Source organism: Lithobates pipiens, unplaced genomic scaffold (assembly GCF_037356315.1).
Source record: "Lithobates pipiens isolate NorthernLeopardFrog02 unplaced genomic scaffold, aLitPip1_a1.2 Scaffold_3, whole genome shotgun sequence".
NCBI lineage: Eukaryota > Metazoa > Chordata > Amphibia > Anura > Ranidae > Lithobates > Lithobates pipiens.
Window position 1 is genome coordinate 81,827,742 of NW_027507790.1, and position 144,179 is coordinate 81,971,920.

The 144,179-nt window shown below is 41.8% G+C and overlaps 5 protein-coding genes across 6 annotated transcripts; 2 read left to right on the top strand and 3 right to left on the bottom strand.

The window, feature by feature from the left end:
- Nucleotides 1–4,569: 4,569 nt before the first annotated feature.
- On the bottom strand, nt 4,570–8,815 carry MOCS3 (molybdenum cofactor synthesis 3). Its single transcript, XM_077461930.1, has one exon. The coding sequence runs from the start codon at nt 8,813–8,815 to the stop codon at nt 7,388–7,390; it is 1,428 nt and encodes a 475-aa protein (XP_077318056.1). The 3' UTR covers nt 4,570–7,387.
- A 98-nt stretch (nt 8,816–8,913) lies between these two features.
- DDX55 (DEAD-box helicase 55) lies at nt 8,914–28,451 on the top strand. Of its 2 annotated transcripts, none has more exons than XM_077461928.1 (14): nt 8,914–9,152; nt 14,980–15,030; nt 15,207–15,293; nt 15,856–15,947; nt 16,158–16,220; nt 16,589–16,738; nt 16,845–17,034; nt 17,273–17,355; nt 17,444–17,575; nt 17,670–17,762; nt 20,581–20,695; nt 22,289–22,457; nt 23,629–23,921; nt 27,643–28,451. In XM_077461928.1, the coding sequence occupies exons 1-14, from the start codon at nt 9,045–9,047 to the stop codon at nt 27,793–27,795; spliced, it is 1,779 nt and encodes a 592-aa protein (XP_077318054.1). In that variant the 5' UTR covers nt 8,914–9,044; the 3' UTR covers nt 27,796–28,451. The 2 variants fall into 2 exon arrangements, with proteins under 2 accessions (XP_077318054.1, XP_077318055.1); XM_077461929.1 differs by lacking the exon at nt 8,914–9,152 and adding an exon at nt 9,635–9,766.
- A 5,018-nt stretch (nt 28,452–33,469) lies between these two features.
- EIF2B1 (eukaryotic translation initiation factor 2B subunit alpha) lies at nt 33,470–51,924 on the bottom strand. The gene is made up of 9 exons (XM_077461932.1): nt 51,786–51,924; nt 46,688–46,789; nt 45,155–45,294; nt 44,206–44,322; nt 42,021–42,133; nt 41,167–41,235; nt 41,008–41,083; nt 38,385–38,510; nt 33,470–35,996 (listed from the first exon to the last, which is right to left on the bottom strand). Exons 1-9 carry the CDS (start codon nt 51,796–51,798, stop codon nt 35,841–35,843), a joined length of 912 nt encoding a protein of 303 aa, XP_077318058.1. The 5' UTR covers nt 51,799–51,924; the 3' UTR covers nt 33,470–35,840.
- Nucleotides 51,847–109,991, top strand: GTF2H3 (general transcription factor IIH subunit 3). Its single transcript, XM_077461931.1, has 13 exons — nt 51,847–51,961; nt 58,391–58,470; nt 58,606–58,712; nt 60,442–60,602; nt 85,051–85,116; nt 87,558–87,587; nt 87,683–87,711; nt 88,024–88,098; nt 88,179–88,232; nt 105,448–105,516; nt 105,646–105,781; nt 109,225–109,261; nt 109,367–109,991. Exons 1-13 carry the CDS (start codon nt 51,952–51,954, stop codon nt 109,434–109,436), a joined length of 924 nt encoding a protein of 307 aa, XP_077318057.1. The 5' UTR covers nt 51,847–51,951; the 3' UTR covers nt 109,437–109,991.
- Nucleotides 109,992–120,077: 10,086 nt separating this feature from the next.
- Nucleotides 120,078–134,804, bottom strand: LOC143939984 (uncharacterized). The gene is made up of 3 exons (XM_077461068.1): nt 134,429–134,804; nt 124,266–124,568; nt 120,078–120,554 (listed from the first exon to the last, which is right to left on the bottom strand). Exons 1-3 carry the CDS (start codon nt 134,564–134,566, stop codon nt 120,405–120,407), a joined length of 591 nt encoding a protein of 196 aa, XP_077317194.1. The 5' UTR covers nt 134,567–134,804; the 3' UTR covers nt 120,078–120,404.
- Nucleotides 134,805–144,179: the final 9,375 nt, after the last annotated feature.

The following is a 144,179-nucleotide window of genomic DNA, read 5'->3' on the forward strand; positions in this document are numbered from 1 at the left end:
GTGTCAGTCTGACACCCGGCAACTACGATCTCGGTAAAGAGTCTCCGACGGAGACTCTTTACCATGTGATCAGCCGTGTCCAATCACGGCTGATCACAGTGTAAATGGGAAGAGCCGGTGATCGGCTTTCCCTCACTCGCGTCTGTCAGACGCGAGTAGAGGAGAGCCGATCGGCTGCTCCTCTGACAGGGGGGGTCTGTGCTGATCGATTATCAGCACAGCCCCCCCGAGGATGCCCACACTGGACCACCAGGGACACCACTAGACCACCAGGGAAAAGGTAATAAAAATCCATAATCCTCCCTAGACCACCAGGGTGCCAGTCAGCACAATGGGTGCCAATCAGTGCCCATAATGGATGCCAATCAGTGGCCACAATGGGCATCACTGATTGGCATGCATTATTGTTTGGCACTGATTGGCATCCATTACTATAACACCGATGCCGCCTATGAGTGCCCACCTGTGCCGCCTATGAGTGCCCACCTGTGCCGCCTGAGTGCCCACCTGTGCCGCCTATGAGTGCCCACCTGTGCCGCCTATCCGTGCCCACCTGTGCCGCCTATCTATGCCCACCTATGCCACCTATCCATGCCCACCTGTGCCGCCTATCCATGCCCACCTGTGCCGCCTATCCATGCCCACCTGTGCTGCCTATCCATGCCCATCCGTGCCGCCCATCTGTGCCAGCTATCAGTGCCAATTTGTGCCACCTATCAGTGTCCGTCCGTGTCGCCCATCAGTGCCGCCTATCAGTGCCACTTCATTGGTGCCCATCAGTGCCACCTTATCAGTGCCCATCAGTGTAGCCCCATCAGTGCCCATCAGTGAAGGAGAAAACTTACTTATTTACAAAGTTTTGAAACTGAAACAAAAAAAAACATTTTTTTTTTCCAAATTTTCGGTATTTTTTTATTTGTAGCGCAAAAAATAAAAACCGTAGGAGGTGATCAAATACCACCAAAAGAAAGCTCTATTTGTGGGAAAAAAATGATAAAAATTTCATTTGGGTACAGTGTAGCATGACCGCGCAATTGTCATTCAAAGTGCGACAGCGCTGAAAGCTAAAAATTGGTCTGGGCAGGAAGGTGTTTAAGTGCCCTGTATTGAAGTGGTTAAACACTTGCCACCCGCCCTATAGGCAAATGACAGCTGGAAAGTGGTTTAAAAATCCTGACTGGGCGTCATATGATGTCCTCAGGATTTTGAGCCGCTGCACGCCCCCGGGGGCGCGCATCGCGACGATCGTTGTTGCGGTGCGTCAGTCTGACACCCCGCAACTACAATATCGGTAAAGAGTGTCCGACGGAGACTCTGCCACGTGATCAGCTGTGTCCAATCAGTGCCCGTCTGTGCCACCTATCAGTGCCCATCCATGCCACCTATCCATGCCAATCCGTGCCAGCTATCAGTGCCAATTTGTGCCACCTATCAGCGTCCATCCGTGTCACCCATCAGTGCCGCCTCATCAGTGCCCATCAGTGAAGGAGAAAACGTACTTATTTACAAAGTTTTGAAACTGAAACAAAAAAAAAAAACATTTATTTTAAAAAATTTCGGTCTTTTTTTTATTTGTTTAGTAAAAAATAAAAACAGTAGAGGTGATCAAAAACCACCAAAAGAAAGCTCTATTTGTGGGGAAAAAAATGATAAAAATTTCATTTGAATACAGTGTAGCATGACCGCGCAATTGTCATTCAAAGTGCAACAGCGCTGAAAGCTCAAAATTGGCCTGGGCAGGAAGGTTTTTAAGTGCCTGGTATTAAGGTGTTTAATGTTCTGTACTGTATACCCATGTTTACATAATCTCTGGTACAATTTATGCTGAAGTTTATTGTTAAGTAAAGTAGAAATTGCACATCACCGCTGGTCTGATCATTTGGCTGAAACCGTTACACTACACACTATGAGTTTCCTCCTTCTCGGTCAAAAGGTAATGGTGGTAGCTTAACCGCTTCCCGACCAACCGCCGCAGTTATACTGCAGCAGGTTGGCTCCCCTGCACGAGCCATCGTCACTATACTTCGGCTTGTGGGGTCGGGATAGCAGGCACGCGCTGCACAGTGAGGGTGCCACTGCTCGTGGCCAATGGTCGCGATGATCACCGGCCAGGAGCGATCGTGGAGACACAGAACAGGGACAAGTGTGTGTAAACACACACTTCCCTGTTCTGACAGGAGTGACAGATTGTGTGTTCCTATTAGCTAGGAACCACAATCCGTCACTTCCTCTAGTCTGTCCCCTCCCCCTTCAGTTAGAATCACCTCCCAGAAAACACAGTTAACCCCTAGACCGTCCCCTAGTGTGTTAACCCCTTCACTGCCAGTGAATTTCTTACAGTAATCAGTGCATCTTCATTGCATTGATCTCTGTATTAATGCCAATGGTCCCACAAATGTGTCAAAATTGTCCGATGTGTCCGCCGTAATGTCTCAGTCATGATAAAAAAAAAAATAAAAAATAAAAATAAAAATAAAATCGCAGATCGCCGGCATTACTAGAAAAAAAATAATTATATATATAAATCTATCCCCCATTTTGTAGACGCTATAACTTTTGCGCATACCAATGTACGCATTTTGCAATTTTTTTTACCAAAAATCTGTAGAAGAATACATATCAGCCTAAACAAAAATTGTCACTCTTTTTTGTTTATAGCACAAAAAATAAAAACCACAGAGGCGATCAAATACCACCGAAAAAAAGCTCTATTTGTGGGAAAAAAGGACATCAGTTTTGTTTGGGTACAACATCGCAAGACCACGCAATTGTCAAATAAACCGATGTAGTGCCAAATCGCAAAAAGTGCACGTCGGGAAGGGGGTAAATCCTTCTGGGGCTGAAGTGGTTAAAGGGTTAATTGCTTAATTAATTTAACCCAGTGACAATCACACTCAGGCTGCTGGCCTCTAGATAGGGTCCTGCAAACTGGAAAACCTTAGAGCTGGGTGCAGCCGATAGTGGCAATGTTAGGTAAGTGACAGCATAGACACAGAGGCTTGGGAACTAGCCTGCATGATTGCTCCCATACTTACCGGAGGGGAGGAGCCAGAGCAGGCGGGGGATCCAAGAAGAGGAGAATGGGGCAGGTAAGTATAAACATGTTTGCCATTTTAAAAAAAATAATTAAATTGCAGCCCTATTAATCTCTAAAGGGACGCAGTGGCAGGCTGTATTGCCTGCCAAACACCACATGCCTCAGTTTAAGCGTAGCACAGTTCTGTAGCCTGACAATGTTTATGGTGCTGTCCAGCATCAGTTAAAAAGGAGTTACAAATGCGACTCAACTACCTGGTTTTGACACCTCAAAGTGCCCATCTGGAAGGTGCCCAACTGCTTAAAAAGTGGTAGCAGGATTTCTGTTTTAATTAATTTGTGAAATGCATCTAAAGCTGGCCATACACCTATAGATTATCTGCAGATTTTCTATGATTAGATGGAAAAAGTGCAACAGATTTATCCATGTATGCTAAACTGTGTGGATAGAGGTATCTCCCACTGGGCCAAGCTTCAGTATCTTGCTAGTCGTCAAATGAGTTTGAGTTGCTCCTTCATCCAGCGTGAAGACGCCTTAAGACAGAACCTGCAAGATCAACAGGTGAAACTAAAAGGACACAACAAAAAAAAAAAATGCAGCCACTACATCTAAGCATTCATGAGCTGAAATTTAATACATTCTTGATTTAGGATTTAATACCACTTTAAAAGTCAAATAAAAAAAATAAAAGAAGTGAAAAAAGTTTCACCTCCTTACCAAGTTAGCAGAAATTGCCAGCTGCATGCTGAATGGCACACCCTCCACCATATGACAGCATGGAAGCCTGAAGCTGCTGTTCATAACCTGAGAGCTGCATTGTGGGGAGTCAAGGGCATGTCACAATTTCTAAGGCCCCTTTCACACTGGCAGAGTCCCTTAGCAGATCCGCCTGCTCAGCGGGAGATCTCTCCGCCAATCCCCCTTGTAGCAGGTGGATGACAGGCTCGTGTCCGCTCTGCTGATGCAGAGTGGACACGGCCTGCTGTTCTACGGGGCAGTTAGATGGAAATTAACTGCCTGTCCCTTGCCACCCGACTGTTATCCGATCCACCAGACGGATGGAGAACAGATCCCCATCATGCGCAGCCGCATAGATGTGAACCCAGACTTAGTAAAAAAATAAATAGATTTTAAAAAACGCCGGACAGCAGGGGTATGCAATTAGTGGACCTCCAGCTAAACTACAACCCCCTTCATGCCCCTGACTCTGGGTGTCATGCTTGCGCCTGTCAGAGTCTTGCTATGCCCCATGCGACTTTTAGTTCTGCAACAGCTGGAGGTCTGCCAATTGCATAAACCTGCTCTACATGGGAGCTCAACCTGTGGCACTCCAGCTGTTGAGGAACTACAAGTCTCATGAGGCATTACAAGGTTGACCGCTATAAGCATGACTCCTAAAGGCTGAGGCATGATGGGACTTGTAGTAAAGCAACACCTGGAGGGCCACAGGTTGAGCACCCATGCTCTACAGATTAGCAATGAAAAACTCAGCTATCCATTTAGAAAGAAACAAACATTAAACAGAGGAGAAAAAAAAAAAATCATAAATCTTAATTTATTCTTTTTTACTGTCAATCATATTTTAATTATTACAAATTATTAAAAAGGTATTCATACAGAACCAATTTTTTACAGTGCTTTTGATATTGTACATTCACATCAGTCCATGCCCTCCAGGAGCTTACAACCTAAAAGGTCCCCAATTCACATTTATGCATACACATAGGGCCAATTTAGACAGGAGCCAATTCACCTATCAGTGTGTCTTTGGAGTGTGGGAGGAAACTGGAGTACTCGGAGGAAACCCACGCAGGCACAGGGAGAACAAACTGAATACAAACTCCAGGCACATAGTGCTATGCTTGGGATTTGAACTGCCAACCCTAGTGCTGCCAGGTGGAAGTGCGAACCACTTAGCCACTGCAGTGCCCAACAGCTCAAACAATTCAAACTTTATACAGTGATGATATACAATAACCTGCCTGCCCAAACATAGGTTAAAAAAAAAAAAACCCTGTAGTGAAGCCCCAGGTACAATGCATAAATTTCTTAAGTTCTTTCATGTGCCAAGCAACCTGTACCTTCTCCCTCCCACCATGACAGCCTGACCCATAATAGAGCCACCGCTTACAATTTACAAATGTCACCATAAATCTACAAGGGAACACTCGTGCCCACAGCAGCCTTCATGCGCAGCCCAAGGCGGTGTACTGAGCCACATGATAGTCAGCACTGTGACATGTGATACATCCTGATAACATTGCCCACTGGGGCTGAATCCCAATGGGAGGCTGGCATGAACACCAGGCAGCAGCCACACAGGGGGTTTCATTTACTAAAACTGGAGAGTGCAATATCTGGTGCAGCTCTGCATAGAAACCAGTTTCCAGATTTTTTTGCTTTTTTTTTTTTTTTTTCAATCAAGGCTTAATTAAATAAGTTGAAGTTAGAAGCAGATTGTCTACCATTCACAGCTGCACAAAATTTTGCACTCTCCAGTTTTAGTAAATCAACCTCAGGGTATTCCATCACACTCAAGCTGGTTTAATTCACCTAAACCAGCCAACAATATGCCTCAATGAGTGATAAGAAACATGTAGTAAAACCTACCATTTAAGGGGGTCCCTAAATAGGGGCAGCACAGTGGCTACCACTTTCTGCCTAGAATAATTCTCCCTGTTTCCTCCCACAATCCAAAGACATGCTGTTAGGTGAATTGGCTTGTCTGTAAATTGGCCTTAGTATGTGGATGTATGAATATGAGCTAGGGACAAGGTGGATATAAAAAAATAAAAAATCAGATTTTTTTATTTTATCAAAATTTATTTTAATAAAATGCATTAATAATTGAGTTTATTCAGCATGAAATGGAGCTTCGTTATGGAGGCTGTATATTCTGCAATATTTACTTTTTTGGTAAACTCATTCAATGAATCCGAGCTCTACAAGATTAGACAACATGCCTGCATTGATACAATCACACAATTTTATGGTAACCACGAGATAAAACAAACAAAGTTTAGGAATATTCCTTTATCCCATTGTTTTGCAAATCTATATACACTGCAAACTGTATGATTGACGAGAAATGCATCTGTACCAGGCTCTAAGCGTGGAGGAGGAAGGGCAAGCAGTAAAACTGAATGTGAAACCTTCTAAGCAGCTTCTAAATCTTGTGATCTTTCTGCTTTAAAAAAAATACTTTATGGCTCCTGTGAGGAACAAAATGGCAGCAGGCCAAAAAAAAAAAATAGAGACCCAGTTTGAGAATATTTACTAACCCGACAGCTTATTATTATAAATAGGAAACCTTTATTTTGTTTGCAAATATTAAATGTTCTAACTACCAGCAAGAATGAGTCCTTACATTTAAAGAGCACCTGTAGTTTCATATCCATCATGGCAGTGCCTGTTAGCGGGCATCCACTTCACCTGCTGCCGCCATGTCCCTCACCTTATTGTGTCACTGCCGCATCACCAGCCGTCCCATTGCAGTGAATGGGACTGTCAGTGAGTCAACAGCTGGTCAGAGGAGGGGCCGCTACGGGGGAGAGAGGACAGTTGCTCTTTAAAAATTATGATTTAATTCGAGTTGATTTAAATCAAGCCTTTTTACTACTGATTTAATTCAAATCCACCCTGGCTAGGGACCTTAGGATTGTAGACCTTTGAGGGCAGGATTGATATGAATGTACAACATATATGTAAAGCACTGCATAAATTGACAGCAGGGATGAGCTCAGGCGTGTTCGCATACAACACGTGCAAAGCCCACCAGGAAGTCGGCTCAGTGCTGCGCTAATCACAGGCAGTGAGACATTGCCCGATGCGTGGCTGCAGAGATCGGGAAATGTCTCACTGCCTGCAATTAGCGCAGCGCTGCACCGACTTCCTGGCGGGCTCTGCATGTGGCGTACGCGAACCAGAAATAACATACCCCTACACCAAAAGAAAAGCTAATGCCCACCCTTCCCAATCACAACCCAAAGCATATTACCTTCCAGAACACTACAGATGCTCTTAAGGAAACATTTATTAATCACAAAGCATAAATTGCTGTAGGTGGGTGATATGAGATACCAAAAGGTGGCGGGAAACAGCAGCTGTTTTGTCAAAGAGGATAAGAGCAGTGTGCCAATTTCAATAAGGCCCCAAGTCATAGGTATTTCCTGCCCCACATTCTACACAGCTCCCCACACTAAGCTGATCTGGTTGGCTGGGCCTGAGCTATAACTTGGAAGACATTTGTGCCATCGGCTTGGGTGTGAATGTGGCATTATATCCAGCTAGTTTGCAGTGCCATCCTATCCTCTGATACTCTAGCTTATGACAGCCTTCATCCAACGCACTCTAATATTTAGGAAAGGCAGGATCGATCTTCTCAGCCCATGCCATCAGGCCCCCTGCAATATCCTTTATTGTAAGCTCGTTTACACCTTTTTCAGAAAGTCCCTGTAGAATTTTCACGGCTCTCTGCGAGTCATTCCCAAGTTTGCAGATAACAATCAGTTTCTTCCAGTGATTGCCGCACTCGCCTGTCCTCTCCCCCAGGAGATCTGCTGTATTTCCAGATTCAAGTTGACTCAATGGGATGTGGACAGAGTGTGGTAGGTGGCAGATGTCCACCTCAGCTTGTGGCCGGACATCAATGAGCAGGTGAGGCACACCATCATCCAGGAGCTGTTTGTACTCCTGAACAGTCATCCTGTCGGCGGCACTCAGCATGTATAAGGTTCGGCACTTATCAGAGGCAGAGGAGCCACAGAAGGCCTCATAGTCTGTAAGGACACGAGACTCTGACTCACTGCTACAGGTGACACAGTCTTTCCGTTTACCTCGAAGCCTAATGTTGCGGAAACGCCCGTCCAGTGCATCATATATTAGCATGGTGCTGCTGTAGCTAGGATCAAGTCCAGAGGCCAATTTTATCACTTCTAGGGCCTGTAGACACCCCATGATCCCAGGGACAACACCCAGGACACCACCGTCGGCACAATTGGTGACCGTTTCTGGAGGTGGAGGGATGGGGAACAGGCATCGGTAACATGGCCCTCCCTGGTGGTTGTATATGGTTAACTGTCCCTCCCAGCGGAGTGCACTGGCTGATACAAGCGGCTTCCCCGTGACCACACAGGCGTCACTGATCAGATATCTGGTGGGCACATTGTCCGAGCAGTCAGCTACAATGTCATACTGGCGGATAAGTGGCACAGCATTGGCAGGACTCAGCGTCATCTGGTATGGGATGTACTCAACGTTTGAATTTAGTTGCTGCAGTGCTGTCATCATGGAAATGGCTTTTGACATTCCAATCCTCTTTTCACTATGGAGGACCTGTCTATGGAGGTTGTTCATCTCCACCTCATCATAGTCCACAAACCCCAAACGACCGACTCCGGCTGCAGCCAGATACTGCGCCAGAGGGCATCCGAGACCACCACACCCCACCACCAGCACTGAACACTGGGAGAGGCGGAGATGACCCCTGACCCCGAACTCTGGGAGCACCAACTGGCGGCTGTAGCGCAAGATTTCTGGGTTGGACAGGGAGAGTCGGGACAGTGCAGGCAGCACTTCATTGGTGCTGGGCAGCCTGGGTGGAGAGGAAGACCCATCAGGGGGCTGGCATGACGATGACCCCTCAGGGTGTTGACATGACCTGTCTCTGAGTTGCTCCTTCAGGCTGTGAATCTCCTGGTCTCTCTTCTTGATCTCTTCCCTCAGACTCTCCAGCTCAGCACTCTCCATGTGTGAGGAGGAAGCCGGAAGTCTACTCATTGCAGCCTCTTTCGCTGTCCTGTTTCTGTGAGGTCGGTGAGAACGTGCCCAAAAAGCCCAGCCTGAGTATCAGCTCTGTATACTATGCACGAAACCAACGTAGCACAGACATGTGACATTTGCATGCAGTCTTTCACGCTGCGCCGGAACCCGGAAGTAACTGTTCGTGTTGCTGCGGACGCAATTGAGGAGCGCACTGGACGCACGTGTGATTCTTACTTACAGGAAGATGGAGAATGTAACGGAGGGTACATGGGATACTTTACCGGAGAGATTAAATGAAAAAATACGGCAAACTCTCCGAGAACTGAACTTCAGTCACATGACCCCGGTACAGGTATGAGCCAATACACTTCCCTGTCTCCAATGAGAAGACTCTCCTAATGTATTCAGATACCTGGACTTGTTATTATGTACAGAAGGGAGGCAGAGAAAGTCACAGCTGACTGTGCTGTCCCCAGAAGACTCTTCTCAATGGTGCACATCACACAGAGGCAGCTTAGCCCGTTATATATACGCCGATCAGCCATAACATGACCACTTACAAATAAAGTGTATAACATGGATTATCTCCTTACCGTGGCATCTGAAAGTGGTCAGGATATATTAGGCAGGAAGTTTACATGTTGTCCCTGAAAAAAATATATAAAAGGTGGCGCTAAGCACATACAAGTGAATAAACAGTATCTATCATGTACGTATATCACTGCAAGAAATATATAAATCGTTGAACATATAGCAAGCTAAAAGTCCATTAGTGATAGTGTTCCCAACACCAAAATGCTTTTAAATTAAGCTTCTAGTTCTTCCATCACAGGTGCACAATGGAAAGGTGGCAACTCACCACATGTGTTTGACCGCTTTTTAGGGTAGGTCAAAATGCGCATTTGGAATACCAAATGGATTCCCACTGCCAACACCACTCCGCTCCAATGGACCCTCCAGATGAAGGTAGGACATAAAAATTGACTCCACAGGAGACAAGAGAGAAAGTCTCATAGTGTAGTATATTTAATCAAATTTAAAAGCAATGACAAAGGTCGTAGATTGCACTCATGTAAAAGTGCCGAACATGGCACTTGGTAAAACAGCGTGTGCGGATCTGGCTGGTTCCAATTGCAATAGCGTGCATTCCACGTCCCGCTCAAAGCGGTAAAGCCTGGTGTGGGGTGACGAATCCTCCGCTCCAACGTACGTTTCGCCCTGAATGGTGTATTCAGGAAGTCCATTCACGGCGAAACGTACGTTGGAGCGGAGGATTCGTCACTTTCGGCTTCCGGTGTGAATTGCACAGGAGTCCTGTGTGTCTTCAGGTCCAAATTCAGCCAAAAATTCGGGCTGAAATGGTGAATGGGGATGCATCGGACTCCTGCTGTGAACCACTGCTTTTTGTAGTGTGAATCCAGCCTTACACCAAAATGAGGTGAGGTGTCTGGATGCTGCGCCTAAAAATTCCTGCCTGCAGCTCCTCAGGACCAGCGCGGTGCCAGCGTCGGTCCTGAGGAGCTGCAGGCTGGAATTTTTAGGTGAGGTCGCGGCTTCGGCCTAGTCCGCAGCGTCCGGCCTCACAGACTAGGCCGAAGCCGCACCCTCGCCTAAAAATTCCTGCCCGCAGCTCCTCAGGACCGGCACGGTGCCAGTGTCGGTCCTGGGGAGCTGCAGGCAGGAGCCTTTAGGTGAAGCTTCGGCCTAGTCCAGTGTCCGGCCTCGCGGACTAAGCCTCGTCTAAAAACTCCTGCCCGCAGCACCTCAGGACCGGCGCGGTGGTGAAAAAAAAAATTGATTTGCTTAAATTTTGACTCGATTTGACCTCTAAACTCGATTCAAGATTTAAATCGATTTTTTTTTTTTTTTTTCCCCAGCCCTAATATCTATATATCTATATCTACATACACACTTTACCTTTTGCAAACTGACCTGATCACTGCCTCCTCATCAAAAGTTTAAGTGTGATATTCCAATTGCAAGTTTGATTTATTTAAAGTAGTTGTAAATGTAAAACGTTTTTACCTTAATGCATTCACTGCATTAAAGCAGTACACTGAATCTAAGCACCACAAACCAAAAATGCTATTTAATTAATTTTTAGGCTGCTTTCACACTGAAAGCGTCAGCCATTAGTGGTAAAGCGCTGCTCATTTTGGCAGTGCTTTTGCACCTCTTTTCGGCCACTAGCGGGGCACCCCAAGGAAGAGGTAAAAAAACTCCCGTTTTGAGGTGCTTCCGAAGCGCTACCCGTTAATTGCAATGGGTAGCTCTTTATACAGCGTTCCCAAACCACCCAAAAAATGCTGCTTGCAGGACTTTTCCGAATGTTCCGCAAGCGCACCACTTGGGTGTGAAAGCACCCATGTCTACATGCTTCATTTTAGTGCAAAATCACTTTGAAAAACATCCCCAACCATTTCTGGCTGTGGCCATCTTGAGTAAGGGCAGATAATTCATGTAGCATTTACTTCCTGGAATGCGTCTGCCCTTAGTGCAGGCATGCATACAGGAGGGTGTGTTTAGCTGAGAAGAACCCAGAAGATGAGGAGTGGGACTGCTTTGTGCAAAACCATTGCACAGAGCAAGTGATTACGACATGTTTATTTTTAAAAAATGTACAATTGCTTTAAAGTGGTTGTAAACTCTCCCCCACAACTTTGTCCCATGTAAATCAGCATAAAAAACCCTAATGAACACTGCTTGTAGATATCTCCTTACTTGCTTAGTATTGTTGTAATCGTTTTTGTTCTTTAGAATGACGTCACTTAGCATGCCCAGATCTCCCCTGTTTTACGGCACACTACTATGTGCTTATCTATCTGTTATCAGGACTTCCTATGGCACACTACTGATATCCTAGGAGACTGCAGAATCATTCAGAGCGTCCTGCTACACACCATGTGACATCACATGCAGTGTAAACCTGGCCATTACTGCAGTCTTATCAGTTGAAGCTGATAAGACTGACAAAGGCAAACATTAGACAATCAGCACAAGTAACTACTATGAAATAAACAAGTCGGCTATGAACAGGGAAGCAGGGTTGCCATAGAAACGTTTAATTGAGAAGGAGGCTTGGTTAACAGTACAAGTAGTGCTCAATGTAAGGGTGGAAATACACTCTACTGTAGACTCAGAAAACAATACTTAAGATGGCACTGCTTTACCCCTGGAAACAAGTTTTTTAATGTTTCTTTAAACAGTAAGTAATATGCGATTTGGGCTGGATTACAGTGGCTATAGTCTGATTATTATAATGGACTAAGTGAAAAGAAGCATCAGAGTGGGAGAGTTTACTTCCTCTTTAAAGCAGTAAAGAACGTGTGCAAGAGTAGTAAGTAAAACCAGTCATTTAATTGTTTGGACTGCTACAGTGCCTTGAAAACTTATTCGTACCCCATTTAAATTTTCTACATTTTGTCATGTTACAACCAAAAATGTGATGGATGGTGGGTTTGCGCTATGGATGGGTTACCACAAAAAAGAAACGAAAAGAAAATAAGAGGGCTGCCACTACCCAAGATTCGCAACCTGAGTTTGGAACAATACCAATAAAATACAAGTGTTGGTAGTAAGGGCGCTCTGCTCTATTAATGTATGTCTATTGCTCAAAAATAATTAAATAATAATAAATGGGTGGGTACATAAAATTCGAATTAGATAAAAAAAAAAAAAAGTATATGTAAATACTTTGCAATATATAGTAAACCAAATCCTCATCAATGGCGCTTTTCATTAACTCATGTGCTAAAATATACCTCGTGGTGTGCTATCAAAAGTGAATAATAAACACTGAACTCATAAAACTAAAACATAAACATATTAAAACAAATATGAAAAATTGAGTTTCAAATATAGTGCTACAAAAGCTGGTCTCCTAATCTGTGTCCATAATTGGCAGTGCTATGACATAAAAACAGTCCAAAGGTGCAAAGTGCTTAGTGCAAAATGGTCCTGGGGGGTAAAAAATCCGGTGCGATTTTTTTTTTTGTGCAATAGACAGAATTCGCACTCACCGACTTCCCTGCCCCTGCAGGGGTAGAAGCGCCTTCACAGTATTAGCCACTGTGTAGCTGTTTGATGATCCTGGTATCTTGCTTTCAGCCAGTCTCAAATGGTCTGCTTATCACCTCAGGGATGTGATGTTCTCATTAGATATGGAAAGAAAAGCCACCCATAGCGTGATAATGTAACAAACAACCGAATTTTATTTGTAAAAAGTGTAGAAACTACTCACAAAGATACAATTTAAAACCGCAATTAATACAGGTACTGTCGCTTGAAGGAAGAGTCTATGTACGTCCTAGGCCATGCCCTACGCGTTTCGTCATACAACGTCCTCTGGAGACAACCAAAAATGTAAATGTATTTTATGTGATAGACCAACACAAAGTTGTACATAATTGTGAAGTGGAAGGAAAAATTGTTTTTTTTTTTTTTTTTATAAATATGTGAAAAGTGTTGTGCATTTGTATTCAACCCTCCCGAGTCAACACTTTGTAGAACCACCTTTCGCTGCAATTACAGCTGCAAGTCTTTTTGGTTATGTCCCTACCAGCTTTGCATATCTAGAGAGTGAAATTTTTACAAAATAGCTCAAGCTCTGTCGGATTGGATGGAGAGCGCCTGTGAACAGCAATTTTCAAGTCTTGCCACAGATACTCAATTGGATTTAGGTCTGGAATTTGACTGGGCCATTCTTTCTAACGCATGAACATGCTTTGATCTAAACAGTTCAGTTAGGTTCGTTGTCCTGCTGGAAGATGAACCTCCACCCCAGTCTCAAGTCTTTTGCAGATTCTTAACAGGTTTTCATCTATAACTTCCCTGTATTTGGCTCCATCATCTTCTCATCAACTCTGACCAGCATCCCTGTCCCAGCTAAAGAAAAGCATCCCCACAACATGATGCTGCCACCACCATGTTTCACAGTGGGTTTGTTATGTTCAAGGTGATGTGCAATGTTAGTTTTCTGACACACATAGCGTTTTGCTTTTAGGTCAGAAAGTTTAATTTTGGTCTCATCTGACCAGAGCACCTTCTTCCACGTTTGCCATGTTCTGCACATGGCTTCCCGCAAACTGCAAATGAGACTTCTTAAGGCTTTTTTTTTTCCAACAATGGCTTTCTTCTCGCCACTCTTCCATAAAGGCCAGATTTGTGGAGTGCATGACTAAAGCCCCATACACACAATGTAGTGCAAGGGCCTGCCTGATTGCATTTAAATTGAAACAAGGTTTGACCTTGTATTATATGGTTTTGGTAAATCTGATGGAAAAAAAAATCAGCAGAAAATCTGATAGTGTGTATGGGGCTTGATAGTTGTCCTGTGGATCTCTGCAGCTCCTCCAGAGTTACCATGGGCCTCTTGGGTGCTTCTCTGATTAATGCTCTTCTTACCCGGCCTGTCAGTTTAGGTTGACGACCATGTCTTATACGTTTGCAGTCAGGCCATACTCTTTCCATTTTCGGCCGATGAATTGAACAGTGCTCCTTGAGATTTTTCAATGCTTGGGATATTTTTTTATAACCTATCCCTGCTTTAAACGTCGTGTTCCTTGGTGTGTTCCTTCACTAAGGTTCTCTAACAAACCTCGGAGGGCTTCACAGAACAGCTGTATTTATAATGACATTAAATTAAACACAGGTGGTCTCTATTTACTAATTGGGTGACTTCCGAAGGCAATTGGTTCCACTAGATTTTAGTTAGGGGTATCAGAGTAAAGGGGGCTGAATACAAATGTACACCACACTTTTCAGATATTTATTTGTAAAAAAATATTGAAAACCATTTACCATTTTCCTTCCACTTCACAATTATGTGCCACTTTGTGTTGGTCTATCCCATAAAATCCTAATGAACTACATTTACGTTTTTGGTTGTAATATGACATGTGGAACATTTCAAGGGGTATGAATACTTTTTCAAGGCACTGTATAAGCAAGTGAATAAGTGACATCTAATTGCTGTTAGTAACAATACTGTGTGTCCCGTTTCCATTTGAATTGCTGTGAACTCCTCTAATGCTTTTTATGGTCAATACAAGCTTGATATATCTTATTTTTTTTCATTTACTAAAACACTGTTTTCAGTAGAATCAAACTCACTTTTGCTTACAGCCTAGAAATAGAAATGACCGTAAATTCTTGTTTATATGTATTTTTGTTTTCTCTAGTCTGCAACTATTCCTCTTTTTATGGGCAACAAAGACATTGCTGCAGAAGCGGTAAGCTTATTGTCACATTTATGTTCTTATAGTACAGCTAGATTCTGCTTTTGATTTTTACTACGCATAGTAAAATAGTCTTGTTAAAGTATACTATGAAAATAAATTACAATTAATATTCCAGTGTTCTTTTTTTGACCCAGTAGTATATTGTGAATAATTGTATCTCTTACTAGATAACCGGAAGTGGCAAGACTCTGGCCTTTGTAATCCCACTTTTGGAAATACTGCTGAAGAGAGAAGTGAAGCTAAAGAAAAATCAGGTATGTGCTAGGAAGATGTTGGGTTTTTAATATTTGAAGCTTAATTATTTTGGATGACATTGGAATGATTAGAACCCGTCTGATTTTTACAGCTCTCTAGGGCTTTTTGTGGCCTCATCAACATGACCACAGCAGGTTGCGCACAATACTAGTATATTTAGAAGGGGATGTCAGCAGAGGTAGTCTCCATACTTAGTACATGCTTGCTTTAATTGTAATTGCATCCACTTTTTTTTTTTTTTTAGATTTTTTTGAGATTTCCCCTACCTGTCCTGCTGATACCCAAAGCTTTGCAGTGAGATTAATACCTTTTTTTTTTTTTTTTTTTTTCTTCACACAAAAAATAAAAAAAAATGGTGCTGCTATTAGTTCCTAAGTGATTTCTACAAAGTCACTTATGAAAAACTTGTTGCCGAGAGGAAAAACAGGAAGTCAAGGAAAATCTCCAGATTGGTGTCACAGTAGAAAAAAAAAAGACTCTTCCCTCTATCCATTGTCCATCTATTTTGGCTGTATTGAAGAGGTACAAGAAATATTTTTTTTTCCTACCACTTATGTGCAGGTTGGTGCCATAATCATTACCCCAACTCGTGAGCTTGCTGTACAAATTGATGAGGTGCTGTCACATTTCACAAAACATTTTCCTCAATTCAGGTAAGATTTTCTTTTCTTCCTTTATTACTTTTATTTTTCTGTTCTTTATAATTGCTCTGGAATAAAAGTTGTGTCACCACAGCCTTTTCTTTCTTTCTTCTTCCTTCCTTTTACTTATGCATAAAAAAAAAAAAAAAAAAAAAAAAACTCTGAAAACATAATAATAATAATAAGCATTTTTCAGAGAAAATTTTATTCACTGTTTTTCAGCCAGCTCCTCCTTATCGGGGGTAGTAATCCAGTTGAAGACATAAAGAAATGTAAAGATCATGGGTATGTGATTTGTAGTATGTATTAAATATAAAATACATTTTTTAAATTGTAATGCCAAAAGTGTTGTGTAAACCTAAACAATTTTGTCAGAAATGTCCCAGCCACTGTTTACAGTCAAAGGTAATGTGAACAAATCTAATAAGTGGCTGGGATGAGCACAAAAATGTATTTTGCATAGGTTGAAGACATTAATTAATGGCCTAAAAGTTCTTGTTTTTAGCGCTATTTAATTTATTATTACATTAGTGTTGATGTTTTGTGTAATCCGTTTGGTGAATAAAACTTGTCTGCTGTATCAAGCTCATTCATCTGTCAGTTCTTAATTTTCCTGAATGTTTACCTATTGATATAATTTTTACTTTGACCAGTGGAAACATCATTATAGCTACACCTGGTAGGTTAGAAGACATGTTCCGTCGACAGGCAGATGGGCTGGATTTGGTCAGCAGTGTCAAGACCCTGGATGTTCTTATTCTGGATGAGGCTGACAGACTTCTGGATATGGGGTTTGAAGCCAGGTGATTCATTATATGGTCTATGTCTATTTTATTAGTAGAATCACTTCAAATGTCTATTGTGCTTTTTCTCCACATATCCCCACGTTGACTTTCCATTTCATTTTAGCCTAAACACTATCTTGGGCCACTTACCCAAGCAAAGGAGAACAGGACTTTTCTCAGCTACACAAACCCAGGAAGTTGAGAATCTTGTACGAGCTGGATTGCGCAATCCTGTTCGAATCACTGTAAAGGAGAAAGGGGTGGCAGCCACTAGCACCCAGAAAACACCAACCAGGCTACACAATTACTACATGGTAAGCTGTAAAATCTAAAATATGGATTTTTCCCAAAAGTCTTAATTTTATAGTCTTTGATGTTTGGGCAAGAGCTATAGGTGAAGTGGTCATAAAATTACTGACCAGGGCTGCAGTCGTGTGACCATACCTCTAAGACTAATTAGGTTTCTGTTTAAAAATAAATGATGTCATCATAAACGATGTAATTCTTGATTTAAGCTTGATTTTTATTCTGAATAACTTTTGTGTTAAACAGATTTGCAAAGCAAATGAGAAGTTCAATTATCTTGTGAGTTTTCTACGTCAGAGGAAACAAGAGAAGCATTTAGTGTTTTTCAGGTAACCACTCACACAGCGTAATGCTTTAGAAAACATAGCCTGTAAGTCCTCTGCTTATCAGTCTTTTTTGTTTTTCGTTGTTCTTTAGTACCTGTGCTTGTGTGGAGTATTATGGGAAAGCCCTGGAAACATTTATAAAGAATGTGAAAGTCATGAGCATTCACGGCAAGATGAAACATAAACGTAATAGGATTTTCACAGAGTTCCGAAAGTTAGACAGGTAAGGATTTATTATATAAACGACAGATTTCTATGACTAAGATTTTATATATGTCTGAGAAGTATGACTAGTGACCGGTTATGTCTTGTTTCAGTGGCATATTGGTGTGTACAGATGTGATGGCCAGAGGTATTGACATTCCAGAAGTAAACTGGGTTATACAGTATGATCCTCCTAGCAGTGCCAGGTATGTTGTCATACTTAGTGAAGCAGTATTCACACGTATTTGTTGTGATAATCTTGGAAGTCCTTTTTTACCTTCTGTATGCTGATGCTAGTCTTTGAATCCCATTATGCATTTTGTTTATCACATATAGCCGCATAGGAAACCTTTAAGAGAACATAACATTGTACATTTTACCTTAGTAAATTAAGCTACATTCATCTCAGTAATGCTTGGATAAATTGTGCCCTACCATGTATTAAAGGATTAAAAGTCATACAATACCCTTTGCGATGTCTAGCAGGGAACAATGCTAACTTTAGTTATTATACACTTTGGCTGTATTTAGTCACAGTAATCATTTATGGGACTATGAGCATTCTAAGACCCCTTTCACACGAAGTCGCTTTTCAGGCCTTTTAGCGCTAAAAAATAGTGTCTGTAAAGTTTTTGAAAAGCAGCTGTCATGCCTCCCCAGTGTGAGCCTGAGTGCACTTGCATGACGGGAATAAATCCTGCAAGCAGCATCTTTGAAATAAATGGGCACTGCTCCCGAAGCACCTGAAAAGCGCTTCGGAGGCGCCGCATCACAGGCTATTTTAACACCTTCTCGGGGGTTAAAAGCACCCCGCTACCGCTTCAATAAACACAACATTTCCACCTGGACGCCACGCTGCGGAGCAGCGACTAGGATCTCCCATGAGGCTACAAGCCTACTGGTAAATGCAGAGGAGCATACAGGAGGATACAGGAAACAGCTTGGGATGATATTCACGGTCGATACTGAAACCAGTTTGTGCTGAGTGACAACAAGCAGAGGTACCCTTGCATTGCTGTATACATTACGGATGATTCGACTAGGCAAAGCGTAGCAATATAAACTAAACAATAGCCCTGCAAGTACTTATATCCCGATGCAGCCAAACTACCAATAGCACTGCTAAGTTATCTTCCAATGTAGAAGATTGACTGTCAATGGTGCCCTTTTTGTATAAAGGAAAAAGGAAGAATGAATTAAATTATATATGAAACTTTGGTACAGACGTTTAGCACTATTTACAGTCCATATGTTATCAGTGCACCCATCTGGATCATCTTACTACTAACATTTGCGCGGTGGCAACAATCCAATGATAGTGAACTACTCCTTTATTGGAGAAAAGATCAAAGTATGAATAGAGACTAAGTCCCAGCGTGTTTTGATTCAGTGGGTGGGATTATCATTATTATTGATCACATGACCTTAGCCTTTCTATTTTGGTGATGGTTTTCCTGGCTATCCTCTAATTAATTACTTTTTTATTTTGGCTCGAGCAACCGGGGGGGACCCGACTCTGACCCCATATTGCCAATCAGTCACTGGTGTTACCACTGCTTGGTATTTATTTGGGACCAGTCCCGGATCCCACTGGCGTCCGGACGTGGGTGTTTTATGTTTGTGGTATGCACTGTCTTATGTGTGTTTTTTGTTCCTCCCATGTCAGTGTCTGTTGGGATCAAACATTGATTTTCGATTAAACAACAGTGAATTTAATAGGTTATTTAAAGGTGGCCCTTCCATATAGACTTTTAAGTGTGTTTTAGTGAAACTATAAGTATATTGTATGTGATTAAGTAAAAACTTATTTTTCATAATTGTCAAAATTACATTTTCATACTTTTTGTATTTCTGGTGCTTTTGTTCCTCAATGTGCCTCACTTTTCTCCGGGCCACCTGTCTTTGGGGACCCATGTCTTTGGTTCATGTACTGTGATACAGGTTAGAGGACAATCCCAGATAATATTCACAACACGCTATATCGGCAGACCTATTTTTTCTATTTTTATTTGCGCTTCAATAAAAAAAAAACACTTGGATACAACATCGCTGTTTTCTCCACCTCTTGCGTCATTTCCGGTCCCCTGGGGATGTCACGTGACGTAATGCTTAGGGCATAGCCGGAGAACATCACAGACTGGAAGTGACATGAGAGGCGATGAGATGCCGATGTTGTATCTTCCTGAGTGTTTTTTTATTTATGTAAGCGGACACTTTTTTTTATAAATGGTTTTCTATGGTAATGCACTATTGGAAGCTTGTCTACTTTACATGTGGGATGGGATTCTTTATTGAAGAGCAGCAGTGCTGACCCCGGGAGGATAGTTCACTGATTCCTATTGGATTTGGATACAGGGCTTATGCTGTATACCTATGAGGTGAGAGTTCTATGAGCACTGAGGTGTTGGTGGCAGCTTTTAGACTCTCTGGGAATCACTAATAGACAACTTCACACTATTTGCATTGCATTGGAACACTGGATTTGCTACGTTTATTGGACTTTATTCTCTATTTATTCACCCCTTATTGTTTATTTCATGTATTGATTATGTTGCTTTGTTGAAGGATTTGCGCAAGATCACTGTACATTATATTTATGCGTGTGTAGTTGTGAACACTTTTCAGGTTTTGCAGCATTTCCACACATTTTTATCATTTACATTATTATTATTAATTATTCACAGTATTTAGTAGCGCAGAGGATTTTCATTTTTATAACCGCGGTATTAAAATTTTTATAATCGCGGTAAAGCGCCGCTAAAATGAGCATCGCTTTACAGTTGACGCCACCACCGCCCCGGTGTGAAAGTACCCTTATTGCCAAAAAAACAACTGTACTGTTTGTAAGATGTTAAACCAAAGTAGATGCATACTCCACTTTTTCACTGAAATAAAAATTGCCCTTCCAGACAGGCTCTTTTAAGGAAGGAAGGAAATGTATTCCATAATATTTATCTGAGGGTCAAGTTTGTAATTGTGGATCTTTTATTTTTCCTGCTCGCCAATGTCAGTCTTTTCTTCCAGTGCCTTTGTACATCGTTGTGGACGCACAGCACGAATTGGTCATTATGGCAGTGCACTTGTGTTTTTGCTTCCTATGGAAGAATCCTATGTCAGTTTTCTGTCTATTAATCAAAAGGTGAGCTTTTCCTACAAAACCATTTTATGTTTGATGTATTGCACACAATGTTGTGTCACTAGCTCTGCATAAGGGTTTTAGTCCTCATTTTATTATAGTGGGTGTTGCTAGGCGTGTTTTTTTTTCTCTGTCTCTGGTAAACTGGGAATCAAGAAAAGCTGGTTTAAATCGCATATGAATAAGAAGACAGTATAACCTGAAAGGACCCAAAAACCCTCTACTGTACCAGTGTAGAGCACATCAGGTCCCTCTTTTATAACTGAAAGCTGTATTAAATCCCAAACTTAAAAGATCCTTTAGATGTAGTGGTTGCAATAGTTTTCTGGCCAGTAATACACCTCTTGCAGTAACATTCTCCCACTCTGGATGAAAGAGCACAGGGGGCACCTTTGGACAGCAGCATTGTCAGTCTGGGGGAGGGGAATGTTATATGGACCAGTAGATTTAAATACACTAACAAATTGAAGCCAATGCCAGATAATGTTATAAACCGCTACAGCAAACATTTTTTTTTATTTTTGGGATAAAGGGCTTGCATAATAAAATATGATCATTTTAAGCACCCCTGTCAGTGGTAAATGGTTTGTCTCCTCCTTCTAACAGCTACATCTGCAGGAGAGCTTGTGCTTTTGAAAATAAGCAGCCTTACTGGCCAGATTATCAGTTAAAATAAAGGAAAGCACCTAAAAAATATAAAACGAATGCAGTCACCACATCTAAAAATTTGTATTTTTTTAATTAATTTTTTGTGTTATGTTTTCTTTTGGGCTTAATACCGCTTAAAGCTATCTACATGTCTCAGTTCATCACAAATCCAAAAAATAAGGGTTCTTTCCCCATTAAAGGGTAGTTGGTAAAGCCAAGTAAATGAGTCATCTGTCTGGTTATACGTTTTGTACTTACTGTAGCTGTTTGCCTGAACTTGGTTCTAAAGTAAAACTGTTGGGAACATAAAACTACTAAACTGTAGTAGAGAGCAGCCGACAGCATAATGTGTCAGTGCACATCATCTTTCTCCAAAGCAGCCTATTACCAGGCAAAGGTATTGTCACATGAGCATGGGGGGGGGGGTGCTCTTCTATTGGTTTGGGAAGCCTCGAGGTGGTTCTGGAGTATAACATTCAAAAGCAAGATGCATATGTTGACAAGAGATGCAATGAGCTCCCTGCTCATGCTTTTAAACCAAGTTTTTTGTGGTTTTGTCAAGTGTGCAAGGCCTCTTCCTTTTTTTATTTTTTTCCAGCCAGAAAATGCCCCTGCCAATAACTTCTGATAAAAGCCTATGTGTGCATGGACACATAGGATAACAAGCTGGGGAGTTTAGTGGCTGCAAAAAAAAAAGACTGGAGTCACAAACAGCAACTGTGAAAACGTCCAGTGTGTATGAGGCCTTAGTCTTGCTTGAGAATAGCAATATTTCATTTGAATGATTTTAGATTCTTGTGTAATCTTCTGTATCTGTTTTCCCTTTGCCCCTTATCACCTCCAAACTACTTCTTGTGACTCGATCTTTGTTAGAAAATTCTGTTTATCAGTTTCTGCCATTATTGCAGCTAACAACTTATCTTATCTCTGTTATCTTGTAATCAACAGTGCCCGCTGCAAGAAATGGCTGACTTTAAATGCACAGTTGACCATCTGCCAAAGCTTAAGTCCATGGCACTGTGTGACCGGGCAATGTTTGAGAAAGGCATGAAAGCTTTTGTGTCGTATGTGCAAGCCTATGCTAAACATGAATGCAACTTGATATTCAGAGTAAAAGGTACTTTATTCTTTCCCTTTAAGCAAGGTCAGCATTTAATGTAGATATGGATGTCGCAGTACAATTCAGACTACAACAACAATGACCGAACTAATATCTTTCCACCTAATTACTGTTAACTCATTTAATCATTTCTTATGCTTTCAGACTGGTTGAATGCCACCCAGTTTTTTTACTGTAACGCAATCAGTTGATTAATACTCCCCGCCTCAAAATTAGTAATTGCATCCATTCTAAAACTATGGTGGCAGACAGAGCTTGGTTTTTGGCATGCTAGTTGTCGCTCGCTTTAGTTTGTCCTTAATGCATTCCTAAGGAATATTTCCCCAAGGACTCATGCACCAATGGATACTATTTGGACAATTCGCATTGGCCCTTGATAAGTGTTAAAAGCCATATAGAATATGAAGAGATATCTTCTATTCCGTTTTGGTTTTCTGCTTCTTTGAGAGCTGTCGTTAAGGTTCCTGGTACTATGAATTTTTGGTTTACTTCTCAGCTTGAAGTCAACATGAGTATAGCAGACATGACATATCAGAATCCTTTTAAATGGCTCTAATAGTTTGCCCACCAAGGTTTTAGAATATATTGACAACTGTCACATATGTGGGGATGCTTGCTTTCAATGGGTTATTTTATATCTGTCTGTACCGTATTTTCCGGCGTATAAGACAACCTTTTACAGTAAAAAAAAAGGGGGGCAAAAAGCGGGGGGTCGTCATATGCCAGCCGCCCGCTGGATGTTAAGCCCTCCGGATGCTCGCTGAGTGTGCCCTAATACTGTATACATACAGTATACACAGTTGAGCCAATCCCTGCAAGTGATGTATTCTATTAATGAATATAGTAGCCTGCTCGGATTAGCTGTGAGAGTCAGAGGTTACAGCCTCTGCCAATCCGAGAAGGCATTGTATTCAATAATAGAACACATAGCTCACCATGATTGGCTCAGGGTGGTATACTGTATGTATGCTGTGAGACAGCATGTTACCCAGTACCAACCTAGTTTCTGAACATACGGTATTACCGCACAAGGGGGTCGTCTTATACAGTAAGTATAGCACAAAACCAATGTTTTAAAGCGAAAATTAGGGGGTCGTCTTATATGCCCAGCTGCCTTATACGCTAGCAAATATGGTATTTATGAATTTTGAAAATTTTGTTTTTGTAGATTTGGACTTTACATCTCTTGCTCATGGCTTTGCTCTGCTGAAAATGCCTCGCATGCCAGAACTGAGAGGAAAGGACTTCTCAGACTTTGTTCCCAGTTCTATCAATACAGACTCTATCCCTTACAGAGATAAAAACCGGGAAAAACAGAGACAAAAGATGTTACAAGAGAGGAAGGAGAAGCAGGAAGTAGATGGTGGAAGGAAACATTTTGCCAAGAACAAGGCCTGGTCAAAACAAAAGCTACGTAAAGAAAAAAAGAAGAAAGTTGCTCTTAAAAGAAAACATGAAGAGGTAAATTTGATCAGTTTTTGTGTAATTTTGCAGGCAATAACTATTCTCTTTGTTGCAAGATTTGTGAAAAACTAAAACCTTTGGAGAAAGTGATCCCCAGATTTCTACACTAGAAGCAACCTCTTGTGGAGGTAAACAGTACTCCAGTCACGGCTTGCCATCAGCAGGGGAAGCATTATAAATTAGAACTGTCCGCTTCTGTAGCCTCCAGTAAGTTAGTGACTGGATATTGGGATTTTTTGGGCCGGCATTGAAACTTCTTTCAAGGATAGAAGAAAATTTGTAGTGTGGCTGACGACAGTCAAAAGAGCCAGTAACTCAAAAGGTTAAAATCCAATCTTCTTTATTGAAAACTATGTTGGGGCAACAATCCAGTAACAAGACAGTTGACGCTTTTCAGGCTATGCAGACCTTAAGGTCTGATTTTTGGACGACCGAGCGTCTAATTTTTGTCAAAAGGGCGTGTGCAGGATCTTGTCTGGCATGCTAACTATCCGCAAATTGTGTGACAAATGCAAACGTAGTGACGTACGAGTATAAAGAGGAAGTTAATTTCTTAAGCGCCACCCTTTGGGCACCTTCTGCTAATTTCATGTTAGTAGATATTTGAGCATTGATTTGCAATTTTCAGATCGTACAAAACAAATGCCTTTTAAAATACGTTTGGTATAACTACATGCAAAGCAGCTGCATTATTATCCCATTAAAGAAGATGAGAGTTTTGACATTTCATCAATTGCCACAACACGAATGTTAATTATAGATTACGACCAGTAGTTTACAAGACCGAACTCTTCCCAGTCGTTCCTTGATTCCGAGCATGCCTTTTTGTACTTTCAACTTTTGTGTGACGGATTTCTGTACTGACCATTCGAAAATCAGATGTTGAGTTCACATCAGACAAACGTTTTATAGCCTGCACATCCAGCTTTTGTCTGATGTAAAAGTCAAATTGTCTGTTGAAAGCACCGTACTAACGATCCGAAAATCCAGACAGCTTGTCTTCAGACTTTTCCCTCCTTATTTTCGTATCGTGTGCCTTTAGTCTTAACCATATGACTAAGGCCTGCTTAAACACAAATGGTTCCTGCCGTATTACCCCCAACATCGTTTTCAATAAAGAAGATTGGATTTTAACCTTTTGAGTTGGCAGGTCTTTTGACTTTCATACCAGAGGCTTTTTTTAATTTTTTTTTTAGTTCTAATTTTTCAAGGAGATTACAGAAAACAACATGCTCCAAGAGAACGAAAACAGTGGAAAAACAGACCACCATCCAAGGTCAGAAATGCAAAATGCACAAGACTAAACATTCAGTGTATCGCATGTAAACGAGAATTCTTCCTTTGGGAGGACACTTCTTGCAGAGGCTTTAAGCAGGGCACTGATAAGGTATCTAACCTTATTTGAAACAGGATTACAAGGTGGTAGCGCTGTCAGTTTTTGTTACTGTTATGCAGTGTGGAGTGCCTGTATGACTTTGTGTATTTATGTATAGGACACATTAAAACCATGTACACATTTCATTTATTTAAAGCTTCATTGTTGCTGCAAGAACAACAAAAGTCAAGCTTCCTGCAAATAAGGGGTATAATGCCTCCCCTGTGCGTGGCCAGTCCTAAGTTTACTCTCCGGGGGCTGTTTTCTCCAAAGGACCTTCAACGTCTAAAACTCTTTTGGGTTTGTCAGATGCCTGGTTCCATTCAGGCATGTGCAATTGTTTTTCCTTGCTGGCCTCTGTGTAAATACTGGTCACAGCAGTGATTTATAGGGGGCAGTGGTTGGAACAGGTTGCAGCTGTGGACCAGAAACCAACACAGTTCAGGAGAGAGGACTTTTAGCTGCCGTAGCTCTTTAGGTTGGCGATAAAACTCACCCCAGGCTATGGATGATTATACCTCTTCGTTTTCAGGGTGCTTTATTTGGCTTTTTTTGATGTCCAATGGTAGTGTTGCATTTAAATACTTACATTTGATTCATAGTTATGTTTTTTCATAGCATACAATTTTGAATGTAAGGGGAAACGGGGAAACTTTAAAGTGCTTGTAAAGGCGCAAGTTTTTTTTTTTTTTTTTTTACCTTCGTGCATTCTATGCATAAAGGTAAAAACCTTCTGCATGCAGCAGCCCCCCTACTATCCCAGATATCAAGGATAACCTGCCACAAATTTGTGGCAGTGTTGAATTGTAAGCCTGTTAACTTTTCATTAGAAAGTTGTGCACTTGCAGAACACTTGAAGTACAAGTTCTAGTTGACACTTTTTCAATTTGTGGCAAGTCTCTAGCAAGACTTTTTAGCAATCTAGCAATTTTTAAAGAGCAACCGTCATCTCTGTCCCACAGCAGCTCCTCCTTTGACCCACTGTTGACTCACCGATTAGTCTCATTCACGTTAATGGGACAGCTAGTGATGCAACAAGATGAGGGACGTGGAGGCAGCAGGTGAGTGGTTAATTGCCCGCTAAAAGGTGCTGCCATGATGGATCTGAAATTACAGGTGCTCTTTAAATGTAAGGACTTATTCTTGCTGGTAGTTAGAATCTTTAATATTTGCAAACAAAATGAAGGTTTCCTATTTAGAATAATAAGCTATCAGGTTGGTAAAACAGCGATATCAGAACTGATTTAATCATACGGTTTGCCACGTACATAGTTTTGCAAAACAATGGGATAAAGGAATATTCCTGAACTTTGTTTTAGCTCATGGTTACTGTAAAATTGTGTGAATGCATCAATGTAGTGCATGTTATCTCAGCTTGCAGAGCTTGGATTCATTGAATGAGTTTACTAAAAATGTAAATATTGCAGAATATAAAGCCTCATGCTCCATTTCATGCTGAATAAACTAAAATATTAATGTATCTTAAATGGAAAACTATTTTAGATATACTTTTCCTTCAAAAGCATTTTATGAAAAAAATGTGATAAAAAAAATAGAATCAAAAGAATCTTTTTTTTTTTTTTTTTTTTTTTTTTATCCATTGACTTATTTTCACCCTGGTGGTGAGTCTACAGCATGAAAAATCGGCCACAGTGACCCCTGTGGTGAGATGACTATTGCACAACGTAACAGAACCAGAACTTGCAGCAGACTTGCAGAATGTTTTCATAGAAAGTTGATCTGCAGTCATGCAATGTGGACTTGCTGCAATTTGCAACAAACTTGTAAAGCCTGGCAAGTCTAGCAATAGCTTGGCAAGACCTTTTCAAACTTGTAGCACAATTGCTGGCAATCTGGGACTTGCCCGAGCCACTGCTCGATCCATTGATGTGCACAAGAGCAGCGGCTCTCCGGGGTCTCTGTCACCTCATTGGCCAAAACAGTAGCGGGAGCTACTGGCTCCCGCTACTGTCAACCACAGCTGGTAAGGAGAGGTCAGGGCCAAGCTGCACGCTGTGCCTGAATGGACAGACAGAGCAGCGGCTTGGAAGCAAGCTTTCTTGGGTGCCCCCATAGCAAGCTGCCTGCAATGGGGGCACTCAGCAGCAGGGAGGGACCAGGAGTGCTGGCAGTAGACCCAAGAAGAGGAGGATTAGGGCTGCTTTGTGCAAATCTACTGCTCAGAGGAGGTAAGTATGACCTGTTATGATATTTATTCTTTTATTTTCTTAAATCCGCCTTTTAATATAATTTTAACATTCATTCTTTGTAAGCTACTTTAGTGCTGCAAGGGTTGTGGGATTGTCCAAAGTATGTGAGCACTGCTTTTGTTTTGTATTGCAGGGTTCTGATATAGATGATGGGGATGTGGATGAACTGCTTCGTGATACCAGGTTGTTGAAAAAGCTGAAGAAGGGTAAAATCACAGAGGAAGAATTTGAGAAGCAGCTGACATCAACTGGTGGTGCTGAGGATGAACCTGACAAGTCAGACTGAACATAATCTTTTAAACTTGCAAAACTTTGTACAGATCTTTTTTGTAGTAAATTTTCCTCCTGCCATTGCTGACAGACATATTTGTACAGCATTTTAAAACTGTAAATTGTTAATTTATTGTAAAAAAAAAAGTTCTTTCTATTTGTGACTTAAAGCTTTCTGTTTTTTTAATCATGCATAAAATGTGTTTTAAGGGCCGGTTCACACTGAGAACGTTCCTGTGCGATTCCCGCGCAATCGGTCTTAACATCCCATTTATTTTTTTAGGCTGCAAAATGCTCTGGACTATGGAAAAAGTAGTGCTTGCACTACTTTTGAAAACTCGCTGCGCAGTACTGTGGTGATATGCAATTTGGTGCCCGGAAATGCATTGCATTCACGATCTGTGCTTGCGGCTGCCATTAACAATACGTTGGCCTCTGCATACAGGTGACAAGGGCAGTGCATTAACCTACGGTGTAGGAAATGTGCACAGAGCGCGCCTTTTTCTGCACCATATAATGATATGAAGTAGCCCTAATGGAAACGTGCTCAGGGAAGTATGTGGGCTAAAATTCATGACTGTATTGTGGTAGATGCCCGCTTGGCTTTGGGTTTTTTGCTATATGAGCCACTTAGAACAATCAGACAAATTAAATCAGCTCTGAATCTGCAAACTTGTTCTGGTTTTCTGACCCAAATATTATTGAAGCTTCTGGATCAGCATGACTTCTAAGCAGCAATCGCAAGTTTCCTTTAATACTTTTTCTGCCACTAATGTATGCTTATGAACTATTTTGGGTACTAAAGCCAATTTACAGTTATGAACAATTTTAAAGAGGAAGTAAACCCTGATGGGTTTACTTCCTCTTTTTTTCCCTGCAAAGGTAAAGCATAATGGACTACTATGCATCGCATAGTAGCTCATTATGTGTCACTTACCTGACACAGGAGCCAGCGAAGTCGCCGCTGATCCCTGTAGTCCGCCGCATCCATCTTGCTGGTGGCGTCTTGCAGCTCCGACCAATGACAGCGGCGAAGCCGCGATGACGTCACTCCCGCGCATGCGCACGGGAGTCGCGTCTCGCAGCTCCGCCGCTGCCATTCGGCGAAGCCGCGATGACGTCACTCCCGCGCATGCGCACGGGAGTCGACAAATTAGGCAAATCCATTCTTGGACTTGCCGAATTTAGTGCGCCTGCGCGCCGCTGTCTACGGCGCATGCGCCGTAGACAGCGGTGCCCATTTTCGGGCAAATATCTCCTAAACCATATAGGTTTAGGAGATATTGCTTGGACCTACAGGTAAGCCTTAATCTAGGCTTACCTGTAGGTCAAAGTGGTTTGAAGGGGTTTACTTCCTCTTTAAGACTCTTTTTACTTGATACTACCTTGTCTTTGATCAAAAAAATAAGTAGCATTGTTTTTCTTAACCCTAACATTAACTGAAAATATGCTATTGCTAAACAGTTGCGCTAATATCTTGTGGCTAAAAAACAAACAAAACAATTGCAGGGATTTAAAGTGGTTGTAAAGTCAGAAGGTTTTTTATCTTAATGCATTCTATGCAATAAGATAAAAAGCCTTCTTGGTGCAATAGCCTCCCTAATAGCTGAGGTCCATCTAGATCCAGGGATGTTGCGGCTGTCCGGGACGCCTCTCGTTGGCTGAGGGGAGCAAGGGGTGGTGGGGCCGGGCTGCGGCTCCGTGTCTGAATGGACATGGGGGGGGGGGGGGGGGGGGGGGGGGAGCTGTGGCTCGGGTGCCCCCATAGCAAGCTGCTTGCTGTGGTGGGCACTCAACAGGAGGGAGGGGGCAGGCGCACCGAAGAGGGACCAGAGAAGAAGAGGATTTGGGCTGCTCTGTGCAAAACCACTACACAGAGCAGGTAAGTATAAACATGTTTTGTTTTTGTTATTTTTTTTAACAAAAAAAAAAAACCTTTATTTATACACATGTGCAAAAAACATTAAAAAAATTGCAGTAACACTTCTGGCACCAAAAGGGCTAAAGCCAAGGGAAAAAAAATCTCAAGAAAATATAACAAATCTAACTTCTGGCCCTGCTGTTTATGGTTTCCACAGATTTTTATTTTCACTCCATAACGTATAGGACCTCGTGTATGAAAGTGTCATTATATGAACTGGCTAGCAACACCAATATGATTTAGACTTTTATTCCAGCTGCAATTTTCTACAGCAGGTTTTAGTCTAATTGGTGGCTGTGTACAATTAGATGCTACCACAAAACTGCTACACTGACTTGACTAAAAGTGATTTTTTTTAAATTTTTTTTATTTTTTTTAAATCCACCATAAAGTTTTTTTTTTTTCCATTGAGGTACACAGGAAGTCATATACTCTTGGGTTATATTGCTATCATAGGAGGATTGGATGCTGACAAATGAAGAAGAAAAAAAAATAAAAAATCTGTAGACCAGCCAAGGATTACCCCTCTACCTAGTTTGCCTCAGTTTTCTAGCAAAGCAGTACTAAGAGCATGATCACATAAATAACAGGAGTGAGGCTATGGCCCTTAATAGACTTCAGGAAGGGATTTTAATGATGAATATTAAAATAAATTAAAAAAATATATATTTTTCTTCATCCGTTGATAGAGGAAGACATATGATGGATATGTCCAAAAACAGTCCAATTAAGAGCTGAACAAACAACAAAAAAAACACGACTGCCTGGAGCTCAAGAGTTATCTGAAGGACCAATGCCCAAACCTGACATCAGATGAGTTTGACCCCCACACCTGATGAGCCAACCTCCCATCACAACTTTAACAGGGGGCATGGAAACTTAACCTGATGCCCCAAACCAAAGAACCAGGGAGGTGCTGGTCAACTTGAACCCACCAAAAAGCAATGAAACAAATGAGACCCTTTTTGGGGAGAGAAAAAATATAACCTGATGTGGCCAACAAGGAAAGCAATTAAACCCCTAGTAGGAACAGGTCTTAAATAAGGAGCCTAAGAAAATGTACTTGTAAAGACCATTCTGTCTAAATAGGTAAGCCTTTACACCCCTGACCCCATAAGGATCAAAAAAGGAGAAACGTTGTGCCTAGAGAGATTGTCAGAACAGACAACTACCATGACAAAGCAAGACTTACCAGGAAGTAACTAACCCTCAATTTGACTAGAAATCACAACCTGCAAAGGAAGTGAAAGTGACTAGCAAGGCCACCAGAGAACCCAGGCTTTGATTCCATGACTGAGGGCAAGGCAACCCCGATGGCATTGAGGATAATGTTAGACACACTCACACAAGTATGCAATAGGTTCCTCTGGTGCAAGCCCTAAGAGAGCTCCTTCAGGAAAAAAAAAATCTTGCCGATCCTATTAGGCAGCAACATCAGTGGAACAAAGGACTGAAGTTTTATCATGAAGGCAAAGAATAGTCACTTGTGTGATTCCAAAACAGGTAGAAGCGCCAGATAGGCCATCTCCATAAGGCTGTGAATCAGCTAAAGAAGAGGGGCTTTACCTTGGATGGAATGCTCCTACGAAGCCTGATTACCAAATCCTGCTTACTTTGTTAGGTGTGGTTTGACATTGTATGCTATACCTAAGTCTATAGTCTACAAGGATCTCAAAATCTTTCCATTACAGATTCCCCAAAGTAAAAAAAAAAAGGTCTTTGCAGCTGTAGGATCTCTGAAAAACCAAAGGCCAGAGACAGCAGGCGATAAGGGCCCAAAATATCTCTTGAACATCTGAGGTAATGGCAGGACACTGATTGCTTAAAAACAATCTAATCAGTAAGAGACTGTGGGGCCCCTGGAGTCTGGGTATGAGATAGGCACTACCAACAGTGGCCGAGTCCCTTCTGAGCAGTGTTCATTTTGGCAGCAAATTTCGATTTAGTTTTAGTCTTAGGACTAAAATGGCATTTTAGTTTCAGTCCCATTTTAGTCTTCTGCAATTGTTTTAGTTGTATTTAGTTGACTATATCTCCAGTTCATTTTAGTTGTCAAAAATCTAATAGGTGTAATTAAATTGTAATGCATTAGTTAACATTTCTCTTAAATTTCCAAACTCATTATATACTGCTGGAGTAAAAAATCTAATATGTTATTTATTATGGAATTGAGGTATGAATATGCACTACAGACCAATGTTAATTTTGAAGTCAAATTTCAATTTAGTTTTAGTCTTTTGACTAAAATGACATTTTAGTCCCATTTTAGTTTTAGTCAGCTCAGTTGTTTTAGTTTTTCCTATTTTAGTCTACTAAAATAATATTCATTTTATCAACTAAAATGTTTTAGTCAACGAAATTAACACTGCTTCTGAGGCCATGGGGAGATCTGACATTAACTCAGGGTAAGGTACGGGACCGTGGGGAATTTGGTGAATTCTTATGTGACTGCAGTAGAGGCTCCTGATGACAAGGCAGGGGACATGGCCTCACCTGACATAAGTAAGGGGGAGTTCCATGAGGTAGACCCTATAACCATAGGGTAGCACGATTTCAGATGTCAGTATCCTCAGAAGCCACAGACAAAATGTAGGAGAGCATGAGCTAGGGCCATCCATTGCACTTGAGATGTTCTCTTTCCAAACAAGATTTGTTTTTCACAAATCTGTCATCTTTTACACTGAATAGAGAATACATGCCCACTTCTCTGAATTTGCATTCATGTGACCCAGGCAGATGAATTTTGCAGCAACTAGAGTTGAAAACAATGTTGAACGTCTTTAATTACATGCTTCTCTTTCTTTGGATTATCACACCTGGAGTATGCTGTCCAGTTCTGGGCACCAGTCCTCAAGAAGGATGTACTGGAAATGGAGCAAATACAAAAGAGAAACTAACCTAATAAATGGTCTAGAGCAGTGGTGGCAAGAGCACTGTGGGCGCACAGGTGCCATCCCCCCGCCATCCATGCACCTGGCCCCTTTCACAACGCCAGACACATGGATTCCTATGGCGGGAGTAATATTTTTTTGAAGCACCTGATTAGAGCCAGGGCAGAGGCTCTAATAGGCTTCAAAATAGGGTGGGCTAGGGGGGAAAGAGAGTGTGCCCTGATGCCACCCAATTGTGTGACAATAGTAAATTAATTTTCGCTGTTTTCACACTAACCTTCCTCCTCGCCAATCAGGAGACCAGATAAAACATTTTTGCGGGAGGGAGTTTAACAAGACACGAGGCCACTCATTAAAATAAAAAGAAAAGAGGTTTAACCTTAAACTATGTAGAGGGTTCTTTCTTGTTTTTTTTTTTTTTTTTAAGGTCACGTTATCAATAAGCGACCCGCCATCACCCAAAAAGCACCACTAAAACGCCAATAAACCACAGCCAACTCTTCAGTGTGAAAGGGGTAGTAGGAAAACACACTAGAGCAGTAGTTCTCAACCTCAGTCTTCAAGTACCCCCAGCTTGCCATGTTTTGGGAATTTCTCTTAGATAAAATAGCTGTCCAAAATACCAAGCCATCGATTCTGATTTAAAGCACCTGTGCAAGATAAGGGAAAACCTGAAAACATGGCCTGTTGGGGGTACTTGAGGACTGAGGTTGAGAACCACTGCACTAGACCACTTGCTTCTCAGCGCTCAAACTTTGCAAGTCCTCCTCCAGCTCTTTACATCTACATCGCACTTCAGGTCCATTTAAGACACCACTCTCCAGTGGATTAAAAATATAATTCCTCAAAAGGTGAAAGAATTCATAGCGCACCCCGTGTAAAATAAAAAAAACTTTTATTAAAGTCCACTTATGCACTCATAAAATTAAAACAACATTGAGCATTCATCAAACCAAGGAAATGGCCCCTTGTACACTATCATCATCTCATAACATATCAAGCATGGTGGGATGAACTACAATATGGATGAAGCAAACATTTTAATGCATGCAGCTGTGCATCAAAAATAGACCATGCTACTTTGGGAGCCATGTTGTGAGGACAGAGGAATTCAAGGTATTTTCCAGTTTGTGGACTTTTTAACTGGGCAGTAAATGTGATTTGGAGGATGGGAGCCCTACGAGCCTTGTATACAGGGTATTTTTTGACCCCTTTATTTCTGTTTAGGGGATAGAAGCAGATCCTGACATTTTTAGCCTTGGGCATGCACAATACAGCTGATACACTGGAGCAAATTGGACCATGCTTTATAGTTGTATTTTTGGCCATCCTCTGGGTCAACTGTAGGTATATGGTTTTGTATAAGGAGGTTTTCTATTTATATTTATTTATAATTTTTTTTTCTATTGGTTGAACTATATGGACTTGTGTCTTTCTTCAACCTGACTAACTACGTAACTATGGGGGAGAGGAGAATGAGGAAATGTTTTCCCCCAGCAGACTGTGGACATTATCTCAGCCTGGAAAAAAAACACTAGAGAAAACCTAAAGAACTGTTTTTGAAACCCAATCAGGCAATAATAAAAAAAAAAATAATCCCTTGAAGTGGGGCTGTGCCCACACTGCAAGGGCTAATAGCTCCTTTTGCCTAGGAGAGGAGAAACATGGGTACTTACCTGACCCACTGCCTCCCCCAGCAGGAGGTGCTCCCCAGGACTGGCCCTTGCTGTCCTCATGTTTAGAGCAGGGCTTAAGGACCCTGCTGTGATCTTGATGATGCCAGGACACTAGACTGCTGGAGTTTGGGGAAGCGGAACCTGCAGAAACCAGTCTATCTGGAGTAGGATCAGGTGAGTATATCCTTTTTTGTTCCCTAGACATAAATGAACAATTAAAGGATAAGGTCACCTTTTGTAACATGTTACATCCACAATTCAGGCTGTAACATGTTGAAAACTTATTGAACCATGCACCCCCATTTTGGCAGCGAGCGGGGCATCCCCTCCCCCCACTCACTGCCACAATCGTGAAGGGCTCCGTCCACATCATTCAATGTTCTGTGAGTGAATGGACTACACCTATTGACAGCCTTTGTGGTTGTCAGCTTGATGTTCTCAATGAACTACCACATCGCTGTTCAGCACTGTGGTAGTTCATTGATTCTTCCTGTCAATGTAAAACTGCCTACCCGATGTACAGGCAAACAGCTTACACTGACAGTATGCAGGAGACCCGCATGGCAACAGCGATCTGCTAATCGCTGGTGCAATGCTTTCCAGGATCCTAAAATAAATAAATGTAAAAAAAAAAGTACAAACATTTTTTTTTACCTGCACAAAATTGTGCATTTATAATTTTTTTTAAGTAAACTTATCCTTTAACCCTTGCAGTGTGGGCATTATTTGACCTGAGTTTGGCTTTAAATGATAAAAGGTACATCTTTTATTCAAAAAGTTATATTGTTGTCTTTTTATTGTGATGCGTCATATATGTATTTACTGAAATGTCCACTTTAAGGAAAGGTCATATGAGACAGACACAGCTGGTATTTTGGGATGAGAAAGGGTACAACAAAAAGAAAAATTAAGACAAAGCTGAAAGACAGAAGGACCCAGCGATACTTGACATATTTCTTCTCAGCACTAAATTCCCTTACGTTTTCTCTCTTGAGATTGTTCTTAAGCTGCGCATAGATGCATAAAATTTTGAATGAACATTCTTAGGAAAGTTTGTTTTCTTCTAACGATTGCTTTAGGAATGAATAGAGTTTACTGAACGAAAACCACATACAATGTTATAAATTTGTTTGAGAAAAATGTTCCAACTTGTTCCGTCAAATTTTCTTATCGTTGTGGTCGAAAGCAAACGTCAATTTGATGGACTAATGATTAACATTGTGCACAAACTTTCTTAGAACATTCATTCTAAATTTAACCCATCTATGGGCAGCATACCTCACAACCTACGACAGGCTCTAGACTTGGCGGAATTGTACGTTGTTGAGAATTCCAAGCCCAAGCTTCTACTGCCTGACATGGATGCCTGGATTAAAAAAAAAAAAAACTAGGTAAACAGGATAACAAAACCTTCAGCAGGTAAAACCATTCACACTCTGCATATTTCAATTGTACTTGGCTAATTGCTTGGAGGTCAACTTTATTTCTTGACAATCTACACAGATACCCATAATATATATATATCTTTTAAAACACAAACTTCTGTTCATTATTATAAATGTTTATTAAAATATTATAAGTATAGTTTAATGAGTTCATCGCTGATTGCAGATGGAGTCAGGACTCCAAGGTCTGTGAAGAGCAGTGTAATTAGGGAAGGGGAGGTATAGTCTATCCAGGGGTGTTCTTTCATGAGGTCCTTTTTCTGCTGCTGCGTATCTGCTTTGTACTACAAAAAAATAAATAAAAATAACATAGTAGATTTTTATATATTGTCATCCTAAAATGCCAGTTTCTTTTCAGATTTTAAGGCATATACCAAGAAATAAGCAAAAATGTTCTATATTAAAACACAGAGGACATGTCAGGTCATATCACAAGCATGATCACCCCAGCTACCAGAGAACTCATGCATTTAACATGTGTTTGGAAGAGGATCAGGCTGCTCTGTGTAAAATCTTAAAACTTACTGCACAGAGCAAGTAAGTAAGACATGTTATTAACAAAAAAAAAAAAAAAAAAAAAAAGTGCAATTTAAATTTCCCTCCTAGTTAGAATACCCATGGAAATGTATATATTCTATGCTTATTTTATCCCTTGTGCTCAGCATGTCCATGGCAGAGAATCCCACATAGAACATCTAATTTTGTCCCTGGTAAGGTGCCCCACTACACAACCATGTCTCTCATGCTCCTTAGGACCATGACAATGTGCTCAGCTGGTTTCCGGAAGACTTTTCCTAGTCCTTACAAAAATGCTCAATATGCCCAGCATGTTTCTGGAAAATAATTTCACATGGCATCTCCCTGGCAGTATTGATATAATCTGCATTACCAAACAAAGCGTTTCATATGCATATCATAGCAAAATGTCTTAAGCAGTTAAGTTTCTGAAAGGGCCCTAAAGTCACATTCCAAATTTGAAGGGTGTCCCTTGTGCTCACATGAAGCTGAATGTGTCCCTTGGAGCCAAACACTAGCTTAGGAGTTGCCGTTTGCTTCACTGAGCATTTTCATTCCTTCTTCAGTACTGCAAAACCTCGTATTCCTTAAAAATTCAGTGAAGGAAACTGAAGCATGCATATTTGTACACATATCCTCCACACTCCTTGTAGTCTAATGCCACGTACACACGAGCGGAATGTCCGACAGAAAAAGTCAGAAAGGAGCTTTTCATCATATATTACGATCGTGTGTATGCCCCGTCGGACTTTTTACGTCAAAAATTCTGATGGACCTAGAAATAGAAAATGTTCTAAATATTTCCAAAGGAACCAATTAGTATCACGAAAACCGCTCGTCTGTATGCTGTTCTGACGGACCAAAAAAGACACATGCTCTGAAGCAAGTACGAGACGGAAGCTATTGGCTATTGAACTTCCTTTTTCTAGTCCCGACGTACGTGTTGTACGTCACCGCGTTCTTGACGGCCGGACTTTAGTATGATCGTGTGTACGCAAGACAGTTTCAGCGGAATTCCTTCAGTTTATTCCAACGGGAAAACTGGTCGCGTGTACAGGGCAAAAGAGTTAACTTATGGAATACTGAATTTGTGCCATTACTGTGTTTGTTCACCTGCATTTTTATTCTGCAATACCATGGAGTGTTTTGTGCAATGAATTAACCAAAACCAACTAAGATGAGGATCCGACTTGGAGGCGACTTCCATTAACGTCTATGGGCACAAGTTGTATAGAAGTCGCCTTGAAGTAATAGGAACCTTTTCTAAAGTCGGAGTGACATCAGTAGTGCTAATTAGACCAGCTCCCATTGACTAAAATGGGATTTCACATGTCACGTGACTCAGGGTCTCAAAAGTCGGATCCCAGTGTAAACACAGCCATATAATAGATACTGGAAGGGCGTAAAAGTCGGACGTTCTGCTGTTAAATCTTTTATACATCTGGCAGACTGCTTCCCTGCAGGTTGTGATGCCCCATTTATCAGAGGCGAGCGATTGCTGTGTAGAGTTTCAGTTGCAAATGTTCAACCTTATAGTATGGCCGGATGCTTTATCTATGGGTAGACTTTCAGTTACATAAGAGCAGTGAATTTTCAACTCTTCACATATGTGACTTCTAGATGCCTTCTGTCTGAAAATGATTTCAAGTGATTACTTTATTTTTCAGAATGCACACTACACAGAACTCCCCCCCGCCTCTTCCAGTGTTTGTGGGTTATTGTAACACCTTTGTTTATACATGGGAATGCCAACTAGCATTTATAGATGGTTTGAGCATGCATCGAAAGACAGGGGTTGGTATAATTATTCACATTATATCGAGTGTGGGCACATGTTTTAGGAGTTTTATAAATTCGTATTTTTTTTGTAAAATCTTTGCATAATTTACAGCAATTTCTAAGTTTTATTATCATCATAAGTCTATAGCAGTCTAATCCATAACAGAATACATATACACACATATACAGTATATCTATCTTTGTTTGGTTATTTTTAGGTGCTCTATTTTTTTATTTATTTTTTGCCAAGAAATGTTTAAGATTTGTAATTTATTTATTGTTTTAAAGTCAACAAAAGGGTGACAGAGTTCGCTAAACTTTACGTAGAAGTGTAATTTTTGGGGGGGGGGGGACTGACTGAAAAAAATTCCTCTTACCTTAAATTTGTCTGGGACATCTCTCTGATTTAGTGGAAACAGACGTACAAACTTGAAGCTTTCGGCTACCACATAGAATGGTTTATTCTGAGCTTTTGCACACACTGCCAGCTGATTTGTACCAATCTGTATTATAAATATATTAATAACAGAACATATTTTGTCAGATACAAAATAATGCAGATGACAGCAAAACATAAAATATAGCATTCTGTAAGTTTAAAGCCAGAGTGAAGTTTCATCAATTATTGCAGAGCAGTCAGGCTGCATAAAGGGTAATAGAGAGCTTCTTTTTGATTTTTAGCAGTCATATTTGATGCAGAAAAGGGTTGAAATACCCTGGTGCTGGCAGCATTATAGAGTCTGAGCACTGCTTAACACAAAGCACTGTGGTCTGGGTCTCAACACACCCACTGCCCAGTGTTCCAATAAAAAGTGCTGGCTGCTCAAGGAGTGTGTCCGACTCTATTTTCATCCTTGCTGCAAAAAAAATGGGAAGGTTAAAAGTAAAATCAAGCCCTTAAGTAATACTGTTTATGCAGTAATTATAGTAATATTTGATAAAGCCTCAATTGGGCTTTAAAGTTACAATGAGGGAAGAAGGTGTACTTCCCATCAAAAACTTTACACAAACAGATACAAGACAGTCCAGGTTTATTAAAGAACCCCCGCCCCCCCCCCAAAAAAAATAAAACACATACTGCCTCCATGTCATACATTATAATAATTTTCAAACATTACCACACCTCCTCACACACTTCTTTTCTGTAGATACAGAGATACAGTTTGTCAGCACACTTTCGGAATGATGGCTAAGTGAGTGGGTCTGCTTATTACACTATGGGGGAGATTTACTAAAACTGGACCGTTGAAAATGTGATGCATCTCTACATAGAAACCAGTCAGCTTCCAGGTTTTATTGTCAAACCTTAATTGAAGAAGCTGAAGTTAACAGCTGATGGGCCACCATGCAAAGCTGCACCAGATTCTGAGCGCTCCTTTTTTAAGTAAATCCCCCCCTAGAAGTCCCATTGTTGCAATATGAAAAAAAAAAAAAAAAAAAAAAGGGAAGACAAAAATAATCTGAGGAAAACACACAAACAGTGTGAAAAGCCAACAAAAGGAGCACAAAAACACGATAACAGTACCCAAGCATGGTTACTGAGGTAACCAGGGGCTACAGCAATATGAAGACAGAGACATTGGGGTTGATTTACTAAAGCAGTGCGCTGTCCGTAGAGGCGCAACCCACATTTCCATATTTACGACATGGTGCACCGGTAACAGAGCTCGAATCCACTATTTACTATTGTGATCTCGGCGCACGGGAGAATGCAATCTGTGCGCCTCTATGGACATGGTGCACGGCATCTGCAATTCAATATGAACATAAGATGGAGGTGCCAATATTATTATGGGGTGATATGAGAAAGTTTAGCAACATAGGTACATTGTAGGTGAGGTTGAAAAAAAAAAAAAAAAAAGACACAAGTCCAACCTATGTGTGTGATTATGTCAGTATTACATTGTATATCCCTGTATATTGTGGTCATTCAGGTGCTTATCTAATAGTTTCTTAAAACCACCGATGCTCCTTGCTGAAACCACCACCTGTGGAAGGGAATTCTGCATCCTTGCCGCTCTTATGCTGCATACACACGTAACAGACTATCTGGCAGACTTAGTCTGGCGGACTTTCCACCGGACTTTCCGAATGAGCTACTTACCCACACACGACACTTTTTCAGCGGACTAATACGGCGTACTAAGTCCGCCGGACTATCCGCCGTACTTTTGAAATCAACGGACTCGCCCACACACGTGGAGGAAAGTCCCCTCATTTTGAGCACGTCTCAAGGTAGCCGGGGCCAGCGAAGGAGGCGTCACTGGCCCCGTCACCTGGTATGGACTTAAAGGGGAACCTCTGCACCGAAAAAAATCGGCGTGGGGGTCCCCCCCCCCCAGGTCCATATCAGACCCTTATCCGAGCACGCTACCCGGCCAGCCAGGAAAGGGGGGGTGGGGACAAGCAAGCGCCCCCCCCCCCTCCTGAGCTATACCAGGCCGTGTGCCCTCAACATGGGAGAGTGCCTTGGGGGAAGGGGGGGGGGCGTGTGCCCCCCCCCCACAGCACCTTGTCCCCATGTTGGTTGTCGGGGTATGCGGGCTTATCGGAATCCGGGAGCCTCCCGGGCGGGAAAAGTCTGTTCATTTCAAAAGTGCGGCAGACTGGCACACACACGGCTGTACTGTCCGCCGAAATGCGAGTCCGGCGGACAGATTGGAGTGCAAAAATACTTTTAGTCCGCTGGACTTTTCCACCAGTAACGAACCTTCTACGCAGTTTAAGGTTAAACCTCTTTTCTTCTAATTTTAATGAGTGACCACGTGTCTTAGTAAGCTCCCTTCCACAGAAAAGTTTTATGCCTATTTTGGGGTCACCGGTTGTAAACTGAAATCATATCCCCTCTCAAGCGTCTCTTCTCCAGAGAGAATAAGTTCAGTGCTTACAACCTTTCTTCATATCCTCCAGTACCTTTATTTGCTTTGTTGGCCTTCTTTGTACTTGCTCCATTTCCAGTACATGCGAAATGTGTGACAAAGTTCAATAAATTATTTTTACCTTATTAATAATTCCTCCACTCTCCACGACTCCTTCAGCTCCTACAATCACCAGGTCTACCTTTTCCATGATGTAACTGGCAAAAACATAGTATGTAAGTGATCAATTCAGGAGTGTCAATTTATAAAGATTTGTATCTATGATCTGTCCCACACTCACCCAACTGCAGAATCCAGAATCACTGTAACTGGGACATTAATATTATGAAGAGCATCTGCCATCAGTCTCCTGTAAGAGGAAAACTTTGATTACAAAAAATGATATTAAACGTATGTAGGATTCCAGGGGTAGATGGATAAATGTAGAAAGTTGAGGCTTTTTACAGAGATAAAAAAATATATGCTTCTTCTTGCAATAGATAAGTACCAAACATGTTAGGTTTCGGGTTTATTGCCCCTGAGATTGCGCCCCCCCCCCCCCCCCCAGCCCTAGAAGGGGTTCTGTGCTTTTCTGTAGCAAAATAATAAAAGAGAATATGCAGACTAGTGCTTACTATGTATTCATCAATACATAAGAAAAGAGCTGCTATTGACATGGGGGGGGGGGGTTTATTTACTAAAGGCAAATCTACTGTGCACTACAAGGAAGTGCAGTTACTGTAGATCTGAAGGGGAACATGCAAGGAAAAAAAATAAAATAAACTGAATTTTTGCTTGCACATGACTGGGTGATAGAAATCAGCAGAGCTTCCCCTCATTTCAGATCTTCCCATCAGATCTACAGCAAGTGCACAGTAGATTTAAACTTAGTAAATGAACCGCATGGTCTTTTTTGGAGAAAAGAAGTTAGTATAGTGCCAACAGATATGTGCATTGGTGTACCATTTAAAATCAAAGGCAGTGCAATGCTCATAGATCTATGTGTCAACCTGCATTTTGGAAATGCGCCATTTACATCAAGTTATCTCAATGCATAGATGTAAATCCGGCCAAAATGTTTTCTCATCTGTCATAAAAGTTTGTTGTAGAAGTTGTTCTTAAGAACACGATCATTAGAAATAAAACATAAATTACCCCGAGAGGTCTGGCTGCGATTCTGTGACATAAACACTGAAGCGTTTGTTGGCAGCAGCAGCTTCTTCCAAAACCTTAAGGACCACCCTGGAGTATGCATGGGTCAGAATTTTCTAGAAAATGAACAGCATTAAAATTATATATATTCTGTAAATTCTATAAGTGTCACCTATCAACAGTAAGCAATTTTAAAATGTGCATTTTTTTGTAGTGGCAGAGTACCAAAACAACCTGCTATAACTAATCATAGTGCAAGCATGTTGCTGACCAATTGGTCAACTGCCTTTAACACAAACAAAACAATCATAAGGCTCCATTCACATTTGTGCATCTCAAAAGCAACACGATTTCCAATGCAACTTTGATGAGACTTTTGGTGCCACTTTGTTCCGATTTTACATTCTCTGAACCAAAGTTGTAAGGCAATACAATCTGAACAGGTGCCATTGCAAACAATAGGCTACAAATTGTCATGTCAAAGTCACATGACAAATCGCACAAGTGCGAATAGGCCCTAATGCCTACTAGACACTACAATTTTTTATCGATCAACCCAGTGGGTTGAAATAAAAAAAATAAAAAAAACTGACAGCTCTGTTCAGAGCAGATGTACTAACCATCCGAAGTTAGAACAAGATCTCCCCTGCTGAGCTGTTGTGTTCTGAAAGGGGGACGGCCTTCCCGCAAGAACACTCCTATCAGCGTTCTCTGACATTGGCTGAGAGTGCTATTCGGGAAACGGTCGGCTGCTTGTTTTCCAGCATGTTTGTCCGACAGAGTCTGACCTACTGTATGTCCAGCCGAAGATGACCATCAACTGGCGGGGTCTCTGATGGGTATAAATGTAATTATTTCCATCCATCATCAGATTTGTTTACCTATCTTACCCATTCCATCTATTTAATACCCTGGACTATAACTGCAAACCAGCTCACTTGTCATAATCTATCCATCTATGATAAGGCTTGAACTTTTGGACTATTGTTTGGTTTATACACTATATAAACGAGGGATAGCTTCCGATGGGCCGCCAGGCATGAAACGCTATTGACTCTTCCCCATATACCTCTGCATCTTGCCCTTATTCTTTTTAGGATTTGTTTTTATGATTGTGGACAAGCTCTCTGAACATACAAATACCCTTGCAAGTCCTGAAGAAGAGCTATATCTGAGAAACGCATAGACCTGACTTCAAGGACACAGATTGCTTGCCTTTGTGATGCATCTAATGTCTATATGGTTTTAAACTGTATTTAATAAAATTGTGTTTTTATTAATTTATATGTTCTGTTGAATCATACATAAGTGAAATTAAGGGTATATTTAAAGCCCCAAAGGCTTCCATACCTTCGTTTTATTATACATATTGGGATATGTAAAATTTATACATTCCACACTTACTTTTCTGCTTTTTATCTTGCACATATAATTACTTTGTCGCCTCTGCACTTGAAAATATTAATACTTTTTATACTAAATTTCCTGTGACATAACTAAGGTATAAATGTGATTCCTTGATAAACAATTAGTCAATTCGAAAGAAAAGATACATTTTGCTTTAGATTTTTAATAAAATATAAATACCCATGATAACAGTTATAGCAGCTGGGGGTATTCTAATGAACGTGAGATTTAATATAAAAAAACGAAAAATTAGATATATGTTAGAGATTTTATATATATATATATATATATATATATATATATATATATATATATATATATATATATATATATATAAAGTGAAAAATCAACCAGCGCTAAGAGACACAACAAATACAGTGAAAAGAAATATAAAAATGCAGCTAGAATACTGTAGGTCAAATTACCAAATCCCACATTTCAAAATTCAAAAAATATATCAGTACAGCGCAAATACAAAATAATACAGTAAATATCATAAAGTGAAAAAAATATATAAAGTGAAAAAAATATAATTATTATATAATATATTTTTTTCACTTTAATATTTTTTTCATTTTTTTTCACTTTATGATATTTACTGTATTATTTTGTATTTGCGCTGTACTGATATATTTTTTGGATATATATATATATATTTTACACACACACACACACACACACAATACACACACAGACTTTTTTGTAGAATCATGCAAGTCATGCATACAAAATATAGACAAGCTAACAATAGTATGTACTCCATCTCTGTCATGGTACTTACAGCTCCGTCTTTTATAAATGGACAGCAGAGTTTGGTGATTTTATCTCTGGATAGAGAGATTCTCTTTAGGAAGAGTTCCCCACGCTCACTCATCATTTGTTTGCATAAAGCGTAAGTCTGAAGAAGGAAAACGGTATAATAACTGAATTTGTTGCAAATAGTATCAATCTACCACCTATTCATTTGTATGACACAAGGGATGCTAAACATAAACTGCAAAAAGGTTTACAAAGAAGACAGAAGTAAAATGATCATATGATTTTAGCAAGTACCGATTTAAGCTGACATAGTAATTACATGATCACGAACCACAGTGACCGGTACCTAATGTGGGCCAGAGAAATCAGTGATAGTTAGGAATGAGAGCCATCAACTGCACCAAGTGTCGACTAGTGCCTCCCAGATGGGAGAACGTTTAAAAAAAAAAAAAAAAAAAAAACATGTATCCCCAGAATGAATGCTCTGTGCTGGGGGATATATACTTCCATTAAAGTATAAAAAAAAAATGCCCCCCCCACTTATACAGCCAGTGAGGAGGGAGTGGGGGGCTTGGGAGTGAGCACACACAAGTGCCCCATAGCAAGCTTTTGATGACTTTGGTATGATATAAATCATGATGGGATGAATTATCTTTATTGTCACTCTGATGTACCAATAAACGACACTTCAAGGATTACAGGTTTGCCGGCTCTTCTTACTACTGTATGATGGGATGGAAGCATGCACCTAGCACAACATGGAACTTTGGGTGTATCTCCATTCAACACACCAGTTTATCTAACTTTTCTCCAAAAGGTAGAGCAAAGTTGAGAAGAAAACCTCTTAACTCTGTCTAATTACACACAGCAAACAAGCTTTACAAACTAGTCATGATGTAAATGGATATAATTATTTGGGGAGCAACTTTCAAAGCCAATAAGTCAAAGTTCAGTGTACAGTGAACACTTACTGAATGCTCCAGCTCAGAAGTGAGAGTGATAAACCTCAAGAAGAGTTCTCCTCCAGAAGAAACAGCCACAGATGAATCTGCTTTAGAGAGGGTTTCGATTGCATTTTTCAGACTATCAATCAGACCTTGAATAGTTTCACCTAAAAGTTGAATATTATCCAATGTTAAATAGTGAAAAGTTAACTATTTTATGTAATTTTTGTTTACGGTCATTAGTGTTTACAGGAACATGTATTTTGATACATTATTACTGGTAAAACAATTGCTCTGTAATAATATCTGGTTGTCTACCCCTTGTTTGAAAGCTCACAATACCCAGTATGAAACATGTTCAGATTTATACTCTAGAATAGACTTTTGGTACCAAACATGCAGCCTGTCTAGTGTTGGACACCAAGTAAACAATAGCCTCTGCTCCATGCACCAGACACATACTAGAGCCAAACACAGTGAAGTTGAAATTCCAGAGCCAAACGCATGGCAGCTGTATCTCAAAAGAGAACTAAGGCTGGGTTCACACTATTGCGAATTGGATGTGGGTTTGACCCCGTCCAATTTGCATGTCAGGAGATTGTGATTGGCTCTCAATGGAGCCGGTTCATACATCTCCGGAGCGGCTCCGGTGCAAATTGCACAGAGTCCTGTGCGGCTTCTGGTCCGTTTCAGGTCTGAATTCAGCCAAAAATTTGGACTGAAATAGTAAACTGGGACGCACCGGACCACTGCTGTGAGCCGCTCCGTACAGCAGTGTGAACCCAGCCTAAAACTGACTACACCAGCATGGATCTGCTTCCTTGCTTGGCATGGTCCGAATGAAAAAGACAGATCACTATGTATTTGGGAGTAATTGCAGCATTCAAAAAGGAAGAGGCTGAATTTACAATATTATTAGATTATGTAATATCTAGATTAGGAAAATTATAATATAAGCACCATTATCCTTCTGTGTATGCTAAATTGTAGAGACAGTGGGGTTGATTTACTATAGGCTATACGCTTTGCAAAGGAAGTTGAACTTTGCAAGAAAATTTTCGCCAGAACTTAGTGAATGAGGTGAAGCTCTGCTGAATCATCCAATCATGTGCAAGAAAAAAAATTCATTTTTTTTAAATTTTCCTTGCATGTGATTGGGTATTCTTTGCAAATTGAAAATTTCACCACATTTACCGAGCTTTGGGTACAGTTCTCTTGCAAAGTGAACAGTCCATTTGCCTTTTATAAATTAACCCCTTTATCTTATCTATTACTTTGACTGCAAATGTACACCATAGGTACATCTCTTTGTCAGCATTAATGTTGTTACTTTACACCCATTAAAATACTAATAAAAACTCTTTGGATATATATATATATATATATATATATATATATATATATATATATATATATATATATATATATATATATATATATATATATATATATATATATACACACACACACACACACACACACACACACATATACAGTTCTAGAATAATAATAAAAAAAAAAAAAAGAACAATGATAATTTTCTGCAGGACCCAGTTATACCTTTATCTTTCTTCAGAAACTCCAGTAACGTTCTGATTGCAGCCACAGCAGTTGCAACATTAGGGTCTTCACGTAGCTGACATTTAAAATACTCAATTACTTCTGTAAGGAATAACAAAAATCTAAGAATCAATATATGTAAACACAAATATATTTACATCACATATGACCTCTGGAAGTTTTTCAGTTAGGCTTCAGGAGGTATGTAAACGGCCCACACCTATAGCAAGGGCATTATTCACCTTTGGTCAAAGCTGTGCAGTTGTTTTTTTCATTCTACAGCTGCTGCTTACCTGCATAGGCAGTTTTTTGGAAAAAGGTGAACAATGTCTTTAACAACTTGCAGACCAGCTGCCGCAGTTGTACTGTGGCAGGTTGGCATGGCTGCGCGAATCGCCGTCACTGTACAACGGCTCTTTAAATGGATATAGCAGGCACACTCTAGCGCCGGGCACCCACAATCGTTTCTGACAGAGCCAGAATGGGGGATGTGTGTGTGTGTGTAAACACCCAAATCCTGGTTCTGCCAAGGGAGTACCAAGTAAGAACAATGATCTGGCTCCCTCTCTACTCAGTCCTATCCCCTCACAGTTACAAATACGCCTTAACACTTGATCCCCCCCAGTGTTAACCCCTTCCCTGCAAGTGAAATTTATACAGTAATCAGTGGCTATTCTTAGCTCTGCCTGCTGTATAAATGTCAATGGTCCCAAAAAAGTGTCCGATCTGTCTGCCGCAATCCCGATAAAAAAAACCCCAAAAAATAAATAAATAAAAAATGCAGATTGCCGCGATTACTAGTAAAAAAAAAAAATAATAATAATAAAAATGCCCTAAATATACCGTAATTTGTAAACGCTATAACTTTTGCGCAAACTAATATATGCTTATTGAGATTTTTTTTACCAAAAATATGTAGAAGAATATATATCAGCCTAAACTGATGAAGAAATTATTTTTGGGTATATTTATTATAGCAAAAAGCACAAAATATTGTGTATTTTTCAAAAATGACGCTCTATTTTTTGTTTATAGCGCAAAAAATAAAAACCCGCAGAGGTGATCAAAATACCACCAAAATAAAGCTCTATTTGTGGGGAAAAAAGGTCATACGTTTTATTTGGGTCCAATGTCGCATGACTGCTCAATTGTCAGTTAACCACTTGCTTACTGGGCACTTAAACCCCCCTCAGTCCCAGACCAATTTTCAGCTTTCAGCGCTGATGCACTTTGAATGACAATTGCGCGGGCATACAACACTGTACCCAAATGAAATTTTTATCATTTTTTTCCCACAAATAGAGCTTTCTTTTGGTGGTATTTAGTTACAGCTCGGAGTTTTATTTTTTGCTAAACAAACAAAAAAAGATGCAAAAAAAAAAAAAAAAAAAAATCATGTTTTAATAGTTTGTTATAAAATTTTGCAAACGGGTCATTTTTCTCCTTCATTGAAGTGCGCTGATTAGGCGGCACTGATAGGCTGCATTGGTGGGCACTGATGGGCTGCATTGGTGGGCACTGATGGGCTGCATTGGTGGGCACTGATAGGCTGCACTGGTGGGCACTGATAGGCATAGTTAAGGCGGCACTAATAGGCACAGATAAGGCGGCACCGATGGGCAAAGATGGGCACAGATAAGATGGCACGGATGGGTGGCACGGATAAGTGGCACGGATGGGTGGCACGGATGGGCACTGATAGGTACCACAGATAGATGGGACTGATGGGCACTGATAGGTGGCACTGATAGGTGGCTCTGATAGGTGGCACTGCTGGGCACTGATGGGCGGCACTGATGGGCGGCACTGCTGGGCACTGATGGGCGGCACTGGGGTGCAGCACCTTTGAGGCAGATTTTGGGTGGCACTGTGGGTGGCACTGCTGGGTGGCACTGTGGGCACTGCTGGGTGGCACTGTGGGCACTGCTGGGTGGCACTGTGGGCACTATGGGCACTGCTGGGTGGCACTGACAGGGGGGCACTTACTTTATTTCAGGATGGCACTGCGGGTGGCAGGTGGGCACTGGCAGGGGGCAGGTGTCCGTTTAAATTGCTGGCCGTGATCGGGACTGATGTCCCGAACACGGCCGCCGGCGATCGGCTTTTTTTTTTTCTCCTCGCGCTGTCAGCGCGAGGAGGAATACTAGCCGATTACCGGCTCCGTTTTATCACATGATCAGCTGTCATTGGCTGACAGCTGATCACGTGATAAGGGGTCGGGATCGACCCCTTACACGGATCGGTGATCAGGCGAGTCTCACGGACTCGCCGATCACAGAGCGCGCAGGGGGCGCGCAGGCCGCTCGTAACCGGGACTACGTCAATAGACGTAGTCCCGAAAATGTGGGTCCGCGCTATTGCCGTCATTTTGCAATAGCGCGGTACCCAAGTGGTTAAAGAAACGCAGTTCCAGATCACAAAAATGGCCTGGTCAGGAAGGGGACAACTTCTTCCGGGGCTGAAGTCGTTAAAGAGGAGCTCCAGAAGTTTTTGTGTTTAATAAAAGTCAGTTACAAAAACTGTAGCTGCTGACTTTTAATAAACACAAACTCACCTGTCCCGGGATCCAGGTTGTGCTCACCCGAGCCGTTGTTTCTCTCCTTCTCCTCTCCTCAGCATCTCAACTGTGGGCACCTGGCTGTGACAGCTTGCAGATTCACAGCTGAATTCCCACTGGGCATGCTAAATGTAGCAGGGGAGGGGGAAGTAATTAAAACAGAATTTCCCATTTCGGGTGGAGCTCTGCTTTAAGGATGCTGTCAGAACCATAGCTGACAGCTTCCAAACAACCATCAGGTCCCCTCTCTCCTTATCATTAACAGCAGGCAGTTGAGAGATTCTACAGCAGGCCATCTATTGGATATGGATCCAACCACTGCCTGCTGTTAATTCCAAGTGGAGCAGTTTTTATGGGGGAACAAGTGTCTCTGAATCCCCATCAGGCTCTGCCCACCCAGCTTTGAAACCCCTTGGCAGCTGCTCTGTCTGTGTGACAGGTGGGGTGGCGGCGAGGGAGCTCAGCTGCCCTGAGAATGAAGTGTCTGTATGGAGCCTCTGCACCTGGTGTAGGCCCCCCTAATGTCACCTACATTGCTTGGAGGCACTTGGGATTCTAAAGATCCCATAGACATTCAGACTGGGTTCACACTTGTGTGTTGCAGACACCACACGTGATTTGCACCACATACCTGTGCACATCACATGCTGTGTCTATGCATTTTATGGCTCGGATCACATTGCATCGGCACAAAAATGGTGCAGGCCCCTTTTTTTTCCTCACCTGAATCATATTGCATGGGCGTTTACACCCATGCCATGGGATGTGATTCTGGCAATTGTACTGTGTTTAGCGAGCTGTTTCGGGTGTCATTAACTTAACAGTGACACGCTCAGCAGGGCACATGGACACTGTGCAATTGCTATGAAATGTGATGGGGGGGAAATGCAGCAAATCTTGTGCATTTCCTGCATTGCATCAGTGTGAACCAGGGCTCATTGTTAAACAGTCATATAGAGAGTATAATATGCAGCCACATTACTCTGCTGGAGGCACAGAGACATTGCTGTGAGGAGTCCTTGGGAGATTTACTAAAATTGGCGCAAACAGAATCTGGTGCAGCTGTGCATATTAGCCAATCAGCTTCTAACTTCAGCTTGTTCAATTAGGCTTTGACAATAAGCCCTGTTCGCACCGGCGCAACTTGAGGTCTGCAAATCGCATGACAAGTTGCACCCTATTATCGGCATTGAAACTGTTCAAATCGGTGTAACTCAGACTTTGCGGTGCAGCATCATCTTGAAAAGAGGTTCCTGCGCTAATTTCAGGTGTGACTTGCATAGACTTCTGCGCATGAAGTCGCACATATGTCAAGCAAGCCGCCCCCGAAAAACGCACTGACCTGCAGCTTTAAAATTGTGCTACTTCAAGTGAAGTAACACAATTTAAAAAGATGCATTCAGTGTGAATGGGGGCCAAGCCCTTGTCTCTACGTGACTTCATCGTGGCTTGCATACGACTTCTTTAAGAGTAAGGATGAGCTCCGGCGTGTTCGCAGAGCCCGCACCACGCTACGCTAATCACTAGCAGTGAGACATTTCCCGATCTCTGCAGCCACGCATCAGGACAATGTCTCACTGCCTGTGATTAGCGCTGTGCAGTCCCAACTTCCTGGTGGGCTCTGTACGTGCGGCTTTGCGAACACAATTGAAATAAAGTGCGGCTATCCAGCTACATCTTTTCTACTTCAGCTTGCGAACACGCCTGAGCTCACCTTTATTTAAGACCCCTTTCATGCTGGGGTCTGAAAAAGCGTCTCCAAGCCACCCCAGTATGAATGCCGGAGTGCTTTTACACTGGGGGCAGTGCGCTTGCAGGATGGGAAAAAAAAAAGCCTGGCACGCAGCACCTTCCTAAAATGCCCTGCCCATTGAAATGAATGGGCAGCCCTTCTGCAGCACTGCAACACGGGTGCTATTAACCCTTTCTTTGGCCGCTAGCCGCCAAATAACAGTGGTAAAGCGCTGCTAAAACTAGTGGCGCCTTACCGCTAACGCCCACACCACCCTAGTGTCAAAGGGGTCTAACGGAATTTGATGCAAGTTGTGTTGAAGTTGCACCATAAGTAGTGCAGAGACCTTTTTTCTAAAGTCACCGATTAGAACAGTTCCATTGCCGGTAACGGTGAGTGACTTGTCACACAATTTTGAACTCTCAAGTCACATGACAGTGTGAAATGGGGCTCAAACCTAGAAGCTGATTGGTTATTTCACCCCATGTGTGTACAGCTTTCATCATCTGCTTTGTAGTATATGGATGTTATCTTCCATCACATCATGAACCTGCATTACATGATCCCTACTAACTTTACAGCAGTCCAGTGATCTCCGAGGTCCAGTCAGCCCCCCCCCCCGATCACACATCCTGGTACCACCCTGACGTACATAAATTGAGAATCAAGCCTCCTGTCACCGTAATTCTATCAGTCTGTATTGGAAAGCTGCACTTCAGGTGTAATGACAATGTGGAGTCCCCCCCAGCTCCAAGCAGGACAGATGTGGGGCACAGGGAAGAGTCTACCCCTCAGAACACTCCCCTTACCGTTCTCGTTCATGACGGCTGTGTGTTTTCCCCGGAGGAGGTTGTCACTACACCAGACACACGGCACTAGAAAGGGTTAACAGCAGCATGGCTCCCCGCTTCCTCTGACGTCATCAGTGAGGGACGGAAGTATGCCATGCTTATTGTTTGGCACTGGTGACTTATTATGGCTTCAGGTGAGAGTCATCATCGTGTAGTGTCTCTGCTACATGTACATGTTAGTAATAACTGGGGGGAAGCAGCTGGTATTTACATAGGAGGGGGTCTGCTCCGTACACATTGCACACACATATGGGGGTCTGCTGCAAGGAGAACACACTGACAGTATGGGAGGATCAGCACATCTCTGGTGCTAATGATGTAATCATGTCTTCTCATTAGATCTGACACCGTCATGTCACACTACCACCAAGTTTCCACTGAACCTTAAGGCACCCCACATACGTTACAATCTGACCACACAATGTCTGCACAATGACCCAAATTATGTAATATGAGAACATACCTAAACAAGTCAGGCACTAAATACATGTTGGTAGATCTAACAGAGATGTTCCAATCAGATTATAACGTGTGGTGAGCCTAGGGGTTACAATCTGACCCTATCATTTCTGTACAATTAATGTTCAAGTAGGTGCAAAAACTTAAATGCTTGCATCTATAGCCAGCAACATTCTAACACTAACCTCTCTATCCCTCAAAAAAAAAAAAAAAACTGTGAAAACTGATGTAAAACAGATGTGTCTGCAAGTGAAACGAGCCCTAAAGGCGATTGTACAGTCTTAAGGTAAACATACACTACACTATCTGATTGTAAAATCTCTATCAGGTCAACTATGTAGTGCAAGGGCCTGCCTGATTTGATACAAGTTGAATGTATTGTTTAGGTCTGTCCTACCAACTATTATGTAGTTCAAGGGCCTGTCTAGATACAAATTGGATAATTGAAGTAGGCTCTCTCATTATATAGTTTTGGTAATTCTAGTTAAAGTTGAAGTCCGTGTAAAAACTAAAATCCCTGCATCTATAGCCACCAACATTCTAACACTAACCTTTCTAGCCCTATAAAGAAAAACCGAGTATACATACCTTTTCTGCAGGCGATCCGACCCGATCTCTAGCAGCGAAAGCTCTGCTGAGTAGGGATGAGCTCAGGCGTGTTCGCATGGAACACGTGCAGAGCCCGCCAGGAAGTGAGCGCAGTGCTGCGCTAATCACAGGCAGTGAGACATTGCCCCGATGCGTGACTGCAGAGATCGGGCAATGTCTCACTGCCTGTGATTAGCGCAGCGCTGCGCTCACTTCCTGGCGGGCTCTGCACGTGTTCCATGAGAACAGGCCTGAGCTCATCCCTACTGCTGAGTATACATCCGACAATGGCTGGGAAGTGACGTCACCCATAGAGTTACTTTGGGGCTTCCATTGTCGGATGTGTCCTCTGCACCAGCCTCCACAGCAAAGCCGCGGCTGACAGCTCAGTGTGGGATCAGAGCTTCCGCCACTGGAGATCGGGTTGGATCCCCTGCAGAAAAGGCATGTACTGTACACTTGTTTTTTCTTTACAGGGCTAGAGGTTAGTGTTAGAATGTTGGTGGTTATAGATGCAGGGGTTTTAGCATGGACTTCCACTTCCACTTTAACTTTAGAATTAACCAAACTATGTAATAAGAGGGCCTAGCTAAATTACCCAATTTGTATCTAGACAGGCCCTTGCACTACATAGTAGTTGGTAGGACAGACCTAAACAATACATTCAACTTCAGGCAGGCCCTTGCACTACATAGTTAAGGCTGGATTCACACCTATGCATTTTTTGTGTTTTTTGCATTTTACAGTTGCAATGTTAAATGGACTGTAGTGCAAATCTACAAAATGCAAAAAGCGCTAAAACTGCATAGGTGTGAATCCAGCCTAATAGAAGATCTGATAGAGATTTTGCAATCAGATAGTGTAGTGTATGGTTACCTTAAGACTGTACAATCTCCTTTAGGGCTCATTCACATCATACGCACACGAAAACTGAAGGGAAAAACCGCACAGATTTCACTTGCAGAGACATCTGTTTTACATCAGTTTTCATGTGTGTAAGTTATGTGCCTTATTAATACCAATCTTGATGTCATGTCAGTTTTTTTCCTGTGCAGAAAACTGCATACACGTTGCAGATTCGAGCGCAAAAATAATCCACACAGTGTGGTGGGAACATAGAGAATAATTGGTTTTGTTGTGCCCCTGCAGAACACTGGCGGAAAAACGGATGTCTCTGCACCATGGTGTGAACAGGGCCTTAAAGTGGAATTAAATCCATCAGTTTAAACCTGAACAAATCCCATTGATGTAACAGTTTAAAAAAAGTTACATTCCCAGCACATGCCAGGAATGCAAACTGCCACATTTCTTTTGCTCTCTATCAAACTGTCAAACCATCAAATGACTGGTGTCATAACTGATCATGTGCAGCATCATGGCAGTTGCAGATCAAACAGAAGCTAAGATGGCAGCTTCCTTGACTGAAAAGATTAGGAGTGTTTAGTTCTGATTTAAGAACTCTCTGTACAATCCCCTTTAATTCAACTGCTAATAACCTATTAGCTGCTTTGTACTTAAAGGAGGATGTCCAGCCTGGGGGAAAAAAAATTGTCAGCAGGTACAAATACTGCATCTGCTGACTTTTAATATTAGGGCACTTACCTGTCCAGGGAGCCCACAATGTCATCACCACAGTCAATCTTTGGATCGACTCCCGGGTGCTGCCGCCACCATTCCTACTAAGGGATCCAGGCATTGAATCCTTTCAGCTTCACTGTTGGTTCCCAACTGCGCTGCACTTTTCAATTGGCCCAGTGGCAGGGGAAGGAGGAGGGGGGCTGAACTTCCAGGATATCAGGCTGCTGTGAAGTAGGGAAGGGGGCCTGTCAAAATTGAAAGGTGCCAAATGTGACACCGGAGGGGGGGGGGGGGGAACCGTATAAGCGCAAGTTCCACTTTTGGGTGGATCCGTTTTAACACAAACATTTTCCATTTTTGGAGGGAAAATATATATATTTTTTTGTATCACAAATTCAAAATCTATGCTTATGTTTTATGGAAAAACTGAGAACAAGTTGAAAAAAATAAAATAAAATGTTTTCCAATTACTACAAAGATATGTCAATAGTAATGTCTATTACACAGGTATTGTATTGGTGTAATTATGAAAAAATAAAAAACAACTTCATCCTATTTGTGATGTTATAGTTCTAAATCATTTTGCTTTATGTTTAACAATGTTATTCTTTGTGACCTTTGCAACATATTGTAATTACTATGGAAATCAATAAAAAAAAAACTTTGTGCTGTAAAAGTGCATGTACAGTCATTTATGTAAATACTGGCAGTTGGATGTTACTAGGCTATTTTCTCTCATATTAGATGTTCTTTCATGAGAATAGCATGCATCAGGAAAATACCACACTGTGATATAGAGCTGTTGATCATAGGAAATAAATATGTATTTCCTATGATCATTAGCAACAACTAATGCCCATAATGCTGCAATTTTCTGATTCACACATTTAACAGTTTCACAGAACAAATAGCCCTGTGATTCTTTTTTTCTTATAAATACAACCAATTAAAGTAGGGGAAAGGTAGAACTGTGACATTTTTCTCGGTCTGTGTCCCTGTTGCAAATTGGCCTCTTTTCCTGTCTGATAAAACCATTGTCACCAAGATAGAAACTGTTATGTCTCCATAATAGTGTCTGGCAAAGCAGTAAAAATCGGGCAGGGATTTTAAGCCTTCTCCACTCTATCCAAAAGTTTTGGCTTACTATATACTTCAACTACTTGCCTACTGGGCACTTTTACCCCTTTCCCCCCCAGACCAATTTTCAGCGCTGTTGCATCTTGAATGACAATTGCGTGAACGTACAACGCTGTACCCAAACAACATTTTTATCATTTTTTTTTAGGCAGATAGAGCTTTCATTTGGTGGTATTTAATTGGGAGCAGAGAGGGAAGAATTCTGATAATAAGATTTCTAGAAATTATAGGTGCCAAGAACCCCCAGAAAGAAGATCCACCAACAAAAGAGAGTTAGAGTTAAAACCCCAAAATAGCTAGCCCAGACACAGTTTACAGACCATCCAAATAAAAGAACAAAGCAATACCAGAGATAGCATTTGAGGTAAGTTGTGAGGACAAGACTTCACCCCAGAATGACTCTGAGACATCTAACCTTGGTTGCCAATGCGTTCCAAATTTTGCTGTAATTCTGGAATTATTATTTTTCTGGATCTAAGTCACTCAGGTGTGACTGGAGCCTAACTGTTATTTTGAAACTGTTAATTTGCTGGATTTAGTTCCACAAAAAAAAAACAGTTTAAACAGGATCCCTCCCAGCCCCCACTTGTATTTACCTGAGCCTGATCTCAATCCAGCTCTGTGCCCAAGAGCAGTGGCTCGCTCTGCTTTTTCCTTCCTCTCAGTGCAGAATAATAGTAGCGCCTGTGATGGGGCAGGGCCAGGCTGCACTGTCTGTGTCTATATATGCAGGCAGCATTGCTCGGGATCGAGTCTGCACAAGTGCTCCAATAGGAAGCAGCTTATGGGGGTATTTGCTAAAGTAGTGAAGCCAGGAGCCAAAACCATTGCACAGAGCAGGTAAGTATAACGTTTTTGTCACTGGAAAAAAAAAAAAAGTTTACGATCACTTTAATATCTCACATTTTTGTAGGATTCTCACATGTTCAAATATATTATCTCTATCTTTTTTGATATACAGCTAAAAATTCAAATGGGGCTGATCTCTGGTTGTTGTTTCAGGACAGCCTACTTCTCAGTATCCTCTAGATGGCACCATTTAGCAAGAATTTCAGCAAGCTTGGTAAAATTGGAATGTGATGTTTGAACTGAACTACCACTAGGGCTGCAACTAATGATTATTTCCATAATCGATTAGTTGGCCGATTATTGTTTCGATTAATCGAAAAATCGGTTAATAGCCTAAAAAAAAAAAAAAGTTTGCATTTTTTTGGCCAATTTGTTTAAAGATTAAAAAAACACAAATTGCCGCAAAAACGCATTATTACATGCTTTTCTGCAGCTTCTCCATTGAAGTATATTGAACCAAAATAGCACCGTTTTGCGTTAAAAAAAGGCCCTTGTCTTTTCCAAATAGGCAGCAGCTGAAAAAATCATGGATGTGAACGTGTCCCATAAGAAACCATGTAAATGAACTGTAGTGCCTTTCTGCAAAAAGCACCAAAAAACAGAGGTGTGACCCAGGCCTGAGATGTTTAGTAACATAACGGGGTTAAAAAAACCTAAAATTAGTACAAAAAGAGCAAATAATCGCTACTGTAAGGGGTACATTTTTTACTATGGGACAGTGAAAGTAATATTTACAGTAGCTATTTGCTCTTTTTGTACTCTAAAGGGCTAATTTTAGTTTTTTGTTAACCCCATTATGTTAGTGGCCGATTATTCGATTATGAAAATAGTAATCGATTAATTTCATAATCGATTAGTTGTCGATTAATCGATTAGTTGTTTCAGCCCTAACTACCAAATAGTCTTCCTAGTTTTACAGCAAAGAAGTATTAGTGCTTCTGTCAATGTATTTTTTTTTACTTTCAATCCCTTTTTCTTGAAAATACTGCAGAATAAAGGGTATCAAAAACAACAAAGGCCAGAGCCCCGGCCACAGCATAAGAACATGAGCATAATATAATAAATGTTACAAAAGATAAGAAATTAGGCTACACTTAGCCTCAGGCCGCGTACACACGGGCGGATTGTCTGGCCAACTTAGTCTGCTGAAACGTGTTTCAGCGGACAATCCGCTCATGTGTGGGCTTCAGCGGACTTTTTCAGCGGACAGTCTGGCGGACTAAGTCTTTCGGAATTTCCGTAATACAGTCTGTCCAAACTTGGTTTCAGCGGACAGTCCGCTCGTGAGTAGGCAAGTTGGACGACTAAGTATGGCGCATGCTCAGAAAGGATTTATACGCCGAAGGTTGCATTGCAGTGTATTGGACGTCGTATTTCTAGTCCCGGAAAAATTGCTTCTGCCAGCTTTTTAATACTGTCAGTTTCCAAATGGGGAGATATCCCCCTCACTACTTGTTCCAGTGAAATGAGCGGATGTGAGGGGAAATGTCCCAAACGTAAATCCTAATTTACAGTTCTGATTTGCCAACATCCCATGTCCACATTTAAAGAAATGTTCTCACAGTAACACCAGAGGAAATTATGGGAAATTTCCCCATTGGGGACATGGATATCATTTAAAATAGAGCAGTGGTCATCAACCCTGTCCTCAGGGCCCACTAACAGGCCAGGTTTTATGTATTCCCTTGGGGAAATGCAGACTAGAATACTGCAATCACTGAGCAGCAAATTATATCACCTGTGATGTATTTCAGTTATCTTAACCTGGCCTGTTAGTGGGCCCTGAGGACAGGGTTGATGACCCCTGAAATAGAGGTTCTACCTCTTTCTGAATAATGCAAAGTGTTTTGCTTGGAGTGGAGTTGTGCTTTAAATAGGAATGAATTGTGCGAAAAAGAAATTGATATCTGACTTTAATTTGCATGTACCCGTTGTGTTCATTTTCGTTATAGATGATGAAGTTAATCTTTTAGTAGTTGTCGTGGATGTGAACCCCATATGGTGGGGAAAGCAAGCACTCAATCAGTCTGCTGTAAGTACATAGGAATGTATTATTATTATTTTATTATACACGATTTATATAGCTCCAACAGAATGTATGGTAAGGAGTCCTCAAATCTAAATCTATGAGTATTTTCAACCAACATTTACTTATTTGTTTCAATAGGTAACACTTCCAAAATGTATGGATGCAGTCATGGTGATGGGAAATTCCCATTTATTTATGGGTCGTAACAACAAACTTGCTGTGATTGCCAGTCATTTACAAGAAAGGTATGGTAGTTTTTATTTCATCACAAGCATTCAGATTGTACCTGTCTTCCCTTAGATATCAGAACAATGAAAGAACAATGACTGCTAGAATACTGCAATTCACCTTAAAGTGAAATTTTGGCTTTATAATTAACTAACCTTAAAACTGTTCCCTCTCCCCACCTTCACCTATGCTGTCTAATCCTGTGTAAAAAAACGTGCTGATTTCAACCGGCTCTGGTCCGGCAACATGATCTCCCCTGTGTCAGAGGAGAGAGCGATCTGACAATGGCTAATAAAGCCTGGAACAGTGACATTGCCAGTTAATTCCTAAGGGCTTCATATATTTATTCACTGCCACTGGACATGTTTTTTTTTTTACACAGGTTAGTTAGCATAGGTGTTGGGGGGGGGGGGGGGGGTCGTTTTAGGGCTTCTTAGGTGTAGAGTGGGTGGGAATTCCAGTTTAGGGATGTGTTTTTATTGATGTGCACAGTGTAGGGAGATACAACGCTAGTCACTGCATGCAAGGTTGATTCCATAGGACACTGCCAGAGAAAAGAGCCACCTTGACACAGAAAACCTGAGGCAGCAACTTAAAACTGAGTTCCACCCACTTTTGAGAGGTGGTCTTAAACTAAAGAACACCCTTCGTTTTTGGATATCTAAAATTGTATTTTTTTTTTTTTTAAAGTACCCTTTTTTGGAAGTACTAAGTGTAATTAAGTGTAATTCCTTTCCACCTGGGCCACGGCGCAGGATGTGTTTGTCCCAGAAAACAAGCTGGCCATTCACAAAGTGCTGCGCGATTCGCGCATGCGCAGTAGGAAACCGGCAGTGAAACAGCAAGGCTCCGCTGCTGGTTTCCCTTAGTTAGATTGCCGGCGTCTGCAACTCCGCCTGAACTCCGCACAAATGTTTGTGACTGGAATATAGGCAAGGATTTAAAAGATGAAGCTACATACTGAGAAAATGGTTAAATGAGCTGCTGAAAGTGCTTAAGAACATTGACGGTTTAATATTACTTTATGTAAACCTGTCACTTTACCTCTTTTCCAGGCAAAATACCCCCTGGCCTCTTAGCCCTTGTACACACAGTCGGAGATTGCGACAACCAAATCCGTCGGAGTAATTCCGACGGATTAATTCCGGAAGAGGTCCGGAAGTGATGTTGCATACACACGGTCGGACAAAGTTGTCGTAAACTCCGATTGTACATAACGTGATGACGTTATTTCGTTAAGACGGGACTACGTTCAGGCTAGCAGCCAATAGCTTTGGTCTAGGAATTTGATCTGAGCATGCATGGCACTTTGTCCGTCGGAATAGGCTACACATGATCGGAGTATGTCCGATCGGAGCATTTTATCGGAAAATTTTACCGGCATGTTGGAAAAGTTGGTCCGACGGATATTCAGACGGAAACAGTCCGATGGAGACCACACACAGTCGGAATATCCGTCAAAACGGTCCGATAGGACACATTCCGTCGGAATCTCCGACCGTGTGTACAAGGGCTAAGAGATGTCTGCTACTTCCAGGGATAGGGGAGCATGTGACCTTTTCCCCTTTCTTCAATGATGCAGTACTTTGCATGTGAACAGCAATTTGCTTGGTTTGAGCACTATCACACTGAGGCGGGGGAGGGATTTTATTCTTTCATAAACTCCAAGATAGAAAAAGACATGAAAACACATGACTTGGGAAGTGTTATTGTGTTATTTACACATGATTTCTCCTTATTTTACAGTCGCCTCCTTTTCCCAGGAAAACAGTGGAAGAGTGGAGACTTGTCTGGGGAGTCCTCCATTTTTGAATCAAATATATCAGGAAGTAAGGATGGCAAATACGAATTACTGACAGCAGCCAATGACATGATTGCTGAAGATATCAGAGATCTTATGACCAAAAGTAAGAAGTACCGAAAGAAAATATGGCACATGTGTGATCCTAAAACATCGCTTTAAGATTAAAGTGTCTAACATTCTATAACTGCCAGTTCATGAGGAAAAAAAACTGTAATTGTATATCTTTCAATCCCCTGAAAAAAATCAATTTTATCGTGGTTTTCCTTGGGTTTTTAACCACTTAAAGGGGTTGTAAACATACATGTTTTTTCACCTTAATGCATCCTGTGACCGGTCCCCATCCCCCCAGTCCCCCCCATTTTACTTACTTGAGCCCTAGAACTTGACCCACGGGGATGTGCTGTCTCACTGCCTGGGGTTTTCAGCTCTAGATTGATAGCAGCATAGCCATTGGCTCCCGCTGCTGTCAATCAAATCCAATGACGTGGGGGGCGGGGCTGAGTCCTGCATTCGGCCTCTATGGACACCGAATGCTGGACTCGGGAGCCCACCCGCAAAGTAACCCCCTGGGAGAAGTGCTCAGTTATCTGATGTGGGGAGGAGCCGCAAGAGCCGATGAGGGACCACAGAAGACAAGGTTCGGGGCCACTCTGTGCAAAACGAGCTGCACAGTGGATGTAAGTATGATATGTTTGTTGTTTTATTTTTTAAACGAACCTTTAGTATCACTTTAAGTACTGAGCCTCTTTTGGAGATTTGTTGTTTACAAGTTAAAATCTTTTTTTTTTTTTTTTTTTTGCTAGAAGATTACTTAGAACCCACAAACATTATATTTTTTTTTTTAACACCCTAGAGGGTAAATTGGTGGTCGTTGCAATACTTTGTGTCACACTGGATTTGCGCAGCAGTCTTACAAGCGCACTTTTTTTTTAAATACACTTTTTTGACTTAAACAAATAAAAATACAGTGAAGTTAGCCCATTTTTTTATATTGTGAAAGATAATGTTAAACTGAGTAAATTAATACCCAACATGTAGCACTTCAAAATTGCGTAACGAGCGGTCATGGAATGGTGACAAACATTTACCCTTAAAAATATCCATAGGCGACATTTAAAAATTTCTAGAGGTTACATTTTTAGAGTTACGGAGGCAATATATCATGTGTGGTTTGAACACCGTTTTCATATGCTGGCCCGCTTCTGCACGCAAGACGGGGCACTCTTATTTATTTTACTCTTTTATTTTTATTTTTACTCTGTCCTTTAAAAAAAAATATATTGGGTTATCTTTAGTCCTATTACAAGGAATGTAAACATCCCTTGTAATATAAAAAAAAGCACGGCAGGACCTGTTAAATATGAGATCTGGGGTCAAAAAGACCTCAGATCTCATATTTACATTATAAAAAAAAAAAAATCCCTTTTAAGAGCATTGGGCTGAAGTGATGTTTGACGTCCCCCACTACCCCTGTCTACATTTAGAAGCTTGAAACGGACATCTAAGAAAGGATCAGCTGAAGGGAGAGCTCCCCTCCTCCTGCACCTGCTACATGCTGTTTACCTTACAGCAGTAAGGTAACCATTCATTTTGCTCATGGGTGTCAGTGACGCTGAAGATTTCTCCTGCTGTATTTGCACTTAAAGGCACAATGTCACTTTAGAGTCCAAGTCAGCACTCTGCACGTTTGCACTTTTTGCACATTCTATTGAGGATTTTAAATCCAAGACTGCACTAGATTACTGTTTAATTTAGAGGATTTCAACTACAATTTTTTGCTTTTAACGTCATTCGCTTCATAATTTTATTTATATTGGTCACTAAATGAATGATTCACGTATACACTATATACTTTGCACAGTGGTATAATCACTTACAATTGCACTTTCAATGTGGACTTTGCTTACTATCTAATTGTTTTATTTAATTTTACATAAGTGTCACAATCATCATAGTGTTTTATATATTTAATTTGCTTCTTTGCACTATACCTAATATTGCGGCATATACTAGATAGTTAATCATACTATTTTTTGCAATTAATACTCTAAATAGGAGCACAACACCACCCCTTTTCTTTATTTTATATTTATTTGGACGTGCGTTTGGTCCACACGGTGTATGCAGCACCTTTTGTTTTTTGATTTGGTTCTTTTTGTCACTTTTGTTTCACAAATCCATTTTAGCGCAGGAATACCTACTGTTATATGATGTTTGACGTCGCTTCCGCCATCCAATGCTATGGAGCTGAGTGAGGGCCATCGCCATCTTTCCCTCACTTGGCTCTAGGCTGTGGACGTGACAGGACCCGATCGTCTCCGCCGCTACTGACTGCTCCAGTAAGCGGCAGAGACGACCAAAGCGCAGCGGTGGGGGGGCTCTCTCCCGTCCCTGATAAAAGTGATCTCACGGCAAATCCGCTGCTGAGACCATTTTTATCTGAAAGCGGACCACCTGCCGGAGAAGAGAATACCGGGGTTTTGGTAGCTCTTCAAATAGCTGCCATATATTGATGGCAGGCGGTCCGTAAGTGGTTAAAGCATACTTTTTACCATAATATTCTGTGTGGCATTACAGTGGCTAAGTGGTTAGCACTTCTGTGTGACAGCACTAGGGTCTTTGTTTGGAATCCCAACCACGGCACAACCTGCCTGGAGCTTGCATGTTCTCCCTGTGCCTGCGTGGGTTTCCTCCAAGTACTGTGGCTTGCACCCACACTCCAAAGGCCTCCTCTCTGACATTGGCCCTAGTATGTGTATTTATGATTGTGAATTAGGGACCTTAGATTCTAAACTCCTTGAGGACAGGGACTGATGTGAATGTACAATATATATGTAAATCACTGCGTAAATTTTCAGCACTGTATAAGTGCCTGTAATAAATAAGTATGGGTGCTTGTAATTTGCTTTTCATATATGTTTAATAAACCTGAAAAATGGGCCAAAGATGGTAAAAAGGAGCTATAGCAAAAATTAACTGAAGTCGGGTAATGGGCTGTAAATGCAGTAAAAAATACAAAAGTGAACCACCTTTATTTCCAGTGCATCACACTGGTAGTGCTTTACCATGCATTGTGGTGTGCGGCAACCCTTGTGCATTGTCTTAGTGTGAATGCCAGAGCAACACACAGCCACATGACATGCAACACATAGATGTTAGAGGGGCGCCAGAGTGAGTGCAGTATGAATCATATATTTAATAAAAACAAATAGTAACTCAAAGGTTAAATTAGATGAGTTCAGTATGTGGTGAAAATCGCACAGAGCCCATCGCTTCACTCTAAGGGAGCTGCCTCTAGGTGCTAATCATACAAGATCTCGGATCATTTATGGACATTATGGTTTAAACAAATGTTTTAATATTATGTGTGCTTATTCACACACACACATTTTATGTATACCGTATATACTCGAGTATAGGCCGACCCGAATATAAGCCGAGGCCCCCAATTTACCCCCAAAAAAACTGGCAAACTTATTGACTCGTGTATAAGCCGAGGGTGAGACATGCCTGTCCATCCCTGTGTGTGTGTCCGTCCATCCCTGTGTGTCCGTCCATCCCTGTGTGTGTGTCCGTCCATCCCTGTGTGTGTGTCCGTCCATCCCTGTGTGTCCGTCCATCCATCCCTGTGTGTGTGTGTGTCCATCCATCCATCCATCCCTGTGTGTGTGTGTGTCCATCCATCCATCCATCCCTGTGTGTGTGTGTCTCCATCCATCCATCCATCCCTGTGTGTGTGTGTCTCCATCCATCCATCCCTGTGTGTGTGTGTCTCCATCCATCCATCCATCCCTGTGTGTGTGTGTATCCATCCATCCCTGTGTGTGTGTGTCTCCATCCATCCATCCATCCCTGTGTGTGTGTGTATCCATCCATCCCTGTGTGTGTGTGTCCATGTGTGTGTGTGTGTGTGTGTGTGTGTGTGTCCAGCCTACCTGTGTCCCGAGCCTGTGTCCCGTGCCTTGCCTCCTTGCCTCCGTCCCGTGCCTTGCCTCCTTGCCTCTGTCCCGTGCCGTGCCTTGCCTCCGTCCCGTGTCGTGCCTTGCCTCCGTTCCGTTCCGTCCCGTCCCGTGCCGTGCCTTGCCTTGCCTCCGTCCCGTGCCTTGCCAGGATCGCCGCTCTTCGTCGGCGCCTCGGCGGACATTCTACCATTCAAACGCCGCGCCTCCGCCTTCGCCTGTGATAGGCGGAACACTGAATTTCCCAGCAGCCTGTGTTCCGCCTATCACGGACATCGTCTCATCCTCGTCCGTAGTACGAGGATGAGACGATGTCCGTGATAGGCGGAACACAGGCTGCTGGGAAATTCAGTGTTCCGCCTATCACAGGCGAAGGCGGAGGCGCGGCGTTTGAATGGTAGAATGTCCGCTGTCTGTCTGCTCGACACGCTGATCGAGCAGGCAGACAGCGATGACTCGAGTATAAGCCGAGGGGGGCACTTTCAGCCTCAAAAAAGAGGCTGAAAATCTCGGCTTATACTCGAGTATATACGGTACCTATATTCCAGTTGCTATATCATTTTTACCATTTTTACCAAACTCTGTGTCTTTGGACAAGGATGTAACCTTATCTCTTACGATGGGGGAGGGGAATGGTCAACTCACTCTAAATTACAGCCATACAGTGCCTTGCGAAAGTATTCGGCCCCCTTGAACTTTTCAACCTTTGCCACATTTCAGGCTTAAAACATAAAGATATTAAATTTTAATTTTTTGTGAAGAATCTCCAACTAGTGGGACACAATTGTGAAGTGGAACGAAATCTATTGGATAATTTAAACTTTTTTAGCATATAAAAAAACTGAAAAGTGGTGCGTGCAAAATTATTCTGCCCCTTTACTTTCAGTGCAGCAAACTCACTCCAGAAGTTCAGCTAGGATCTCTGAATGATCCAATGTTGTCCTAAATGACTGATGGTGATAAATAGAATTCACCTGTGTGTAATCAAGTCTCTGTATAAATGCACCTGTTCTGTGATAGTCTCAGGGTTCTGTTGAAAGCACAGAGAGCATCATGAAGACCAAGGAACACACCAGGCAGGTCCGTAATACTGTTGTGGAGAAGTTTAAAGCCAGATTTGGATACGAAAAGATTTCCCAAGCTTTAAACATCCCAAGGAGCACTGTGCAGGCGATCATTTTGAAATGGAAGGAGTATCAGAGCACTGCAAATCTACCAAGACCTGGCCGTCCCTCTAAACTTTCAGCTCAGACAAGGAGAAGACTGATCAGAGATGCAGCCAAGAGGCCCATGATCACTCTGGATGAACTGCAGAGAACTACAGCTGAGGTGAGAGAGTCTGTCCATAGGACAACAATCAGTCGTACACTGCACAAATCTGGCCTTTAGGGAAGAGTGGCTAGAAGAAAGCCATTTCTCAAAGATATCCATAAAAAGTCTCGTCTAAAGTTTGCCACAAGCCACCTGGGAGACACACCAAACATGTGTAAGAAGGTGCTCTGGTCAGATGAAACCAAAATTGAACTTTTTGCCCACATTGCAAAACGATATGTTTGGCGTAAAAGCAACACAGCTCATCACCCTCAACACACCATCCCCACTGTCAAACATGGTGGTGGCAGCATCATGGTTTGGGCCTGCTTTTCTTCAGCAGGGACAGGGAAGATGGTTAAAATTGAGGGGAAGATGGATGCAGCCAAATACAGGACCATTCTGGATGAAAACCTGTTGGAGTCTGCAAAAGACCTGAAACTGGGACGGAGATTTATCTTCCAACAAGACAATGATCCCAAACATACAGCAAAATCTACAAAGGAATGGTTCACAAATAAACGTATCCAGGTGTTAGAATGGCCAAGTCAAAGTCCAGACCTGAATCCAATCGAGAATCTGTGGAAAGAGCTGAAAACTGCTGTTCACAAACGCTCTCCATCCAACCTCACTGAGCTCGAGCTGTTTTGCAAGGAAGAATGGGCAAGAATTTCAGTCTCTTGATGTGCAAAACTGATAGAGACATACCCCAAGCGACTTGCAGCTGTAATCGCAGCAAAAGGTGGCTCTACAAAGTATTAACGCAAGGGGGCCGAATAATTTTGCACGCCCCACTTTTCATTTTTTTATTAGTTAAAAAAGTTTCAAAAATCCAATAGATTTCGTTCTACTTCCCAATTGTGTCCCACTTGTTGGTGATTCTTCACAAAAAATAAAAATTGTATATCTTTATGTTTGAAGCCTGAAATGTGGCAAAAGGTTGAAAAGTTCAAGGGGGCCGAATACTTTCGCAAGGCACTGTATGTGAGATGTACATAGAACTGGTTTTCCCAAGAAATGTATTTGAAGCTTCAAACTGACTTTTACATAAATATATGTAAACATCTATATATATATTTATTTCACTTTATCCATATCTAGAATATATGATTATATACATAAGCAAGTCAATTATATTCTAACAATTCCCTCTCAAAATGATAGATTAAACAATCTTTTCATTTTAAATCCATATCTAAATCCATTTATACCTCAAACGCATCACATTTATATCCATTCATCCAATTAAATCTTAAGATAATTGACTTGAATACATATTTCCAACTTTGATTCTATATAAGGAAAAGTGAATTTCATATAACAAAAAAAATATTTTCACCCTTATTATTTCTTTTTTCTTTTACCAAATAAATCAATCCCCTTAATTTCATAATTCATAAATGTAACATTGTTGTACAATACTTTGAAATAGGAATATCACTTCAAAAATGTATGTTTCATATTTTTTCCCTCCAAATTATGTTTAGCATAAATCTATAATCCATAAAACCTTTCAAATAACCTTGTCAAAATTAAACATAAAATAGATTTCTTAACTTCAATTTGTTCATATATGTGAGATGATTTCAAAACTAAATAGTTACATATTAAAATGTAATAGTTACTCCTAACTTGTCTATATGACTTTTAAGAAAAATGTACTCTGTCTTAATTAGCACCAGATGTTCCCTCTAACTAGAATGATTCTATTGTAAGGATGTTTAACCCTTTCAACATGTGTTTATAAAAATTCATGTGTAAAAAATATCTCATCTTGATATGATAACCATATCTCATCACGTAAAAATGATATATAAAAATCTGAAATATCTGATGGATAAATTATTTCATCAGTAGTCAAAAAATCAAAAGTCCATTGTTTTTAGAATTTCCTCTCTTGTCACAGGTTCTCTTGAGAATTTTCTTCTTCTTCCTGCACTCTGTAAAGTTGAAAAACTTTATTGAACATAGAAAGATAACAGTAATTATAACAAATGAATCTCTTCTTTCAATTCGTCTGCCAGAACTGATATTCTTAAATTTCAAGATTTTGTTTTCACCTGGAAGGTCTAGAAATATTACATTTCTTTCTTTTGGTGACTTACAAGTCAGATCCTAAAAAATAATGCAGTATCATTATTGAGAATTTAAATAAATGCAAAATATACCTTCATTTATGTATTCTTTTTACATACCAAAATTCTAATATTTTATTATGACATGCAAAACATATTTTAATAATAACATTTCGAATTAACTTACTTTGCTCTACTCTATTTTTTCTTAAGCTGACCTATACTCCTTAATTTATTATTCTGTGTATTTCAACTATAACAGGACGCAATTTCTCTTTTTTTTTGTCATCATATAAAACCTTGTTTTCACAAACCAAAGAGGTTTTAAATCAACCCCAGAAGATTGAAGCAAATATATATTTACTGCTCCTCTTTAATATTTCAGAGTAATGCGTGCAGTACTGCACTTCTAGCATTTTTCAAGTCAGCATTTTCTGTAGAATTTTTGCTGAATAGCATAGCCATTCTTTGGCAACACATACCTGATGAACAATTCTTAATACCATTAACACATCCTGGCTCAAAGCTTCTCTCAGCACTTGTTCTAACAATACCATTTACAGGCTTTCTGAATACATTTAACTGAGAATAATCTGTTATCACATCTACCTGTATGGGTTTAGATTGTAAAGTTTTAAAAAAATGGGCAATATTTGTCATATATTTCTCCTGAATGAATTATTTTTAAAATAATTTTTACTGACAGATAAGGTGTCTAATATGATCCTACTAGATCTCACAATCTTTTCTGTTACTTTGACTGCAAAATAAACACTTAACAATTGCTTCATATTTGTGTCAAAAGTCTTTTTCCATATTTGTCAAACCTCTGGAGAAAAAACCTATCATTTCCAGTTCACCATCTTTTACCTGAGACAAAATCACTGATATGAAATTCTCAGATACCTTAGTAGACATTAGAACAGGTGCTGATATTCCAATTTCGATTGTATGCAATGAGACAGCATTCTGCAAATCTTTTTTTCAACATTTCAAAGTCATTTGTCTGGGTTTGAGTCCATTGATCAAAAACATCTTTTTGTTTCAAGAAATCCATTAATGGTTTAACGTTATCATCATATTCCTGTAAAAACTCTTTACAAAAATTTACTTCACTCAAAAATCGATATAATGCCTTGTAAGATGTTGGAATTGGAATAGCAGATATGTTTCTAAGTTTTTCCTGTGATAACTGTCTCTGTCCCTGACTAATTTGCATATGAAGAAAATTAACTTTATTTTTCATTAACTGAACTGACTCTGTGTTCAATTTCAACCCTGCTGTTTGTAACAAACTAAATAACTCTGTCAACAGAGTGACATGTTCCTCTGTATTTTGTGTAGACAGCAAAATTTTGTCCAAATGCTGGAAAATACATTTTGGTCTAGAAAATTTTGCTAAAACTTTCTCCAAGCAAATGACTATTGGCTATTTCCAGTACTGAAAATACTTTGGCCTTGGCATCCATTTGTGGCATCCTGTGTGTGGCCAATTAAAATCTGAAGACATGTCAGCGATTGCTGTACAAATACTTCCAACATTACTGTACATTGAGGAATCTTTTACCATAGATTTGGGCCTAGATGAATCTTTCCATATAGTAGAATTACTTAAATCAATAATCCAATCTAATTTACTAATCACATCCATGCCTAAAATATTCTCTGTATTTTGGTAACACCAAATGTCTATATTCGTTTTCAAAATTCCGGGAATCTCGAAATTCACATTAGAAACTTTAACTGCAACTGTAAATACATTTAGGAGAATCAATATTCACAGATAATTTTTGTTTAGTTAAACTGAGTTTAGATCCTAAATCTATTAACCATTTAGTATTCTTACCATTTAATAAACCATGCAACCATGGCCTTCCACTTTCATCCATTAAAAGTGAATATTTTAATGTTGGAGATGACTCAGAACCTTTTTTCCTGAATCCTGATGGTGATGGAAGTAATCCATCCCTCTCATTTTCATAATTGTTTGTCATATTGATTGAACTGTCATTAACAGTCAATGTACTGATCTGTTTGACTTCTGAGGCATAAGGCAAATCAATCAAACTATTGTTTGAAGAAGAAAGAAAAAATTGCTCAGAAATATGCTCTGTATTTTCTACTTTCAAAGTTTTCCTTTGTGTACTATGTATGGGAATAACATTTCCTGTCTGCTCTGAAACTTTAGCTCCGCCTGTGACGTGTATCTCATCATCTCTGGGTGTGGCATTACACGTGGCAACTCTTTGAATGCCATTTTCCCTTTGTTTGTCTTCATGTTCCTGGTCATATTTTTCTATGGACCGCTTAACTGGTACCGAAGATAATTGTGGTTTAAACAAAACTTTCTGTTTTTGGTGATCAACCTTGATAGACCGTATATCTTGTACAAAAGACTTCTGCATAGAATCTGCATTAACATTCATAGCGTCTGCATTAACATTAATCTCTAAACTCTTGCTTGACTCTGTTTTAAACTTGACATTATTCTGTAACTCAGACAACTGAATATCCTTTATTTGAATTGCACTCTGCAAATCATCTATCCGCTCAGAAAAACATACCTGAGTCTCTGTTCTCCCCTTTGTACAAACTAAATTTTTTTCAGGAACTCTTGATATCGTATCATAAACTTTAATCAACTTCCTTTTTTCTTTTTTTTTTTTTTTTGCCACTCAGTAGGATTCTTATTAGTAAATTCTAATCAGTTTAACTCTCAGAATCCTAATCTTCATTCTTAACATCATTGTGGCAAGATATCTTTTTCTTTTCCCGGTCTCTTTTTTTTTTTTCTTTTTTTTTTATGTTCTCATTATACCTTGTATCAGTTTAATATTTATCCGTTAAAAAGAGAGAACTGTACAAATTTTGAGAGAAAAAAAAACATAAAGAACAAACAGTAAAACTATCATCTCCTAAATTATATTTGCCCTCATATAATTATTGCCTTGTCTTATTCATTTATTCATTATTTAATTCGGTTTTACCACACCCACCCTTCCCTCTTCTCTAATTATCTGTTGACCTTCCCTATATCCACTGCTCTTTATTCCATTAATGCTTGTGTATAATGCTTCGTCTTTTTAAATATTCTCCATTTTTCCCATGTTCTACGGAATTGTTTCATTCTATCTTCCTCCATTTTTCTTAGATATTCCATATTGTTGATATATTCTATTCTTTGAATCCATTCTCTTATCGAGGGTCCTTTCACCTGTAACCAATTTTTTGGTATTATGGCTTTTGCAGCATTAAGTAGTACGGGTACTAATGAATTTCTTATTCTTCTTTTAAAATGCTTACTCGTTTTTTCTTCTACTCCTAAGAACAAACACTCCCCTGGGGTTAAGGGTATTTTTTGCCCTGTTATTTTCTCTATGTATTCTATTATTCTACTCCAATATTGATTTATTACTGGGCATTCCCACCAGAAATGAAATATTGATCCTGGTATACTACATTTTCTCCAACATAGCTTGGGGTTGGAGGGATCAATTCGATGTAATCTATCTGGTGTTAAATGCCATCTCGTTAAACATTTATAGTTTACTTCCATTGATCTTATATCAGATACAGAGTCATATATCGAGTTAATCATTTGGGTCTCATCGACTCTATAGCCCAGGTCTTTCTCCCATTTAACTATAAATGGGATATTTCCTTGGCCTTCTATTTCAGAAAGACCGTCATATACCTGTGAGACACAATGCTTAACTGCTGATTTCCTTATACATAGTTTTTCAATTGGTGTTAACCTACTTTCATTTCTTAGTGGTTTTGGGATGGAGTTGACAAAGTGTTGAATCTGCTGGTATTTCCAATCTTTTAACCTTTGCCAATTATGCTTCGTCATTAAATCGTGTTTTGGCATTAACTTCCCCTCCCTTATAATGTCTTTTAATTGTAAATCCTTCATTTGTTTCCCTAATGGTGTGTCGTGTCCTGGTGTAAAAAAACTCATGCCCTCTAAAGGGATTAGTGGTGAATTGTGTTGCCATTTGTTTTTGCATTGTATTGTATCCCATTTTTTCAGTGTCGTTAAAGTGATTTCATGTGTCCTATTGCTTATTGCTCTAAATTTTGGTGGAATCCAAATATTTTTTTGTAATTGTGACCCAATCAATATCTCCTCCATTTTTACCCATTTCTTTTTAGTGGTTAGGTTTGTCCATTCAACCAATCTCGATATAATAATTGCTAAATAGTATCTGTGTATATCTGGTAGTGCCATTCCTCCCCTGTTTTTTTTCCTTGTTAATAAATTAAATTTTATCCTAGGTTTTTTGTTTTGCCATATGAATTTTAAGAATAAAGTTCTTATTATATTAAAAAAACAAATTGGTATATTTATCGGAAGCATTTGCATTTTATATGTAATTTTTGTTAATACCACCATCTTCTTAATTCTTCCCATCCAGGATATTATTCCTTTGTTCATCTTCGTGAGTAACGCTTTAACTTCGTTTATTAGCGGGATATAATTAGCCTGATATAACCCCTGAATTGTCTTTGTTATTTTAATCCCTAGATATGTTATTTCTTTTTTTTCCCATGTAAAAGGGAATTTATGCCGTATCAATTCTTCTTCCTGCGAATCTAAGCCGATGTTCAGAATAACAGTTTTAATTGGATTTATTTTTAAATTAGAGAGGGCCCCATATTCTCCGATCTCCCTTATCAGGCCTGATAACGATGTTTGGGGGTTGGTCGTATATAGGAGTATGTCATCTGCATATGCCGCTACTTTATGTTCTCCCCCCCATTCTTATTCCTTCTATAACTGGGTTATTTCGAATTTTTGCTAGTAGGGGTTCCAGAGCTATCACATATAGCAAAGGCGAGAGGGGACACCCCTGTCTTGTACCATTACGCATATCAAAGGCGGAAGACATACTCCCGTTTACCCCCACTCTGGCTGATGGGTACGTGTATAAATTATTTACCCATTTCATCATTTTTGGCCCAAGGCCATATATCTGTAATGTTTCCATTATAAAGCTCCAATCTACTCGATCAAAGGCTTTTTCAGCGTCGATCGAAACCAATATCATTGGAGGATTCGTTTCTCTATCCTTCCCCATTAACAACAGCGTTCGAAGGCTGTTATCTCGGCCCTCCTTCCCTGGGACAAACCCTACTTGATCTCCATTGATAATTTCTGGGAGTAGTTTTTTTTATCCTCGTTGCTAGCAATTTTGCATATAGTTTAGTGTCTGTATTCAACAATGCTATTGGACGGTAGTTAGAACAGATCGTAGGATCTTTACCGGGTTTTGGGATAAGTGTAATATTTGCTAATAGTGATTCTTTTCTCAGGAGCTCATCGTCTACCAGTTTTTTCCAAAGTTTACATAGCTGGGGGGACCAGCTGTTGTTTAAATTTTTTATAATATCTGATGGTAAAACCGTCTGGTCCTGGGCTTTTCCCATTTGGCATATCCTTTATTGCGTTCTCTATTTCTTCTGGGGTGATCGGGTCCTCTAAATTTCTAGACATCTCTGGAGTTATCTTTGGTAGATCTATCTCCCTCAAGTATTCCTGTATTTTGATTTTTCTAGTCTCCTTTTGACTTTCAGTCTCCATGCTCCTAATTGAGTATAGGGCGCTATAGTATGTTTTAAACGCGTTTGCTATTTCTGATGTTCTATATTTTATTTCGCCTTTCGCATTCTTGATCTTTTCTATGTAGTTAATAGCTTTTTTGTCCCTTACCAATCTGGCCAAGTGTTTCCCCGTCTTATTTCCCCACATGTATCTCTCTTTTGCTTCCTTTTTATACGTTTTTCTTATTTCTTGTTCCAATCTATTATTTAATTGGGTACGTTTGTGTATTATTTCTTTATATATGTTTTTATCGAGTTGAGACTTGTGTTTTTGTTCTAATAAATAAAGTTCTTCTTTTAAGTCATTTTGCTGCTTTTCATTTTCTTTTTTTTTCCAGGATCCTAAGGAGATTAATTTCCCCCTAATTAAGGCTTCATGGGCCTCCCAGAGTGTAGCCCTTGGGATCTCTTCTGAGTCATTGAATAAAAAATATTGTTCAATTTCATTTTTAACAATATTTTCTGTTTCCACATTTTCCAATAAGGACTCATTTAGTCTCCATATCCCTTTTACTGTATTCTCTTCCTGGATCTTTTAATTTTATTATTACAGGTGCGTGATCTGAAAGGGTTATGGATCCTATTTTTGCTTCTAGTATATTTTCTAATAATTCATGGTCTACCAGTATGTAGTCCAATCTGACATACATGTCATGTACTGTGGAATAATATGTGTAGTCTTTTTTTCCCTGTATTAAATATTCGCCAAGTATCCATTAATTGTTGCTGGGCCATCTTCTTTTTTAGGGTTCTATGTTGTTTAATTTCGTGTACCATACCCAATGAAGTGCTATCTATATACGGGTCGATGGCAAAATTTAGGTCACCACCCAAGATTATATGACCCTGTTTATTTGTATCTAATTTGTTCAGGATTTTGTTTAGATATTTCTTTGGGCCTTTATTGGGACAATATATATTTACTAATGTATATCTATTTCTTTCTATGCATCCATTTACAAATAGAAACCTCCCCTGTGGATCCATTTTTTTCTTCCACTTTCCATTTGACTTTTTTAGAGATCCCAATTGCCACTCCCCTAGAGCCCCTAATTGGGGTGTCTGCATAATACCACGTTGGAAACTTCTGTGTGTTTAATCTAATACTTAAGTCTAGAGCCAGATGCGTTTCTTGTAAAAACACGATATCTACAGAATATCCCTCCAACTCCCTCAGTATATTATTCCTTTTTTTTGGAGAATTCATTCCTCTAACATTATATGTTGCTATTTTAATTTCTGACATTATACATACTTAAAGTTTTTTCTAACATTTTTTACTAGGAGTAGTGGATTCGTGTCAACAGATTTAACCCTCCCACCCTTCCCTCTACCCGCCTCCCTCTACCCGCCTCCCTCCTCCCCTCAACCCTCCCATCCCACCCCCCTCCCTGTCCCCCCACCAGATGTAAAGTTGACCTACTGGTCCGGGACCTTTTATCTGGAACGCCCTCGTTCCAATTATCCCTTGGCCCTAGGGTGGAATTCTGCTTAATGGTGCCATCGCCCATCTCGCCTTCCATTGGCAAGGTGGTTATCCCGCACACTAGGGGCTCCCCAACCCCCACCGCCCCACCCCCACCTCCCCCCGACCCCTCCCAACCCATCCCCCCCCCCAGCTAAGCCAAGGGGGGAGGGGAGGGGATACGGCGGGAACAAAGAGAGAAAACGTCCAACCAGGCTGGAACTCCCTCCTCTCACCAATTTACATCTCTATCTATCTCACTCCCCCCCCCCCCCCCCCCATCTCCAAGCAACGAGGGGCAGGACTAATTTTCATCTCCCCCCCCCCCCGGAACCGGGATCCCCAATTTTCCTTACTGTCCGGCCATTTTTTCTCCCTATTAAACTTGCAGGAAAGCCCCAATTATATTGCACTTCGTTCTCTACCAATATTGTCAATAGCGGTTTTAGGGCTCTTCTTCTCTTCAAAGTTTCCTGTGAGAGATCTTGGAATATCTGGATGTCTTTTCCTTCATATCTTAGTGGTGCTTTTGATCTTATGTTCTTCCATATTTTATATTTTTCCTCTTCATTTTGGAATAGCACTATGATATCCCGTGGCGTTTCTTGTGGGAAACCCTTAGGTTTCCTTACTCTATGCGCCCTTACTATTTTTTATCACATTAATTATTTCTTTATTCATTAGGGGATTACAAATCTTCATAATTATTTCCGTCAGATCCTCTCGTTGTTGTGCGTCTGGAACACCACATATTCTTAGGTTTTTTCTTCTGTATCTATTTTCTTGGTCTTCGATCTTGTATGCTTGATCTTGTTGTGTTATTTTTAAGCTTTGTATTTCTGCTTCCAGGTTCTTTATTATCTTCGTATCTTTTTCCACTTTTTTTTCCACCTCTACTACGCTTTCAAGTATATGTCCGAGGTTTTTATGTAGTCTTTCCATTTCGGCTTTCATGGTATTTTCCAGAGCTGCAAACATAGAGATTATCTCATTTTTAGTGGGCAATACTTGGAGGTTGTCTTGTTGTGTCTGTTGGGTTATTAAAGGATCAACACTACGATCTAATTCAGTTGTTAGACCTGTTCCTTCTTCTGGTGGTACATCAGCTAATATTTCTAGGTCATGTGCGGAGATATTTTGCGCTTGATGTTTTCTTTTCTCTTTTTTGTTCTTTTCTCTTTCCCTTTTATCGCTGCTTTCTGTCTGTTGGGTTTTTGTATATTGAGATTGAGATTTTTCTGCTTGCTGCTTCTCTGTGGCTGCCGTCTGTGTAACATTTATTCATTGCACCTGAACTGGCAACTAAGCTCCGGCGTGGGGATTTTGGGGTAGCCCCTGCTTTTGCTGATTTTCCCTTCATCTAGCACAGCAATAGTTAAACACCTTTATTCCTATTGTTATGTGTGCCTCTTCCCCCTTCTTTCTACCTTTTTTATTTTATTTTTTATTTTTTTTTTTATTTATTGTCCAGGGGTATCAGTAGCCTCCCATGACCACTGGGATATAATTCTATGGTTTCTAGTTGTCACTATGTTTACCTATTACCTTCGGTTTGACACAAGTATACCTTTATTTCAACCACAACATACTCCTTTTTTTCCACACATTTTTTTTTTTACTGATAGTCTAGCGGAATCATATGATATCTTAAGTCTATTCCCTTTTATTAAGGTAAATCTCTTAGTGTCACTTTACCTCTTGTTTGCTTGCCGATGCTGTTACGCCACAGAGTTTGTGTATTCCTGATTTTATATTGACATTTATCAAGCAGATTTTCCAAGCCTTCCCAATGTTTAACAGAAATTATAATACGGAGTATTTTTAATATTTTATATTTTTATATCCACTTACTCCGTGATTACTTGTAGTGTGGTTTATCTTCATGTTATGTTTCTATCAGATATTCAGCATTCTCATTCAGATCCAGCCCCCCTTTTTTTTTCTTTTTTTTTTTTTTTTATTATTTACTGACCTTCATGGGATTTTTTTCCTTTTTCTCAGTACAATACCTTCCTGTGTCCTGGGTGCTGTATCTTACTTTATCCAGTAGATGGCGTCCGGAACTCAAAGCAGGCCTTCCGAGGCTTAGCGAAGTTTACCGAGCGCAGCCCTGCACTGCCCGCGATGCCGATAGACCGGCCACGCCGGCGCACGTCCGCTCCACCGCTGGGACCCCACGAGATCCACAGGGGGTCCGAGTCATCGCCAGGAGAACCACCCAGCAGCATGCAACATGTCCCGATCCGGGGGGGAGAAACGAAGGGGGGAAGGTAGGAGGGAAGATCCACATTAACAGAGGGGGACAGCCAAGGGGTCAGGTCGGAAGGGGGGGACTAGAAGGGAGCCGCGATCAGCGGCATTCTCCGCACGGTGGGGGCCATGAAGCACACCAGGACGCTAGGTGCAGACACGCACCGTCACAGACTCCTCCCCCGGAAGGGCCAGGCTTGACAAGTGACTGCGCTTTAATCAACTTCCTAACCTGTTTGCTGAATTTCTTAAAAGTAAATTTTGACTTTTGTATTTTGATATTAGCTTGTAAGCATTCATTGAACATGTAACACCATAATTCATCATCTTTAACAAACTTTGACAGACTTTTAAATTCTAATTCACTCTCATCAGACAATTCATGAATAAGATTCATACTTGCCAATGCAGGATAAGCTTCATTCATGTAACACGCATTCCCTCTCTTGGCGGGAAATTACTTCATCAAGAAACAGATTTTCTTGCACATGCACAAATGTCTCACCAATTTTGATGTTTCTTTTTCTCAGTTCAATTCAATGATGTTTAAAATGTAATGTACTTAATAATAATCCTAATCAGGAAATATTGTAATATAAAGAAGTAACTTATATTTCTCTTATATTCACCGACCGACACAGATCCTCTCTTAGCCATTGGGTTGTATACTTTACCTCTAGGGAAATACTAGGCAAAGTTGTAATACAACACTCAGAACTTTCAGTTCCGCCCGTGGGGGCGGTCCCTTAGGTATCAACCCCCCTGCCTGCTAGCAGACCTCAGTTTTATTTTGCCTAGTGAAGGAGGAAGACCTAGGAACCCTGCGGGCCCATAGGTCCGTGTTTTTTATTCAGACGCTTCGCTTTTTGCAGAAGATGAGTGATCCTGTGATCTTCTATCAACAACTGGCTGGGTGACAGGCTGGTTCACTTATCCTTGTAGTCTCCCCAGTCCGGCCATCGAGCATGTGCAGGTCGCAGCTACAGCTTGGCAGGTCATGACATGCCTCAGCTTCAGAGGTGGTCGGTGAGCTTTTATGCTCCGGAGCATACATATGACCGGGCTACTGATGTCTGCGTCACAGTATGCCGGGCCAGTAGCCTTCCCTGTACTGATCAGGAGTAGGTCTACAGTGGAATGTCTCCCAGCTCTTCAGGACTGGCAAGTACAGCTCTCCCTGTTCTGACGGGGCTGGGCATTCCCTGGGAGGTTGATTCGGGGGCCCCCTCACCTCCCTATCTTTTCTCCCCTGTCCCTATCTTCCCCCCCTTCGGGGGGAATGCTGCATGTGTGTGCCTATATAGGGGCTCTCTGTAGGCTCTCGCCTGACATGGGGGTGCTGGCTGAATGGCGGTGGTCCTGGGGCCTGTATGGTATGCCCCTGAAAGGTGTCTGTGAGGGTCTGCTGGGAATGGTGCAGCGCTGTGGCTTTGCAGGTTTTTTTTATTTCTACCTCATTGCGATGTTTGGTGGCCATTTTAGGTGTGGGCAGATCAGGCTGACTATCTGGGCTTCAGGGGACCATTTTCTATGTGATTCCTATCAAGGCACTGGCGGCCATTTTCTGGAAGCCTGAACATATTTCAGTGTTCCCTGACAGCAGCATGGCTCATGTGCTCTCACGGCTTTTTTTCCCTGTGTTTCCTGTCTGTGTACTGGACGCTGAGCGGCCATTTTATTGAAGCCTGAGCATTTTTTCTGATCGTTTTAGTGATCGTTCCAGCGGTTATCACCAACTCAGTTTTTGGGACTACAGGCACCACTTGTAGACAGCACAGAACTCCCCAGGGTGGTGAGTCCGGCGGGAATGAGCCCCTCAGTCAGCGGCAGCAGGGAGGGTGGGACTGTCATTGTCCTAAGTTCCCTTCAGGTGGCAGACAGGATAGGGTCAGCATGGCTCAGAAACTAGTGTTTCTTCCCCCAAAGTCCAGGCAATGGCAACCGGGTCACCTGCAGACTGCGCAGTGCCCATGGACACCCTGATGGCAGTCCTCAACTCGTTGATTGCTAGATGGAGGCGGTGTGTGGGAAGATGGGTGCAATAAGGTGGCCCCTGTTCCCCCCCGTCCTCTGGGGAGAGCTCTGGCACAGACTCGGGCCCTGATGAGGCTGGTGACCCCTGCTCTGTCTCGTCAGATGAAGCTGACCAGGACCGTTGGGACAGTAGGGATGAGTCCCTGTCCAGGGCCGGGCGCAAAAAAGCGCTTGTTGGAGCAATTATCACAGCTGTGCGTGATATCCTGAAGATTCAGGAGCCAGCAGGTCCCCCTGCTGAGGTAGAGGTCCTTTTTGGGTCCCACAAGCCAGCATGTTCACCTATGGTGTTCCCGTATCTGACTTATTTGACAAGTTCACTTATAGGGAATGGGGTCGCACGCAATGGACCTTTTTGGTCCCCAGACACAGGGCGGTGCGTTACCCCTTTGAGGAAAGCCTTCTCACGAAGTGGTCGGCTCCTCCAGTCGTGGACCCTCCAGTATCCAAGTTAAATTCGTAACCATGATCCCGGTAGTGGGAACTCCTGCATTTAAGGATCCCGCAGACAGGAAGGCCGAGGCAGTGGCTCGTTCCTTGTTTACGGTTGTGGGGTCTGCTGTACGACCAGTACTGCCATCTGCACTTGTGTCGCAGACACTGACTGAGTGGGCAAAACGTTTGCACTGCGAATTGGGAGAGCGTCAGGCTTTTCCTGTCTGCGTGAAACTGGCAGACCAACTAGTGCAAGGCCTTAAGTACGTTTGTGACGTGGCCCTGGATACCTCCCTCTGTATCTAGGGCTTCAGTGTCAGCTGTGGTGCTGAGGCCCCTGGCCTAATTGGCTGAAATGCTGGTCTGTTGACCAGGCATCTAAAAAAGCCCTGAGGGATCTTCCTTTCCTTGGCGAATGGCTCTTTGGATGGTATTAGTAAGCATGCCACCGGTGGTAACAGTGTATTACTCCCACAGGCCAGAAAGGCTAAGGAGCCACGCTGTAGGCAAGGGCCCTCTTTTTTCAGTTCACTAACAGCTTTTCCGTCCGCCTGGAGCTTCGGTATATCGTCCCCAGCCCGACAAGACGACCATGGACGGACAAAAACATCCCTGGAACCGCAAGCCTAACAAGCCTGCGAGTATAGGTGCTACCGCATGAAGGTTTGTCCCCACCCATGTCTCGGGTGGGGGGTCGCCTTCGGGAGTTTGCAGCCTGATGGTCCCCTCGGTTTTCAACCAATGGACCTGCTACCTGATTTCCTCAGGCTACAAGATAGAGTTGCTCTCTTAGTCGCCAAACAGAGTCTTCCCTTCCAGCATACCCGTATCCCCAGCTCGCCAGGAGGCCCTCTTGGGGGCAGTAAGGGATCTGCTGAGTCACAGGGTGGTTGTACCGGTTCCGGAATCGGAACGTTTCCAAGGATTCTACTCAAATATGTTTGTAGTTTCCAAGAAGGAAGGGGTATGTCCAATCTTGGACCCAAAAGCCCTCTATCACTTTGTTAAGGTGTAGAGGTTCAGAATGGAATCGGTCGCCCAGTAGTTGCTGCACTCTATCAAGGGTACTTCCTGGCGCCCTTGGACATCCAGGATGCGTACCTGCACATACCCATATGCCTGTGGCAGCAGAAGTTTCTGCAATTTGCAGTCGGGGAAGCCCACTACCAGTTTGTGGTCCTCGCTTTGCTTTTGCATGTGTGTCCTGGGGCTCATGTTGGCTTCCTTTTAAGGCTGTACCGTTTGCCCAGTTCTACACCAGAGTCCTGCAGAAGGAGACCTTGTCTAAATGGGACAAATCTCAGTTGTCCCTGGATCGTCTGATTCAGGTGAGCCAATCAGTCAGTGAATCACTGATCTAGTGGCTGAGGTCCCCAGTAATTCATGCCGGAAAGTCGTTCCTACCTCTAAAGTGGACAGTGATCACAACGGACACCAGTTTTTTCGGCTGGGGTTGAATAATGGGGGTTCAGTCGGCTCAGGGCTCAATCTGCTCGAACTGAGAGCGATCAGGCTGTGCCTCTCCAAATGGTCAATGAGCCTGCAAGGACGTCTAATCAGGGTCCAGTCAGACAACGCCACTGCAGTGGCATATGTCAGTCACCAAGGGGGGACAAGAAGCTCAGCCGCGGCACGGGAGGTCGCTCACATACTTCGGTGGGCAGAGAGACATGTACCGGTTTTGTCGGCCATTTACATTCTCAGAGTGGAGAACTGGCAGACGGACTATCTGAGTCGCCAGATGCTGGACCCAGGAGAATGGGCGTTGCATCCGGAGGTATTCAGGTTACTATGCCTGAGGTGGGGCACACCATACGTGGATCTTCTGGCCTCCCATCTCAATCAGAGGGTGCCAAGATTTGTGTCCAGGACAAGAGATCCGTGGGCGGACGCGTCACGTCTGATTCGCAGAGTGGATGCCAAGGGGATCTCAGTAATACTGGTGGCCCCAGATTGACCTTAGCGTCCATGGTACGCAGACCTGGTCTGGTGGCAGACGCTCCCTGACGACTGCCATTACGAGAGGACCTTCTGTCTCAGGGTCTGATTCTTCATCCTCCTTTACCATCGCAGGCTTTAACGGCATGGCTATTGAGAGCCAGGTGTTGAGAAACCGGGGTCTGTTGGACTCGGTGATCCCAACTATGTTGAGAGCACGGAAATCTTCTTCTTGGAAGATATATCATCGTACCTGGACGGCCTACATCTCTATATGTGAGGTGAAAGGTTGGCATCCGCGCTCTTTTTCCATATCCAGGATCCTGCTGTTTCTTCAGCAAGGAGTAGACCAGAAATTGGCGTTCAGCACTATTAAAGGGCAAGTTTCAACTTTTATTCCCAAATAAGCTGCGCTATACTGATCCGATAAATGCTATGTGAAGCAAATGAGTGAATAAATAAAGCATGAAATCAAAAAATATTAACAAAGTGCAGACAGGGAAATGCATATACTAATGTTCAAATATTAGTCCATCATCCCATCAACAAAAAATGTTTTGCTTGTAATCTCCAACGTGTTTTAAACACACCACACCGATATAGGAAAAGTGTCATCAGAGTTTGCAGGAAAAAAGAGGACTTCCACCACCAACACTACTGCCGCTTACCAGCTACACTGATCCCATCTCAGAGACCAGATATCGCCAAATCAAAAACGCTTCCTCTGAGTCAGGACTGCATGGAGGGTGTATCCTCTTTAAGCGCTTGGTTCAAATGGTTAGAAGAATCCTACGGCCACACCGCTTATTCCAATGGTTAGAAAAATCCTACGGCCACACCGCTCATTGCCCAGCACATATAATAACGAAAGGAATCGCCATAGTGTGATATAGTCACGAAATTTAATATAATAAAAAAGATTGCACTTACATCAAGTAGAAAAAACTTTGCTTTGTAAAACAAACAAATTCACCGGCCGGCTTAGTAACGCTGCCCGTCGCTTCCGGGTCCAGCGTAGATCGCGGTGACGTCAGTACGTCGCTCCTCCCTACGCCGTTTCGTTATAGGTAACGTCTTCCAGGGGCACAGGCGGCGTACTGACTCACCGCATTAAATAGCACTATGTACAATTAACTCCGCCCCGCTCTGAGCTTCCATTGACCATGTCAGTTAAGGGCAAGATTCCCTATAATGTGGGCGGAAATGAGATCACTTCCGCCACATGTGATCAGCTGTAATGAGATCACTTCCGCCACATGTGATCAGCTGTAATGAGATCACTTCCGCCACATGTGATCAGCTATATTGTAAACAACATCGGCCATATTAAATCTAAAAGTAACCATATTAGATCTGGGCAAAAATTACTTTATATCAAACCGAACGCCAGGATATGCATTGACCTTGCGGCCAGCACATTCAAATCAATAGGCATATCGGAGCAAGGGAAAATAATTAATTAATTTGAGACAAAAAAGACAATATATAAATTATCTAAAAAATAAAATGAAAATTATTTTAAAAGACAAAAATATATATCTAAAAAATATAAAAAAATTTTTTTTATAAAAAAAGGGAAAAAAAGGTTTAATTCCCTTACATTATTATTTCTACCTATAGGATTACCAGCCACTATTCTACACATTTCTGAGGGGAACCTATAAAAAATATAGAAAATATATAAGGACCCCATTTAATTCAAATGGATCATATATGGTATGTCAGAAACCTTTCTTTTAAGATTGTTTATTGGTGGGCTATTTCAACTTTGACTGTCTTTTTTCAGTGACCCCTGGCGTCTCACTCATAGTGAGTACCTTTGTTCAGGGGGTCTGTCATGTAGTCCCTCTGGTGCGTCCACCATTACCCCCATGGGATTTGAACCTGGTGTTAGCGGCGCTTCAAAAAACGCTGCTTAAAAATATCAGGGTGTTTCCCCTGTTGACGCTTTTTCAGAAAGTGGTCTTTCTAGTGGCCATCACATCGGCCAGGAGGGTCTCGGAACTGACGGCCTTGTCTCGCAAGTCGCCTTATCTGGTTATCCATAGGATAAGGTGGTGTTGCGTTCGCAACCGTCCTTTCTACTGAAGGTGGTCGCGGCTTTTCACATTAATGAGGACATGGTGTTACCATCTCTCTGTCCTAGGCCAAAACACCCTAAGGAGGTGGCCTTCACGCTCTGGGTGTGGTTCGGGCTCTGAAAGTGTATTTGTCTACCACTGTTCCCTTTCGGAAGTCAGAGTCGCTGTTTGTCTCGGTAGCTGGTCCTAAGAAAGGCATGGCGGTCTTATCAGCCACCATTTCCCGGTGGATCAGACAGATTGTAGTACAAGCCTATGCCTTAAAGGGTCAGATGCCCCTCTTTCCGGTTACGGCCCACTCCACAAGGGCAATCGGAATGTCTTGGGCTTTCCGACACCAAGCGTCTGTCACTCAGGTGTGTAAGGTGGCGACCTGGTCGTCTGTCCACATGTTTGCCAAGTTCTACAAGGTAGATGTCAGTGCATCGGCTGATGCCTGTTTTTGGCCGCAAAGTTTTGCAGGCGGCTGTATAGTTGCAATTGAATATGCAATATTTTACCCTTTTTCCTGTTTTTTTCGATAAAAACACAGTACCTTTAAGTTAATGCACTGTTGCATTACATTCCGCAGTTTTTTGTGTGGTTGTGGGTAGTCACTCTTGTTGAGGGTACCCTGATTTTGTGGTGGATTTCTCCACGCACTGTTTCCTTTGTGGGTAAAGTTTCACTTGTTCCCACTTGCCATGGTGGATGAAGTGTTTATGCTTTTTCCCACCCCTCATTTGGCACTGCTTGGGGACATCCCAATGGCTAATAGAGGAGCTGTGTCGGTTGGTGAATACAAGAGAAAATAGGATTTTTTGTACTCACCGTAAAATCCTTTTCTCTGTAATTCACCGACCGACACAGCACCCGCCCCTGTTGTACTGCTAGCAGGCAGGAAGGTTGATACCTAAGGGACTGCCCCCATGGGTGGAACTGAAAGTTCTGAGTGTTGCATTACAACTTTGCCTAGTATTTCTCCTAGAGGTAAGGTATACAACCCAATGGCTAAGAGGGGAGCTGTGTTGGTCGGTGAATTACAGAGAAAAGGATTTTACGGTGAGTACAAAAAATCCTATTTTTTAGATAACATACTGAAACTCTGTGTCTTTGGACAAGAATGTAATCTTATCTCATACGATGGGGGAGGTGAATGGTCAACTCACTCTAAATTACAGCCATATGTGAGATGTACATAGAATTGTTTTTCCCAAGAAATGTATTTGAAGCTTCAAACAGACTTTTACATAAATATATGTAAAAATCTATATGTATATTTATTTCACTTTATCCATATCTAGAATATATGATTATATACATAAGCAAGTCAATTATATTCTAACAGAAAGTCATTTGGGAGGTCAGCAGGACCAAACAGCATTGAAACCTGTGTCTGAAATATGACTCTTCTTCACAGGCACTGAAATGAAAGGACAGCGGACAGACACTATGTTGGCAGGATCCTTAGCAAAAGCCCTTTGCTGTATCCTTTTCATTATGAATTCATTGAGGGGCATTAGGAAATGTGTAATTTACATTGATGGCCAGTGGGAGGAATTCCCCCCCCCCCTTAAAGAGGCGATAGGAATGCTACCCCTGCAGCTGACTTAAAGATCATTGATGTCCTGCAGTTGGTTATGTTAAGTGATGTTGACCCTGGAACTATGCAAGCACCATTAAATAGGAGGTCAGTCTGCCGCAGCTCAAGAAACACCTCGGATCTCTGGAGGTACCCTAGGGTTCCATGGTTGAAATTACGGTCTTAAATTTATGTGAACCCTAACAGAGAACTTCTGCAGTTTGCACCCTGTCATTTTGTTCAATCTGTTAAAGTACAAAAAAAACTGTTGATCTTGTCATTAATTTAGATATGTCCTGTGTCCTCTGCACATTTGCTGTGTTATCACAAAGAGTCTGTTGTTATCTGGGACTGCAGAATTAATACCATTTGGCCCCTTTTACACAGGTACCTCCGCTAAGCGGAATCCGCTTGTTCAACTGGGGCAGTTGGATGGAAAAGGACAGGCGATCTGATCTGCCGGATGGATGGAGAATAGGACCATCATCCATCTGTTTTTGACGGACAGGATCGGATCAGATGGCGGCGAGTGCCAGTGGACATGTGTCCGTGCACATCCGCTGCTCCATAGAAGAGAATGCAGGGTCCGATCAGGTCAGCCTGAAAAACTGAAAGGCGGGCCTGATTGAACAGCCAGTGTGAAAGGAGCCTTCATGTGTGGAGATCTGAGAGTTGGAGTAGCTGAGTGGTTTAGCAAAAGACACCTGGCAGGGCTGGAAAAACTCAGTTTACAAAAATGCTGTGTGATGCCAGGCCACAAAAGGACTTGGGAACGGAGTTCATTTCTGGTAGATCAACGGGTATTTTTCTGAACTTACAGGGTTTTTAAAGCAATAAAACATGGGAAAGGTGCATATATTGCAAAGATGTACTGCAAATGTCCTTTTTTTTTGTCTTAACATATGGTTTTAAAGTGATTATAAAGTCTTTTTTTTTTCAATAAAACAACAAACGTTATACTTACAGTACCTGCCCTATGCAGGGGTTTTGCACAGAGCGGCCCCAATCCTCCTCTTCTCGGGTTCCTCTTTTGTGCTCCTGGCCCCTCCCTCCTGTTAAGTGCCCCCACAGCAAGCTGCTTGCTATGGGGGCGCCCGAGCTGAGTCACAGCTCCCTGTGTCCATTCAGACACTGAGCTGTGGCCCAGCCCCACCCCATTCTCTCTTATGATTGGCTGACTGACTTTGACAGCAGCGGGAGCCAATGGCACAGTGACACAGAAGGGAGAGTCTTGGAAGGCCTTGTTATACTAATGCATGAATACATTAGAATAAAAAACCTTCTGACTTTACAACCCTTTTAAGCCTGTAAAGAAGGATTTTTGTTTGCATTAGATGGGTTTGGCATTTCCATACAGTTCTATAGGAATGCAAAAACCTGCTTGAAGCAGGAGAAATGCATGTCAGAAAGAGGTCAACTGCAGGTCAGATCCTCCAGCCATTGAATACTGAATGATCTCAGAGGAGTCTCAAACCGACACAAGCTCAAAGCCCGTCAACATTTATGTAGAAGGTTAGTAAATAGTGAAGGTGTAACGACATGTTCGGCGACCCATCGCAGTTTGCTACGGAAGTGACTTTCCCGACGCCGCCATCTTGCTACACCAGTGCCGCCAGTTTGCTACGGAAGTGACGTTCCGTTTCCGCCATCTTGCTACACCCGACATTCATCCACAGTAAGGATAAGCTAAGAAGGCAAAACTAAGAAGGAAAGCAGACGTCTTTTTACACCCGCCGGAGTTTTGCCTTTTACACGTATTTATAACAGTAAAGTCAGTTTATATAGTGAAATACAGGACTTAAAACTCTGTCTGACTGCTTAGATGTTGAATTTTAAAAGCAGCGAACTTCTGTCAGATTAGCAAACCTGTGAGATGAGCAGGGTTGCTGCTGCTTTTAAAATTCAACATTTAAGTAGTCAGACAGAGTTGTAAGTCCTGAATTTCACTATAGAAACTGACTTTACTGTTATAAATATGTGTAAAATGCAAAACTCCGGTGGGTGTAACAACATGTCCGCTTTCCCCCTTCTTAGTGTATCCTTACTGTGAACGAGTGTGGGCGGCGAGATGGCGGCGATGGAACGTCACTTCCGCAGCAAACTGCGATGGGTTGCAGAATATGTCGTTAGAAAGGCAGCCTTGTTGTGGTATACAGGAAGGGAGGGAAAATCTCCTCAATAGGGGCAAAGGCATTATAGGAAAATAGAGCCTGTAATCCCATCCTATCCAAACTAGATGCACGTGTTCTGCATATATTTACATTCATGGCATAATCATTTATTCATATTTTGTATTTATTATTTTTTTCTAATGCCTAAACTTTTTCCTGATCATTAATGTCCAGACATTAACCGAATAAATAAAGAAACCAAAGGTACATATTTTTAAACACCTTTGTTCTAAGTTAATGTAAGGTTGCTACAGCTTCTCAGTGTCTAATATGTATTTTTTTTTCTATATTATGTGCAGCTGGACAAGAAGTGAAATCCAGGATACTGGTGAGAAAATGGACTTGATCAAGTTTGTCTATTGCTGGTAGGGATGAGCTCCGGCGTGTTCGCACAGCCCAAGTGCAGAGCCTGACAGGAAGTCGGTGCTGCGCTAATCACAGGCAGTGAGACATTTCCTGATGCATGGCTGCAGAGATCTAGAAATGTCTCACTGCCTGTGATTAGCGCAGCGCAGTGCCGACTTCCTGGTGGGCTCTGCACATGGGATGTGCGAACATGCCGGAGCTCATCCCTAATTGCTGGTTTCCAGAGCATCCTCTAACAGGGCAATTCTTTCTTTTGTCTGGTAATTTATTGTAGGTCATTAAGGCAGCAGAAGATAGTGCTCTACAATATATGAACTTTATGAATGTCATATTTGCTTCTCAAAAACAGGTAATTCTACTTTGTGATTAGAAGTCTTTAATTGTTTGGATAAAGCTGATTAAGCGAATGTTTTCTTCCTTTACCTTTAGAATATTCTAATTGATGCTTGTGTATTGGACACAGACTCGGGACTCTTGCAGCAGGTAGGGGACTAATTCAAATCCTGTCCTCTTTTATAATCATGTCCTTTTTTGTGCTTATAGTATGTGACAGTCACAACTTTTCAGAGCAGAGAGTAGGGGCTGGGACCTATGACTACATTAGTGACATGACAGACGTGCTTCATAACACTTTCGTCTTCTGTTCCTTGACAGCATTTTTATCAGTCAGCCAATTGTCTAGACCTTTGGAATTTATTGTGTAAGCATGAGGTCATTGTGTTGCAACATACTTGTGGGCCACAGCAGGGGTCCCCAAACTCTTCAACTCATCAACCCATTCACAATGTTTCAGATTGTTTATCAATAGTGCTGTGAATAATAATATTATTGACTACTATTGACACTTCCTCTTGGTATTACAGTAGCAGGTGCCATTATGGTTAAATACTGAATTTTTCGGAAATGCACAGCAGTCAGTTCTTCAGCACTACTCCTATGACTATGGGTGTTATTACTGGATCTCCAACAGAGTTTGAGGTGGGGTGCAGTACAGGAAGTGGACAGGAATGCTACATTGTCAAACATTTTCCTTGCCACTCCAGGCGAGACAATCACATTTTAGGTGCTGGCTCCGCTTGTTTCCATGGAAGCAATTAATTTTACCAGCAACTGGAAAGCCGCACACCAAGATGCAAAATTATATTCTTACTTTATTAAAATGGCTATCAGGAACAGGTTTTATTCTGAAGAATTTTGAGTCAGGCACAGCACTTTTACAAAGAGAGAGCTGTGCCTAGCACAAAATATGTCAGAATAGAACATGTCCCTTCTGGCTCTTTTTTAATAAAGAAAGATAGTCAGCGTGCAACATTCCTGTGCCAGAATAGAACCTGTATGTTTATACTTTTTGCAAGTTGAAGAGCGGGAGATCACAGACATACGGTACCAAGACAACCCAAGAGCACAGTTGCTTCTGGCAGACCATCCAACCCTGGTAATGCTGTCTCTCCTCTAGCTACCTCACCTTAAGTACTAGGGACTGGAATTGAGCTCTACGAAGTGCTTTAATGACTCCAGTCGACTTTTTGTGTTCAAAGGAGAAGTCCAGCCTGAGCTTTTTTGGCTGGGCTTCTTCTATGGGTCACAGGATTGCAATTCGATTTGCACTCTTGTGACCCATTTTCAACAGAGAGCGGACTGAAGTTCACTCTATGCTGACGTCACCAATATCGGTCCAGGCACCATGTCATCCTGACTCCGGGAGTCTGAATCTGCCAGGTGCCTGGACTGATAGCTGTCTCAACCTCTCAGCGAGCTGCTGAGATGGCCGCTCCCCGCCCCTCCACAGCCAAGTGCTATAGTGAGTGTGGAGGAGCAGTGCAGGAGAGCTGCTGATTGACAGTCAGCTCTCTGCTTGGGGAACCGAGAGAACCGAACCATTGACTATGTTTGATGGCTTGGTTCTCAGTGCAGAGACGCTGGGGGACAGATGCAGCACCAGACCGATGCTGCATCCACCTAGGTAAGTATGAATCTGTAATAGCCCCCAAACCCATACTTCTCTTTTAAGGAATCTTTTATTGACCCCATAAAATTACTTGGCCTTCTTTTGATCCCCAGGCACCTTGAATAGCCTGTCAAGTCTGTGGGGTCAATATTGACCACTTTTGAGGAACCTTGGGCTAGTGTAAAGAATTACACTGTGTGCACAAATATTAGGCAAGTTGTATTTTTGAGGATTTAATTATTGTACAACTACAGTGCTCTTGGTCAATCGAAAATATTAATAAACTTCAAACCTGAATATTTAGCTTGGAGTTGGACAGTATGCGTAAAAACGATGATTTGGTCAAAATACTCACTTGCCTAATAATTGTGCACACAGTGTAGAAATGCTAGATATTTGTGCATTCTTCCAACACTTTTATTGATATATGAAAAGGGGGAAACATAAGATAGAAGTTCACGTGTAAATACATAATAAAATATATTATGAGGGTATAGATTATAAACTGACACCAACCCGCAAGCTGAAGCCAGGGCTCAGTGCGTTATATCCAAGCCCTGAGACCCAGGGGCTAAGGTAGACAAGGGGGAGCAGAGCTGTCTGCAGAATGGAGGGAGAAATATAAAAATGGGGTGGGGTTGATAGGAAAAAAAAACAAGACACAACACAACAGTGGGGGTGTAGAACAGAGCGGCGGGCAAGAGGCCCAGAAACAGGATGAGTAAGAAAGCTGAGCTCTGTAATTTCAAAGCCATTGTATCTAATTTTTAGGGACTCATTAATGACAGGAATAGTACCACTGGATTGGCGCAGGGCCAATGTGGTGCCTATATTTAAAAAGGGAACAAAGTCTTTACCAAGTAGTCTAGACCCGTTAGTTTAACTTCTATAGTTGGGAAGATACTGGAGGGATTAATAAAAGACCACATAGACGAGTTCTTGCAGGAAAAAAATATTTCATGGATTCATGAAAGGCAGAAGTTGTCAGACAAACCTGATTTCTTTTTATGAGGTGGTAAGTAAAACCTTGGACAGAAGGGTGGCGGTGGACGTGATATATTTGGATTTTGCAGAGGCGTTCGATACAGTTCCGCACACTAGGCTCATGTGTAAGGTAAAGTCTACAGGTTTGGAAACATCAGTTTGTAGATGGATAGAAAACTGGCTAAAAGACAGAATTCAGAGAGTAGTGGTTAATGATTCTTATTCTGAATGGTCTAAGGTTATCAGTGGTGTACCCCAAGGTTCAGTGCTGGGACCCTTGCTTTTTAATATCTTTATAAATGATATTGGGTCTGGGATCAAAAGTACCATTTCAGTCTTTGCAGATGACACCAAGCTATGCAGTGCAATAACGTCCTTACAGGATGTCACCAATTTACAAGCCGACCTCAATGCTCTGTCTAATTGGGCGACTATGTGGCAGATGAGGTTTAATGTTGAGAAATGTAAAGTTATGCACTTGGGGGGCTAAGAATATACATGCATCATACACACTAGGGGGAGTACAACTGGGGGAATCCATAGTGGAGAAGGATCTGGGGGTTTTGGTATATCATAAGCTCAATAATAGCATGCAATGCCAAGCTGCGGTTTCCAAAGTGAGCAAAGTCCTTTCCTGTATTAAGAGAGGTATGTACTCCAGAGAGAGAGATATCATTTTGCCCCTGTTCAAATCATTAGTAAGGCCTCATCTGGAATATGCCGTTCAGTTTTGGGCACCAGTTCTCAAAAAGGATATCGGGGAACTGGAGAAAGTGCAGAGAAGGGCAACCAAACTGATAAGAGGCATGGAGGAACTCAGCTATGAGGAAAGATTAGAGGAACTGAATTTATTCACTCTTGATAAGAGGAGATTAAAGGGGGATTTGATCAGCATGTACGAATATATAAGGGGTCCATATAGGGAACTTGGTGTTGAGTTATTCACTTTATAGTCAACAAAGAGGACAAGGGGGCACTCTTTACGTCTAGAGGAGAAGAGATTTCATCTCCAAATACGGAAAGGTTTCTTCATAGTAAGAGCTGTGAAAATGTGGAATAGACTCCCTGCAGAGGTGGTTATGGCCAGCTCAGTGGATTGCTTTAAGAAAGGCCTGGATTATTTCCTAAGTGTACATAATATAACTGGGTACTGACATTTATAGGTAAAGTTGATCCGGGGAAAATCCGATTGCCTCTTGGGGGATCAGGAAGGAATTTTTTCCCCTGCTTTAGCAAATTGGATCATGCTCTGCTGGGGTTTTTTGCCTTCCTCTGGATCAACTGTGGGTATAGAATTGGGTATATGGGCTGGTATGATATTTATTATATATATATTTTTTGGTTGAACTGGATGGACTTGTGTCTTTTTTCAGCCTGACTTACTATGTAACTATGTAAGAAAGAGCGACAAAGGGGAGATAAGAAAGAAAGGTCCCCCAGCTGGAGATGGGGTCAAATTAAATTTAGAGTCCTAGACTAGTCGGATGTAAAGTATGGAATGTGTAGGACCACCACGGGGCTCACACCTTAAGAAATTTGGCATGGGAGTCGTGGAGGACACTGGACACTTTTTCATGAATCATAAGGGTCGTCGAGGTATTCTTTACCTTTTGAAAATGAAACGGCCAGCTTTTTCCATGCCCTTGCTATTGTTCGTTTTGGCTGAGATAAATAGGTATGTGGCTAGTTTCTGCTGGTGAGAGAGAAAAGGCCAATGGAGTAATGCAAATTTGGGATCCTTGCGGAAGGGTATGTGAAATAGGGAGGATAGTAGGCCAAAGACCCTTGACCAGAATCCTACAAGACCACCATGTGTGCAGTTCATCTCCTCGCTGGCCACAACCCCGGAAGCATCCATCATTGCATGTTCGGTTTGACTTGGCGATACAGCCTGGGACCCAGTACCAGCGCAGGAGAACCTTATAGGCTGCCTCCAATGTAGCAGTGTTAAAAGAGCACTTTGCTATGCTGGACCAGACCTTACTTCAGTCTGCAATATATATGGGGGACCGGTCACGTTCCAATTAAAGCACATAGGAGAGGGTAGTGGAAGTACCGCTGGTGGTTAGTAAGGAGTAGATCTTAGAGATAGTGCAGCGAGTGGCTGGGCAATGCTGGCAGGTGTGCTCCAAGGCAGTCATTTGATATGGAAAGGAGCCAAGACGCCAGAGGGAAGATATCCAATGTCGCAGCTGAATGTAATGGAAGAGTTCGGCTGGTGGAGCTTCATGAGTCTCTTGGATTGAGGAAAGTGTGGGTACCAAGAAAGAGATGAAGCAGTGAAACCCCATGGGCAGGCCACCAAAAATGTGGGATTGTTCCGAGCCAGGTGGGAACATGTGGTTATTCAAGAGGGGAAGTAGCTACAGGAATGGGGACATAAATTTGCCCAAATACTGTATCGAGACCCATAATTTCAGATTGTGTATCATGAGGGGGCTGGCAGGAGGAGGTCATATTTTACGAAGTAGCCACAATAAGGAAGAGATAGGGACCAGAACGCATTTAGGCACCTCCCGAAGAACCCATAGGGGGACGTCAGACTTCGCATGGAGAGTTGGGAAATTTGAGCTGCCAGATAAAATTTTGCAATGTCTGGAACGTCCAGCCCGCCCCGTAACATGAACATAGAGGTTAGAGTGGGAAACCCTGGGGCACTTATGTGCCCAGATAAAGGTGAAAAGTCTGTTCTGGAGTAGCTAGAATGCAGGGGCACGGACAGGAAAAGTTAGAAAAAAGTAAAAAATCTTTGGGAGGATTGTCATCTTGACTGCGTGGATACGGCCGATCCAGGATAAGGTGAGGAATCGCCAAGATGCCATGAGAGCTGTGATAGTGCGCAAAAGCAGGTAGTAGTTGGCGGACAAAAGGGAAGCATAAGAGGGGGTCAACTTGATGCCCAAGTAGTCCAGTGAGGAGCTTGCCCAGCGGTAGGGGAAGGAAGATTGGACATGTGAGGCTAGGGAACCTAGGATAGTAATCTTCAGGGCAGTTGTTTTGTGTGGGTTGATTTAATATTATTCAGGATTTATATAGCGCCAGAAATTTACGCAGCGCTTTACAATATAAAAAGGAGACAATACAGTTACAATACAATAAAATGCAAGGGGATTAAGAGGGCCCTGCACAGAAGAGCTTACAATCTAATAGGGTGGGGCAGGTGGTACAAAAGGTTATAACTGTGGGGAATGAGCTGATGGAAGTGGATTTAGAGGCCTGAAATAGCAGCAAAGCAGGTTAGAAGGGCCTGGAGGTTTGATAGGTTGAAGATAGGATTGGTGAGGGTCATGGCAACATGTTCAGTTTATAGCACAGTTTATAGGACCAGGGACAGAGGGCATCCTTGCCTCGTTCCCCTGGAGATGGGAAAGGAGGACGAAAGGCAACCAGCAAAGCGGACTGAGGCAGAGGGAGTTGAGTAGAGGGCTGTCAACCACGACAGGATCGAGTCTCCAAAACCCCAACACTGTAGCACGTATTACAAATAGTCCCACGAGAGGGTATCAAATGCTTTATTTATATATATATATATATATATATATATATATATATATATATATAAATCAGAAAACCGGGGCTTTTGCGTTGCTGCAGTAAGGAGATCAAGTGGACAACTTTCCGGACATTGTCCCTCGCCTGACGGCCAGGTACGTAGCCAACCTGGTCTCTATGAATCAAGGAACCCAAATATTTGTTAATGCGGGAGCACAGAATTTTCCCTAAAATTTTCACATCTTCATTTAATAGGGAAAATGGGGCGAAACACTTGGGATTCATAGGCCTCTCCGGTAGTCTTGGGAATCATGGAGATCTGAGCCGTAATGAGTCTGGGGAGGGCAGCATACCTTGTTTCATACAGTTAAAGTGGGCCGTCAGGTGAGGAAGCAAGAGGGGAGAAAACTTGCAATAGTATAGTCTGGAGAAGCCATCTGGGCCCGGAGCCTTTGAAACACGAAGGCCCTTAATGGCCTGAGCCACCTCCAATTCGCTGATGTCAGCATTGAGAGTAGCACAGGCTGCTGAAGAAAGAGGAGGAAGATAAAGATTGCGGAAGAAGTTGTCCGCGAGATTAAGAGGGAAGGGGGAAGGTTTGCTATAAAGCAAGGCCAGAAAGTCTCCCAGGGCCGCAGAGACTTTGTGCGGATCTGAGGTGAGGTGCCCGTTAGTGGAACAAAGGCGGATAGGTTTATGGCCACGAGATGTGGCATTTTTTTAAAGAATTTTGTTTTATACAATACATGTTATGACAAGCCACAACCGGCCACAAACCTACCGGTAGAGAAAACAGTACAACATAAAAGGAGGCAGTCTATCATAACACAAGGATACAGTTCCGTGACTTCCCATATGATCTAGCAAATATGTGGGTGTGAGTGGTGACGTTCTCCCCCCCCCCCACCGCCCCCTAGTGACAAGGTTCAATTAAGGAGAGTTGCCCATCCAAAAATATGCAGTGCACCAGTTCTTCAACCACTCACTAATTTCTAGCCCTTCAAGACAATTTCCTCTCCGAGTTACTATGCCTACCAAGGATCCTGGGCTGTGTTCTAGTGTGATTAATCTGATGCCGTGTCCATGGAAGCCATCCACCCCTGTGTAGGAACTTGTAGTGGATCAATCTATCTCTGCTAGATACTAAATACTGGAATGCAGTCCCCCACATATCGTCCCAATCGTCTCTGTCCAGTCCTGGAGCCATGGCCTCCCAAGCTGTCCTGCAAGGCCCCAACAGGAGGGTTGTTTCATGGAATAAATCTTTATATAAGCAGGAAACAGTTTTTTGCAGTGATTCACTGCGGATCAGGGCATTGAGTTTCTTAGCAAGCATTGTGCCCGGTTTATTTGCAGAGGAAAAAAAAATTGGGCTTAGTCCACCGTTGGGCCCTCTCGGCTCGGTCAGAGGCCAACAAGTCTAATTTGGCTGCAAAAGTGTCTCTAGCATTTTTGTTCGTTGGGGAGGGGTGTAATTTCCACTCTGCATTAGTGGAGGCCAAAAGATCTGTAAGTTCCTGGGTCCGCTTTTCTCTATGGTGTTTTTGGGAGGATGCTAGTTTCATGCAATGGCCTCGCATCATAGTCTTATTGGCCTCCCAGAGAGAGATGGGCGATGACACAGAGCCTACATCTTCCCTAAAGATAGTTTGGATGCATGTATGGATCTTGAGGAGGGCGTCTTGAGATGTAAGGAGCGATTCATTTAATTGGCACTGAAAAGTAGGGCGGGTCAGACTCGAGAAGGTGAGCAGAAAGACGATAGGGTCATGATCCGACCACACAGAAGGGAGGGGGGGGATCGTAATCTTATGAATGTTGGAGATGAAGCATAGAGGAATGAAAACGTGAAGCTACAGAAGCCATCATGTGGGCCGGAGTAAAAGTTAAAGTCATGGTCGCGGTGATGGAGCTCCCGCCAGGCATCCACCAAACCGTGGGATTGCACGAGGGATCTCATCTGTTCCTCCATGACATGGTCATGGGAGGGGGAGGATCTGGTTGCGTCTTTCCTGTCCGTTGAGGAGTCCAGAGCGAGCTACATTTGAGTCACCAATCAGGATAAGGGTTCTGGAGCAATGTTGGGAAACTACTTTGAGAAGAGGGGAGAAAAACTTGTGTTGAAAGCGGTTGGGGGGCATAGTACCCAACCAGGGTTACGTTCTGGCCATTTTTTTTAATCAAATTTTTATTTGTTTTTTTAACATTTCCATTTGAAATATAAAATAATTCTTATATTTAAACATTTAACCATGAAAACATCCTTCTCTAATATTCCCCCCTCCCAAAGGAAAAAAAATAATTTTTGGAGGTTTCCCTCTCTTTTTCCCTCGGTTTCCTCCCTCTCTTCCTCTGTCCCCCACCACCTCCCCTATATGATAAAATATTTTAACCCTCCCCACCTCCTATGTGACTAAAAATTAACCGAGAGGGGAAAGAAAAAAAATAAAATAAAACCCACACCAAAACTTTGTGTATGAGGCTTCTATAAAGCCATAATCCCTTTTTAACCTACTCCCCCTATTCCCGCCCCCCCAACCATCTTCCATAATCCTGGTGCATAGTTTTCTACCCCCCTTATTACTTACGGAAGAAAAGAGGAAAGAGAAGAAAGAAAGAGGAAAAAAAAAGTGCCCTGGAGTAATAAGTATCTACCAGTTGGGTCTGCTATTTGGTTAAAAAAACAAAACAAAAGAGGATTCACGCTGCGCTAAAGATAAATTATCATTAAATACGATGGAAAAAGCAACTGGCACTGGAGTCAGAATACAATCAATAACTCAAAATAATAAAGTGCAAAAGGAGTGCAGCGCTAATAATACCAAACTGAATCAAATGTCAATTTAAGAATAAATAAATTAAATAAAATTATAAAAAAATGAATAATCCCACTAAAATGACATAAAATAAATAAATATATATACTACCCTTCAAGGTGACGTGAAATAAATAGAAATAAAAAAACTTAGATAAATAAAAACAATACCCAAGTAATGGTGAAAATCCCTGAAGGATTAAAACTAAGGCAGACACAAACCAAAATTCATAAGTGTAAAAAATTCATAAATGTGAAAAATACGTTGCTCTAATAACAAACAATACTTAACCACTTCAGCCCCGGACCAATTAACAGCCTAAGGACCAGAGGTCTTTTTACAATTTCTCACTGCACTGCTTTAACTGGTAATTGCGCGGTCATGCAATGTTGTACCCAAACGAAATTTGCGTCCTTTTCTTCCCACAAATAGAGCTTTCTTTTGATAGTATTTGATTGCCTCTGCGATTTTATTTTTTGCGATATAAATGGAAAAAGACCGAAAATTTTGAGAAAAAAAGATATTTTCTACTTTTTGTTATAAGAAAAATCGAATAAACTCAATTTTAGTCATACATTTAGGGCAAAATGTATTCAGCCACATGTCTTTAGTAAAAAAAAATGTCAATAAGCTTATATTTTTTGGTTTGCGCAAAAGTTATAGCGTCTACAAACTAGAGTACATTTTCTGAAATTTACACAGCTTTTAATTTATGACTGCCTATCTCATTTCTTGAGGTGCTAAAATGGCAGGGCAGTACAAACCCTCCCCCCAAATGACCCAATTTTGGAAAGTAGACACCCCAAGGAAATTTCTGAGAGGCATGTTGAGCCCATTGAATTTTTATTTATTTTTTGTCCCAAGTGATTGAATAATTGTCACTAAATGATATATTGCTCACACATGCCATAGTTATATGTGGAATTGCACCCCAAAATATATTCTGCTGCTTCTCCTGAGTACGGGGATACCACATATATGGGACTTTTTGGGAGTCTTATCCGCGTACGGCACCCGAAAACCAATCACTGCCTTCAGGATTTCTAAGGGTGCAAATTTTTGATTTCACTCCTCACTACTTATCACAGTTTCGAAGGCCATAAAATGCCAAAATAACACAAACCCCCCCCCCCCCAAATGACCCCATTTTGGAAAGGAGACACCCCATGGAAATTGCTGAGGGGCATGTTGAGCCCATTGAATATTTTTTTTTTGTCCCAAGTGATTGAATAATGACACAAAAAATAAATAAATAAAAGTTTACAAAAAGTTGTCACTAAATGATATATTGCTCACACATGCCATAGTTATATGTGGAATTGCACCCCAAAATATATTCTGCTGCTTCTCCTGAGTACGGGGATACCACATATGTGGGACTTTTTAGGAGTGTAGCCGCATACAGCACCCCGAAAACCAATCACTGCCTTCAGGGTTTCTAAGGGTGCAAATTTTTGATTTCACTCCTCACTACCTATCACAGTTTCGAAGGCCATAAAATGCCAAAATAACACAAAACCCCCCCCAAATGACCCCATTTTGGAAAGTAGACACCCCAAGCTATTTACTGAGAGGCATGTTGAGTCCATAAAATACTTTATATTTTGCCACAAGTTGCAGGAATATTAAAAAAAACGTTGTCACTAAATTATATATTGCTCACACATGTTATGGGCATAAGTCAAATTACACCCCAAAATAAATTCTGCTGCTTCTCCCGAGTACGGGGATACCACATGTGGGGGACTTTTTGGGAGCCTAACCACGTACTGGACCCTGAAAACCAAGCACTGCCTTCCGGATTTAAATATAAAACGCTACCAAAAAAACTGTTAGCGATCGCAGGGATCAGGCCTGACTCTGCGATCGCTGTAGTTATGTGTTTAGTGTTTTGTAAGTGACAGTGATCGATCGATACTGCACTTGGGTGGGCTGGGCGGAGGGGCAAAACGCAGGTGCTAGCAGGTATCTGGGCTGATCCCGCTAACAATGCGTTTTTTTGGAACCCTAAACTGCTGGGGACGCTAGTATAGATCTGATCAGATATTGATCTGTTCAGATTCTATACCACTACGGGAGGTGTATGCTTTGCGCGTGGGTGTTAGCGGTACTGGCACTAACCTAGCGCTGCCTGGGGCGACGCAGACCCTGACCCTAAAACCTAATTGATATCACCCGCCGGGTGATCAGGGGGTTAAACCTTTATTGGGTAATAAATGGTGGGTGCCCTGATGCTATAAAAAGCAAACTAACCAGAGTCACCCGTAACACTTATACGGTGATCACTGGTGAAAGGGTTAACTAGGGGCAATCAGGGGGTTCAAATTTTTATTAGGTAGTATATGGGGGTCCCTGGCGCTATATAAAAACATGACGGGGAACCTAAATAACTAACTGGCTAACCAGCGTCACCAGTGACACTTATACGGTGATCGCTGGTGAAAGGGTTAACTAGGGGCAATCAGGGGGTTAAAACCATTATTGGGTAGTATATGGGGGTACCTAGCGCTATAAAAACCTGGCGGTGAACCTAAAAAAATAACTAGCTACCTAGCGACACTAATGCAGCGATCAGAAAAATGATTGCTTAGTGACACTGGCAAAAGGGGGTGAAAGGGTTAACTAGGGGCAATCAGGGGGTTAAAACCATTATTGGGTAGTATATCGGGGTACCTAGCGCTATAAAAACCTGGCGGTGAACCTAAAAAAATAACTAGCTACCTAGCGACACTAATACAGCGATCAGAAAAATGATCGCTTAGTGACACTGGCAAAAGGGGGTGAAAGGGTTAACTAGGGGCAATTTAGGGGGTTAAAACCGTTATTGGGTAGTATATCGGGGTACCTAGCGCTATAAAAACCTGCCGGTGAACCTAAAAAAATAACTAGCTACCTAGTGACACACTAATGCAGCGATCAGAAAAATGATCGCTTAGTGACACTGGCAAAAGGGGGTGAAAGGGTTAACTAGGGGCAATCAGGGGGTTAAAACCGCTATTGGGTAGTATATCGGGGTACCTAGCGCTATAAAAATCTGGGGGTGATCCTAAAAAAATAACTAGCTACCTAGCGACACTAGCGACACTAATGCAGCGATCAGAAAAATGATCGCTTAGTGACACTGGCAAAAGGGGGTGAAAGGGTTAATTAGGGGCAATCAGGGGGTTAAAACCATTATTGGGTAGTATATCGGGGTACCTAGCGCTATAAAAACCTGGCGGTGAACCTAAAAAAATAACTAGCTACCTAGCGACACTAATGCAGCGATCAGAAAAATGATCGCTTAGTGACACTGGCAAAAGGGGGTGAAAGGGTTAACTCTAAGGGCAATCAGGGGGTTAAATCTTTATTGGGGGGTGGTAGGGGGCTACCCTGGATCTAACACTAACTGCCCTGACAGTTTTTACTTTTACAACTGACACTGAATGCAGTGATCAGTAAATAAATGATCACTGCAATCAGTGACATTGTGACTGGGGGGGAGGGGGCGGGGGGGCGATCGGGGGGGGGGGGTTTGTGTGCCTATGTGTTAGTTAGTGTCAGTGTAGTGTTTGGTGCACACTTACTGTGTCCTCTCCTCGTAGTCCGGTCAATAAGACCGCCCTGAGGAGAATGACATCACTTCCTCCCTGCCTGTGTATACAATACACAGTGGGAGGAAGCTTCTCATTCGCCAGGAGCGATCGAGAGGGGATGGCCGGAAACCAACGGCCATCCCCTCATCCCGTATCGCTTCTGAAGCGAACCGGACTGCCGCATCCAGCGGGAGGGGGTCCGATCGGACCCCCCACCCACTGGAAGCCAAGCACGTACATGTACGTGCTTGTGCCTGTACATGCCATTGCAATGACGTACATTGGCATGCGGCGGTCCTTATGTGGTTATGTAAATAATCAATCATCACGAAAATCTAATATATATAAATAAATAAAGTCCAATATAAAGTGAGGTAGTGAATGGTGCACAAAAAGATAGTCCACATAGAAGTGCTGAAAAAACACGATCCAATCTCAGATGAGTGAGAAACAGACTCCTTAATCCCAGCCGGAGATTAGATCCAAAATGAGTGACACACCAAAAGTAAGTAATGATAACCCTTACCAACTCCACATGACCACACTGCAATGGTCACTTTAAGCGTAGGGGATAAATTCTGAGATATCCCCAAAAACCTTATAGCGACTCCTCAAAACGGCTCACAAAATGGATGAGGGTATGGCAATCATGCCGCTCATAAAAGAAGAACAAAAAATGCCTCCATAGTGTAATCGTCTGGACACTCTCCTCTGCTATTTCCTTGGAGCACGAGAATAGGAGGTTGCGTCGAAAGGCAATTAGAACCCCACTCTGCTTCTCGGGGGTGGAAGCCAGATAAAAATAAATTTGCAGAGCCAACTATAGAAGAAGCCCAGGCTAAAGGGGTATAGCAAGCCCATTAGACGGGCGCTAACAATCGGCCTGAGAGTGAGTTACAGTAAGAAACTGCTACTTGAACTTTTAACACAAAATTGTCTAATAACAGTAATAAACATATAGGATAAACAACCCCTGAGATTCAGAACATGCAGTTAGACTGGTCCCCAGCCAGCCAAGGAGATCAGCCATAAAGCCCGTCAAGGAGTCTCCTGAAGCCAGCCACCAGGCTTAGGCGCCAGCAAGAAGCGGGCCCTTAAAGAGTCTGAGTAGACTAGTAAAAGTTGGACATTAATTATCAGCCTGAAAATGAGTTACAGCAATTAAGCGCAACATAAACATGCAGTTCAAAATTATCTTAAAACGGTAATAAACACAATAGACAAACAACCCTTAAGATGCACATCATATAGTCAGGCTTACCCCCAGTCATCCAGTTAAGGGAGTCGGTTATGGGGTCCATCTAGCAATCTCCCGAAGCCAGCCACCAATTGCAATTGCAAGCGTGGGGCGGGCCCCCGGAGAGTCCGGATAAAATAAGGGGCATAAACATCACAGGTTGAGGCCCAGTTAGGAGCAAGCAGGAGGTAGGGGAGGGCAAGCAAGGGTTCAGGAGAGGCAGGGAAGGGGGAATTGGGGGGGGGGGGAGGAGGGGTCATCAGTGGGCTTGTGCAAATGGAAAAAACTCAAATGCCATTATCATATGCAGTGGAAGGAGTTTGCAAAAGGGAAAGAGTCTGATCCAATCATCATGTACGGGGGATGGCAGGCAAAAAATGGGAAGGTCCCAGGTACCAAAAAAAGGAGGAAAAGGACAGGACTCATGGTTTCAGAGGTCATCCTGATCTGGCTGGTCTCCGGGCGCCTTTACCAATTGGTAGTGAGTCCAGGACGGATTGTGCTTCATCTGGCGAGGTCAGCGTGTGGCTACGGCCATTGTATGAGAAGGAGAGCTTGAAGGGAAAACCCCAACGGTACCGAATTTGATGTGACTGCAGGGCTGAGGTGTAAGGCTCCATCTATCTCCTCTTCAGGATTGTGGTCTGGAAAAGACCCGCAAAGACTTGATAGCGGTACCCCTGAAACGCCTGTCCCAGGCCGCACGCAGGAGGGTTTCCTTTGTGCGGTAATAGGTAAACTTGATGATGATGTCCCGGATGTGGTCGAAGTCCAGCCTGTCGATGGGGATAGCTGGGACAAGTTCCCTGAACAGAGCGGTGCCGGTGGAGGTGTGGTCCACGACCGTCTCAAGAATGCCCCGCAAGCACAGATTACTCCCGCGAGCCCTGTTCTCAAAATCTTCCTGTGGGAGTCAGCGGGCGGCGGTGGGGGTCGGGGATGCCCTCTTAGAATGCTTGCTGAGAGGCCGATATGTCCGAGCGGGGTTAGAATGCAACAATCTTCATTCGCTGCTCACGAGCGCGCCCTATAGCTATCTTTTTTTTAACAGTAGGATGATTTTTGATGCAAAATTAGCCATCTAGCGTGTTGCTAGTGCTATTTTGCTAAATCATTTTTTACTAAGCATCAGAAATTTCTGTTCCAGGGCAATTGTTATAATTTGCTAATCCCCCTTATATTACAAACTATCACAAGCAACCTTTTGTTGCGCAGGACATATATACATAATATACAGCTGGGCTTGAAAATTCCGCTCGCCAAATGCGAGGGTAAATTCCTTTGTAGCGAGCACAGTAATGCCCTTACATTTATTGATGGAGCAGGTGGCTTGCAATGTGATCTCCAGGCCCGGGGATTGATTTGCATTCCACTTGCACTCCAAGCCTCATTTTGAAGCCGATTGCCATTACACTGGCAGCACCGCTGAGGGGACAGGTGCAGTAGAGGTCTACTGTCCTCCGCTGAGGTAGATACGAGGAGAGGTCCGCTCTCCACTGCCATGGGGGACACGAGGAGAGGTTGGCTCTCCACCGCCATGGAGGACACAAGGAGAGGTACGCTGTCCACCGCTATGGCAGACACGTGAAGGGGAGGCCTGCCAATGGTGCATATCCCTACACCCGCCAGCTTAAGGTAAATTACGTGGGGACCCTGATGTAAGAGGGAGGGGCCTTCTGGAGACACTGATTTAAGAGTAGGGCCCTCTGGAGACACTGATTTAAGAGCAGAGCCCTCTGGGGGCACTGATTTAAGAGGTGGGCCCTCTGGGGACACTTATTTAGGGGGCCCTCTGGGGACACTTATTTAGGGGGGGCCCTATGGGGACCCTGATGTAAGAGGGGGCTCTCAGGGGACACTGTAAAAGGGGGGCCCTCTGTGGACACTGATTTAAGATGGGGTCCCTCTGGGGACACTTATTTAGGGGGGCCTCTGCAAACCCTGATGTAAGGGGGGTTCTCTGGGGACCCTAATATAAGAGGGGAGGAGCCCTCTGGAGACACTTATTTGGGGGGGGCTCTGGGGTCCCTGATGTAAGGGGGCCTCTCTGGGGACTCTGATGTAAGGGGGCGCTCTCTGGGGACTCTTAAGTAAGGGGAGGCTCTCTGGGGACACTGATGTAAGGGGAGGCTCTCTGGGAACACTGATGTAATTGCAGTTTTTTTTATATTTTGTACTCTTTATTCTAAACAAAAATTTAATTTCATAACCTTTAAGGGGGCGGGGTTGGGGACAGACCTGGGCAAGGTTTGGTGAGGCAACTGGTGGAGAGTAAGGTTTTTGCCTGGACTTGAAATTTTAAGCCCTGATATATACAGTATGTTGTAGTGATGCACCGAAATTTCGGCCGCCGAAACATATCGGCCGAAAATGCCCTTTTCGGCAATTTGCCGAAAGAGAAAGACGGTCGATAATGGAGCCGAAAATGGGGCGTGGCCTGGGTGGGGTGTATAGCGCAGGAGAGCCGCCTCCGCCGCCTGGGGGAGGGGCTGCGTGTGACGGCGCGCGGCCGGGAACACACAGCTATTGAAATAAAAGCTGTGATGTTCCCTGCGCTGTGATCAAACAGGCGGCGGAGGCGGCTCTCTTCCCTGCACACAGTGCACAGGCTGGCTGCAAAATTGCACACAGGCTGCAATGGGACACACTGGCTGCAATTGGCTGCAATGGGGCACACTGGCTGCAATTGGCTGCAATGGGGCACACTGGCTGCAATGGGGCACACTGGCTGCAATTAGGCACACTGGCTGCAATTGGCTGCAATGGGGCACACTGGCTGCAATGGGGCACACTGGCTGCAATGGGGGATGCCTCCTGTACCACGTCCTCTGTCTCTGACCATCTCCTATACCGTGTCCCCAGTCTGATCATCTCCTGTACCGTGTCCCTTGTCTCTGACCATCTCCTGTACTGTGTCCCCTGTCTCTGACCATCTCCTGTACTGTGTCCCCAGTCTCTGACCACCTCCTGTACCATGTCCCCAGTCTCTGACCACCTCCAGTACCATGTCCCCAGTCTCTGACCACCTCCTGTACCATGTCCCCAGTCTCTGACCACCTCCTGTACCATGTCCCCAGTCTCTGACCACCTCCTGTACCATGTCCCCAGTCTCTGACCACCTCCTGTACCATGTCCCCAGTCTCTGACCACCTCCTGTACCATGTCCCCAGTCTCTGACCACTTCCTGTACCATGTCCCCAGTCTCTGACCACCTCCTGTATAAAAATATTTTTTAAAAACAGTCATTTTCGGTATCGGTTTCGGTTTTCGGCCTAGTGTATTTTTTTTGTGTCATTTTCGGTATCGGTTTCGGCACCAAAAAACCCATTCGGTGCATCCCTAGTATGTATGTATGTGTATATATATATATATATATATATGTATATATATATATATATATATATATATATAATAGTCTTTGGATTAACCAAAGCAGTTTTACTTTGGAGGGTAATTAAAATGTAAAAAGTACATACTACTCTGTTGGACATTAGATTGAAAGATTCTTTAGAGACAAGGACTGAGGTGAGTGGTTCAGTATTTCGATGTTGGGAAATATATTTCCTCTATATGAGGAAATTATTTCATACAGTCCACTTTGAATGATAAATTCTGAATGTTTGTATATTGTTTTAAATATTCACAGGCTTGTGACATAACAGGGGGAATATATCTGAAGATACCTCAAGTTAACTCACTATTGCAGTACTTGTTGGTAAGATGTGTATATATTTAAATTGCTTATAACTGACTGTTGCAGATGATAGTAGACATTTTATGCTTCAAATTTGTATTTCCTACATTTTCTGTTCTTTGCATAAACATTGTATTCTCTGTGGAACAGTGGGTTTTCCTTCCAGATCCAGATCAAAGGACTCAGCTGAACCTGCCCCCTCCAGTTCATGTGGATTACCGTGCAGCATGTTTCTGCCATCGGAACCTGATTGAAATTGGCTATGTTTGTTCTGTCTGTTTATCTAGTGAGTATGGCTTATCATTCAACATAGCTATTAACATACTTGCAATCAATTATTGACACTTTATTGCTTATTATTCATTTACTGTAATACCTTCCGTGAGTAGACATGAGTTTAAAAATAATGGTCTACGGTAAGAGCATTTCTGTAGTAATAAAAACATTTTTGTGCCTTTTTATACTTTATATTGCATCTCCTGTGCTCAGCCCTCTTCAGATCACCCCACAGATTTTCAGATCTGATTTAGGTCTGGGCTCGGGCTGGATCATTCGAAAACTTTAATCTTCTTCTGGTGAAGCCATTCCTTTGTTGATTTGGATGTATGCTTTGGGTTGTTGTCATGCTGAAAGATGAAGTTCCTCTTCATGTTCAGCTTTCCAGCAGAGGTCTAAAGGTTTTGTGCCAATATTGACTGGTATATGGAACTGTTCATAATTCCCTCTACCTTGACTAAGGCCTCTGTTCCAGCTGAAGAAAAACAGCCCCAAAGCATGATGCTGCCACCACCATGCTTCACTGTGGGTATGGTGTTCTTTTGGTGATGTGCAAATCTTTTGGAATTATGGCCAAAAAGTTCAACCTTGGTTTCATCAGATCATAACACATTTTCTCACATGCTTTTGGGAGACTTCAGATGTGCTTCGGAAAATTTAGCCAGGCTTGGATTTTTTTTCTTTGGAAGAAAATGCTTCTGTCTTGCCAGTCTACCCCATAGCCCAGACATATGAAGAATACGGGAAATTGTTGTCACATGTACCACACAGCCAGATATTCCTGCAGCTCCTTTAACTGGTTCCCTACCATGTCACGCAGATATACTGCAGCACATTGGCTCTCCTGGGCGAAATCCCGTACGGTTACATCCTACCCTTTTTCTGCAACCAGAGCGCGAGCACCCATTGTGCCTGGCTGGTGGGCACGATCGCCGCCGTGCACGAGCATCAGCACGGGGATTTGTGTGTCTAAACAGACAAATCCCTGTGCTGTCAGAGGAGAGGAGCCATATTGTTTGATCCTACTAAGTAGGAAAAATGGTATGGCTCCTCTCCTAGTCAATCCTATACCCATACAGTTAGAATATAGTGAGGGAACACACAATTAACCCCTTGATCGCCCCCTAGTGTTAACCCCTTTTCTGCAAGTGACATTTATACAGTAATCAGTGCATTTTTATAGCACTGATCGCTGTATAAATGCCAATGGTCCCAAAAAAGTGTCAAAAGTCTCAGATCTGTATGTCGCAGTACTGCTAAAAACCGCAGATCACCGCCATTACTAGTAAAAAAAAAAAAATAATAATAATAAAAATGTCATAAATCTTTCTCATAGTTTGCAGACGCTATAACATTTGCGCAAACCAATCAATGTACACTTATTGCGTTGTTTTTTTTTGTTTTGTTTTTTACCAAAAATATGTAGAAGAATATAATTGGCATAAACTGATGAAGAATTTTTATTTATTTATTTTTTAAATTGGGGGATATTTATTATAGCAAAAAGTAAAAAAAAAATATATATTTTTTTTTTTTTCAAAATTGTCGCTCTTTTTTTGTTTATAGCACAAAAAATAAAAACCGCAGAGATGATCAAATACCACCAAAAGAAAGCTCTATTTGTTGGAAAAAAGGACGCAAATTTAATTTGGGTACAGCGTCAAACGACCGTACAGTTGTCAGTCAAAGCGACGCAGTGCAAAATTGTAAAAAGTCCTCTGGTCAGGAAGGGGGTAAAATCTTCCGAAGCGGTTAATGTTACTGTAGGCCTCTTGGCAGCCTCCCTGACCAGTTTTCTTCTCATCTTTTTATCAATTTTGGAAGAACGTCCGGTTCTTGGTATTGTCACGGTTGTGCCATGTTTTCTCCACTTGATAATGACTGTCTTCACTGTGTTCCATGGTGTATCTAATACCTTGGAATTCTTTTGTACCCTTCTCCTGACTGATACCTTTTAACAATAAGATCCCTCTGATTCTTTGGAAGCTCTCTGCGGACTTGTTTTTCAATTGAGTTGTACAGTCACATTAAAGGTGGAAAAAGTTCTGAAATGATTTATCTTTGGCCTATTTTTTTTACATCACAGAAACCTGACGTTTTAACAGGGCTGTGTAGACTTTTCATATCCACTGTACCTACAACATAATAAAATTTTAATAGAAACAAAGATATTTATATATATTGTGTAACATGGGGGTCAGTCACTTTAGTGGTAGATCCCTGAGGCATTCCTGTACCTCCATTATAAGGCCATTATGTGCACACACCCTGCTGGTCATGCATAAAACCTGGACACAAGGTTGGAGTTTCTGCCCCACCCAATCACTAGTTTGGACCACCAGGAATACCCACCACTTGTGACCACCAGGTATGCCACCCATGGCCACCAGGGATGCCAATCAGTGCCCACAATTGATGCCAATCAGTGCCCATCACTAATGCCTGCCTGTGCCTCTTTATCAGTGATACCATCAGTGCCATCTATCAGTATCCATCAGTGCCACCTATCAATGCCGTCTATCAGTGCCTATTGGTGTCACCTCATCAGTGCCCGTCAGTACAGCCTCATCAGTGGACACATTCCTTAGGAAGTTCACTATTTTAGTGTTTATATACATGATATATACAGTATATACATTATATACTTTTCACTGTTTGGACAGTATTTTTTTCTGATCACCCCTTTATTGGACACATGATCATTGTATTCACATGTTAGTTCACATCATTTATATGTTACATGTTTGTTTTCATGTTTTGTATAATTTAACATTTTCAGTTCACTATAGATCTAGTGTTTCATGAGTACATCTACGGCTACGCTTTTTTTTTTCACAGCCTCATCCGTGCCCATCAGTGAAGGCGAAAACGTACTTATTTACAAAGTTTTGTAACAGAAACACACAAAAACTTTTTTTTTAAATTTGGTTAGCAGAATATAAAAATCCCAAAAAGAAAGCTGTGGGAACAAAATGATAACAATTTACAGTGTAGCATGACCTCGCAATTGTCATTTTAAAAAGCGACAGCGCTAAAAGGCTTGGGCAGGAAGGGGGAGGAAGTGCCTGGTAGTAAATTGATTAAAGGACCTATTTCGTAGTGACAGAGTCTCGTACTGTCACCAAAAAAATATATATATATACTGTATATTGATATACTTTAATCATTTTTACCTTAATGGAACACCCGATCAAAATGGAAAATTAAATCCTTGAGGTGCTTATGTTACTTGAAAACTGTTAACATCCGATATGTTGCTTTGCATTTACAGTATCTTTTTCCTGCTGATCAGGTTTCAGAATTTTACCTTATGTTTACTGCTTTTCTACAATGCACTATTAAACATATGGCTGGCTGTAGATCAAGTTGATGTAGAGAATTTTTATACATCCTTCTTATAATCCACTGTTGTACATTTTCCAGTGACCATAGTCTTTCTTTGTTTGTTTTTAGTATTCTGCAACTTTAGTCCCATCTGTACCACTTGCGAGTGAGTATTGCATACTTCTATCCATTTATAGAGCATACCTAAATAATGTCATCACTTGCAAATTTTGGTCTCTTACACCAATTCCTTTTTTTTTTCTCTGAACAGGACAGCATTTAAGATCTCTTTACCGCCAGTTATGAAGGCAAAAAAGAAGAAATTAAAACCTATGTTTTAGAGGCAGGTACAGCTACTATACAGATGACCAACAAGGTTTTACATTGACTTCTCAGCGATCATAAATAATTAACACCATATCATAAATTGGAAGCAAAGCATCAGACAGCTGACAGGCTTTCATTCCAGTGCCAGAAGGACAACATGGCAACTGAAAATCTGCAATGGGAGGTGCACATGCATTGTGTGATATTTTTTTACCACCAACAAGATATTTTTACTACCACCAACAAGAAATTCTTTGTGCCTCAAGCGTAAATAGTGCGTTGCCATAGCAACTATCCACAATCTGCAATTCGCCATTTTATCTGCAATAAAGTATTACAACTTGATTTTGTCTGGCTGCTATTGACAGTACAGATTTTTTTTTAATAGACGAAATTGTGAAATTACACTTCTGAGAAACTGACAACACCCATACCATAGCTAGCAGAAATTACTGCTGCTTATATATGAAAATAATGAACCAACTGAAAAATATTGTTCTTGATACTTTTATTTACTGCAGCTATTTATATGTATATGTTTTGTAAAAATAAAAACAAGATATTAAGTATGTCTAGTAAGTACAGTTATTTCTAAAATGTTTTGTATTGACTTTTTTTCTGATATATTTTGAGTGATGTCAATTACTGTAGTTAACACTACAAAATAGCAGTTATTATTATTATACAGGTTTTATATAGCACCAACAGTTTGCGCAGTGCTTAACAAAATGAAGGCAGACATTAGTTAGATTACAATTTGGTACGAGAGGAATCAGAGGGCCCTGCTCATTAGAGCTTACAATCTAGGAAGGAGGGTCACTTGATACTAAAGTTAATAGCTGTAGGGGATGAGCTGATGGAGAAAAACAGTGTATTAGAAGCAGGATAAGCTTCTTTAAAGAGAAGGGTTTTCAGGGATAATTTAAAAATGAATAGATTAGGAGACAGTCAGACAAATTGGAGTAGGGAGTTCCAAAGGATGGGAGAAGCTCTGGAGAAATCCTGGAGGCGAGCAAGGCAGGAGGTGACAGGAGAGCTAGAAAGCAGGATGTCTTGGGAGGACTGAAGCGAGCAGCTTGGTTGGTATTTTGAGACTAGGTTAATGATGTAGCTGGGGGCAGAGTTGTGGATGGTTTTGTAAATTATTGTTTGTACTTTGAATTTTATTCGTTGGGTGAGTGGAAGCCAGTGCAGGGATTGGCAGAGAGAGGTGGAGAACACTGAACAGTTGGTAAGGTGGATGAGTCTATCAGCAGCATTCATTATGGACTGAAGGGGGGATAGTGTATTTAAAGGTAATCTAATGAGGAGAGAGTTGCAGTAGTTGAGGCGACAGATAACCAGGGAGTGAATTAGAATCTGATATCATTGGTTAAAAGGGGGCATATTCTAGAGATGTTGCGGAGGCTAAAGCGGCATGATTTGGACAGGGATTGTATGTGGACCTGAAAGGACAGTTCAGAGTCTAGGGCAGGGCTTGACAAATTTGCTTGGAATCTAGGAGCCAGCTTAAAAAGTTAGGAGCCAGGTCGGTAACGGCGATCCGGACCTGTCCCTGGCCTGACATGGAGACGAGTGAGGGGAAGATAGTGCCGCAGCCCCCCCCCTTTTTTTTTCCTTAATTAAACGCGTCAGGGAGGGAGCTTTTGGTGTTGCATTCATCACTTCCGTTCGCGGCCGAGACCGGAAGTTCCGTTCGTATTTGCGTAGTTTGTTGTCATCTGCTCCGTTCGTACTTGCGAAGTTTGCTGTCATTTGCTTTAATGTAAGTGATTTATTTTATCTATTAAAACGCTGCTATTGATTACTACCCATGAGAGCCTCCCCTTATCTTTCCTATGTACCACGAACGATAATTTCACCTGTTTGAAGACATTGGAGAAACACCATTCCTATATATATATAGTGGTATCCTGCTGAAGCTGGACTGCTAAGGACGAGTGAATATCGGTTTTGTAGCAGTGCTTATATATTTGATTTCTGAGGTGAGAGGCTGGGGGAAACAGTGGGTGCACGGAGTTGTGGCACTGAAATTGGGCACTGAAGTTGATCGGTGGACAGTCACGGATTTGGAGAACACTTTATTAATTTTGCATGAACTGAGATACATGCTCACTATTTAATTGCATGGACTTCATTAGAGAAGCATTTTTTATTTATTATTTGTCATTATTATCCGTCATTTCTCGGACTGTTTTCATAAGAGTATTTATTCAGCAATTTTCACATTTAATATTTTGTTAATATTTCATGCATGATGTTTTGAAGATTTATACACTTTATTTTATCAGGATACTATAATATTCACGGTTGAATATTGCACATTTATCACTTTTAGTGAGGTGAATTCACTGTTGCACTACATGTGTTTGAGTATTGTATTTTATTCTAGGTAGCGCCGCATTTCTTGCATTTTTAATAATATATATATAATATAATGAGAAGCCATTTACCAGCCACCACACTCACCGTTGGGCAAAAGGCGCCAGATGACGCCCGCAATCACTTCCTTCTCTTCACTTTGGGAAGGAAATGGGCGGGCAGTGAAAAACAGGCAGGGGAGCTTCACTCCATTAGGAATTAGCATTATTGGAATAGGGTGTAATTTCTACATCCACCACAAGATGGCGCCAGACTACCGAAAGATTTTAGAAGGCCGCAAAGCCGCGGCCTCAATTACTGGCCGGCGCGGCCCGATGCAATTGCGCGGCGGAGTTCGGGGTCCCAATGGAGACGGGATACCCCAGCAGCGTTGCCCCAGTCGCCAGGACACGAATTCTAGGCGCAAATGCGACCAGGCGCCCGGGGTTTGTCGAGCCCTGGTCTAGGGTTACCCCTAGCACCCTGGCATGTGGGGACGGACTGATAGTTGTGCCATTTATCTTGACAGAGAAGTCAGGGGAAGGGGCACATGGGGGAGGAAATAATATGGGTGGAGAGATGGATTTGGGTGCCTGCGGCATATAAATGGTAGCGGAAGCCATGGGAGGCTATCAGCTGACCCAGGGAGGACATGTAGATCGAGAATAGTAGAGGTCCAAGGACAGAACCTTTGGGGACCCCAATGTTAAGAGGTGCTGGAGAGGAGGAAGTGGAGTTTTAAGTGACACTGAAGGTGCGGTAAAAGTCGAACCAACGGAGGGCACAGCCATGGATACCAAGAAAACAGAGTTTTTTGAGGAGGAGGGTGGTCAACTTTATCAAAGGCAGCGGAGAGGTCCAAGAGTAAGAGTACGGTATAAAGTACATTTATTCAGATATTTTAAATACATAAGGAATAAAAATAAATGGATCTCTTTAACTACAAACCCTCAAAGAACAAATTGCGGCTTAATATATCAACAAGCCATTTATCTTCTCATCAGTTTATATATCTGATTAAGTCCATTTTAAATTTGCTCACATTCAGAACATTGGGTTCATTCTGAACAGGAATCGGGTTCATTCTGAACGGGAGTCGTAGTTTACTACAAGGTGCTGTACTAGGCCCTGTACTGTGTAATCTGTATGTACAGCAAGAACCCTTTCATACTGAGGCAGTTTTCAGGCATTTTAGCGCTAAAAATAGCACCCGTAAAGCGCCTGAAAACTACCTCTCATGCCTCCTCAGTGTTGAAAGCCTTTTACACTGGGGCGGTGCACTTGTGGGATGGGAAAAAAAAAGAGTCCTGCAAGCAACATCTTTGTGGCGGTGTAGGAGTGCTGTATACAGTGCTCCTACACCGCCCCTGCCCATTGGAATGAATGGGCAGTGCTTCCGAAGCTCCGCAACACGGGCACTTTTAATCCCTTCTTAACCCCTTCTTGGGGGTTAAAAGCACCTCACTAGTGGTCAAAAAGTGCCGCTTATACAGCGGTAAAGGGCCGCTAGAATTAGTGGCCTTTTACCGCTGACGGACCCACCACCTAAATGATAAAAGTAAAGGATTTGCAAGTAAGGTATGTTTTTTTGCTGATAACACAAAAGTGTACAATGGGGTTGCTATTCCTGGAGGTGTTTGTAACATGATTTGGCATTGCTGGAAGATGGGTCAGATCAGTGAAAACTGCATTTCTAAGTTTCCAAGTACAAAATAATGCACTTAGGGCAAAAATTATTCTTACTAGAGTACAATATTAGCGATACAGTGTTGACCAGAAGTACAGAGAAAAAAGATTTGGGGGTACTTAATTCAGATTATTGCAGAATTAGCAAATAGCGTGACCAGACTATGGGAAAGGGCACTAGAATTTTAGGATGCATCACTAAAAGGATCACCAGCAGGAGGGAGAAGGTACTGATTCTATTAAATAGATATTTATTACTGGGGGGCTCATTAGCAGGAGGAAGGAGGTGCTGAGTTACATGTACAGATCTTTAGTTAGACTTCATTTAGAAAATGTGTCTAGTTCGGGATACCTCACTTATAAAAAAATATTGATAATCTAGATTGAGTCCAGTGACAGGCAAAAAAATGGTGAAACCTCCTGAGGCATAAAATGTCAGGAGAGACTCGAAGTTACAGTGCCTTGAAAAAGTATTCTGTTTCTGGATGCTGTTTGTTCACTAAGGTTCTCTAACAAACCTCCAAGGGCTTCACAGAACTTCTGTATTTATATTGAGATTAAATTACACACAGGTTGACTCTGTTTACTAATTAGGGGATTTCTGAAGGCAATTGGTTCCACTAGATTTTAGTTATGGGTATCAGAGTAAAGGGGGCTGAATACAAATGCACCCCACACTTTTCAGATATTTGTAATTTATCATTGTCCTCCCACTTCACAATTATGTGCCACTTTGCATTGGTCTATTACATAAAATCCCAATAAAATACATTTACATTTTTGGTTGTAACATGGCAAAATGGGGAAAATTTCAAGGTGTGTGAATACTTTTTCAAGGCACTGTAATATGTAGTTTGGAGGAAAGAAGGGAAAGAGGATCTTCACAGCATCTGAGCACCGCAAACCAAAAACGCTATTTAATTCATTATTAATATTCAAAGAAACCCCCCCCCCCCCCATCCATCCATGTCTTAATGCTTTATTTGTTGAGAAATCACTTTTTGAGAAAAAAAATCCTAACATTTCTGGCCATAACCATTTTGAGTAAGGGCAAATGATGTAGCATTTACTTCCTGGAATGCATCTACACTTCAAGCATGCATGCAGGAGAGTGTGCTTAGTACTCTTGGGATGTATGAAATTATTTGCCTAGGCAAGAAACCAGAAAGAAAAAAATTTAAAACAAGTAAATATGATATACTTTCCTATCGACTTACTAATGCTCTAATCACCTCCCACCCGCTTTATTGACAAATGGCGGGCGGGCCGCTGCTCTGTTGTTCTGGAAGACTTCATATGATGTTGTCCCACCAGGTAATGAGTCAGTCAACAGTACAAGGGTTCAAACATGCTTGGGACAAAGCGATCTATATACTCAGACAAAAAAAAAAAAAGAATGATGCAGGCTCAGTGGACCTCTGTCTTTTTTTCTGCTGTCACTGTTCTATGTTTCAATTAAAATTTACTTTATAAGTTTTTATTTTAGGCTACCCTGAGCAACACGCTCCAGGCTTACCACAGGATCTTCTGGCAGACAACAAACTCCTTAAAATATGCAGATAGAATGTTTTTTATCTAGATTGCACTAGTTTCTGAAATTTCCCCTTTTGACCATTATGGTATGAAGCATTTTGAAAGTATATGTAAGCCAACTCACTAAAATTTAATAGAAACTTTAACATTTTAATGTAATTCCAAAATAATTTTTAGTATCAAGAAATCTTTACTACTCAGTGAAATAATATTAAAGACTACAAATGGCTATAACAGAAAAATGTATCCTACCCCCCCCCCCAACATGCCCTTTAGGAGAAGTATGTAAGCAATCCTCCCTTTTCCATGAAGGGCAGAACCGCCCCCCCCCCCCCAGGGGTTTCAACGTATGTTTTAGAAACCATGGGCAATTGGATAAAACTTTGCATATCCTACTATGTCCTTCTAACTTGAGTATTAATTTGTCCAAGCATTGTGCTCATGCTCCCGCCCTCTAGCTGAACTTTGGATTACGCTCCTAGGTATATCGACCACTCTAGTTCCCTTCTTCCTCCAGTGTGTTCTTGGAGTCCACCCATCTAAACCATACCTTCCTGAATTTCTTGGGGGCAGGAGCATATCTTTGACCATCTGCTGTATATGACTATCTGTAATGGGGGTCATAACAATCTGGTGAGTAGGCTGTGTGACGTGTTGGTGGAGGAAGATCCATAGTTACTTCATTGCTGGATCAATGCAACTTTATGCACCATTGGAAACCATTTGATGGAAGCTTTTGGACACTGAACTTTAATACAATAAGTTATTGGACACTGCACTTTAATACAATAACACTTAATATCCACTGAACATATGGTGGCAATCATATGTACATTTGTTTGCACTTATGTACGCTAAATATACTTTAGAGTATATTTTATGTTTATTGCGTGCTTAATTTATGGTATTTAATCCATGTTGAATCCACATTAGATGTTCAGTGACATCTAGTGATCGTTTATGATATTGCACTATTTTGCACTTTATGTTGATAATGGATTAGTAGTTTGTCTTTCACAAGGTAGTAGGGTGCGTTGTTTATCACAAATTTTTTATAGTGAGCAGTAATGATGTGCACTAACCTCTTGCAGCCAATCATTGAGCAGTAAGGATATGCAGTAACCTTTATCAACCAATCGTGTGCAGTAGCCTCTAGAAAACCAATTAGTGAGTGGTAAGGATGTCCAATAACCTCTAGCAACCAATTAGTGAGCAGTATTCATGTACAGTAATCTTTAGCAACCAATAAACAAGCAGAAGTCATGTGCTGTAACCTCTAGCAAATAATCAGTGAGCCATAATGTGTGCTGTAACCTCTAGCAGCCAGTCAGTGAGCTGTAATGATACATTTGTAACCTCTGGCAACCAATCACAATCGCTTCTTGATCTGATTCAGTAAACTGCTATTTTTTGTATGTAACAGAGCAAGTGGAGAACGAAATTGCAATGGGGGGGGCAAGAAAATGTTTGCCCAGGGTCCAATCAATATTAAAGACGGCCCTGACCCCATAAACCTAGCTTTCCTGCTTTCAATATTTCTTTCTCTTTTATTTAGACCTTTCCTCACCCTGAACAATGGAGTCACAGCCCCTATTAACCCTAGCACAGGGGTCTCCTGTAAATTTACATTTTACAAAGTGAAAGGGTTCAACATCCCAGTAAAGAGAACAAGACTAGTCCCAGGCTTGTAAAGATTAAAAGACAGGTGGTGTTTTTGCTGGAGACTTACTAAATCTCCAAGTTATCGAACAAATATTACCCAACGTCTTACCATTAACCCTTCCTCGTTTCACAAGCCAAAGGAGTCGGTGGGATTGATTTATTGAAACTGGAGAGTACAAAATCTGCTGCAGCTGTGCATGGCAGCCAATCAGTTTCTAATTTCAGCTTGTTTAATTAAGCTTTGGTATAATAAATTAAAATGAATTAGGCTGGGTTCACACTGAAGCGATGCGGGAACGCCGCGAATCCACGGCGGGTTCCCGCATCACATGCCTCCCACCGGCAGTTCACACTGCCCTATGCGGACTGCTGGGAGTGTCAGTGAAACCTTAATGACACCTCCAGATCAGTTCGCATATCGCTGTGCAATCTGCAAACTCGGACAGGAATCGGATCGCATGGTGTGAACACCCATGCGATCCGATTCTGCTGCGGACCAAAAAAAGGGTCCTATGCGAGTTTGGAGCGGGTGCGATGCGAATTCAGCCATACTATCTGTATGGCTGAACTCGCATCGCACAGAGATCGGATGTGATTTGCACTGCAGTGCGGTGCGAATCACATCCGGGTCTCCCAGCCGCGGCGGTGTGAACCCAGCCTTAAAGCCGATTTGTTTCTATGCAGAGCTGCACCAGATTATGCACACTCCAGTTTTAGCAAACCAATCCGTGTCTTGATAGAGCATTCTTTTCCATGGAAGCTGATCGCACAGGTTCTGGGATTTTTACTTTGCATATGACCCACTCATCGATGTCTCTAGTCTAGAGGCTCATCACATCTCTCCTTCTCATATCTCAAGAAACACAGATCACAACTTAATTTGCTACACCTTATGAACACTTAGGGGTTGATTTACTAAAACTGGAGAGTGAAAAATCTGGTACAGCTGTGCATGGTAGCCTACAGCCTACAGGTTGCATGTTTTGAGTTACAGAGGAGGCCTAGGGGTAGAATTATTGCTCTTGCTCAACTGATTGCGTGGATACCTCACATGTGTGGTTTGAATACCATTTTCATATGCGGGCGCTACTCACGTATGCGCTTGCTTCTGCATGCAAGCTGGGTGGGACAGGACGCGTTTAAAAAAAAAATGTCTTATTTATTTTACCTTTTATTTTATTTTTTTACACTGTTCTTTTAAAAAAAAAAAATTGCGTCACATTTATTCCTATTACAAGGAATGTAAACATCCTTTGTAATAGAAAAAAAGAATGACAGGATCTCTTAAATATGAGATCTGGGGTCAAAAAGACCTCAGACCTCACATTTACACTAAAATGCAATAAAAAAAATAAAAAAAATTTGTCATTTGAAAAACAAATTAAAAAAAATGGCCCTTTAAGAGCTATGGGCGGAAGTGACGTTTTGACGTCGCTTCTGCCCTGCAATGATATGGAGACGGGTGGAGGCCATCTTCCCCTCACTCGTCTCCATACCATGCCAGGAGAAGGATCTGATCGCCAGCTCCGGTAAGTGGCGGAGGGCACCAGAGCGTGGCGGGGGGACGTTTCCCACCACTGATAAAACTGATCTCACTGCGAATCTGCCACAGAGACAACTGTTATCTGAAAGCGAACCACCCGCTGAAGAAGAGGATACCGAGGTTATGGCAGCTAGCTGCTGTAACAATGTTATTCCTCTTCAAAGTACCAACGTCAAACTGCGGCAGCCGCTCCATAAGTGGTTAAGATAAAAAACCTTCTGCCTTTACAACTACTTTAAATGTGAGTTATAGGGCTCGAATCATTGCTGTCAGTTTGTGTTCATAGTGATGCCACGCATGTGTAGTGCATTTACATATGTGTGCCCGATCTAAGTGCGCATTTGCATTTGTGTGTGAGTAGTGAGTACAGGGGTGTTTTTAATTTTTTTAATTCATAATGAAATTTTTGTTACTTTTCTTTTCTCATTTAACTTTATTGCTATCACAAAGGGGTAAACAAAATATTTTCGTAATAGCTTTGGGCAGTGACAGGAAATTTTTATTGAAACATCGGGAGTTTATTATCAAGGCAGCTCATCAAACACAGATCATGTTTGATTAGCATCTTTCCTGGATGTAACGGACAAAAAAGGACAGCACTGAAACTGGAAAGGACAAAATCCTCATAGTTTCCAGATCATTCATCACATATGTTCCTCCATCTACTCTGTGTGCAGCCAGCCTGACTGCTCACCACAGTCCAGGGCTTCCCAGTGGAATGACCATGAGCAGCGGCAGGAGGTGCCTCCTGGAGGATTGTAAAAGTGATCGGGTGGCTGTAAAAAAAAGCTGATTGCTGGCTTTCAACTATAGTACCAGGATCATAGCTGCAGCTGCATATAACCTGCCGTCCAGTACTTTATAAAGTATATGTATACTGGATGGCAAGTGGTTAAAGGAATATTATACACAAATATATCAATCCTTTACTAAGGCCCTTTTCACACTTATGTAACCTAAAACCTTGATGTGATTTGAAGCAATGCCTGTGAAATCTTGAGGTCGATGGACCTCAAGTCGCATCAAAGTCAGACCAAAGTAGTACAGGGAGTATTTTGAAGTCACTGCAATTTGTCGCAAAATCGCACAGATATGAATGGTACTCATTGGAAATCATGAGGTACAACTTGTCATGCGACTTTGCAGTCCCAAGTCAAAGGACAAGACGCACAAGTAAAGCAAAACTATCTTGATTTTTGGTAGGGATCATTGGATCAAACAGTTTCTACCTTTATAAACACTCCAAAACTTTAGGTGCCCATATGGAATGTGAAAGATATCCTACCCATGGTGCAGAGGGAATGAGAATATAGCACTACGCCGTCATCCAATATTTTCCCTCTCTATCCTATCCTTCACTATAACCCTTTTCTTTAACGTCTATTGAGAAATGCATTTTCTTTTTTCTATAACCACCCAAATACTAATATATTACACCCTTTTCCTTTCCAGATCTTTTTCAGTGCTGTGATAGTTTGACTGTCAGTTAAGCCCCATACACACTAAAACCGTTTAGTGCAAGGGCCTGCCTGATTGCATACAAATTGAAACTCCTAAGGTTTGACCTTATATTATATGGTTTTGTGTGTGTATGGGGCTTTAATTACTCAGCCATGCAACCTTTTAGCCAAATACATTTTTCTATAATTTTTTTGAGACAGATAGAGCATTCTTTTGCGGTATATAATACCCACTGGGTTTTTAGTTTTTTACTATATATTTAAAAAAATAAAAATAAAACAGTTTTCCCCTATGTCACTTATGTTATAAAACATATGAATTAAGGTGTTCTTAGCCTTTAAAGGTCAAGTGCAAATCTATTTCTTATTGGTGGAAGAAAGTTGCCTAGAGAATGAAATTTAATTGCATGTCATGAATAAACCCAAAAAAACTTTATTAAAAAACAAAAACAAATATTGACAGAGAAAATATATAACATATCATTACACAACCTTGAATTTCTGTTCTGTTTGGGTTTCTTTGAAAACATTGCCAAAATGTAAAAATGTAAATTGAGTTAATATTTTACTATAAGATATTACAATGGTAAATCCAGATTAAAGTAGTCTAGAAACTGCAAACATGTTTTTTCCACATATACTACTGATGCATTACAAAGCAGTCTTCTGAAAAATAATAATAAACATCTCTCTGTTATATCAAGCATTGTCTCACAATCGGTCCAGTCTTTAAATCCTCATTTAACTCTGTATGCTGCCTGGGAAATGGTTTTGCCAATGTTTTCTGATCGCAGAGCAGAGAAGCATCTTGCGCTTTTAGCCAGAAGTTTTGGTCTTTGATAACATCTATCAGCTGGCATCAAGGTGACAAAAAATTGCTGTGATTCCTAAAGAAGATAAAGAGTCAAGTCAAAATATGTCCTCTTTTGAATATTCATCTTGTATAATCCTTTTTTTTGTGTATGTAAAGCAGACCTTGCACCTCAAAATCAAGGTCCACTTTTTAAATATGCCCACCCCTACTTTCCTTTACAGTTCATTATCATGCAAAGTCTGTCAAATAATCAGTGTATAAACATGCCTGATGGTGTTTCCCTTCTCTGTGAAAACCCATGCAGGGGGTGCTTGGTGTGGTCAGGTAATGCCTACAGATACAGTGCCTTGCAAAAGTATTAACCCCCTTGGCTTTATACCTATTCTGTTACATTACAGCCGTTTGTTACATTACAGCAATTACATTTTGTTTTTAATCTATATTATATGTGATGGATCAGAACACAATAGTCTAAGTTGGTGAAATAAAATTAGAAAAATATATACATAAAACTATTTTTCAGAAATGAAAAAATGATAATTGGCATGTACATATTTATTCACCCCCTTTGTTATGAAGCCCATAAAAAGCTCTGATAAACCAATTACCTTCCGAAGTCACATAATTAGTGAAATGATGTCCACCTGTGTGCAATCTAAGTGTCACATGATTTGTCATTACATATACACACCTTTTTGAAAGCCCCCAGAGGCTGCAACACCTAAGCAAGAGGCACCGCTAACCAAACACTGCCGCAAAGACCAAGGAACTCTCCAAACAAGTAAGGGACAATGTTGTTAAGAAGTACAAGTCAGGGTTAGGTTATAAAAAAAATATCCAACTCTTTGATGATCCCTAGGACCATCAAATCTATCGTAACCAAATAGAAAGAACATGGCACAACAGCAAACCTGCCAAGAGATGGCTGCACACCAAAATTCATGGACCGGGCAAGGAGGGCATTAATCAGAGAGGCAGGACAGAAACCTAAGGTAACCCTGGAGGAGCTGAAGAGTTCCACAGCAGAGACTAAAGTATCTGTACATAGGACAACAATAAGCCGTACACTCCATAGAGTTGGGCTTTATGGCAGAGTGGCCAGAAGAAAGCCATTACTTTCAGCAAAAAACAAAATGGCACGTTTTGAGTTTTCGAAAAGGCATGTGGGAGACTCCCAAAATGTATGGAGGAAGGTGCTCTGGTCTGATGAGACTAAAATTTAACTTTTTGGCCATCAAAGAAAAACGCTATGTCTGGCGCAAATCCAACACATCACATCACCCAAAGAACAGTTGTGGAGAAGTTTAAAGCAGGGTTAGGTTATAAAAAATATCCCAAGCTTTGAACATTTCACAGAGCATTGTTCAATCCATCATCTGAAAATGGAAAGAGGATGGCACAACTGCAAACCTACCAAGACATGGTTATCCACCTAAACTGACAGGCCATGCAAGGAGAGAATTAATAAGAGCAGCAGCGAAGAGGCCCATCTTAACTCTGGAGGAGCTGCAGAGATCCACAGCTCATGTGGAAGAATCTGTCCACAGAACAACTAATAGTTGTTTACTCCACAAATCTGGCCTTTATGGAAGAGTGGCAAGAAGAAAGCCATTGTTGAAAGAAAGCCATAAGAATTCCCGCCCACAGATTGCGAGAAGCCATGTGGGGGACACAACAAACATGTGGAAGAAGGTGTTCTGGTCAGATGAGACCAAAATTTAACTTTTTGGCCTAAAAGCAAAACGCTAGGTGTGGCAGAAAACTAACATTGCACATCACCCTGAACATACCATTCCCACTGTGAAACATGGTGGTGGCAGCATCATGCTGTGAGGATCTTTTTCAGCAGTCAGGACTGGGAAACTGGTCAGAGTTGAGGGAAAGATGGATGGTGCTAAATAGATATATTCTTGAGCAAAACCTGTACCACTCTATGTGTGATTTCAGGCTAAGACGGAGGTTCACCTTCCAGCAGGACAATGACCCCAAACACACTGCTAAAGCAACACTGGAGTGGTTTAAGGGGAAACATGTAAATGTGTTCGAATAGCCTAGTCAAAGCACAGACATCAATCCAATAGAAAATCTGTGATCAGACTTAAAGATTGCTGTTCACAAGTGCAAACCATCCAACATGAAGGAGCTGGAGCAGTTTTGCAAGGAGGAATGGGCAAAAATCCCAGTGGATAGATGTGGTGAGTTCAAAGCGACTTGGAGCTGTGATAGCCACAAAAAGTGGCTCTACAAAGTATTGACTTTAGGGGGTGAATAGTTATTCATATTGACTTTTCTGTTCTTTTGTTCTATTTGTTGTTTCCTTCACAATAAAAAAAAACATCTTCAAAGTTGTGGGCATGTTCTGAAAATTAAATGATGCAAATCCTCAATCAATCCATGTTATTTCCAGGTTGTGAGGCAACAAAACATGAAAAATGCCGGGGGGGGGGGGGGGGTGAATACTTTTGTAAGGCACTGTATAAAGCTGACCATACGTGGTTAGATTTTCATTTGAAAGTTCATAGAAAAATTGTTTTTGAGAACACTTTTCCTTACTATCATTCAGTCAATTAATTTTGTTTATGAAAGTCCTAAAATTTCATCCAGTCCTGCTAATGAAACATATTAAACAGGTGCCACTACAATATGTACGATTTCCCCAGAAAGAAAACAACATTCAGAATTATGCAGGTCATACACCATAGGAAAAATCTCAAGATAGTGATTTTGCAAAAAGTAAGCGTTTTCGGAAGGGCAAAAGATACTACCATAATGTAGTGACCATTGACCATAAACGTTCAATGGACATAAATTAACCGGTTTATCGTTCGATTTGGTCACATTAGAAGAGAAATGACAAAATAAAATTGACCTCTCGGCGTCCATGTGTTATCAAAAATTTGTTAACTTCTAGGTTAAAGTCTTCTTGCACCACTTCCAGGTTAAAGTCTTCTTGTACCTGCGCACTAACCTTAGAAAAGTTTTTTCATTCAATAAAAATATTTCAAAATTGTCAATCAAATTTTCAGGGCTGAAAATTTTAAACTGATTACAGTTTGTCATCCACTAATTATCCGAAAATCTGCCGAAGGTTCTAAACAATAGAATTTCGTCCGATTCTTCATATAGTGTATGACCAGCATTAGACTTTAATTCATTAAAAAAAAAATCCATCCTGCTTCTTTGAATTTTGTCATCACTATGGTCAATTTGACCCCAATAATCATTAGAAAATCCCACAAATGTTTTGAAAAGGAAAACTTTCAAATTAAGTTCTACTGATATACAGGGGGTCCCTGGGTTACGAACCCATTAGGGACTTTCCTCCTGCTTGTAATCCGGAAATGTTCGTAAGGTGGCCGCGCATGCGCAGAACGACAATTACGGACATTTCCGATGTTCTGGCGAATGCCATTTGGCGCATGCGTGGCAAATTATGGACATTTTCGTCATTTTCCGAGGCTCCGTCTGGCCGCGTATGCGCAGAATGGCAGATGGTCCTCGCAGAATGGCAGAGGGTCCCCGCAGCGCCCTGTTTGTAAGCAGGAGTTGTTCGCAGGTCGGGCGTTCGTAAGTCAGGGACCCCCTGTATAGTCAGCTAAAGTATGTTACCCCAATCTAGCCATAAACATTGTGTAATGACTATAGGCAATTTACCAATCCAAACACTAAAAAACCATCACAGGTCATGTTATCCAGTCTTGTTTATTTATTACTTTGATTTTTTTTATGGTTGATTAAGTAGAATTGTAATAATCAAGCATGTAAAAACGTTCTTCATACTCACTCTCATACGACTTGCACCATCATAACACACTGTGCTGCTGAAAACGAATGATGCTGGTCGTTCCGTACTGTAAACAGATGCAGATGAAAGAGTATCAAAGCTCTGGGTACTGGATTTAACAGAAGACAAATCTGAAAAATGTCTTGTGGAACAACTGTGTCTGGATTCTCTGTCTCGACCCAGAGAGGACTGACGGACAGTTCCCTGGGCTAGTCTCCTCTTCATCAGTAAAGAAAATTGTTTTTTCTCTTCATTTAATTCTTTTATTCTGCTTATTTGGCAATGATCTATCCTCTTCAGTGACTGAAACACACACAATGAAAAACACATATTACCAATGTAACAAATGGGTTTATAATCAATATTAAAATACACCATTACATAAATGACAAGTCCATGCAAAAGTTACAAGTTGTTAAAACTCTTTTCGACTCTGGGAATTTTTTAAATGCTAAGTGCATTGTTGGGTTTTATTAGACCTGTAATTATTGAAAAAAAAAATACTCTTGATAATAGCAGAGGAATAGAATTTGTATTTTAGTATAGCAGGGAAGGGTTGGATCCTCTATTACAGGGGTGTTAAACTCAATTTCATCACAGGCTGCATTATCAGTATGGTTGCCCTCAAAGGGCCGGTTGTATATTGATTGTAGGGTTCAGGAGTTTGTTACGTACAGAGTGCAGAGTTCAGGGGTGCATTATGTACAGAGTGCAGAGTTCAGAGGTGCGCTATGTACAGAGTGTAGAGTTCAGGGATGCGCTACGTACAGAGTGCAGAGCTCAGGGATGCACTATGTACAGAGTTCAGAGGCGTGCTACATACAAAGTGCAGAGTTCAGGGGTGTGCTATGCACAGTGTGCAAAACCAACCCCAGCTCCCCCCCAAAGCTTCCTTGCATCTCTACACTCTCTTACCTGGCCCGGCTCCAGTATCTCCCTGTGTAGGCGGCTCTACTACCTGTGTATTTGGCTCTAGTACTGCCTTGTGTAGGAAGCTGTGCCTCGCCTTGCAGGGAGATTGTTCTCTCTCTCAGATTTTGGAGATTTGTCCATGCCATGAGTGCGTGCAGGGATCTGTTAGATCTGGGATCTTCTGAGAGCAAAGCTGTCCTTGTAAAGTGCACTCTGTAAAGAAGTTACATTACAGAGTGCACTCGATCTAACTCTTGAACTGCACATTACAGTAAAATGTAAGCATGGCAGGGGAATTGGAATTTATAAGTGCAAAGTCTATCTGAATGCATATCTTTCTTTGACTTTAATTGAACAATTAAAAAAAGGTTAAAATAAACCTCACCCAAAACCATTAGTCTCCCCTTAATGTAGATATGAATCCAATCACTAAAATCTCATATAAGCTTTAACATGTTAATGCAATTTCAAAGGCATAGAATGCATTAAGATAAAAAACCTTTTGCCTTTACAACTCCTTTAAGGGTCTACATCTACATGAAGGACTCATAGACACCAGCTTCAGAGTTTGTCACAGCAGCACATATTTGCATAGCTTTTCAGCAAGCTTTGAACAACTTTACTGAAGACTTTAAAGCAAGCAGGTGAGCCAACTAGTACTTACAAGCTTCATTAATAAATAAGAATGAAATTAAAGATAATTCATTAATTTAAGGCTCCAAGTAAACTGCTGTGAATAATATCCTTAATCAAATGTTAATACTAACATCATAGAACAGCACTAGAAAACCATTGTATACAGATGAAAATTAGTACAGCTAAACTAGAGAAAATTATGTATATATTGAACCAGGCAGGATCTCAGTGATGCAGGTTTATTAACAACAGCTATTAACAGCTGGGAACATACAGGCTTATTTTCAAAGTAATACAAGATACAGGTCTAATTTATACAGTTTCTTACAATGCAAGCATATTAGGTACAACATAATTGGTTGCTAAGATCTATGTCAATGTAACTAACCATAAATCTGACACCTTTCATACAACCAGACAAACGTATTGATTCCCAGAATTGCTATATGTTTATTAAAATTATTTATACCGTAACCAGTTTTGTCTTATGGTTTTACCCATTACAATACTTGTGTAGAGACAGTATGGCACCCAGTCATGTTAAATCAAACCCTCCTTGTCCTGATAAGACTTAACCAAATGAAGGATACAAATTTACGGCTTTGGGAAAATTAATGTGCAACATCCCCACTTTTCTGTGTTATATGTCTTATTGTTGTTCACTATACAATCCTATATGTATGTATTCATATATTGGCTTCACAAAAAGGTACTGTATTATTCACATAATATGTATGTATATATATATATATATATATATATATATATATATATATATATATATATATATATATATATACATATATATATATATACACACACACATACACACACACATACTAGGGTTGTCCCGATACCACTTTTTAAGACCGAGTACAAGTACCGATACTTTTTTTCTAGTACTCACTGATACCGATTACCAATACTTTTTTTAATGTCACGTGAGAGTGTTTTTTTTTTTTTACAATTAATTATTTTATTTTTTTTACAATGCTTTCTTTTTTTTGGGGGGGGGGGGGGGGCGGTGGACAGTATCTGTGTGTTTTTTGTTTTAATTTTTACTATTTTTTTACAATAATTTTTTTTTGTTAATTAGCCCCGAAGATTCTACAACCTGAAGGTTGTAGAATCCTGCAATGGCAGGGACACCTGCCTTGCTAGGCGCTGCAAGGCCGCATCTACCCCTGGAGGTGACTCCCAAAAGGCAGCATCTGGGCTGTTAAATGGGTATAATCTTAAAAAGCGATTTTGTATGTTTGCCTTCCTTTCTGGCTTTCCCCATTCCTCGTTGAATAATTTGCAGATCTCCGTCATGAACGGGAAGGTTGCCCCTTGCCTTTTTAAGTTAGGGAAATATCTTTTAATTTTTTCTGGAGGCTGAGTGTCTTGTTCCCAGTCTATGGCCTCCTTCACTGCTACAATGTAAGGGTCTATGAGTTGGAAGTTGAACAAATATTCCGACAGTTCATCAGAGTCTGAAGAATCTCCTGAAGATATTTCAAGCCCCGGTGATGAGTCTCGCTTCTGCTTAAATGCGTTCTTGGCTCTAGGCTTAATCCTGGAGGCAATTACACCTGCGACCGCCTGCATACTCTCCGTCACCGCCTCCTGAATATAGTCCTTTATCCTACGTGCCTCTATTTCTCTATCTGTGGCTACATCTCTCTGCATTCTGCGCACAAGAGCTTTTCAGGGGCAGGAGAGCCTCTTGACACACTTGGTTCTTGTGCCCTAGCTGTCTGAGCATTTTTGCGCCATGGACTGCCCGTTGCTTAGGGTCTATGTCCTGTGCGTGACCCAGATGCATGCGGAGATTTTGAGCGGTGGCGGGACTTTTCCTTCCGCAATTGTATTTTTTTAGGAGTTCTGCTCCTATAAAGACAAAACACCTTATTAGACTGGTGTTGCACTCTTTTGTTTTGTGGCCCCCTACCTTTCCAACGATCTTCGTGCACTTTGGGGCTGTGGTGAGCTCATACTACAGCAACAAAAGATAGGATATAGAAATAAGAAAAAAGAAGTTCCTATTCTATCGCTTTTTTTTTACTGGCTCTTTAAAGGAAATAACTTTACCTTAATACTGGATATGGAGTCACTCAGGGTGGCAACAGATTTGTAGGGTATCTGAAAAGCTGTAAACACATGGTGTAATGCATTTATGCATTTTGTGATCATGGCTCAGCAAACACTGACACAGCCTAGCCTTACCAGTACACTTCCCTCACTAGCTGTGACAAACAGCACTGGAGCTTCTGGCTCTCCAGGTTTTATAGCCCCACAGCCCCGCCCCCCTATGAGCTCATCACCGACCGACAGAAAACACAGGGGAGGCGGCCAGCGCAGCTGCTAGAAAGCAGGAAAGGAAAGCACAATACTACAGCAACACCACAGCCTAAAATGGTAAGCTCTTTAAGCCTTAGTATGCCCGCATTCATGAGCATGGTGGCCTGGAGTCTGACCAAAAAAAGGAACAAGGGCGGGGGAGGAGGGGCTCCCTTTTATCAGCTAAGAAAAGGTGGTACTGAGAGACTGGAGGAAGGAGATAACCCATTGTGCGCTGACATGAGGCTGGCCAGGAAAATAATAATATGAATAATAATTATATGATCAATAAAACATATGCAAATGAATATGAATAATATAAAATATATTGGTTAATATGAAATTCTACTACAAAAGACACAGGAGTGGATATGCAAAACCTGATTATTAAATACAAGTGTCTGCAAATGATTCTTGCATAAACCTGCATCCTTGTATTGTCTGAGTGCAGTGAAGAAATCTCTGCCCCACCCTTACCTCACCTTCAGAGACATGTTCTTCTATTGGCATTGCGCAGTGTTTTTCAACCTTATTACAGTCAAGGCGTCCTTTAAAATTATGCACAATGTTGAGACACCCCATTCTAAAATGTGAAAAACTAAACCAATAGTTTTACTTAGACCCTTTTCACACTTGTGCTACTCCAAAGTAATGCGATTTTGCTGCGATTTCACAGCTGCGATTTTGACAAATCATACAACTGTAGATCTGACTTTGCCCTACGACGTGAAGTACGACTTCAATGAGCAGGGACGCGACTTTGATTACCAAATAATTAGGGGAACTTCATGCCAATTTAAAAAAAAAAACGGCATGGGTTCCCCCTTCATGAGCATACCAGGCCCTTCGGTCTGGTATGGATTTTAAGGGGAACCCCCACGTGGGGCCCCCCCCAAAATTCACACCAGACTTTTATCCGAGCATCAGCCTGGCCGGTCAGGAAAGGGGGTGGGGACAAGCGAGTGAGCACCCCCCCTCCTGAGCCATACCAGGCCGCATGTCCTCAACATGGGGGGTGGGTGCTTTGGGACAGGGGGCCCCCTCTCCCCCCACCCCAAAGCACCTTGACCCCATGTTGATGGGGACAAGGGCCTTTTCCCGACAACCCTTACCCGGTGGTTGTCAGAGTCTGCAGGCAGGGGGGCTTATCAGAATCTGGAAGCCCCCTTTAAAAAGGGGTCCCCCAGATCCCGGCCTCCCCCTATGTGAATGAGTATGGGGTAGTACATTGTACCCCTACCCATTCACCAAAAAAGTAGTTTTTGAAAAAAAAAAACACAGTAGACAGTTTTTGACAAGTCTTATTAAAAATATCTTCTTCTCTGGTCTTCCTCCTTCTCCCATTCTTCTTCTTTCTCCTGTCTTTGTCTGGTGTTCTCCTTCCTCTGACTCAGACGACCCTCCTCCGATGCTGCGTCCCGCTGATCTGGCAGCTCCGATGTCAAGCATGTCTTAGATAACGATGGGGGCATGACATCATCCGGAGGCCCAGCCCCCTTGTGAAGTCACTGCCCAGGGCATGAGGGGTCCATGATGTCACAAGGGGGCTTGGCCTCTGGGTGATGTCGGCAGGAGTGGGACTCCGCATCGGAGGAAGGTTGCGAGCGACAGAGGAAGGAGAACACTGGACAAAGAAGACAGGAGAAAGAAGGGTGGAAGAAGAAGCCCGGTGGTGCTCAGAATATGCGGGAGAAGATGAAGGAAGACCGGAGGAAGAAGAGGAGAAGAAGATATTTTTAATAAAAGACTTGTCTACCATATATCTTTTTAACACTACACTACTTTTTTTGGTGAATGGGTAGGGGTACAATGTAACCCATACTCATTCACATAGGGGGGAGGCCAGGATCTGGGGGGCCCCCCTTGTTAAAGGGGGCTTCCAGATTCTGACCAGCAGCCCCCCGTCCGCAGACCCAGACAACCACCGGGCAAGGGTTGTCAGGAAGAGGCACTTGTCCCCATCAACATGGGGGCAAGGTACTTTGGGGTGGGGGCGCAGAGCCCCCCTGCCCAAAAGCACCCACCCCCCATGTTGAGGACATATGGCCTGGAATGGCTCAGGAGGGAGGGCGCTCGCTCATCCCCACAGGCTGGTTCCCGGATAAGGGTCTGGTATGGATTTTGGGGGGCCCCATGCCACATTTTCGCTCATAAAGGGGGGACCCATATCGTTTTTTTTCTTTAAAAAAATTGGCGTAGAGTTCCCCTTTATGCACAAAATGCATGCCAAAGTCGGATCAGTTAAAACGGAATCCAACTTTGATCCGACTTCAGAGAAAACACTTCTTGTCCACATGCATACACTCCGACAATGATTGCATGACAGTTTGTTCTCCAATGTGACAGTGAGTTCTCTGATGGTGACAACAGTGGAATGTGCCTGTACTTCTGCATGGCCATTTGTAGACTCCAACTGGCAACACATGCGATAGGGTGACAATGCAGAAGAAGAATTGCAAGACAGGGACAGTATAGTTATCCTATAACAAGGACCTTTAGGCTGGATTACCTGCTCTGGGGTGCTTGTTTCATAGAGCATATAAAAACCTGGATGGGTCCTCGAGTCTGTAGGCTACTTATATAGGGACTTGGGAGGGATGACACCTCCAACGCTAGGTCCATAGATTGCCAACAATTGGCATCCTGATAGCGGAGGTGTGCAAAGCCCTTTTAGGACGAGTGCTGGCAATAGTTCAGGACTCTACCCTTCCCAGCCCAGCCTGATAAAAAACTTTAATAGCATTTAAATAAGATTGAAATCCGACTTTACCATCTTAAAGATGGAAGTATAAATCTGACTTTGCAGAGAGATGTAAATCTACAGTGTGAGATCTGAGGTACTGTCCCTCCAACTGCTAGTCTCATGTGATGTGGAATGAGATAGTGGGATTTACTACTGTAAAGCCAGCCATACATGGATAAAAAATTCAGCTGGTTCAGCAGGAACTGGCCACATTTTCATCCACATATACAAAAGGCAATCTAACGATCGACTTCTGTACAACCACCCTGTTCGATTTTCTCTGTGCTGCTGGCTATAGTGTATTTTGATTGTGGGGAAGTCTCCCCTCTGTCAGAATACAATAGCTCAGCTATTTCAAGTGTGTGGATGGAAGAATCAAGTCTTTTTTTTTTTTTCCATTCAACCGCTGGTTGAACAAATCTATGAAAATTATGGGATCTATGTTGAACCTATCTCTGGGATGCCTTAGCCATTACTGCTGTACTTTTATTACTGTGATGCTCACACTCTAATTTCTGGAGCAAAACTTTACCTTGGAACCTGCAGTGTATGTATTGTACCTTCCTGTTTCTGCTTCATTAATATTTTAGATCTGGGCTTTCTAAATCTCTCCTGCAGAGGAAGGAGAGGACCACTGATAGGGGGAACATGGAGCCCAGATTTGGGCTTTAAAGTGACATTGAACCCAAAGTTAAACATTTATTATATTGTAACTTCTTAGATGTAATGGCTGCATTCTTTTTTAGGCTTTCTTTCTTCTTTTTTCATCTGGTGATCCAGCCAGTAATGCTGTGTACACACAATCTGAATTTTGGTCAGAAAAAAGCTCTGATGGAATTTCGCTCAAGCTGTCTTGCATACACATGGTCACACCAAATTCCGACCGTAAAGAACACGGTGATGTACAACACGTACGACGGGACTAGAAAAGGGACGCTCAATAGCCAGTAGCCAATAGCTTCCGTCTCGCAGATGAATCTGAGCATGCATGACTTTTTTCATGTTGGAATTGCATACACACGATCGGAATTTCTGATAGAAACTTTTTCCGTCTGAAAAATTGAGAAACTGCTCTCAATCTTTTGCTGGCGGAAATTCGGCCAGCAGAATTCCGATGGAGCATACATACAGTCGCATTTTCCGACGAAAAGCTCTCATCGGTCTTTTGCTGGCCGAAATTCCGACTGTGTGTAAGCGGCATAAGTCTTTTGTTTTTCCAAAAGAGCAAGCTCTCCAGCAGAATGAATCAGTTACAGAGATGAGACAAACAAATTAAAACTGGCAGGGGGTGTTAGGCTTCATGTACACGGGACGTTGTTCAACCTCTCCTGAACAATTTAACTTGACAGCTAAAAACAGGCATCTAAAAATGGCCGTTTAGCCACGTTTACATGCCGTAGTTAGTCATGTTTAGCCATGTTTGCATCTAGACAAGTTTAAAAAAATATATATATTTTTTTTAAATAGCCAAAAATGAAAAACGTTTGTAAACAAAGCACGGCTAAATGTGCGTTACCACGTTTAGTCATGTTTAGCATTTGAAATGCCTCTAAACACAGCTTCTGAATGCATTTTTTTGCGTTCCAAAAAAAGCCTCTAAACGCAACTGCCTAGAAATGACAGTAAATGAACATGTGTACATTTACTGATAAGATAATATAGAGGAGAGTTCAGGAGCAGTTGAAAAAAATGTCCAACTGCTCCTAAACGTCTATTTACCAGCAGCAGTGTACATGATGCCTTACAAAGATCCGCCTTTATTTACGTAAAACCTTTATCCCAAAAGGAAAAAAAACAAAAACATTTGCTGTAATTGATTATAAAGTATTAGCTGGAGTTTGGCTTCAATTTGCTAGTGTATTTACATCTGCTAGTACATCTAACACTCCCCTCCCCTCAGACTGACAATGCTCTCCAAAGGTTCCACCTGTGCTCCTTCATTCAGAATACAAGAGGTATGTTACTGGACAGATCATCAGTGGAAAACAGAGGGAAAAATAAAACAAATGCAGCCACTTATCTAAGGATTGGTAAGCTACAATATATTACATTTATGGTTTTGGGTTTAATACTGCTTTAAATCTGAACTCCAGGTATGATCTTTATTGCATACTTACATTGGTCCAACTTAGATCAATATAAGTATGCATATTTTATACCCGTGGGGCCACTGTGGAAGTTGATAATTACTGTAGTAGTCAGTGATACAACAGTGATAGGTGCAGTTTCCTGGGTCCTGTGCCAAGCAACTTCCCCCTAAGCAGTCAGTCAGTTTCAAGCCTGCTTTGGCTGAATTTGATTAATTACTGTAGAGCAAAACATGTTGGTTAGAACAAACAATCTGTATATCTAAACATACAATAATGGAATCACACCTTGGTTATTGACCTTCATACTTCACTCCTAACATTTATTACACAGATAAATAATTGTTTCATGTAAAGAGTACTCTGAAAATGGGAAAATGGCACTGTTCTAATATAATATATATACTAAACAGGCACCGATCAGTGTATATGTGTTCTAACACCACTAAAAATGTGTGAAAGAATAATGTACGTAAATAGAAAAAAACAGTACCTGGTATAAAGTGCACTGTGCTTAAAATTATAAATATGTAGAAGTAAAAAGTGCAAGTGCATATATATAAAAAAAATATAAATAAAAAATCTACAAGCAATCGGTGGCAAGATAAACATAAAAAGTGATCCCAAAAAATAATCTCAAAAATACATGTATAAATCTGTAGCAGCAAGAGAAATAAATATCAACAGAAAAAAATGTGTCTCTCTATACCAAACCAAAGTGTTATGGTGAAAAATTGTAAATAAATATATAAATAAAATGGATATCCAAAATATATTGCAGCGTCCAAGAAAAAATTAGTTAAAAAACTGATATAAAAATTTATATAAAAATAAATATAACAGCAGACAAAGTCTCAGTGATGGTTTCCAAAAATTAATAAGTGATAAATAAAAGAATCAATAAATGAATAAATGCCCAAAAAGTAACGGTGAGAAATAAATAAATATATATCCGAAATATTGCAGTGAACAAGAAAACTTGTGGGTGACCATAAAAAACACCCAAAATATATAAATGAAAATCCGTGCAACTAAGAAGGCAAAATAAGGGTGACTCTTCAGTGCTCCCCTCCAGCGTTCAGTTCCCCCTCTTATGTATGCACTCACCAGAGCGCCTCACCCCTGCAGGGGTAACAGGCGTAATAATCCTTATCCAGAAGATGGTGTCCCTCTACCAGGAAAAAACCCTTGAATCCGGATGGCTGTCCGCCAGCAGCAGCTCTACCCCTTTCAGTGAAGGTTACATAACGTCAACAGCGGGTATTCCACCTCCTCTGCTGCGCACCCTTTTACATTTTTCTCCCAAAATAATATAGAATGTAAGATGAATAATGATTTGCTGTTATGGCCAACTAAGCCACCAATCCAGCAGTTTTCATGATTTATCCCCAATGACTATGATCACATACACAGCAATTCTTCATCAACAGTCATATTATAAAGTCATATTACAGTGCACTAACCTCTGTGAGATTCCTTTGTTCCTTCAGAAACTGGTAGGTGACACGTTGTGGTGCAGTCATCAAATCAGATAGGCAGAGTGAATAAAAAGGGTCATTTTTATACAAAGATGACAATGATACTCCAAAGCCTGAATCCATATTTGGCCAGTAAGATGCTTACTGCAAAGCTCAGCAAGGATTTCCTACAACTGTTAAGAGGGTTCAATCAAAACTGACAACTGTTCAGCTGGGTGAACAGAGATAAGTCAAGGTTTCTGCTTGTCCATGGGAGGTCTGTGTGAAACTCTATCTGCTATGGTCTAAACCATGTGAATTGTACACCCACCCCTCCCAAAAAAGTCTTGCTAGATTCAACTGTTCCCATAAGCCAAACATTTACTCAGACTTTGGGAGGTAAAGCAATCATCTAAGTGCAGTGAAGCAGTGGATCTGATTACTTGCAGTACAGCCCTGGAACATCCTACAGGCATTTCACAGGTTGGAGTCTACAATGACATTCCTGTCTGCTATGCCCAGCATCAAATGCTTTCACAGCCACCTTGGCTTCATAAGTTAAACATGATACTTGGTAGTGTTTTTCTGCGTACACAGTTCCACTAAATATTAATCAGCGTGTTGCAGTTTGCAGCTTTAAGCTAAGTAATGCTTTGAGAAATGCCACTGCAGAAAGTATTTCACAAACCAAATAGAAGACATATACCTCTAGTAACTACATACAATCCAGAAATAGAAGGTTTACGAAAGATAATGAAAGAGCTGCAACCCATCAAAACAGAGAATAAAAATGAAATATATCTTCCAACAGCCCCCTGTGCTAGCCATCAGACAACCACCCAACCTCAGACATACCTGTATACGAATCAGCAGGAAACTGCATTCCAGAAGTCCCAGCGTGCAAAAATGAATTTAAAGGAGGTGGCAAACTCATTTCAGGGAGGTGGCGATTCGTGCCCGCAACCCCCCCGCAGCAAAATATTTTTTAAATCACTTTCTCAATATTTTTTCGCAGTGCTGCTGGGGAAGGAGGTGGGGTGCCTGGTATGTGACAGTAGACGGTGTCAGTCGTTTTTTTTATTTTTAATAATTGATTTTTTTACAATTTAATTTGTTTTCACAATGCTTTTTGGGGCAGTGAACAGTGTTGGTAGGGCAGAGGAGAGTGGTGTCAGTAGTTTATTAAATTTTTTTATTTTTTCCTTTTTTAGACTATTTTTCTTTATATTTTTTGGGGGGCTTTGGTGAGATGTCAGGGTTCTAAACAGAACTCTGACATCTCCCCATTGAGACAGACAAAGGGACTGAGGACACGGGTTCCCCAGTCCCTTTCTCAGAACTAAAGATGAATGAACAGGAGAAAGAGGCTCCTGTTAATTCATTAACTGAGCAGAGTAAACACAGTTTACTCTGCTCAGTAATCACAGGACACAGGAGCGAACTTGCTCACTGTGTGCAATTACTAGTTCTCCCCGTAACCGGTGGGAGAGGAGAGGATTGGAGCCGGCTGCATGGGACGAGGGGGAGCGAAAGAGAATATGGGGCCCGGAGGAGAACAGGGGAGGTGGGGGGGCGGAGAAGGAAATGGAGGGGGCCAGAGAAGAACATGAGGGGGCGGAGAAGGACATGGAGGGGGACAGAGGAGAACGGGGGGGAGGGTGAGAAGGACACGGAGGGGGCAGGGGGAGGAGCACACAGAGCAGCTGGGAATGATCAGTGCAGCAGGAGGGACAGCTGTGAGCATTGATCTCCCTGTATAGTTGTTTAGCTGACAGCCACAGGAGGGAGAGAAGGAGAAGCGGTTGTCAGCTAAAAATCAATACAAAGGAGATGTGTTCACAGGTGTTCACATCTGTTCCCCCCCGCTGCACCAATCATTCCCGAGATTTCACGAGGCGCTTGCGGGTGTGCCTCTCGGGAGACTTGAGATGTCTGGCATTCTAATAAAGTTACATTACTCCGTCAAAAGTATCACCCATACAAAAGGAACCTTTGATGTTACTGGATCATATATCTGCACCTCTGGTAATGTGGTGTATATCAATCAATGAGACCAGGGCTGTTATAATAGCCAAACGGGGCAGTAATTACAAAACTGAATTAGGGGATTAAAAGGGAAATGCGCAATTTTATATTGGAAAGTATCAATTCATTTTCTGTGCAATGAATCTATAATAGGGGTGATATCAGAACAGTAATAGAGGGGAAATCTTCCCATGGGGACACTAGTTCTGGTGACTCTGGTGACATGCTGGCATACCCTCACTTTTGAGAGACTTCCTCTCACTTGCTGTTTTTGTTACAAAAGATGCAAAAAAAAACTGTCAGGGGTTTTAACCCTCCCTTACTCTATTCAAAATAAAAAGTTTTGCCCTTTAGTTAGACTTGTTCAAATCATACTCTGGAAAGAAAACTCATTGAACTATGAATGATAATTCTATTTAACACAAAAGATAAAGATAAACATAGATCTCAGATACCCCCAGTCATTTAAATAAAATGGATAGACTGGATTCTCCAGACTGTCTCCGCAGTAATTCTGATTTTGGGGACTTTTTCCACATGATTTGAGCCTGCCCCAGAGTTGAGAATTTTTGGTCAGCTATCCTTAGGTTTTTGGAAGAAAAACTAGCACTCCCAAATATCTGCTCTCCAGCTAGGTGTCTTTTGGGTGATTTTACTGAGGAAGAATTGAGTGGCTCACAGAAAACCTTCTTATGGATAGTGTTCTTTAATGCCAAAAAAGCCTTGGCACTCAAATGGAAGAAATAATCCCCTCCTCAATTAATAAATTGCTACCATTGCATAAGTTGACCTATTCCTCTAGGGCAGTGATGGCGAACCTTGGCACTCCAGATGTTTTGGAACTACATTTGCCATGATGCTCAACTGTACTGCAGAGTGCTTGAGCATCATGGTAAATGTAGTTCCAAAACATCAGGGGTGCCAAGGTTCGCCATCACTGCTCTAGGAGTTGTCCTAAAAAGTTTGAAAAAATCTGGGCTGCATGGCTCATCCCGATTTCTGAGAATATTGATATGTGACCCGTGTTAATACTGAATTCTTGGGACATATAATGTATTATAGCAGGGGTGCCCAACCAGTAGCCCTCTGATGTGGCCCTCGACCTCTTGCTCTAAGATGGCAGGTTGGCAAGCTCAGATCACGGGTTGCCAACCTGCCATCCCAGAGCAGCAGTTTTGTGAATGAAGCTGCTGGTAGTGGAAGCAAGTGGCTGCGGAGCAGAGCCACATAAGCCAATGCTTCCTGTATAGTGCCCGCTTCTGTCACAGGCGGAGTGATACCAAATGCACTCCGCCTATGACAGCAACAGCCAGCGATACCAGAATGGAAGACAGTTATTAAAGGTAAGTTTACTACTAAATTCACAGTATATATGGATATATCTGTTTTGCAGTGGTTACCGGGCTGCTTTCAAACTGATCTGCAGGTGCAGTGCAGCTGTGGGTTATCTGCATTGAGCCATAGGCTTCTGTTATTACCTGCGGGTTTGTTTCACCCTCAGAAAGTGCGCCACACCTGCAGGATATAGTAGAAGTTTACGGCAAAGTGCAGCTAACCTGCAGAAAATTCACAGGTTCACTGCGCTGCACCCGCGGTTTGGGCAAATCGCAGCACATCAGTGTGAAAGCAGCCTTAGGCCTCTTTCACATGATTGGTCCAACCCAATCAGACTTAAGCCGCGTACACACGGGCGGACTGTCTGGCCAACTTAGTCCGTCGAAACACATTTCAGCGGACAGTCCGCTCGTGTGTGGGCTTCAGCGGACTTTTTCAGCGTGCAGTCTGGCGGACTAAGTATTTCGGAATTTCCGTAATACTGTCCGTCATACTTTGGTTTCAGCGGACAATCCGCTCGTGAGTAGGCTAGTTCGACGGACTAAGAATGGCGCATGCTCAGAAAGGATTTACACGGCGAAAGGTTGCATTGCTGTGTATTGGACTTCCTATTTCTAGTCCCGTCGTACGTGCTGTACACGTCATCGCGCAAGCTTTCGACGGACTGTTTGTGCATCCGTGTGTGGTCAAGTCCGTTCATTCGAAAGTATGACGGACTGTCCGTCGGATTGTCTGACGGACTAAGTAGGCCATACAGTCCGCCCGTGTGTACACGGCTTTACTTTTCACCTCTATGGAGCAGCAGATCTAAACAGACTTTTTTTTACACCTGCTTACCTCGCTTACACTCGCTTACCTAAAAAAAATAGAAAGGGATCTGCCCCTTCCATCTGGGCGAATCGGACTGGATCAGAGGGCCCATAGAGTAGAGTGGGCTGTGTCCGTGGACACAAACCTGTCATCCTCCCACTCCGCTCATTGTGGCCCGCGACCAGTTACCAATTAGCTTAAGTGGCCCTCGCTCTCAAAAAAATGTGGGCACCCCTGTATTATAGGATACTCCTTGCAGCTGCAGATTGAAATTGTTTACCTTTATTTGCAGCAGTGTGGTTTCGTTTTCTTTTGGCTTATGTACTTATTATCCCTTAGACCAGGGGCCTTCAAACTGCAGCCCAGGGGGCCAGATGTGGCCCTTTGCTTGCCTTTAACCGGCCCTTGGGGCACTTTCCCTTCCACTGAAACAAGACACTATTCCTCCCTTTGACACCAATAAACCAACAATGGGATAATATTCCCGCCACTGACATCAGAAGTGGGGCACTATTTCTCCCATTGACATCTATTGCTCAAATTTACACCAAAAATGAGGCACTATTAATCCCACTGACACCAATGAAGGGGGGGTGGTGGGGGGGGCACTATTTCTCCCACTGACATCAATAGGGCGCTATTTAATCTCACTGACACCAACAATGGGGCACTATTAATCTCACTGACACCAGCAATGGGGCACTATTAATCTCACTGACAACAGCAATGGGGCACTATTAACCTCACTGACACCAATGATGGGCCACTACTGTTTCCACTGACACCAATGATAGGGCACTATTAATCTCACTGACACCAATAGTGAGGCACTATTCCTTCAAGTGACACCAACATTAATAGGGCACTATTTCCCCCACTGTCACAAACAATGGGGCACTATTTCTCCCCCTAATACCAAAGATGCATTGTTTACTCCCAATGACGCCAGGACAATTTCTACTCATACTGGCCATAAACCGCCCCCCTAGAGTTAATTAATTAATTAATTATTATTATTAATTATTTAGTTAATTAATTAGAGTTAATTAGAGTTAATAGAGTGTAATTGAATGTTATCAAAATGACCTTTCCTTTTCAATCTGCAGCTGCTGTAATTTTCTATAAATGCAAAGCAATATGGCAGAATGTGTACTGACCACCCCCCAGAAACATAATTTCCTGTTTGTGTGATTGGCTCAACACTTTCCCCAGAAGTCTGCCTAAGATACAAGTCAGATTTCAGGCATCCCCTGCAACAAAAATGTCATTTTTGGTGAGATACTCCCAATAGGAACACGTCTAAAGGGATGCAGGCCTAGCAGATTTCCTCATTAGTGTCCCGCAGCTGCCACGGCTGGCTGATTATTATGAAACCACTCCCATTAGACTCACTGGGCCCAGAGACACAGACAAACACACATGGATTTCTTTAGAATAACAAAAGGTAGGAATCTGCAACAAAAGTTGTTATAATCCTTGCAATGTACATCGATCACCCAGAGGCAAATGTTTTGACAAAAAAAACATGGATCTCCGCTTTCTAAGCCACTATGATTAGTCTCACTTATGCCATATGCAGTAGGCTAAATGAAAAAAAATGGACAGATGTCTCGGTGGAGTTCCGACGGACTTTCCAAATGAACGGACTTGGCCACACACAATCACACCAAAGTCCGACGGATCACGTACGACCGGACTAGAATAAGAAAGTTCATAGCCAGTAGCCAATAGCTGCCCTAGCGTTGTTTTTTGTCTGTTGGACTAGCATACACACGAGCGGATTTCTCAATAGGAACTGGGTCTGACGGAGTTTGAAACATGTTCTATTTCTAAAGTCCGTCAGATTTTGGGACAGCAAAGGTCCGATGGAGCCCACACACGATCGAATTGTCCACCGGATTCGTTCTGTCGGACCTTCTTGCAAAGGAATTGTATTTTACACCTTTAAATCTTTTGTCGAGAAGGGTTTAACATGTAGTATTTGAAATCTGGCCAGTTCAGCAGGCGCTGGATGAATATCGAACATTGTGTGGCTGTCACAGAAGTCCATTGTCTGACCCGACTGAAGTTTGTTTAGTGTATGGCCAGCTTTACTCTTCCCATTCCATAGCCCACTTCTTTACTCTTTATCTGGCTCCCTTTTTACTCTTATTACCCTTTACTCTTATTATTATTTTTTCTTCCCTTTTAGAGAATTTTATCGTAAGAGTAGATTTGCTAAACTTCTATGCATCAGTACTGCTTGAACCTAGAAAAGGGTCAGTAGACCCTGAAATCTTGACCAGAAAAATTTACTGTAAGTGCAAATTAAGAAAGTAACGCATACAGTACTCAGCTATGTTGTTCACAAGCCAGTTAACTGGACAATAATGATTATTTGTACTGCCTTTCATGTTTTAGTGCTATTTTTACTGTATAAAAAGATCATATAATATAATGTAAATTACATACAGATACTGTATCATAGTAGTGGCTCAAATTGTGGCACTGTAGCAGAAAAGAAACACTCCTGCGCACAAGCGGATTACCAGATAGACTATATAATGTCATAGGCAATTCTGTCCTCAAGGATAGGGGTATCCTAACAATCAAAAATATAAAAAAGAAGAAAAGGTGCACCAGCCTTGTGCATTATCTTTTGGATATATATTTATTAAAAGCGATAAAAAAGAAAACTACTCACAAACATCTGTAGAATTCTTGCAATAAAATATTCGCCAAATGGCAGTATAAAATCTAAAACGAACAACACTCTCCAATGGTCACAGAGGAAATCACAGGACCACTGCCAGCTGACGTGTTTTGAGGGAACTATCCCTCTTCATCAGAGCTCAGCAGTGTACACTCCTTCAGCAATCCCCATATATACCCGTATGCATCCTCAATCAACCAATCTCAGACCTATGACCCCTCCCTCTTTCCCAGTGGGTGGTTCAAAACTAGTATGGATCGCCCATTGTAAAAGCGTGACATCACTTCTGCTACATGCACAGCAAACAAACCATGCAATGTGTGCAATACACTGATCAGTTGCAATACATAGTCAAAATCAGGATAGGCCATAGATCTCTCTCAGTCCAAGATGTCAGGACTAATAGCACTAACCAGGGTATCCTGAAGTAGCCAGGGACATGTTGTCATGTCTGGACGCTCCCCCCTGCTCCCCCCTGGTACAGTGTACACTGCTGAGCTCTGAGGAAGAGGGATATTTCCCTTGAAACCCGTCAGCTGGCAGTGGTCCTGTGATTTCCTCTGTGACCATTGGAGAGTGTTGTTCATTTTAGACTTTATACTGCCATTTAGCGAATATTTTATTGCAAGAATTCTACAGACGTTTGAGAGTAGTTTTCTTTTTTGTGGCACTGTAGCTCTGGTAGGAGACTTAAAATAAATACACTTTTCCTGTATAAGGCTAGGTTCACATTTGTGCGGTTCTGCATGCTGCGTTTGCATGGGCACAGTAGCTCATTCATTTGAATAGTCTGCTGAGCTTGTGTTTTCCTGCAGGAAAATTGGAAAATGCATGGAGCTTTGGCACCGTGTTTTTCAGTGCATAGGGGAGTGCCATTAAGAGTTAATGGCACCTCTATGCATTTTTCTTTGAAGTGCTGCCTTTTTTTGTGCGCAGCTGTGCATGCAGGTGCGGGTACATGTGCGATTTACACGCATTGCTGCACAGATGCGAACCTAGCCTCAGGGGAGGTCGAATAACTGAGCTTACTATCTGTATCATGACACCTAGAATCACTGACAGACTAGTCTTCTTAGTTGTCGTTTACTTGATAAACATTTCATATGGATCCACATGGTGTGGTCAGCTGACATTAAAGCGGGAGTCCGCCGGGACTCCGCGTTTTTTTTTTTTTTTAAAGCCAGCAGCTACAAATACTGCAGCTGCTGACTTTTAAAATAGTGACACTTACCTGTCCAGCGCGCCCGCGATGTCGGCACCCGAAGCCGATCTCTAGATCGTCTGTCAGGTGCTGCCGCCACCATCTTGGGTATGGGAATCAGGAAATGGAGCCTTTCGGCTTCATTTCCCGGTTCCCTACTGCGCATGCGCGAGCCGCGCTGCGCAATAAGGACGGTCCCCGCTGCCTCTGGGATCTGTGTGTTTCCCAGCAGGCAGCGGGGCACTTGCGGAAAGGGGCGGGCACTTGCGGAAAGGGGCGTAATCTACGCCCCTTTCCGCAGAGAGCTATCCTGGAAGTGGGTGCAGAATACCTGTACTGTACAGGTATCTGCACCCCCCTCCCCCCCTGAAAGGTGCCAATTGTGGCGCCGGAGGGGGGGAGGGTTCCGATGAGTGGAAGGTCCACTTTAGGGTGGACCTCCGCTTTAATCTGTGAAATTCTTGTGCACTGTTAGATGTCCCAGGCGTGCACTTCCTAGTAAGTGTAGTGGCGTTGATGTAGGTGAAAGTATATGGAAACTTTAACACAGAGCTTCTCTTATTAGCTTTGGCTTAGTCTGTTACATATACCATTGATATTAATATACTGTATCTCTCAAAAGTGAGTACACCCCTCATATTATTGTAAATATTTTATTTTATCTTTTCATGTGACAACACTGAAGAAATTATACTTTGCTAAAAATGTAAAGTAGTGAGTGTACAGCTTGTATAACAGTGAAAATTTGGTGCCCCTTTAAAATAACTCAACACACAGCCATTAATGTCTAAACTGCTGCCAACAAAGGTGAGTACACCCCTAAGTGATGGAAGGTGGAGGAGTGTAAGGTCTCTAACATCCACCAGCTCTGTAATGTCATCATGGAGGAGTAGAAAAGGACTCCAGTGGCAACCTGTGAAGCGCTGGTGAACTTCATGCCCAAGAGGGTGATTGAAAATAATGGTGGCCACACAAAATGTTGACAGTTTGGGCTCAATTTGGACATTTTCACTTATTGGTGTACTCACTTTTATTGCCAGCGGTTTAGACATTATGGCTGTGTGTTGAGTTATTTTGAGGGGATAGCAAATTTACACTGTTATACAAGCTGTACATTCACTACTTTACATTGTAGCAAAGTGTAATTTCTTCAGTGTTGTCACATGAAAAGGTATAATAAAATATTTACAAAAATGTGAGGGGTGTACTCACTTTTGTGAGATACTGTATGTGTCACCACAGTATTCATGTTATTATACAAATATAAACTCACAAAAATGTATACATACCATCTTTAGTGTTCTGGCTGAGGGAAGAAGGTTCTCATCCATGATTTTACAATACATGGCCCGTCCATTGGCCCCTCAATGCGCCAAAGTCAGCCTGTACCTTTAGCAGAGAAACAGCATAATGTTTCAGCATCCATGCTTGACTGTAGGGATGGTGTTCTTATGGTCATAGTCAGCATTTTTCTTCCTCCAAACACGGCGAGTTGAGTTAATGCCAAACAGGTCTATTTTGGTCTACATCACTTTCTCCCAATCCTCCTCTGAATCATTTAGATGTTCATTGGTAAACTTCAGATAGGCCTGTACATATGCCTTCTTGAGGAGAGTTAGCTTGCGGGCGCTGCAGGATTTCAATCCCTGGCGGCGTATTGCGTTATCATTGGTTTGTTTGGTGTCTGTGGTTCC

What these genes read in the sequence shown, in the direction of transcription:
- LOC143939984 (XM_077461068.1), bottom strand. Translation starts at nt 134,566, where the DNA reads ATGGATTCAGGCTTTGGAGTATCATTGTCATCTTTGTATAAAAATGAC. An exon ending in AACAAAGGAATCTCACAGAG is followed by an intron (nt 124,569 to 134,428) that starts GTTAGTGCACTG and finishes TGTGTGTTTCAG; the next exon opens with TCACTGAAGAGGATAGATCA. An exon ending in ATGGTGCAAGTCGTATGAGA is followed by an intron (nt 120,555 to 124,265) that starts GTGAGTATGAAG and finishes TATCTTCTTTAG; the next exon opens with GAATCACAGCAATTTTTTGT.
- EIF2B1 (XM_077461932.1), bottom strand. An exon ending in CTTCTGAGCTGGAGCATTCA is followed by an intron (nt 44,323 to 45,154) that starts GTAAGTGTTCAC and finishes TTCCTTCTTCAG; the next exon opens with ACTTACGCTTTATGCAAACA. An exon ending in TCGCAGCCAGACCTCTCGGG is followed by an intron (nt 41,236 to 42,020) that starts GTAATTTATGTT and finishes TTCCTCTTACAG; the next exon opens with GAGACTGATGGCAGATGCTC.
- MOCS3 (XM_077461930.1), bottom strand. Translation starts at nt 8,815, where the DNA reads ATGAGTAGACTTCCGGCTTCCTCCTCACACATGGAGAGTGCTGAGCTG.
- DDX55 (XM_077461928.1), top strand. Translation starts at nt 9,045, where the DNA reads ATGGAGAATGTAACGGAGGGTACATGGGATACTTTACCGGAGAGATTA. An exon ending in GTCACATGACCCCGGTACAG is followed by an intron (nt 9,153 to 14,979) that starts GTATGAGCCAAT and finishes TGTTTTCTCTAG; the next exon opens with TCTGCAACTATTCCTCTTTT. An exon ending in GATCCTCCTAGCAGTGCCAG is followed by an intron (nt 17,763 to 20,580) that starts GTATGTTGTCAT and finishes CTTTTCTTCCAG; the next exon opens with TGCCTTTGTACATCGTTGTG.
- GTF2H3 (XM_077461931.1), top strand. An exon ending in AAGCACTCAATCAGTCTGCT is followed by an intron (nt 58,471 to 58,605) that starts GTAAGTACATAG and finishes TTGTTTCAATAG; the next exon opens with GTAACACTTCCAAAATGTAT. An exon ending in CTTAGCAAAAGCCCTTTGCT is followed by an intron (nt 85,117 to 87,557) that starts GTATCCTTTTCA and finishes ATTAATGTCCAG; the next exon opens with ACATTAACCGAATAAATAAA.